The sequence below is a fragment of the Dicentrarchus labrax genome, unplaced genomic scaffold (assembly GCF_905237075.1).
Source record: "Dicentrarchus labrax unplaced genomic scaffold, dlabrax2021, whole genome shotgun sequence".
Taxonomy (NCBI): domain Eukaryota; kingdom Metazoa; phylum Chordata; class Actinopteri; family Moronidae; genus Dicentrarchus; species Dicentrarchus labrax.
The window spans coordinates 23711714-23834044 of NW_026136712.1; the positions used below are offsets into that span (position 1 = coordinate 23711714).

Sequence of the window (122331 nt, forward strand, 5' to 3'; positions counted from 1 at the left end):
TTTATATAACACCCGATCTGTCCAAAACCAGAGGTGTGGAACCAGGTTCCCTTCCGCCCAAGGCCGACTCTGCTGACCTTGAGGCTCGTCTGAAGGCAGAACAATCACACGGCTGCAGGGGAATTATTTCACAGTTTGGGTAAAGGGTGTGTAGGAGCAGAAAACAGCTTCCTGTTCTCCGTCTGATCCCCTTTAATCGTGCCGATTCCCTGTCTCTTTGCGTGCCAGGCCCTTTCTGGCTCAGAGTCTGGGGTGTGTTAAAGGGGGGAGGAGGGGTGACACTGCCACTGTGTTGCACCTCTGGTCGCTCAGCCGGTCACTGTGTTACAGGAAGGGAAGGGAGGGTCGGGATTTCCCCTCTGAACCCTCCTCACACAGCCTGAGGCGACACAAAGCAGATAACACAAAGAATAAGTCATTCAATCTGCCACCGAATACACCTCCAGTGGTTCAGTTCTACATTATTTACCTCTGTTAAATATTTCTGTAGTTCTTGGAAATGTTTCTGATCCCAGTGGTTTTTAGCTCTAGAGAAGGCACTTTGGTCCAGATTGAAATATTTTAGCCATGAGATGATTTTACTGACTTTTCCTGTCGGTTGACATTTTTTACTTCTTGTTTCTCAAACTTTCAAAGTTAAAATATCAGGCTCTCCAAGAAGCACCAAGTGACCATCGACCATTCCAGCAGCGTTGGCCCACCCTGAGAGTGAATGCAGGAGGCAGGTTTATTCCCAATAAGAATAGAAGATGTTATTAATAAAGCTAATCTGGTGGAAAATGGGTCTTCCTGGTCCACAATTCTCTTCCTAATAGTTCCTGTTTGGGGCCACTCTTGCAGTGTTTTTTAACCGTTCATGTGACCTCTGCCCACTATCTTACCATCACATTTTAGCTCCGTACTAATTTTGGATGTATGCAGGAAATATCAGTGGTTACTAAACAATCACTTTAGTCATTGTAGCGCCATCATCAGGTCAACTAATGATATTCCCATCAGCCACAACTGTACTTAAGAGGTATGTCAGCAGTGCTTGACTCGCAGTACGTCACCTCTGCTGGCTTCGACAAACTGTCATGTCATGTCATCAAAATGGTTCTTCACAAACAGATGGGTGACATCACTATGGGTTAAAAAACAAACCTTCAAATAAATTATAGTGAAATTCTCTTCCTACAACTTTAGTTACTCAAGTAAAGTACCTCGAATTTGTACAGCATTTGAGTAAATGTACTCGTGTGTTCCAGCAGTGGAAGTCACCAGCAGCTGGATTCATTGTATTTAATCAGATGATCTGTTGGTTCTGACGTTCGTCCACTTAACTGCTTCTATTTTTACCTTTGCAGCTCCGTCACTCTCAGAAAGGGAACTGTAGCTCCTCGAAGTGTCTGCAGGAACCAGACTGAGGTGATGCAACGCTGCATCCTCCCTCTCTCTCTCTTCTCTCTCTCTCTCTCTCTCCACTCTCTGTTTATGTCTCTCGCCCTACCACCCCCCCTCCCCCCACATTCCCAGGATGCTGCACTCCAGTGGAGATAAAGTTAGCACTGCAGAAGTGACAACGCGTTGTAACCGTTACCTGTCACCACAATCTCCTCCTCCTCCTCCTCCAAATGACGCAACACCCCCCCCTCCAGTTTATTATCTGGTCGTGTGTCTGTGGGATGCTAGGCAAAATAAACACAACTAAATATAACTGCTATAACTTTCCAGTCTGTCAAGCAGCTCTGAGTACAAAATGCTCAGTGAGTAAATTAAAAAGTCCATCAGTCTCAGGTTGGCACTTGAATGTTGACTTTAATAGAACAAATACATTTATTGACATAGAATAAATAAGACTGAACACTAGTTCAAGGTAATATAAAGTGAGACAGCGTCAGATTGACCCTCAGTTAAACAGTTACATGTGAACTCTTTAATACAGTGAATACATGACATTTGGTTATTTTTCATCACTTTGGATCTTAGTGCACTAGTTTAAACATACAAAGGTTCATGCAGATCAGAAATTAACCCCATCTGAGAGCTCAGGATTCAGAACGTTACTCCGTAATTCAGTCACACAGACCGGATATTCAAAGGTGTTATCATGATGTTTTCTATCTGCATAAAAAGATATTTAATATAAAACATTTCTGCATTAAAATGTATAAACACTTATTAAGCACATTATACTTACATTGTGTTCTTACAAAGTTCGGTCTAGACCTGCTCTATTTGAAAAGTGTTCTGAGACAACTTCTGTTATGAATTGACATTATCCCAAATGTTTCCAACAATGTTCAAACTTCAAATCTGTCATTTTATTCAGGTAACGCTGCGTTTCACCAGTTGCGTTGTGGTTGTCTGCCAGAAGCTGTCACACATTGGCTGTTTATCCAGTCTGAAGCCACATTGTTACCATCCACTGTTTAGATCTTGGTGCTTTTTAACTCTTTTTTGCAACCACAGTTTTTATTTTGCACTTGGTTGAGTGAGCGGAACAAATCAAAACAAACATTTAAATCCAGTATTTTTTACCTGCTACGTGACCGAATCACAAAGTCCGGAGTGCTGAGATCACAAATGGGGTTTACACTGAATTTTGTCCAATAGAGAGAAACATCAACAGTAGAGTACCTTGTTAAATGTCTGTTATAGCTTATTATCAGCATTTAGGTAGAGATACTGTACAACAGAGATGAGCTTTGTTGGGCGACAACTCACTTTATTGTGTTGTGAATTTCATTTAAAGTTGATTAAATCTACTTTTTTCAATCGAAATCTCTCATTTACTAAAGTATTCAGAGCATGTTTAATTATCTTTACATCATCACTATCAATGATTGTAGTCCACCTACAGCTGATAGACCTTTTTCACACCAGCCATTTTGACACAAAATCATGTCTGATTATTTTAGGTACTGGTGAGTGCACAGATGGTTTCTCCTGCTCTCACAGACGACCACACCTCTGGACATTTCCTCTCCAGGCAGGTCGTTCCTGAGTTAGGAATTCCCAACTTTTCCAGTCAAATCCAGAGCTCTTCAAGGAGGCTTTCAGGGTCTCCTTGAAGTGCTTTTTGGGGCCATCGTGCGTCCCCTTGCCAGTTTTCAACTCGCCAAAGAAGACTTGTTTTGGCAGTCTCCTTCAGGGCATTCTGGTGAGAGTCCATCTGAGCAGGGCGGGGATGCTTTGAATAGTGGTCTTACTGAGGACTTAAGTGTCAGGGATTCTGTCCTACCACCTGATCGCAGCAGCTTCTGCAGACAGCTCATGGCTTAGTAGGGTAAACACAGGTGATACTAATTACAGTTCAGTTCCATTTAGTGTAGCAGAGCCAACCTGAATGGAACAGAACCTCAATTAGTATGATCGGTAACACCTGTGTTTACCCAACTATTTCATGTCAAAAAGGCCGCTCTGAAAAAAGTATGTTTACAAAATCAAGTCACTGTATATGCAAGGTACAGACCAGAGGATGTGTTTTGAGATGTAACTTACATAAGATATTATAGAGCTTCCATTTTGAAAACGCCTGTTACTTCCAACCAGACCTCCCAGAGCTCATTTTGTGACACTATATTTTCCAACCAACAGTCTAAAACCCAAGTTGGTATAAAACAGAAACAGGGCAAATTTGAAAAGCTGAAACCAGATGATTGTTTGGCATTTTGGATTAATCAATTATCAAAATCTCAGCAGTAGAGAGTACAGTCCTCTCTCCATTGTCCAGCACATCAAGTTCAAAGTCTCCATACTTTTCTGTTGCTGAGTCATCCTGCAAGCTGCTGTGTGTCCATCCTTTACCCAGACCATCACAGTCCTTTAAGGTGTCTGCAGAGACATCCAGATGGACAAGACCCTGCAGCAAGTACAAGCATCTCTTTACAATAAGTTCACCAATTCATATCCCTGTTAATGCACGGTGCGTTCAAGTTTACAGTCTCCCTGAAGTAAATCGTCTGAACCACCAGTGTCACTTTTTGGATAAAAAGAGCTTAAACTTGACCTCCACTCAGAACCGGATTAAGGACTTTAGATCAGGCCACGCAGTATCCCTGGCTGGCCATGAGAGCCGTCTGGCTCTCCCTCCGTTTGTCTTTCTTCTTCCTCAGTCGGACCCTCCAGCAGACAGCGCTGGAGCCCAGCAGGCCCAGTCCAGCAGACAGCAGCACCAGACCCAGCACCGAGATGGTGGACCCATGGGAGTTGAAGGTGTACGCCACCGCTGTCACCACGATGCCGGCTATTAGGACGACCACGCCGAACGGCACGGTGCAGCGGTAGCAAGACATCTCAGCGCCGCCGGTGGCCGCTGTCAGCTGGACCTCATTGATGTGCGGGACGTGCGTTGTGACGACGACACTGTGGTCCTTCCTGGGCTTGTCCCGGCTCAGCTTCTCAGCGGACAGCGATGTCGGCATCCTCATGGCACTCCTTGGGATCCTGGCACCGCCTTTGCTGTGGAAATCGTCCGGCATGGTGATTTTACTAGCGAGGAAAAGGTGGGCCATCTTGATAGTGATGTGAGCAATCAGCCAATCACAGAACAGCTACCTGGAAACAGACAATTAAAGAGGTGAAAGGATTAGATAATCATCACAGCTACGGTGGCCTATAAAATACAAATATTCTCCAATAAATTCTCTAATAAAGGTAATACATCATCATTTAAGCTACTTTAGACAAAACTTTAGTGTAAAAACTGAGTCATTAGAGTAATTTTATCATTTTAGCAAAACTAATATCAAAAAGATTGAAAACCAGTTAATCTGCCATAAAGGCTGGGCAATATTACAACCTGCAAACTATTACTTTTTGTCAAAAAGTAACGTGGATGGCAGCTAGCTATACTAAAACAGGAGGAGTAGATGAGTTTAAAGGTTAGATTTAGAGCAAATAACTTATATCTGTGTAAGGATATAGGTGAGTCAGTTACATGTGAACTTTATTTCCTCCAAACTAGAGTTTGTTGTTGTAACGGTGAACACAATAAAAGAAACATCTAACTTCATATTCAATCTGCAAAGATTAGTTGATTAATTATCCTTTATGTAACATAAACAACGCATTCTCACAACCAGGACCTGTCCTGATACTAACAGAGAGAGGTTAGTTAAGGTGGATTTGTTCTTCACTACATGAAAACTGCCTGAAAAGAATTTAATGACATTTTCAAGAAGATTTATCTATTGTGAATAAAACAAGGCTTTATTTTTACTAGAATAATCATAATCACTCTCTGCGACTGGAGCCACCCTGTTTTCTCTGGGGTTTGTGATGACTGACACTCCACCTTAACCAGGCTGACTGAGGGAACAACTTCAAAAATACTACCTTTAATTAGGTTACACACAAAGGCAGGATTCCTTAACTTTAACCTTAAAAACCCTGAAATTTTAAGGTGGAATGTGAATGACATAAATCACTTTAAGGAGTAAAACCGCTTCATTTTAACTTCACAACGTTCAGCTTTTTACATTTTTGACATTTTTGAAGGATATTTGGTGTCACAGCTTTCAGTAACAACTTATTTTATGTCTGTTACTTTTTCATTATGAATTGGCTCAAATATATATATAAAACAATGTTCACACGTTTACAGTTGCAAGTACATATTATGGCCTGTTTTTGGCTGTAAAAGAAGGTTTTCCGCTTTGAAAGTGTTGACAAAAGCAGCTCCTTTTTTCTCAGTGTAACATCATCGATATATCGTCATTTATACGGTGTCAAATATAATAATGAAGACTTTCACAAAGTCTTTATCTTCACTCCCTTACTGTGAAAATCTGGTTTGTGCATAAAATCTCATAACTAGTGGAAAATAATGATTCTGTGCACTGATGATACATTTAAATGCCTCCACTGTCACATAATCTACCCTTTAATATCTTAATACCTCACATTGTTCTTAATTTGCAGGATTTAAATGAAGAGCAGCTGTTTAAAAGTCAGTTATTCACATTTGTCCTTCATCTGAAAATGTAAGTTTAAGGAGGTTTTTAAGATTCCCTACGTTGCTCTGAGATCAACAATCTGCACTGATGTGAGGGAGAAAAGACTGCAGAGCTGCTGTTAACACACACACACACACACACACACACACTAACAACCTGACTGTTATCACTGCAGGTTGATAAGCTTCATTGATGCAGCTGAACACCTGCTTTCTATCCTGGAAAAGATTAGAAACACTTACTGTGGCAGCGTGCAGCTCTCCATTCTTTGTGTTTCTCAACTCAAACAGTCGTATTTTCATTTGTTGGCGTGGAGGCTCTACAGGTCGTCTCTCTCTGCGCTCGGCACTGTGCATCGTCCTGACTGCAGGAATAAATGGGGGGAATATGGCTATCAATAGAAAAAAACAGGGGGGACTGCCCTCCCCCACGCCTCCTCTCCCCTCCTCCCCCCTTCCATACCACCTCCTGTTGGACTAACAAGAAAAGTTTTAACTCTTTCCTCCCTTCAGCACACACTCTGCTCCTCAAAACAACCTCAGTTCCTGTGAAACTCTTCTTAATTGATGCTAAACCTCCTTAAAATCAGTTGAACTAGTTACACACAGAGCAGGAAAATACCTTAATTTGCCATTTTTCCAGACCACCTTAAATAACACCTTCATATTCACAGTTTACTTCGGGAGCCGAACCATTAAAACTAATTAATGTCAAACTGCTAATCAGCAAGAAGCATGTATGTGGAGTTTTTAAAGGATGAAGACTATCTCATCCTCATTGCTGAGATGAAAGTAGAAACTAAAACCGGCTCATTTTATTGGATTTACTGTGATTAGTGGATATTTAAATTTACTTTATTTAAGTGTCTTGGCCAAGAAGCACAGACGACAAACATAAAACAATTCAAACTGAAAACAAAGAACAAATTTAGCTTTTACGTATTCGATAAGACACACAACAAACTGACTTTAGAAAAGAAAATGGAAACCAACATTTTTAGCATCGACAGTGTTTCCTCTGAAAACTTTTCATGAAGCAAATCCAGACTATAAAAGTATGAATCTTCATGTTGGGAGGCCACTTGCACCAAACTGTGACGTTGTTTCCTTTTTAAGCTTTAAAGACCAAATAATGTCCGTCCAGCTGAGGAGGCCACAATTAAGACCAGTTCTGGTTTCACTGCAGACCACAGTGTGAGACTTTTGAAGACCATGAGCACTGTTTTTTCATAATAAACCCAATGTTTCCTCAATGTAACAGAAATCTATCTCTTAGTTACCTTTTTTTGTATACTGATTACAATTACATGTAATCCATTACTCCCCAAGCCTGTCCACATCAGAGACGTGGTGTACCAGATCCCTGTGGATTCAGCACGACCCTGCAACCCCCTTACCCTATAACCCTTTTCTGTAAGGTTATCTGGAACCCTCCAAACACTGCGATTTTATTCTCACTGGAACAAGTTTGCCTTTGATATTTAATGAATTCAATAAATGAACAAATAAAATCACTTTCTCCTCCAATTTTGTTACATAATATGCCTAAAAACATCCCAGCATGCATTGCAGATTTTTAGAAAGCTGCCTTGAAATCCGGCACAAAAATAACAGGAGGACATCATGTTAGTTCAGATTTTTAGGTTTGGTGCTGGAGACAATAAAACTTTACGTGTTTGGGTGGAGACTGCCTGGGTCACATTTCTTCTCCCAGAATCCTCCTGCATCCCGCCGGGAAGCCTCCACCCTGCAGACCTGCACTTTAACATCTGGGAGGAATCAGCTGGGAGAAACAGCCGAGGTTTATTTATCGTCCTGAACCCTGTTGTCCTCTAAAGTGTCCAAACAGCTCCAGTCTCACGTCCTCAGTGGTCTCGGGGTTCTGTGGAGACGTCAGTCTGTTACTATGTGAAACTACTGGCTGTGTGCAGCATGAAGTCAGACGGAGATTAATTATTATTTAAGATTTATGACAAAGTGGCTGCTCAACTGCATTATTAAACTGCACGTGCTGTTACCACAGTAATGACCTGATAAAGACTGAACCTGGCTCTTTCATCCACACTCCTATGTGATAGTGACGCTCTCCTAGTTTGTTGGTTGTCATTTTTGATACTGCCTAACCTTTTGCTAATCAGATCTCTCTGTGCTCCATTTACCACTACAACCTGCCTTCCCACTATGTCCAGTCCATGTCTTGTGTCGTTGGATCAGTTCCAGCAACACCTGTAAACCAGGAAATCCAGGAATGAACATTTTCAGCCCAAAATACCTGATTTCACAGCAGCTTTTCTATAAACAATTGCAATGCATATTGACGCCTAATGCTTTAGCCAATTCTTTGCAATGAAATTGCAGGAGAAAGTGAACATTTAAAAAAATATATATAATTAAAAATCAAAGGCAACTTGTTCCAATATGAATAAAATAGTTTGGTGTCACATAGCTCAACATTTTGCACAGGTGACTGCTGTGATTGGTTAAACCCGCAGTAAACTATAATGATTGGTCAAATTTGTGGAAAACAATTGCAAGGTTGTGCAGAAATCACAGGACTTTTGTTTTAATTGTTGTGATCATAGCGGAATCATTTTTGGATAGACACTGACAAATTACTCACTATTGGCTTTGGCTAACCTGAATGTTATGCGCTATGAATAAAAGCTGTTAATGTATTGTGTGATCAAGCAGCTGCAGGTGGTTCTGGTTCTGGTTGACAGATGACCTTGTGGAGTTCTTGTGTCTGCAGATCAACAGCTGTAAGGTTTCTCTGCTCTGACATCCGAACCCACGGCCAGCTCTCGGTGCAGGTGCAGCCTAAATAGCACAAAGGGAAGTTACAGCTCCACTTTCCAGGGTAGTTCTGCTGACTTCATGCTAAAGTTTTTCTCCCATCTCGACTGAAAAAAACGCCTCCCTGTTCAGCCACCAGACGTCTCAAGTCTGGTTTCTGTGTCCCAGAAGATTCACTGATAATAATAACGTATAGACAAAGCCATGCTGTTAGATAGCTGAATCTTCACTCTGTGTCATTAAAATCTGAAGATTGATTGATGAGTGAATGTCAGGATGTTATTGGTGGTTGGTTGGTTACATAAGTCGGCGTCATACTTTGTTTTAGAGGGTGAAAACAATTGGAATTTGATATAAAAATACAAAGAAATATATAAAGAAATTATAAAATAGGGCTACAATATTACAAAACAGAAAGGCTTAAAAACATTTTAAGCACTACTTTAATTTGCTGCTGCATGAAACACTGAACCACATCAGTGAAGTGAGATCAAAAGTTGGAGTTGGAGAAGGTAAAAACACAAAAACAATCAGATTTTAATGTGATTTTAATCTCCAGCTGGGAACATCTGGCCTTATTTTCAAACCCTGAGCACACTTTGGTTTTTGCAGATGATCCTCTCTGGGGTCAGTGAGGGCCAGCAGGGCCCCCGGTGAGTCCTTTGATCCAGATCGAGGGGTCACCACTGCGGGGCCTGAGAGAGAGGTTGGAGCCCCAAAACCCAGTGACCTGTTGAGAGACGCAGTCAGCTGGAGAAACCAAGCACCTCCTGACACAAAGTCATTTAATATCTGTTAATGTGTCCTTCTGAGTGTTTGATATATTTGTACCAGGAGAACCTTCACATCTCATTTACATTCGCAGATTCAGGAGCCTCTGCTCACTCTCGGTGGCTCTCTGTGTTCATATTATTTCCCCAAAGGATACGCTGTCTCGCTCTCCAACACAGTCAGAGCAAAAACACACCAATGAGATGTTTAATGAATGCATGGAGATGGATTTTCCTTCCTGGCCCATTAGACGCCCGTCAAGGGACGGTGCTAAATCACTTCCTTCCCGGATCCATTTCTGTGTTAGGGGGATGATGAGTTATTTTCTTTGGATCCATCTCTCTGGAGACATGCTCCCCTGCTTCCTCTTTACAACAGATGGTTACAGACGGTGCATGTAAAGTGGTGAGGTTAGCAGCTATTGGAGCGCACAGCGCCGTGTTTGTGCTGTTCCTTCCTCTGAGTACAGGTGTGTTCTGTCACACTTCAGCTTTGTAATCCTACATGCTGTTAATTTCCTTTGGCTCGAACAAAAGTGGAAAAGTTGACTTTGCATTTTTGTAGCTTCACACGGCCCAGAAACTAAAAAAAGTTTCTCTAAAAGTGTAGAGTCACACCAGCAGCCCCATAATACTTAAGTGCTCTTTACAGACCAGAAAACAAAACTGGTGAATTGATCCTCTACTGTGGTGAAAATTGTACAAGCTTTATCTTGAAGGCAATTTCCAGTGTAAATTCAATTGGACTGTATGGAAGTGAGTTTGTTGCTGTGTGTCAAATTTGCAGACAAGTTGGGGTGAGTTAGCGTTAATCGTTGCAATCGCAGTTTCCTGGAAAGACTGACGAGTGACTGAGACCATAAACTCATCAGGAAACTGTTTAATAAGATAATAAATTAAGTCAGAAGTTGGCTCATTTCCCCATAACACTCAATACTATCAGACTTCTTTATTGCAGCCGGTGGAGCTGCCCCCTGCTGGCCATTAGAAAGAATACAGGTTCTGTCACTGCTGTCTGAACATGAGATTTGTTGACAACATGGAGAACCCACAATATCACCAGACTTAGCTTTTAAAATGTTAAAGTTTAATTTCGCCCTCCAAAGAATATATTGAACTCCCTCTTAAAAACATTAAAGTGAGTCAAAGATAGGAGGCTGCAGGAGGGCGGATGAAAAGAGTGGAGGGGATGTGACAGAGGAATACAGGATGTGTTACTGTCAGCATGATTATCATTTGGTATTATTAGGATCACAGGAAACTGAGGATGTTATCAGAGAGAGAAAGAGATGAGCCAAATAGAGAACGAGTGACAGGATGTGAAAAACTGAAACAGATGAAATAAAAAGGTGGGCAGGTCACAGGTGCTCGATGAAAGGTCGCAGCGATGGTTATATAAAAAGATCCTGACAAATAATAATATTTGACCAACTTAAACTCACGGATGTTTTGCCACCAAAATAAAATGAATAAAGCTGAAATTACGGCCGAGCTCAAACAATCAAATCATCAAATAAACAAATGTGTCAAATAAAAAGAATTAAAGCCCGAGAGACGAACAGATGAAGGCAGGAAGGAGGAGAAAAATATAAAGAGAAGGAGAAAGAGGGAGCTCCAGGTTCCGACAGGGGAGGAAGCGTTCCCATAATTCACTGTTTTCATGCAAGAGCCATCATGTCGGCCGCTGTGTTACCTCACTTCCTGCCGCTGAGTGTCAACACGCCGGCCTGCAGCCCTGGAGAGCAGACAGGAAGGGCTTCCAGTTCAGAGGTCAGCATGTCACAGAAAACACTCTCACTAGAAACCGCTGTCAGACGAGATGTTGAAGAAACCGTCCGTCAGTTAGCAGTAAAATCACCTTCACTCTGTGCTGTCTACCCAGAAATATTACAACAGTTAGCTGAGAAATACCTGCAGTCAGTCAGCGCCGGGCCCAGTGGGAGTAATCCGCTATATAAGATATATAGTTTAACCAGTGCTGCAGTCAAGACCACCTTCATCCAGTCCAAGACGAGCAAGCCAGATGCATAAAAGATGTAGATCCACGACTAAAACTGTGTACACACAAAGACAGAAACACGCTTCCTTCATCAGATTTATAAAGGTGGCTAAGTTTCACATTTGGCATTATAAATTTATCTGGAAAACTGAGAGTCCTGCCTAACTAGAAAACAGTATTGGTCTACACTTAGAGATACACTCTGTTCTCATACTCGTTAAGTAACATTAACCCAATACATATTAGGCTATATTGAGTATATATATCATAAATATCAATATAAATATCAATATATATTATATTGAGTTAATGTTACCTAAAAATTTTTTTATTTATAGTTATAATTGGTTTCAACAGTTTTTTTAGTTAAATTATCTTATCGGTTTTTACAGTGTATATTTGTTCATGAATACCAGTATATCACTGTATATTATTTTAACTAAAATGAGTAATGAGGATTATGCCTCACATTGAAAATAAAGGTACTGAAGTATTTCTAGCGTCCCAGAAGACAAACCTTGTTTATCAAATCAAAGTAGATGAGCCGAATCACTGCGAGTGTCTGACCCTCCACAGCTCCTCACTTCATCATCACCTGCCTGTTTCTCTGAATTATTAGGTACAAACTGACCTGTTTAAGAAGTGGAGCATCAGCCAGATGTTTCCTGGTGTGTGTGTGCAGCAGATGGCCGGCACATGAGCTAATAGCTACCTCACCAAACGCACACATACAGCGGACAGAGCAGCGAACTGATGCCGCCACTGTGTCACACTGAGATTCCAGACTTCAATTCAAAACTCCAGTTTCTTCAGTTCTGTAATTCAGTCCAGTGTAAGTTATTTCTTTTCCTCCACAAGATCTCATTTTACTGCATTACATTTATTTGACGGCTGGAGTTACTCTTTAGATTCACATTTTATATTCAAGAACCACCTAAACAACCTTTAGAACACCAGAACCACCAGAAGGAAAACATCACATTCACCACTGTACCTCTATTACCAACTAAACCTGTGACTTTACTTTGTTTGATTTCATTGTTGTTGTTGTTGTTGTTGTTGTTGTTGTTGTTGTTGTGTTGACCCCAGGTGGACTAGCAACCATTCTTGAATTTCCCTCAGGATTAATAAAGTAATCTAACCACTTTTTGGATTCAAATAAAGAATTAACCAGGTCCTGTATTTCAACCTGGTCTTCAGACCCTGTCTGGATGAACAGTCCTTTGTCAGAAAGTAGTTTCACCTTTATGATTGTGTTAATGATCAGTTTAATTGATTCAGTTGAAGGTGATCATTGCCTTTTAAATACAAACGTCCAATTTGTCACCGAGAGTCTTTGAATGAAATCAACCAGCTCTCAAACATTACAGGGATATTACCATTGTGAGTCATTATAGCAGCTTTACGTCAACCAACCTGCAACCATGCTGACATCTAGTGCTGCTGGAAAGAACTACAGCTAATACTTATAATATGACAGTATAGTTACTTGTATCCTCAGACATTATGCATGTAACTGTATATGTGGACAGTTTATGTGAGAGCTCTCAGCTCCCTGAGCTTTAGTTTGACTGTGAGTTGTGTTTTTAGTCAAACTCACATTCAGTGTGTGGATCATCAGAATCTGAATCTGAATCTGTCTGTTTTCTCAATAGTGAGGAAGAATAACAAACTGTTTCCTGGTTTGTCTCAGGTGAGTCAGGTGAGGGGTGAAGATCTGTTGAATGGTGTTTCTGATAATATAAACCGGTTGTGCTACACAGCAAGTACAGTACTTGAGTGAATGTACTCCAAACAACGACAGTACCACAGACAAAAAGACAAATCAGCTCTATGACAACCTGCTGACAGCCAGTATGGTCTACTATGCACCCCAGTTTGTCTTATTTGTATGTTTTATTTGGGTAAATTTACCATCTAAAAAACTGTCATGAATCTTGTTGGTCTCACAATGTTTGATGCTCTTTTACTGTCAGACTCACAGAATGTTACAATGTGCAGCTCTATTGACTAAAAAGGACTTTTGATCCAGATTACTCAGAACTTTGTAAGACTACATTTTCTAAACCACCATATTGTGTTTGTTCCTTGTTTCTTATTATGGAGGTCTGTTTTAACTGTTCATAAATCAATTTACTCAAATACTGTACATAAGTAGAATTTTGAGGCAGTTGTACTTTACATTTCATGCCACTTTATTGTTCTACTCCACTACATTTATTGAGCTGTAGGTACATTTCAGATTAAAATTTTACATAATGAATAATACAGTATAAAACACTTTGTTAAAGATTAAGTTTCCAACCTTTTTGTTTTTCGACCTCTTACCGCAAAGCAGAGCGAACATTTCAGATATCTCTCAGTTTTTAGCAGTTAGTCCTCTAAACTTCTCACAGGATTCAATTTGATGACTGAACAGGTCAATTATCCATTATCTCCCAAAACAAAGCAGAACTCCATCCACAAAGTTAAAGCAGGTTTATGTATTAATGATCTGACGACCCCTAAGATTTTCCTGGTGACCCTTTGGAAGGCCCTGACCCCTAGGTTGGAAACCACTTGCCTAAACTGGCAAACTGAAGCTCCAACTGGAAAATGCTGCTCTAACATTGATCAGTATTAACAATCTAATAATGTCACACATAATCATGTATCAGTCACAGAGACTTGTTTTGCTTCACAAGGTAAACTGTTCATTTATTTATTGTTTTACATCACAGGGTTGTGGAATGAAATGCTAGCTGTAGTCCCTTTATGCTACTCACAATAAAAATTATGTAATAGGGTGAATAATAGGACAATAGATAATAAAGTGCTCTAGGACAATGGTTCTCAACTGGTCTCACCTTGAGACCCACATTTTTCAATGATTTCTAAGTCATAAACCACTTTTATAGAATCCAAACTTGGCACATATACAATGTCATCATGACCTTTGCTCCATAAAACATAAACATATTTTCATCGCTGCATTCAGGGAGGGTGTTGTTAGAGCTGGATTCCTTGCATTCTTCTCTACACATCGACACAAACACACACTGCCAAGGCTGGCATTACATACAAACACAAAAAGCATATGGCTAATAAACACAGACATATTTTAAAAGAAAAGTATATATACAAGCTGTTGTTGTAATTATACACTCAGGCCTCTCATGGATTCAAAAGAGAATAGTGAATAAAGCAATGAATCAATACTTTCGACTGAAATACACCCTGTGTTACATCAGACGCATTCAGCACAGGCGGACAAAACTCCACCCCTCACCTCACTCACCTGAGACAAACCAGGAAACAGTTTATTATTCTTCCTCACTCAAGAGAGGCGCACAGACTGAAAAACAGACGATCAGATTCACCTTCAGACCAAACTTCAGCTAAAGGAGGGAAAAGTGGAAAACTACAACACTGCTGCTTCAACCTGCTGATGTTCCACACACTGAATGTGAGTTTGACAAAAAACATAACTCAAAGTCAAAGTAATGTTCAGTGAAGTTAGTAGAGGAGGGAGGGGAGCCAACGCTGACTGTACTTTCTGTTTGTGTTTGCAGCTTCACTCAGAGACAAAATGGCTTCCAGATTAGAGGAGGATCTCTGCTGTCCGGTCTGTCATGAAGTCTTTAGAGATCCTGTTCTTCTGTCATGTAGCCACAGCTTCTGTAAAGACTGTCTGAAGAGCTGGTGGACAGAGAAACAAACACATGAGTGTCCAGTTTGTAAAAGAGTTTCAAAGTTTGAACCGCCTCGTAACCTGGTGTTAAAGAACCTGTGTGAGGCCTTCATACAGGAGAGAGATCAGAGATCTTCAGATGCTCTCTGCAGTCTGCACTCTGAGAAACTCAAACTCTTCTGTCTGGACCATCAGCAGCCAGTGTGTCTCGTCTGCAGAGATTCAAAGAAACACACCAACCACAGATTCAGAACCATCGATGAAGCTGCACAGGATCACAGAGAGGAGCTCCAGAAATCTCTGGAGCCTTTAAAGGAGACGCTATCGCTTTTTAAAGAAGTTAAAGTGAAGTTGGATCAAACAGCAAAACACATGAAGGTCCAGGCCCGACGCACAGAGAGGTTGATTAAGGAGCAGTTTAAGAAGCTTCACCAGTTTCTAGAAGAGCAAGAGGAGGCCAGGCTGGCTGTACTGAGGGAGGAAGAGGAGCAGAAGAGTCAGATGATGAAGGAGAAGATGGAGGCCCTGAGCAGAGAGATAGTAGCTCTTTCAGACACAGTCAGAGCCACAGAGGAGGAGCTGAGAGCTGAAGACGTATCATTCCTCAACAACTACAAGGCTGCAGTGGAAAGAGTCCAGCAGCGCCCCCTGCTGGAGGATCCACAGCTGCCCTCAGGAGCTCTGATAGACGAGGCCAAACACCTGGGCAACCTGACCTTCAACATCTGGAACAAGATGAAGAACATAGTCTCCTACAGTCCTGTGATTCTGGACCCAAACACTGCTGATCCAAGAGTCATTCTGTCTGAAGATCTGACCAGTATGAGAGGAGGAGAGACACAGCAGCTTCCTGACAATCCAGAGAGGATTTATTCTTACTACTCAGTTCTGGGCTCTGAGGGCTTTAACTCAGGGACTCACAGCTGGGATGTTGAGATTGGAGACAGTACAGACTGGTTACTGGGTGTGTGTGCTGAGTCTGTCCAGAGGAAGGGAGACATAGAGTCTGAAATATGGGGAATAATGTTCTTTCAAGGTAAACACTTAACATGGTCACCACCAGCTCCAGAAACTGATCTCGTAGTTCAGAAGAAGGTCCGGAGGATCAGAGTGAATCTGGACTGGAACAGAGGAAAGCTGTCGTTCTGTGATCCTGATACTGACACACACATACACACCTTCACACACACTTTCACTGAGAGGTTGTTTCCATACATTAACACTGATGATAAAGTCCCACTGAAGATATTACCAGTGAAGATCAGTGTGTCAGTGAAACAAAGCAGTAAGAGATAAAGAGGATGATTATATTAATGATGTTTATTTCTTAAAGTGAAAAGTTAAGTTGGACCTGATGTCTCGTCTTTGCAATCATTAGGTTTTTTTTCTTTTCACATGTAAAAAGATTCCACTTAGCTTATGATCTTTACGTTTGGGTCATTTTTTTTTTAACTGTGTCATTTTAAATTGTTATTCATTTTTTCATTATTTTGACGTGTGTGTGTGTGTGTGGAACAATTAAGACCAGCAACCATTATAGGAAAGCTGATGGATCCAAATAAAGAAAAAAGAATCAATTCATTAATAATTGCATGTTTGAATTGTGAATCAACCAAACTATATTTGAAATCTTAGTCCAGATTATGAAGTTTCCAAACATTAAAATCAATGTTTAATTTCAAATTCTTTACACTATGTAAAATATGTGTTTTAAATGATTAAATGTACAAGTTTTCATTTGATGTGATGAAGCTGAGACGGCTGAGTCAGAGGATGAATTAGATTATACTCTATTTAAGGTGGACGTTAAAATATGAATTACTGATGATGTGTGCTGTGTGTTAATGTAACCTGATTTTTTTACTTCCCTTTGTCTGTTAAACAATAAAATGTTGCTTTTGTAATTTGTTCTCATTTTAAAGAAGTTATAGATTGTAGATTTTTAAAAAGAATAAACCAAACTTCAGAATTTGTACTTCTGAATAAAGACATTTACAATTTATACCCTAACTAATATACAGTATGCACAAGATGCATGGATTTGTTTTGTGTTATGATATTTATATGTTTTTAAAATAAACTGGTTCAAACAATGAGTATAAAATGTAAAAATATTTAAATGGTGTCTAAGATACTGTAAAAGAAAAAATTGAAAAAACTCAAAATATCGTCTTCATTCAATCTCTCAGTTTTAAATCAAAATCCTAATAAACTAATAAAAATGATAATTTACTTTTCTTCTTTAAAAAAGATGTGTTTTTAAGTTTTAGAAACAAAAAACTGTATGTCAACAATAACAAAAAAATTAGGTTCACACTGATTTTTAATCACTCTCCTCTCCAGAACTTAGTCAACTTTCTTTTTCTTCTTCTTCTTCTTCTTCTTCTTCTTCATGTCTTTCGGGTCTGGTCCCACAGGACTGGTCCATCCCTAAGGTCGGGTCCCCCTAGTGGCCTGGCGCCCTTCTGTTTTGTGGAGTGAATTTGCAGCATTTTTCTTTGGCATTTGTTTGTGGGTTTGTAAATTTTTGCTTCTGCTTCGTTTCTGTGATTGCTGCGTTTTTCTGTTGGATTTGTTTTATGTGTTTGTGTGTTTTTGGTTTTGCATCATTCCTGTGTTTGCAGTGTTTTGCCGTTTGCGGCGCGTTTGCCTTTGTCGGCCACCGTAGAAATGCCCATGAACACACACTGTACCTTTTAAACTGTATAAATAAAAAATAAATAAATAAGGATAGTATCTTTAATTAAAGGACGTGAATACATTACATTACATGCAAGAACATACGTTTTATCAAATGTGATTAACTGTTGCAAGTGCTAAATTTAGAGACAACAGAGAGAGAAGATAGAGAGATAGAGAAAAAGGTTTTTTTGTCTGTTCAGCCCAAGTGCAATGTTGTCCCACCATTGTGGAGCCAGGACAGAGGACATAGAGGCTCTAGCATTGTGGAGTTCCCTGTGTTCGCAAGGAGGGCAGTCTAAGTCAAGGTGGTCTGCCTTGAATCCAGACTTGTGTGCAATACAATACATACAGTATACATACATACATACATACTGTAGAACAAAAGGGGATAAGAACCTCAACTTTCCAGTTTGTTATCCATCAGGATCAGAGCTGTGTTGTTGTTGTTTTTTTTTGGTTCAATACTTTTATTATTATTAGTAGTAGCAGCAACAATACTCCATATTCAATTGTACATTGTAACATATTCAGATCATGATAAGTCTCGTTTATGCACATTACACTCTCTATGCTGACCCCTCATGGGCCAACATTAAAAAGATAAACTTACATAGCTTCAGGTTACCTGTAATGATTGTATGCAGATATTACTTATAAATCAAGGTGGTGTAGTTCAAGCCACTTGTTGACACTCTCCACACTAACATTGCTCACTGCATGATACTCAGAACACCATAATCATGTTGCAGTCAAATCCTGGTTTTGGTGTTTACTGCAAAAAAAACCAACACTTTAATAAAAAGTGGCAATGTTTGCCTTTTTTTTTTTTTTTACCTTGTTTACGTTCACTGGTGGACTCAATTGACTCCCCTGGTCTACCAGGTATACAAAAAATGTCAAATTGTGCCCTCTTGAACGCACTTATTTGGTAGATAAAACATGATACAGAGCCCTCTAGGGCAGTGATTCTCAAACCTTTTTCATTAATGTACCCCCTTTGAAATATTTCTTCAGTACCCCTGAACAGTGCAAAACATTTTTGGTAAAAATAAAAGTGTCTATCCAGAGGTACAATACAGCGCTGCTGCATCGTTGTCTGATCAAAAACCTTGTAACTGAAGAGCTTAAATGCTACATTTCAAATATCTAAAATCACTAAATTCATGGCCAATTTTTTGTCATTTTGAAATAACATAGATAGCAGTGAACTTGCATTGAACTGCATCTTTTTGGGGGTGGCTACGTGAACTCCTAGGGATACTTCTGAGTACTTCTACTGGAGTAGAACTTTAAATGTTGATTTTAAAAATATCAGTGCAATAATGCATAGTTCCTAAAATAATTATACTATAAGTTCAATAAAAAATGTAAATGTGAGTTTGATAAACCATATTTTTATATTCAGTATTCCTGTTTCAACTGCAGTAAAACCTCTGCAGTTGCCTCCTGCCATAGGCAATAACAAAGCTCATATTTATCAGTAAATTGTAAGTACAACTTATAAAAAAATGCAGTTCAATACAACTTCAATGCCGTCTTATTTTTGTAAGATGGCAAAAAATTGGCCATGAATTTGAAGTAATTTCAAGACAACTGTTTTCATTAAATCTTTGAATTTAAGTCAAATATTATGTCACTGAACTGAACCTGTTGATTAATTTTAAAATGTGCTTTTTGTTTCTATTCTAAACCGTTTCATTGTCCCATGAAGACTTTACCTAGTGTGTGTTTGACTATATTGTCATTAATTATCTGGTTATACAGCAGGATGGGTGCCCACAGAAGTTACATTTGTTAACAATTTCTATTAACACTTCTATCTGCTTACAACTACAAGGACTAAGGACACCAGGATAGTCCTACAACCAAAACACTAAAACAACCTAAAAGATTGCTGGAACCTTCTCGATCGATCCAACAATGACCTTGAGGACCAAATAATAAGCATCAGAACCCTTAGCCCCTAGAAACTCCTCAGTTGTTAAATACAGTAATAAACTTACCTCATATATGCTTACAACTACATTACAGTGTATTATATACTTGTATAAATGTACTTAAGAGTAAAGAGTTACCATATTTATTCGAGGACCCCTTACTTGTTTTGTCTGGAGCTTTCAGCAGCATCTTCCAGTCTTCCCAAGATAATGAAGTTAGTGAACACACCATCCTCTTGAAAATCAGTATTGATATTCAACATCTGAGCTTCTGATACTCAAGTCAAGTCAGCTAAATTTACAAACCAAATAGGTGAGTGAGATATCAATCATCATCAGCATCATTGGCACCGGATCCTCCCAAGGCTGCGTTCTTTCTTCTCTACTCTTCTCCCTGTACACCAACAGCTGCACCTCCAGTCACCAGTCCGTCAGGCTCCTGAAGTTCGCGGATGACACCTCCCTCATTGGGCTCACCTCTGGTGGAGATGAGTCTGCCTACAGATGGGAGAATGACCATCTAGTGACCTGGTGCACCCAGAACAACCTGGAGCTTAATGCTCTAAAAACAGTGGAGATGGTTGTGGACTTTAGAGGGACCCCACTGACACTGACTCTTATACCCACCCTGTATATATGCATTACATTAATGCACTCTCGTCTTCTGTACAGTTTCTTATCTTTCTTATCTTGATTTATTTATATTTTTAAAAGTACTTTATTCTTGTGTGATTTTTGTGTGATTTGTATATTCTTTTGTGATTTGTATATTTTTGTGTGATTGTATATTTTAAGCACCATTGCACCAAGATAAATTCCTTGTATGTGTAAAAACCTACCTGGCAATAAATCTGATTCTGATTCTGAGTCTAATAACCAAGTCTGATTTACTCAAGTTTAAGTCATAGATACTGAAGTTTAAAATGAAGTCTGTGTCATCAATATTCAAATTGGAGTAACATTCCAGTAATATTAAAGTTATGATCCAGAAATATCCAAGACAAGTGAACCACTCAAGATAAGACCATCAAGGTGATTTTATGTCCTTTAAGGATGTTGACCCACCATTCAACACTGACTCTAAAACAAAAAACTAAAGTTTTATTTTTTTAGCGTTAAGATGATCACAACTCGGTCTCTCTTCACTTCCTCCTGAAGCAGTTCACAATTGGAAAGAAGGTTTCTAATACTTTGTAGATGTCAGCTTCTGTTTTAGCTCCTGGAATTTAACACAAGACTTAAACATTAGAGCTTTATTTATACTCACAATGAAGTTAACAAATATTCTACCAATTAAGAGATGTAAGAACAAGTTGGTAAAGTCTGGGAAGAGCATAGGAGACAGGATCATGTTCATGATCATAAAAAAAACTAGAATCTCCTAAAGGAACACTGGAGCTATAAAGGACCTCTTAACCCTCCTCAGTGACCACAAAAACTACCATAGGATTTACCTAACCACCTAACAGACCTTTATAACCCCTTGCAACCATCAGAAAGTACTGCAAGACCATATTTAATAACCCTTAAAACTAAATACCCATTCAACTGCTTCAGTGACCACTGAAACATCCTAAAGGAACACTACAACCACCTAAAGAAGAACAGCCTAAAAAAACATCATACCGCCAATAGGAAAACTACCTATGGGGCCTCTAGTATCTCCTTGATGGCCTAAGAATCCTTAGAACTTGCTCAGTGAACACTAGAACTTCCACAAAAGCTTCAAAACATGTATTACTACTTAAAGGATGTCTAGATCAATAACCTCAAGAACTTCTTAAAGAAACACTAGAACTATCTAAATGACTCCTAGAACTTTGACAATCTCTCCAAGAACGACTTACAGGACCTCTAAAGCCACATAATAAGCAGACACATATAAAATTATCAGAACCTCCTCAGTCGAGGGGACTATGTAAAGGACGCATATCATTTCTTTAGTTTCAAGTACCACCTAGAACCCCCCAGAGGTATACTAGAACTACCTACAGGTCCCCTCACAACCTCTACTTTGCTGACTAGAACCTCCTTATGGAACAACTATTTACAGGATAAAAATCATTTCTACAAGTAATACCTACAGGACTCCCTGAACCTTTCATTGGAACACTAGAACTACCTAGTGACAACTTTAGTATCCACACTGAACATAGGAACCATCCAACATTAGAACTACCTAAAGGACTTCTGGAACTTTCTAGATCTGTCCAGGAGTGACTTAGAGGACCTCTAGAGCCAAATAATAAGCAGACCCAAATGAAACAACCACTAAACGCTCCTTGATGAACATAAACACTATGTGAGGGACTTCCAGAATTCCTGCAGTGAACTACTAGAACTACCTAATGGACGCATACAATCTGCGCAGTTTCTACAAATACTACCTAGAACCTTTCAGGGGAACATCATAACTACAAAGGGGACTATCCTGAGTGACCATTAGAACACTCCAAAGGTACACTAGAACTAGTTAAAGGACCCCTACCACCTCTCTAACTCCCCACAAGAACCTCTTTAAGGAACCCTATAACTATTTAAAGGTCTGGAGTGTCGAGTTTAGTGGCGGTGTAGTTGCAGATTGCAACTCTCTCAATTCACCCTCTCCTTCTAAGGGTGTGGGGGAAACTACAGTGGCCACAAACAAGCAGAAAATGGCCCTATCTAGAGCCAGTGTCTGGTTTGTCTATTCTGGGCTACTGTAGAAACATGATGGTTCAACATGGCAGCCTGCATGCAAGGCAACCATGGGTGTGTGGACAAAAACAGAGCTCAGTTACCACTCAAAGACATTTTCCCAGATGAAAAGATGGACACAGTGATACCAGGCACCCCCTTGTAGTGGAGGCCAGGAAACAGCTCGGGTTCATAACTGGGGAGAGTGAAAAACACACAAATCCTGACTTAGAATCTGCAATCAAATGTTGTTTAAACTGAAACTTCACTAATGATCCATTAAAAAGACATCAGCAGCACAGAAACACTACATCCTGTCAGCAGCACAAGCTCATACATTTGGGGTGGCTGTGGCTCAGAGGTGGAGCGGTAGATCCACCATCTTTGTGCTCAACTAAACTTTAAAAAAGACTTTACAAGAAGTGTACTTTTATGGGAATCTTCAGTAGGACAAAATGCATTCAGATGGGAGATTGTGGCTAACCACAGCCGGTGTCTCCTGACCTGCAGTCGTGATGGTGGGCCAGTCGCTCTAAACTGACTGGGAAGCTGTTGCAGCTGGCCACCAGGTTATGGATCTTGAAGTTCAGAAAGTGGGCAGGGAAGCCCAGCTTCTGCACTATGCGGGTATACTTTCTGGCCGCCAGCCGTGACCCCTCCACACTACACAGAGGAGAGGAGAAAGGGTTCATACACTGCCCCGACAATAGTCCACAGTTACTGGAGATGAGTTCAGACAGACCTTTTGGCTCCTGTACACACAATATTCCCAGATTTGTAGATCAGTGCTGTGGTTCTCGGCTGACGGATCCTCATGATGAGCGCCTTGTAAGTCTGAAACACAACAAGAAGACTTAAGAACAACAAGCTGCTTTAAAGGAGTCATATTATGCCCCTTTTCAGGCTCATAATTTGTGGCTCTACTACAATAGGTTTAGATGTTTTAATGTTCAAAAAACACATTATTTTGCTCATACTGCCTGTAACTAAGCACCTCTTCAGGTGCTCTTTTCAGCCTCTGTCTGAAACAATACATTTTAGCTCCTGTCTTTTTAAGGCCCCCCTTCCGAAAGGCCCAGTCTGCTCTGATTGGTCAGCATTATGACGTGGATGACACGGATGACGCTTTCTCGTTCGCTCGCTCGCTTGTAGCGGAACTCCGCAAGACAACAACGAAGTAACGTGGGTTGCAAGTTTGATGACGTCAGAAATGGGCAAAAAATCTGAACACTGTTTTATCTCCTGTATTCTGACTGAGGCAGCCCACAAAAACATGACTGAGTCATCTCTTTTCTCACTTTGCCTGCTGATAGGCACTCCAGATTCCCAAATGTATATGAGCAAATGATTAAAAAGTTGGTTTTGCATAATATGTCCCCTTTAAAGGTTATTTTCCAGATATCAGTTTGCCTCAACTTGGACTTCAAGACATAGATTTAAAGTCGACACACTATTTTCAATTGTTCTCTTTGAAATGAAGCCAGTTTACTCATCTAGAGCTCGATATCTGCTTGAGTCCATTTTTTCTGTTTCTGGTGGTGGGCGCTGACGGGTGCACCAGCTGTTTTTTCCATCGCACTTTGTCGAGGCCACATCAGAAGTGATGTGTCTTAATGGGGGTGCTTTTGCCAGCTTTTTTAAAATTAGTAGAATTTTAAAGTAGAATCTCCTGTTTTCAGGTTTCTGTACCTTTGGGTTGTACTCTACGTTCCACGCTTTGCAAGCAATTACGTTCAGGTCAAGACAGCAGCCCAGCTTCACTGTAGAGGTCACGTTCCTGCACACAAACACACAGACTTTTACAACAACACATGAATGCGACATGATGATACAAATTCGGTAAGAGCGGATATTGAAGTCACAGTACAGTCTGTGACCTACTGAGGAGGGTCATGTGATGTAATCTAAAGCTCCAGAACAGCTACTAAATGAACCTTACTGTATCTGTGGGAGGATTTCTGGCATCACGGGGGTCGAGAGACGAACGGGGGAAGCGTCCAGCTCTGGCATGGGCCAACTAACTGTTCCTGCTGAGAAATTCTGGGAGTTGTGGTCCGGACTGCTGTCTGGGAACAGGAGGACAGTTGTCCTCTCTGCTGTTGGTTCAGTGTTTGGATCAGTGTTGCTGTTGTTGCTGCATTACCTGCGTCTTCCTGGTAGAGCTCATCAGGCAGTAAGCTGAAGAACAGCTCATCGCCCGACTCTTCATTCACTTCCTGTTTCTCCATCTTTGAGGGGTCCTGCAGCACGAGAGTGAATCAGAACTGAACTGAACCAACGATGAATTGATCCTTCTTACAACTGCTGTATCCAAAGAGCACAAACTGTGGATGAATCCACTGCTGAAAATACTCCTGAATGTTTGAGAAAAACTACAGTTGAGTCAGGAAATTACTGAACCTTTTTACGAAAATGAGTTTTTGTCTTCAGTCACTACGATTATAATGCTTCAGACGGGACAAACTGCACCATCAGTGTACTTTGTGGCCAAATCAAAATCAGGTAATTAGTCTAATTAAACTAAACAGTTTCTGACCTTGTAGAATTTCATATTTTTCTTCTAAATATTAGTTTTATTTTGCAACCCTTAAAATAGATTTAGCGTTCCTTCTGTGAGTGTTTTTTTCTTTGACAGCTTCTAACACAGCATTATAAGATTGCTGCATTTAGTCAGACATGTCATTACTGACCCTTTAACAGCTTTTACTCACGTTTACAATGAAGTTATCAAAGTACCGGTCCAGCGCCGACTCGTCCATCTGCAGAGGCTTTCAAGGCACTTTAAAGGAACTTAATAAACGTATAAAGTTATAATGTATGACTCTGGGACGCTGCGGTATATTTACTGAAACGCTTACATTCAAACAGGTCATGACAACACTGTTGCTAGGTGACAAAGACGAACATTACCTTGATCTTTTTCAAAAATATTAATAACAGTTTTGGAGTTGGAGGTTAGAAAAGCAATCTCCTGTGTCAGTAGCTCACAGATACCTGGTCAGGTCTAATACCTGGAGAGAGTTCAAATGGAAAGTCATGACAAGATCCTTCAGGAACCAATAAGATCTAATGAGTGCTGGAGGAGATGTATTGATTATTTTTGTGTGTCTGAATGGAGAAACATTTTATCATATTAACACTGAGGATCTCAAAACAGCTGGCGATTCTGTAGAAACTGTAAACTGCATGTATGGAAGTAAAATAATAAATACAGTTATAACTTTATTTTAGTTGCAGAAATGATCAACTGACAAACATTAAAGGAATATTTTATTTCTCTTTCTTTCTGAGACGTCAACACCTCAAACTCATCTTTTATTACTCAAAAACCTGCTTTAATTTGACCTTTTTTAAAGTTATTCTGTCGTATTATTTCTGTTTTTAATTGAACTTTAGATCAATAATAATACGTTTCGCTTCACAAAGAAAACATAAAGCCATAAAATCATTTAAAAAGAAAATAACTGTAAAATAAAGTTTTATTCTGATGTCCTTCCTGACTGATGAGACCAGACTGACGCCTGGTGGTGGAAAGAGGAACATAATCAACAATCTCACATATTAATACCACAACAACAACAACAACAACAATAATAATGTATCTAAATAAACTTTATTAAACAGCACTACCGATCCAAAGTGAACCAGCAGACAGTGAGGGACGATTACAGATAATCACATTTATAGAAAATAAAGAAAAATAAACATATAAATGCAGTAATTGATAAATAATGCAGACAGAGAACAGTTCTTATGCATCATTACAGCATAAACAGCCTCTGATCTCTCCATCAGTTCATCCTCCCCCTTTCTTTCCCCTTCCTCCTTTACATTAAATATTCATTTTCTCTTTCCTATATTTCTTCCTTTCCACTTTCCTTCCTCTTCCTCTTCTCTCTTTAAATCACTTTCCCAATGTTTTCCTTCCCCATTCCTTCTATCATTCCTCACATTTTTCCCTCTTCCTTTCTTTCCTTCCTTTTTAAATTTTCCTCCACCCTTCTCCCCCCAATCTCATGTTTCCTTCCTTCTTTCTTTCACCATTTATCTCCCTTTAATCCATCTCTCTTATCTTTCTTTGGATCACTTTCCATTATTTCTTTCCTCCTTCCGATCCGTCTTCCTTTCCATGTTTCCTTCCTTCCTTTATATTCTGTATTTCCTCCTTCAACTGGAGACGGATGACAGTAAAACTTCATTTTCATTGTACTTTTAACTACTTTTAAGAATTTTACTGTAACTGTATATAATATATTATAATATGAATATATAATCTATATAATAATCTAAGTCATTATTTTGATAAACTCTCTCATTATAATAACTTCACAGACACCCCCCCCCCCCGGTTAATTGCTGCTGAGTGTGTGTGAGTCCGCCCGGGACCGAGGCTCGGCCCTCCCAGCTGTGGGACTGGGCGTCAGTGCGGTGGGTGAACCGCAGTGAAACCTGAGCCCGCTCCGGCCTGCAGCCCCGCTGTATTTTGGGATGTTTTACACGGAGCAGGACAAAGACACGTTACCAGGCGGGAGCCCAGTCTGATGTCCCTGCGCCGGGAACCGAAGGACCGACATTGTTCCTGCGGAAGAAGGAGGACTCAGAGACGGTAAAGTAGTGCTCGGTTCCCGGCTGCTTCTGTCGCCTCTCCGCGGCCGTTAGGAGGCGGATTAACGGACACTTTGCTGCAGTCGGTCGGTCGGTTCTGGAGCTGGAGGACAGCTGACTGGACGGGTTCTGGTTTGAGGAGGTTTTAGGGGCGTTAAACGGACCGGTGTGTCGGTACCAGCGTGCTGCTTTAATGAGCGTCACCGGGCGGACTGACCACAACAGTAGCCACGTGTGGTCTCCCGTTAGCGCCATCTGTCCTCCACCGGCCACCGTCCGGTTAATGAACCCAACCGGCAGCTTAATGACTGCCTCAACCACCGACAGCGACCGTTAGTGTCCCGGTGACAATCTGTCCTCCACCGGCCACCGTCCGGTTAATGAACCCAACCGGCAGCTTAATGACTGCCTCAACCACCGACAGCGACCGTTAGTGTCCCGGTGACAGTTTAACCGCCACTCTCAATGAGTGCGCGAGACACAGCGAAGTAACCGTTTCACCATGGCAACGGACCCGCTGCCTAGTTACCAGCTAACTAGCTAAATGTACAACCTACGGTTAACTAAGAAATTAATGCTAGGAACTAGCCAAAAACTATATTAACTTATTTAACAAGAGCTAACAAGTTGATATAAGGAGCTAGTTTAGATATTAATCAACCATTAATAAGCCAATGTTAACAGCTAGTTAACAACTAATACATTAATGTTCACAACTAGCCACCAGCTTTACTAACAAGCTATCTTTTTTTACAGGAGCTAACCAGCTAATGTGTTAATAACTAATGCTAACTAGCTAACTAGCCTAACTAACAAGCTAAACCAGGTTGCCAAGAAATAACTGACGAGTCAATGTCCGGCAAACCAGTTAACTAACAAGCCAACGGTACCAACTAGTTAACAAATATCAGCTACTAACTAACCAACTAACTAACTAACTAACTAACTAACCAACCAACCAACCAACCAACCAACCAACTAACTAACTAACTAACTAACTAACTAACTAACTAACTAACTAACTAACCAACCAACCAACCAACCAACCAACCAACTAACTAACTAACTAACTAACTAACTAACCAACCAACCAAGAAACTAAATAACAACACGTGTTACCAGTTAGCAGTAAATTAATTAACAAGCTTATAACAGATGGAAGATGCTGTCTGTCTTTCAGCTGACCTGTCTGTCTCTCCTCAGATATGTCTGAAGATGGTGTCTGTCTGTCTGTCTGTCAGCTAACCTGTCTGTCTCTCCTCAGATATGTCTGAAGATGCTGTCTGTCTGTCTGTCTGTCAGCTGACCTGTCTGTCTCTCCTCAGATATGGCTGAAGATGCTGTCTGTCTGTCTGTCAGCTGACCTGTCTGTCTCTCCTCAGATATGGCTGAAGATGGTGTCTGACTGTCAGCTGACCTGTCTGTCTCTCCTCAGATATGGCTGAAGATGCTGTCTGTCTGTCTGTCAGCTGACCTGGCTGTCTCTCCTCAGATATGGCTGAAGATGGTGTCTGTCTGTCAGCTGACCTGTCTGTCTCTCCTCAGATATGGCTGAAGATGGTGTCTGACTGTCAGCTGACCTGTCTGTCTCTCCTCAGATATGGCTGAAGATGCTGTCTGTCTGTCTGTCAGCTGACCTGTCTGTCTCTCCTCAGATATGGCTGAAGATGGTGTCTGTCTGTCAGCTAACCTGTCTGTCTCTCCTCAGATATGGCTGAAGATGGTGTCTGTCTGTCAGCTGACCTGTCTGTCTCTCCTCAGATATGGCTGAAGATGCTGTCTGTCTGTCTGTCTCTCCTCAGATTTGGCTGAAGATGCTGTCTGTCTGTCTGTCTGTCTGTCTGTCTGTCAGCTGACCTGTCTGTCTCTCCTCAGATATGGCTGAAGATGCTGTCTGTCTGTCTGTCAGCTGACCTGTCTGTCTCTCCTCAGATATGGCTGAAGATGTCCGTGGACTCTGATAACTCCTGTGTTTTGCTGTCATCGCGAGACTCCAGGACGTCCTGCGTCTTCCAGACTGCAGACGAGAAAGATGAGCTCCCCGGAGCGGGAGAGGAGAGGTACCCGACTCCAATAATCACTGATGTATTAGTGATCAATAAGATTGATTATGTTATTTAATTTACAGTCAGTTATAGAATTATGATGGAAGAGCTGCATCCCGACGTCAGAGGGATCGAACATCAAACACCTGCTGAGTTTGGATTTTGAGGCCAGATGTCAGATTATTGATCAGTGTATTGATCAGCTTTACTTATAGAAGCTTTAACGGGTTGATTCTGGGCTTATCTGGGTTGTCATGACCTCTGACCTCTGAATGTGTCTCCTCCCGCAGCGTTCTGGAGATGCTGAGCTACTCCAAGTTCTCCGACCTGGAGACATGGCTGTGCATGCCGTCCTCGCTGCTGCTGTCCAGGACCACGCTGGACTCCACCCGCACCTCCTCCGACTCCTCCAACTCCTCCTGCTCTCACGCATCCAACCACTCCTCCCCGCCGATCTCCTCCTCCTCCTCCCGCCGCTCCACCTGCAGCGAGCCGGGGGAGGCCGACACACCACTCAGGTAGGAGGTCAAAGGTCACCTGTTTGTAGACTTTGATGTTTTATAGGACGGGCGACAGACGTCTATTTTTAATTCTGTTTCAGCAGAGAGACTAAAGCTCAGCTGCACCCGGTACCTAAAAATGGGCTCTGTAATCAGCTCAGTAATCTCCTCCTCCTCCTCCTCCTCCTCCTCCTCCTCCTCCTTCAGCCAGCAGAAACGTTGCTCCTCATGAAGTATTTGTCTGGCTCCATGGTGATGGCAGTAATGTAGGGGGAGATAAGCCTGAGGGGAAACACTGTTTACAGATGTGGGGGGAAACACACTGCTGATATAAGGAAGTCATTATGAGGTAGCGGGAACCTAAAGCACCAATATCGGTGATTTTAGAGTAGAAAAGGAGTAAACACTGTAAACAAATGGTGGTGTGAAAGATATTTACAGCGTAAAACAATGATGTATAAATCCAGGTGAACTCTGCTATAATACAATAATCAGGCTTACATTTACAGCAGAGTACTGTTATTATTGGATTGTTATTATTTTTATCTGAAACATTTGGACTCTTTAAGTGCATTTTCTTTAAATCAGTCATTTTATGATTATTAGTTACATATTTTTCACATTATTTTACATTAAACATATAAAATCCCAGACTTGTACAGCGGCGTTGTCTGTATGTTGTATCCCAACACCTTTACTGACATTTAAATCTGATAATGAACAAACTAATGAAATACATGTAACAGGATACAGAGTGAAGCCTGGCTGTGTGTTTCCTTCTGTTCGACTGTTTAAACGCTCTAAACTTAAATGATCGGCTCAATCGACGGTGAAATTAGTTGCCAGGAAACATCCCTAAAACATTCACCAAATGGCAAAATAGTGAATGTTTGTGGAAGAATATAAGATAAAGGTAAAGAAATAACTTTATTAGAGAATATTTAGCTTCAGTATTCTGTTTTCATATCAGCGCTCATCTGATAGCACATACGCTAAAATACAGATATATCTGCAATAGTTCGGATATCTGCCGATAAATGTGATTCTGACTGCAGGTTGTTTTTAAATGAGCATCCATACAGCAGTCAGATCTGGATATTGGATGTCCCACTGTCCCCCCCCGCCCCGAAGGTTTCCTTTCATTTGACACAAAGACCTCTTGACTGATCAACTCTGATATCTGAAGCACTTGACTGTTGACCACACACACACACACACACACACACACACACACACACACACACACACACACACACACACACACACTCTCTCACAGTGAGGTAAGGTAACACCCCTGTTGAGCATTGGCCCTGTTCCCTCAGCTGTGGACCTCCTCTCCACTGTGTGATTATGTTTCCTGATTTGGATGCTGACAACCTTCAGACAAACTCTCCCAAACTCACTGGCGGCTGTGGCGGATTCAAACGCACGTCGTCTTTTGAACGTGATGCGGTGAAGCGCGGCGGTCGTAGATGTTGAGTTGGTCTCAACTGTTGGATTTCGTCTCACGGGGGAAAAACAAGGGAAGCTGCCGAGCCAGAAGGTCATGGCGGAGCCGCAGCTACGTCGTCTCAGAGGCCAGGTACGCCGTCCGTCTGTACGCCGTCCGTCTGTTCGCCGTCCGTCTGTACGCCGTCCGTCTGTTCGCCGTCCGTCTGTACGCCGTCCGTCTGTACACGCTGCGTCTGTTGTACTGTGAACTTGGTTCCCAGTATCCGGTTTATTATTAAACTAGAACATAAAAACTGAAAGAGTAGCTGAAGAAGTATTTCTGCTGGTATTGAAAGTTTCCACAAGTCCTGGAAAACCTGGAAACACCTGGAGCCAGAAACTGTCTGTATTGAGATGGAGGAATCTGTGTTGGGTAAAATGTTGAAATGGCCACCAACAATCACAGATTGCCGATATATTCACACACTCTTAACGCCAATATATCGTCAGTCGGTGATGATGAAGGTCCTGGAAGGTCCTGGAAGGTCCTGGAAAGTGATATCTTGAAACGAGTTGGAACCCTGCTTTAGAGACCGCAGCCATAAAAGACCCTTTAATCCTTACTCTGGAGCTTTCCTGTTCTTCCCTGCAGGTCATCGGAGAGAGAGTCCACCTTCCTCACCCCGGCCCTGGGGAAGGAGTTGCCGTTCCTCGCCACGTCCCTCCTCCCCATCCTCTCCTCCACCCCTGTCGCCTCCGCCTCCCACAGCGGGGTCAGCATCAGGAAGCGGCGGCGGCTCGCTGCCAGTCCTGGAGGACTCCACTGGAACTCTGCAGGTGAGATCAGCCAATCACAAACCAGCACTTTGATTTATCTACGTGATTTATGTAAATTAGGGTGGACAAAATATTAGAAACACCTCCAACTGCAGCCTCCAACATGAACTTCAATCTCAGTTTGAAACACAAACACTGAACATTATAACCTTCATGAAGACAGCAGCACTGCTCAGGAGTTCAATCTGGATCCAGATTAAGGTTCTCTCGGTTGTCTCGGATGTGTCGATCTGATACAGTTCGTACATTTAATGTGTATTTGTAGCTCAGTTGTGTCTGGAAAGTGTTTTAATATCTCTCGTGTTGTTGCTCGTGCAAGCTGAGTTATCGTACACAGACTCCTTGACAGGTGTCACCATCAGTCTGTCCGACTTTCATTCTTCACCAATTCACCACTTCAGGGGGTACTGATGTGGTCGTATCTATATATATACTATAACTCGTATCAGTAAATCTTCACATCAGTAAAAACTACCCAATAGTATATCAATAATAAGTATTTCACAGTGGGGTTGGTGTTAGTTTAAATAATGGACCTGAACACGTATCCAACCCCCACAGCCTAACTGTGTGCTGTCCCTGTCAGTCCCTGTCAGTCCCTGTCAGTCCCTGTCAGTCCCTGTCAGTCGCTGTCAGTCCCTGTCAGTCGCTGTCAGTCGCTGTCAGTCGCTGTCAGTCCCTGTCAGTCCCTGTCAGTCCCTGTCAGTCCCTGTCAGTCGCTGTCAGTCCCTGTCAGTCCCTGTCAGTCCCTGTCAGTCGCTGTCAGTCCCTGTCAGTCCCTGTCAGTCGCTGTCAGTCGCTGTCAGTCCCTGTCAGTCGCTGTCAGTCGCTGTCAGTCCCTGTCAGTCGCTGTCAGTCCCTGTCAGTCGCTGTCAGTCGCTGTCAGTCGCTGTCAGTCACTATCAGTCCTGGAGGAGAGCTGGTTCCTCTCTGATCCGCTCTCTGTCTCCTTCAGAAGTTCATCCACAACGTTCTGGTTTGTGAACCCAGTGGAAACACAGCGCAGACCCTAGAACCCCCACAGGTTGTTAAAGCGCAGTGTCCAGTGGAAACACAGCGCAGACCCTAGAACCCCCACAGGTTGTTAAAGCGCAGTGTCCAGTGGAAACACAGCGCAGACCCTAGAACCCCCACAGGTTGTTAAAGCGCAGTGTCCAGTGGAAACACAGCGCAGACCCTAGAACCCTCACAGGTTGTTAAAGCGCAGTGTCCAGTGGAAACACAGCGCAGACCCTAGAACCCCCACAGGTTGTTAAAGCGCAGTGTCCAGTGGAAACACAGCGCAGACCCTAGAACCCCCACAGGTTGTTAAAGCGCAGTGTCCGGTGGTATGAAACCGACGGGTGGGCGATGATAAGAGCGCTCAGCAGGGGTCAACAGGTTTGTGTTGGTGGATACAAACAGGAAGCCGACCGACTGAGTTTGGGATCAGTGTGAAGTTGTGGACGTGCCGTCAGGAATGTTTATAACACACACACAGAACGTTGTTTATGCCGAGCAGCTTCCTGTGAGAGCGAGCTCGTCCTTTAGCTCCACCCTTCTGGAGAATGATAATGAGCTTCCTGTCAGATTACAGCTCAGGCTCCATCTTTGTTGTTTAAAATAGTCAGTTGGAAGAGTGCAACGGAGGGAAAACACTAAAGAATCAGCGTTTTAAGGAGATGAAATATGTATTTCTGTTCTTTCCTTCAGTTCACTGGATCATTTGTGTGTTTACTCGAGTAACAGAAGTTAATATTGTCCCTTTAATCTGTGTCACTGCAGCAGTTTGAGCCCAAAATAATCATCTGTTTCTGTGCTTCACTGTCAATAATCAGATCCAAATGATGGCGATCTGTATACAGTCTGGATTCAGACTCTGGGTTAGTTCATAGTAAACCAGTTGGAATCAGTAACAGACTCGTATCTTCCTTTGGTGGAGACTCTGAGCTGCGTCTCGTTCTTCAGATGTTTTTGTTCCCTCGAGGCGTTTAAAGCCTCTCGAGGATCCTGAGTTAGTGACTCTGTATATTGTGTTGATGGGATTATTACTGTTGTCTTCTGCCTGAATACCAAACATACTGTCAGCTTCCCATGACGAGGGTTTGACCTCGGGTCTCTGAGCTGCGTCACACATGTTGGCTCAGAGCGTCGCCCTTCTTCAGTGTTACTAAAGCGAAGACGAGCGTGTTGTTAAGAGGAAGATCATCACAAAGAAACGCTGCTGAACGAACAGTTTGTGTTGCCTCCAGAGAAAACTGAGCAGGAAGTTACTGTAGAGAGTGGGACAGTCACAGTGCCTCCACCAGAGGGCGCCATGACTCCAGCTGAGTGAGGAAGAGTCAACCCCAAACACACTCAGTGAACTTACAGTAATACGTTCAATACAACTGATAATCAGCATGCTTACACACAATAACGAACAACGCCACCTGTTTTCTGTCTGATTCTAAAAGCTGTGAGTGTGTCTGGATCATAACAGTGTTACTGCACCGTGAGTGATAAACACACTCAATTCATATAACCATATAAAGCTGTAATAGTAGGTAATAGGTGAGTAATAGAGTAATATTTCACCTCCTCCCTCCCCCGGTACCGTGACCCTGCTCAGGAATAGGAAACCTCTGTGTCCTTCACAATAAAAGCACCGTCTGCATACAATAATTCAAACTTTTATAGGATTCAACCTCAGTGCTGCCTACACATCTCCACATGTCGTTAATGTCTCATTATTTGGATTTTATTAGTTTTTTGTAGTTCAAATTAAAATTGTGATTGAAAAATAATAATTCCCATTTTAATGTTAAAAGTTATAGAAGTGTAATAAAGTCATTATCTGTGAGATTACAGTAATTATTGCTGTTTAGACTGATAACAACTGTATTTGGACAGTTTACCAATGCTTATACACTGGTAAACAACATTTATTCAACGTCCATCATTATACAACATATCTGTCAGTTAACTAACTAATACATTAAAATTACACAACTAATACTTTTACTGTTAATGTCACTAATTTAACATCATTTTATCAATTATTAACAGTATTAAACATGACAGTTTAATACATTAAATATCTGAAAACATTATATGTGAGTAAATGCATTTTAATCTTTTTTTGTAAAAAAATAATAAGTTGACCATGTTTAATATAAAATAATGTGAAAAATCACATTATTTTATATTAAACATGTAAATTCACAGAATATTAATGTAATTTTATTAATATTTCCATCTAAGTTCAATACTGTTTTATTGCAGTTACAACAGTTCGACAGCTGTCTGTCTGTCTGTCTGTTTGTCTGTCTGCCTGTTTGTCTGTCTACCTGTCTGTCTGTCTGCCTGCCTGCCTGTCTGTTTGACAGATGAGGTTCAATCAGTGAAAGTCGGCTCAGATAAAATTTTTCAAACTTGATGTGTCAAAATGTTTCTTTCCAGCAGAAAACACCAGTTTTTATTTTATTTTGCAATATTGCTGCATCACCACCAACAGTCATTATATACATTATATGCACATATAATGTATATATGTTAGTTAAATGTACAGTCAGTGGATCGTGCTCTCTGTCTGTGGAGGTTTTGGAACCGGAGATGGTTTTATTATTTATTAATGTTGTTTATATACAGCAACATTAAAGTAATATAATGTTATATAATCTAAACTGTACAAATAAAATCTGCCAGAAAAACACATATTAGCGCCAATAGTCTGAAAACAAACAAACTCTGTAACTAACGTATTCATTTAGACCCTGAAGACTCAAACAGGATGAACACACTGTTTATCTCCTCATGTAGATTTAATGCAGCAGCTCAGGTAGTCTGACACCTGATCACACACACACACACACACACACACACACACACACAACAAACACACACACACTCTGTAACGTGTGTGTGTGTGTGTTACAGAGTGTGTGTGTGTGTGTGGTGTACAGTAACATCAGGGCGTCTCTGGTTGCTCTCGTCCAGGTTCGGTGCAGCGCGACTTCTGGTCACCTGATGTGTCTCCGGTGTCGGGGGGGAGCCCGGCAGCAGCAGCAGGAGGTGCGAGGAGCCTCCCCCTGGCTGAGGGAGGCGGGGCGGCGTGGTCCAGCGACCGGGCGGCCTTGAGGAAGACGGTTTCGGTTGACGACCGCCTGCTGCAGCCGGCGGGCGGAGAGCTGCCACACCTGAGACTGCTGAGTCGGCTGGAGAGAGGACGGAAGAAGCTCCGCAACATCCACGTGAGTCTGTTCACACTCTCTAAACTTTATACATTATCACAACAACAACAACAACAACAAGGACACAACTCTGCTCTGTGTGCGTGTTGACGGTCGTCCTTTAATGAACGCCGCTGTATTGTTGGTGCTTGTGTGACAGCGTTTGCTGCTCCAAGGTCGAGCGATTGTTCCCCGCGGTCGAGCTCTCATCGTGGCTTTGTTTGCGTCTGTCTGTGTTTGTTTGTTTGTTTTGTTGCTCTGTTGTTGAGTGCTTTAACCGTCCTCTAACGGCGCTCATTGAACCTCTCCAGTTCCACACTCACTGCAGTGAGTCACAGGCTGACACACGGCCCATAATGCACTGCAGATGGACCAATGAATCTGCTCAAATTAGAAGATTGTTTTGTCATATTCACAACTTTTGGCTCCAGAGAAGAAAAAATAAGTAAAAAAAAAAAAGTTCATCTCTGAAGAATTTGACGTCATCGTGTGTTTGTGCTGCTCTGAGTCAGGAGACCAGAATACACCAAAGGATCCGGATATTATTATATTATTATATATTATATTATATTATATTATATTCACTATCTCTTTATAACAGGTTCATTATCTGTGTGTAGTACACTGTGTGTAGCACAGAGGGCTGGTAGCTGTATCAGCTGTCGGGTTTTCTGGTTGTACTAGAAAATAACTTATTTATGAGCCCAGAGAGTGTGACTACTTAAAGCTCCAGCCTCTGAAACACAGTGTGAGAGGAAGAGGGAAGGAAGAGGGGAGGATAAAGGGGAGGCCACTCCAGAACCCCCCTCTGAACACGGCCCTGGTCACCGTGAAGTGAAAGAGCAGCTGTGTGCAGGAAATGGACTTGACAGGAAGTGATTGCTGGTTTTGGGACTGTAGTTCTGGACGTTAACGGGGTCCTGTGTGATCTCTGTGGTGGACTCACTCACTCACTGATGAATCAATGATGAGGCTGCGATGTGGGCGGGACTGATACATCTGATGTCTGAGTAAACAGGCCGACTGCTGCGTTCCTTATTGAGCACTGAGTGGGATTCAGGAGGATGTGACGGATCTATTTTTGTGGGTCTTTGAAGGTCAAAATCTGTCTTACATCATCTGTGTCCGTTATTGCCGAGGAGGAAGAACCTGTTACAGTTTGGAGCAGATATACCGAATATATTCTTCACTCATACGGCAAAATGATCTGAATCCACTGCATGTGTGCAGACCCGTCTTTTTAGTGAATAATGTGCAGATTGTAAGATTGTATATTATAGGACAGTGTTTCCACAATATGCCCCCAGGGGTACAAGACATTCATTAAAAAAATGTAATTAATTGCATAATTCCTAAATGAATTACACTATTTTAAGTTAAGTTCAATAAACCACCTTTTATACTCAGTATTCGTATTTTCAGTGCAAACATTAGCCGCTGGAAAAGAAAGGCAATGAGGAACCCAGTTTCAATATTGACTGATGAAAATCAAGAAAACGTATTTCACTGGACCAAAAGGACCTGGATCTGTGATAGAGCCCGGTCTGTGATCTTCATGATCCGATCACATCTTGGATACTACCGTATTTTTGTGTGTTTATTCCAGTGTAACGTAGCAGAAATACAGCTGAAAAACACAGAGAAAGAAGAGAAAAAGAAAGCAAAAACATCCCAAAAAGCTCCGTTAATATCAGGAAGATTGTTTCAATGAGCAGGATCCCTCCTGAGATATTTTACAGGTTGTTGACACTGATGGTGCGGCGCTGGATTGTATGCTACCATAAATGTTTTTCACTGGTCAGAGGTAACAAATATTTCATGTTAAAGAACCTTTGTAGTTAAAGCTGTGGGGCAGTGACATTATATTACATTGGCATTGATGGCATTGATCTGATGTTTCTTAATGACAATATTCAGTTGTTTTGGGTTTGACACTAATGAGAAAACATCTCCTCTCCTGTCCACTACAAGTGTTTCCTGTTCCAGTTCTCCCACAGTAACCATTGCTCCTGTCCATACTGGCTGTGAAGACACAACTACACTCTTAAAGCTCCAGTGGGAAACTGAATATAATATTCAGAGTCCGCCATGTTGAACACAGAGCCCAGAGCAGCTCTAGAAAGGCTCCTTCGGGTTATTGCGACCACCATAGTTTCTCCTACTTTAGCTGAGTTGTCCTTAAATGGCCACCGTAAAGAAGACAAACATTTTCCACAGAAAGGTTTGTCTCCATTTTCCTCCCGTGGTGTCTGCAGTCTGGTCTCTTACGTTGAACCTAATGGCAGTTTTATTGCTGACAGTTTCTCAATGGATAGATGCTGTTTGGAAAAGAGTGCTGCAGTTCTTCATCCATGCTGATGTAAATTCCTCCGTTCTGGCTGTGTGGTGATAAAGGAAGCTCTTTTAGTGTGTGTGTGTGTGTGTGTGTGTGTGTGTGTGTTTTGCAGTTGACGGATGGCTCTGCTTCTCCTCCTGCTGCCTGTAGAGTCTGATTGATTTAGCTCTCTCTCTGTCCTTTTTCTAACTCGTTTTCCAGTCTCTCTGAGGCTCAGCTGTCACACTCCGGGCGCTCACAGTCCCGGTGAACTATGGTCCGAGCGGTGTGTGATCTGTGACTCACACAGAGGACGCTGGTGAAACACATCATTACCGCGCTCTCTAACCTCCAGTCATTTCCCACGGTTCCTCCGGCCGCAGCGCCCGGCCGCTGGCTTCATGAACTGTGACTCCAGTAAATGTTCACATCTCACCTGCTGTGACTGCAGCATCTGTGAGGCCTCTTCTAGACTCTCCACATGCTATCGGTCTGTGGATCAGATTCTGAGAGTGAAACAAGTAACATTGAAAACAAACTGCTTCACAGTTTATTGGGCCACTGTACATGATCAGTTCCTGGTGGAACATCTATTTTAAACTATTTTTAATCCATTAAAATCATGATGATGTGACATTTGCATAGTGCAAATCTGGTGATATTTGGATTAATTGTGCAGCTCTAGTACCAATAAAGGTTTATCAATGCCTACTTGGAGGACAGTAAAGTACTTTTCTGGTCAATCATCAAAATCATTGAACTACTTTAGTTGGAAACCCCGTTGGAAAGGTAGAAAGTTTCCCAGCATGTAAACACAGGAGGTAAAGTACTGGAGCCTGGTGACATTCTGCTCCGTTGTCTCAGTAAATAATAGATTTCCAGGCAACGCAGGCAGCCAGGTGACAGCACAGAGACAGAAACACGTCTTCAGTCCCGCCACCGATGGAAAAATCCTCCCCAGCAACCCCCTGGGTGTTTACCTCTGCGTTGTAAAACAGAGGAAGGAGTTGTCTTTTGTGTTTGTGGAAGGTTTGTGCGCAGGCCGGAGAGAACGCAGCAGGTGGTCGGCAGAGGGAGGCACGTTGCATTATGCAAGACAGCTTCATTACAGCGCTGCTCGTTATAATCCTCCAGAGACCCTGATTCACCCCTCAAATCCACCTGAATCTGCTAATAAATATACACCTTGTGTCCGTTCATCCGTCCAGATCCGACTGATTAAAGCGAATTATCGAGCAGGTAACGATTCTGTATTGCATCCTGCAGAGATTCCTCCAGTTCGGTTTCATTTTCCACCAAATTGAGTCTCCTGAGAAACAGTTTGTGCCCCTGAGGATGTTTTTCTTTTATGCTCTGAAAGGCTCAATGAATCAATATGAGCTTCACAAGAAGACAAAACAGCAGCAGGTGGCGCACATTGTTCTGTGTGATTGGTGCATGAAAGATGTGTAACTGTTTGGTTTTTTGGCGGCTGAGTGAAAAACATTCTTCTGAATGATATTACGCTGAACTGATATTGGTACCTGGAGTTCAGTTCTTTATGCTTTCTGTAATACCAACAGCTTAACTTAAGTTATCCTCCTCCTAAAGGCCTCCACATCATACCTTAATGCCTGATAATGGACACGATTGTCGCGCTGGTACAATGGTCAGTTGTCAAAGAAAAAATCATTATTTTCTATGTTTTTCAATCAAAATCTAAAGTTTTTTTTGACAAACAATAACTCCTGAGGTCCTTTCTAATACCTGGAAGAGTCATTACCATCCCATAATGTTCCAGTAAATAGGATGAACCATAGATACGACTTAGCAAAGGGAGCTTTTTCTAGTTCCCTGCAACCGTTGACCTTTGCTGTAGCTTCAGTTGATTTGATAAAACAAGTAATAATAAGGCAGTTGGATTGAAGGCTGGAAATGACCTCCGCCCTGGTAGTTTTGTGACCCAGAATACCTGCTGGTTGTGTTTCCATGAAGCTCTCAGGTACAGTGATGCTTTCCGCCTGTCCTCTGGTTCACAGAGCAGCTGTTTGTCTGTTCAGCACCAGCAGGGGGCGAACTCGTCCTCTTATCCCCCCTTTCCTCCCTCCTCTCCTCCCTCCTCTCCTCCTGAGGAATCACTGCTGTTTTTTTTGGTTTTGCGGGGGGAGCTTTTAGGACTCTCCCGCTGTATTCTGGCAGTCAGGTTCAGTAAATAAATAATTCCCGCTCATATTGCTCCTCTCTGAGCGAAGCTTAAAGCTTTTAAATCTGGAGTGGAAAGTTTGAGAAGAGCTGTGACAATTTAATCAGGCCGACTGTGAGCCGGCAGCTGTCTCACTTCACCTTTTCCATCAGGGGAGAGAAAACACAGTGTTTTATGGCCCGAGGAGATCCAGGCAGTAAATTGACCTGCTGGCTGACGGCGCTGATGCAGATAGATACAGATAGATTCATCAAAAGAAAGCTGAAGAGGACGGCGGCGGTGCATAGCTGAGGCTGTGTCACTGTGTGTGCGTTTGCTGACACACGTTGGCAGAAGCAATCTTCTCGGGGCCGAAGAGGCGGTTGTCATTCTTTATCTTTCTAATAGATACTGTGACCCTGGTTGGGCCTCTTCCTGAGTCCACTGCTATATTTCCATAGAATTCAGACAATCAGAAAACACTGCAGATAAAACTGCCTGAGTTCAGACAGACAGAAGTTATGATTATGATTGTTTTTTCCTTTTATGTTTTATATTTTATGAACTACACCCGAGCTCATTACTGTCTACGATCTGCGCACAGTAAAACCTAAAAGTGATGATCTCTGCTCAGGTTGTTTCATGGTAAGTTTGAGAGGTCTGAAGGGAAAAAGCTTTCCACCGTTTGACAGCAGAGATTGAAGACATCCTCAGTCTATTGTACTCCAAGAATCCAATCATTGTGTCTTCCTGTAAAACTAAATGTGATGCGTGCTTACGTCAGCATGAACTAACTGATTTCAACCAATAATATCGTGACATTCACTCGTCAATCAAACTTTAACTTTTAGCCACACAGAGCGAAGAAGCTAACAGCGTGGCTAGCTAGCGGAGCTCACTGATTACTGTACAAACACAACTTTATCAGAGATTTGGGTGAAACTGGATCAGGTTTTATGGAGAGAATATTGTCTGGTTTTCTCTCTGACGGCTAACTGCTAATGTAGCTGCTGATAGCGTGCAACAGAACGTGGCTCAGCAGCCTCCCAGTGAACACAACCTCAGAGACAGACAGAGGACAGTCGGACGACAGCGGTACCGAGGTGTTTTACAAAGTTTCCAGATGAACTTGCGATTAACTCATTTAATTGTCGTCATATTGTGACTGAAGGAGAATTGATTGATTGATGGTTCATTAGTGACAGTCGCTGCCAGACCGATGAGGTGATGCGAGGTGAAAAGAGTTGCTGTCAGTTTGGGCCATATGGAGTAGAAATACATGTTCCATACATAGAGTCCAGTACAGGAGGGATTTGTGCATGTGTCCTGTTTACTCGTACATTTTTCTCAGGCCCGTCTTTGTACACAAACACTCACAAACACGCACACACAGTGGTGTATTAAGCAGCCGTAGTCCCACGGGGCTAATCACATCAGGGCACAAGTCAAGCAAGTCTTTCTGAACATCCATTAAGCTGCTTCGTTGCACCAAATCCTCCATGAATCACCCCACCGTGAAATATTAGCTCCATAAATTCAGCCTGCCATCTTATTAAGCCTAATCCCTTAAAAAAACACGGCGTGGAGCCCCCACCACCGCCGCCACCTCAGGAGTGTGTGTCCGCATGATATGAGAGGACTGCATAAACAAATGTGGAGGGCTGCAGTCGCACACTCGACATTTCCTGATGTTTTACTGCCGACTGCAGCTTCAGCGCACAAACACAGGCAGCAACATGTGCTCAACAAAGTCCTGATAGTGAAGAAAAAGAGAGTTCAGGGCTGAAACTAATGATTCTTTTCATTATCCATTAGTCTACCAAACATCACTGAGTTGTTTCACCTATAAAATGTCTAATGAACAAACCCCAAAACCCAAGATGGCTTTTTAAAATAGCTTTTTAGTTAAAGGTTGTACGAAATATATGAAATTCACTGGATGTCGCACCAGTAAAGCAACGACACAGATCATCTTAACTTCATTCAAAGTGGACAGAAACAGAATAAAACTCATTAAAAGCGTCTCTGTTAGTGTTTCCAACAATCACCAACTCTGGTTTGGTGGAAATAAATCCTTAATTCACCGACGTAGATGATAAAAACAGCAGTTTCAGTCGGAGCGGACCGGCTATGGAAACAAACCACAGAGAGGCTGCGATACAACACAGGCAGAGGGAGAGAGTCACCATGTGACTCTGTATATAGAGAATATAATGTTCATTATCTCATATATAACCTTTAAAAATACTCACAATATAAGATATTGAAGAAGCTGGAACACATCCTCGTTCCCATGTTCAGGATATTTTACAGGTGATTCAGGTTGTAATTCACTTTATGTTACATTTAAATTGTGACTTTATTTGTAGTTCATAGATTGTTCACAACAACACTGAATGAGAATCGTTAGAAGTGTGACTGTGAAATGAAGACCCACAACCCTCTGACAGTTATTGACGAGCTGATAATTGGCAATAATGCTGTGAAATCAGTGAGTAAAAGGACTCATCACTCGGTTGTTTACCGCGCTGTGAAGCTGACAGATTTCTGCTGAGTTTCACGGATGATGACGTTCGTCCAACACTTGAACGCTTCCAGAGTGAATCACTTGAGAAATGATCAAACATTTAATTGATTATCAGAACCGTTGTTGATTCACATTCTGCTCATTGACTAACCAGTTATCAGCTCATACTTTTGGTAGTTCAGCTCTAAGAAATACAAAATGAAAACAAGGCATCAAGCAAACAAACAGAACTTTCAAGTGTTTCGGTGAAATCATCAAATTGTTTTCATGTAAAGTGCTTATAACCATTAATAATGAGTTCAGCACAGAGAGAGAGACGAGGTAGAGAACGAGGTAAAGGAAGGAGACACAAAGACAGGAAGAAAGATGGACGTTGAGGGAAATAACTCTGAAATCTGTCCAACAACAGCTGCTGGAAACAGAAGCCCAAAACACAAAGTCTTATGGGTAAAAAAAGACACCTGTGGAACTCAATCCTCCTCAGATAAAGTCAGCTATAGTTTGTTTTGACTGCCAGATCTTTAAAATAGTCAATTATTTGTTATAAAGGACGCTGATTGATTCCATCTTTCCTCATTATACAGACATTTTGATGTAAAACATGTTATGCAACTCCCTTTAAAGGTTAAAATCGAGAAAAAAGCTATTTACCTAAATGGGTAACCATAGCAACAGGTTCTATTAGCGGTCAACCAACCGGACTCAGTCTGACAAACTACAGATTCTACAGATCAAAGTCGCCCATTCGCGCTCTGACCGCTCTGACTTTCTTTCAAGCCAAGCACGAAGTTTGGCTAACAAGAAAAAATGTCTCTCTCTACCTTAAAAAAAAGATTTCTCAGAGAACAGGCAGTTCAACAATGAATGGACAGAGAAATACACGTTTATTGCCGTTGATGGGAATCCTGTATGCTTAATCTGCAACGAGTGCCTCGCCGTGTGCAAAGAGTATCATTTGAGAAGGCATTTCAAGACAACACATGCTAACTTTGAGGCTACTTTCCCACCGGGCTCTGCTGCTCGGAGGCAGAAGATAACAGGGCTTATATCTTGTTATGAGCAAAGACGTCGCATTTTGTTTCGGGCCTGTACGGATCAAGAGAGAGCAACTGCGGCATCGTTACAAGTGGCATGGATATCGGGCAAAAAGAAAAAGCCGAGACAGTCAAGGAGACGCTTTTGGACAAGCTGAGGAAGGCCGAGGTGATGTCTGTGGCCGTGGATGAGTCGACTGATAACAGTGATGTTGCACAGCTGTGCCTCCTATGTGCGATTTTTTGATGGGGAATGTTTTCGTGAGGATCTGCTTGGACTAATTCCCATGGAGGGGCACACTACCGATGAGATTCTCTTCACCAAAATTGCTTCATTCTTTGAGGAGAACAACTTGGATTTGGTGCACGTCAACATGTTGGTGACGGATCTCTACATTGCCTCATCCACCAAAGCCTCCTGTGTGCCAAGCTCAGTGGTGAGTTAAAAGAGACCACGGACTCTGTCATGGCAATTATAAACTTAATCCGTTGTACCTCCAGTTTACAGCACCGCCTTTTCCGCGAGCTGTTGACTGACATGTCTGCAGAATAGAACGATTTGCTCATTCACAATGACGTTAGATGGCTTAGCAAAGGAAACGCTTTGAAACGTTTTTGTGAACTAAGAGAGGAGATTCTGGTGTTTCTCCGGTCTAAACTGAGTGATGCAATTTGAAATACATTGCCTTGATAAAATACCATGCACTGTTTTGTTGTTTTAATTCTATTTTGTACCACACTATGCACTTTGGTTTTATTTTTGTTGGTAGAGATACATTTTATGTTGCCTGTCACTCAAATGAGTGCAGTCTTAAATATCTGTGATATGGCTGACCTAGACTGATTGTTAAGGTGTCTGATTTATGTTCAAAATGGACAAAAGTGAGTACAGTAGTACTCCATGTGTGGATTTATGGGGAAGTCTATTTTATTTTTTTAGAAGGAAAAAAAGTGTGAGTTGTATTCAGTTACCATTTAGCTGACTTTCTGTTTTTAGCCAGTGGAGAAGGGGGACAGTTTGATGTTTCTGAGAATTATTTCCCTCTTTACTTGTAACACTGAAATGTATCTCCTCATTGTCAATTGAGGATAACGAGCTGTAAAGTTGGTACAGTTATGTGCAATTAAGGATTGGATGTTTTCTGTTAGTTAATTGCATTTCTCTAATTGTCTGTGTCTCAGATTTTTCAACATTGTATTGCCATTTGAATGTAACAATGCCTTGGGCCTATGTGTCTTAGTGCATCACAATGTGCATATGTTGTTCTGCATTTACAAAATAGAATAAAAAATAAGTGTAAAACCAGAGTTGTCTGCTTCTTTCTCCGATGTGTAACAAGCATTACAACCTCACGGGGTTGCTCTCGAGGCTACTCTCCAGCTCACTCGCAGTCAGTACTGACCTCTGCTGAAGTCCGGCGAGCCGCCGTGCCCATGCCAGTCAGCCTGTCACTCACCCAGTGGGCGAGCCCACCAGCCAGCGCTCGAGAGGTGCCAGAGCCGGCGGCCGCTGCCAGGAGGGACAGCTCAGTCTCCCCCCGTCTGCAGGCTCCTCGCCCGGGCCATGAATGCTGGCATTGCTCAACTAATTAACCCGGGGAGAGGCCAACAAGCCCGCTACAGTTCAGACCCCGACTAATATCAAAATAAAGCCTTGTTCAAATTAGCAAGGTGAAGTGAGAAGTAGGGGGGAGGCAGGAGGGGGACTCAGCTGTCTGCGGTCAGACTCGGCCCTGCCATTATAGAGAGAGAGAGGGGGGGAGAGACAGAGGGAGAGAGACGGGGGGGTTATATTAGTTAGATTGGCTCTGTGTGTGTGCAGAAACATTTGTATTTCTTTTATATATTATATATAAATTATATATTATAATATATATTTATATATATAGTAGTTACAGTTTGGAAGTGAGAAGAAAAAAAAATATTTTATTTATAATATCTTGTTCAAACTGTTGTTTTTGACCTATAACCAACATTCAAGTGCTGATAAAGAAAAGAACAAAGTTAGAATAAAATATGTTTTTGTGTATAAAAATAGAGGCTTTGTTCTTTCTTTTGATGTATTTATTGTTTCATATTTAGAAAACTAATATTCTATAAATGATGAGTGAATATGATCAGTACGCACTTGTATCACATCAAGATGGACAAAAAAGCTTCTTAGACCCTAAACCCAACAGGAAGTCGGCCAATTTGAATTGAATGTCCCAGTGTGGTGCTGTGTTTGCTATTTACAGCTGTTGTCCCATCGTCATTATTTACAGACTTAACGTACAAAAGTTTAACAAGTACATTTCCTCCTAACGGACTCCCATACGTTGCCTCTCTTGTCTGCAAAGCTCAAGATTTAACGAGTCCTGACCTTACACCGTACACTGATGAAGACGAAAGGTCAGGCTCTTCATCAGCACGTCGTCCGCTCCAGCCAATCACCCAGCAGCATTAAACGAAGCCCGTCGTCTCCCAGCAGAGAGGGCGTCCTCTGACATTAAGGAGTCATGCGTCCTCTCGGGGCAGCCGAAGACGAACACGCCGGGCACCTTGACATTCACAGAAATACCAGAGGAAGTGAAAGAGGAAGTGAGGCGGCGGCAGGATGAAGGTTTGATTCAGCGTCAGGTCAACGGAGACGAGCGGCTCCGGTGCTTTGTTCTCCCGATGCAGATCTGAAACAGTCCACAACCAACAGACCGCTCTGCTGACGGAGAATCATTTCATAGATTAACTAAGATTGGGTTCACAAAAGATAAAAAATGACCATAAAACACAAGAAATGACATTAAAACTACTTCCTGTCTCTGCGAGCTGTGTTCAGGCGTCAGTAAACGTGAGTAAATGCACTCGATGCAGGAACGAATATAAAGCTTATAGAAAGGGAAATTAATCCATAACTAGTAACTCTACGGTTTAAAGTCTACGGATATAAAAGAGGTTGTTTGCACTGAATCACTGAGCAGACACTGAGAGCATAAATACGAATACATGGACTCTCTTGTAAAAGAGATTTTTAATCTCAATGAGACCTCTCCTGGTTAAATAAAGGTTAAATAAAAAATAAATGTGAAGAGAAGTATTTGAGACCGAGTCTGATTGTTCTGGAGGTGCTTTGAGGTACTTTTACTTCAGTATTTTGATCCCTTTATACTTTAATTTCTTTATATTTACATTTATCTCACAGCTGTACTGACTTTACAGATTAAAAGAAAACTATAAAACAATGGAAATTATAAAAGAAACTGAGCCACCTGACAGGATATAAAATGAGTAAAATGACTCGACTACAATATTTATAAGCTGTTTGCCTGTTAATGCAACAATCCAAATAAAAACACTGACAGACATTTTAGTCTGGAATTATTACTTTTACTTTTGCACTAAGTACATTTTGCTGATAATACTTGTGCACTTTTATTTAAGAAACAAGCTTGTAGTCGTCGGTTCAGTAAAGTAGCATGGTTCCCCCCGTCCTTCCAGCTGCCAGTCTGGGTACAGACAGCTAATAGGACCAGCAGCTGGTACAGTTAGCATATGCAGCAGAGCAGTGGTAAGAGACTTCCTGTGTTACAAGAGAAAAGGTCCGTGTTGCAACCTCTGGTACTTTGGTCCTGGGGACGAAGAGCAGCTCCTGAACGCAGTTTAACGTTGGTTTGGTTTCACTGAGACTCTTCTCAGCGGTTAACTCAACTATTTGGGGTTTTTATTCATGAATGTCGTCTGAAAACATCTTCTTAGTATCAGAGATTTGAAGCTCTGGGTTTGCTCAGTGTGGATTAATCTGCATCATTATGAGCTGTGTGTGTCCGCACGGTGGGACACAACCAATCATCATCATCGTCACTGTGATGCACCTGCGGGGAGCACTCGGTCCAGGTGCAGAGTCAATGAGCAATCACAGCCTTGCATTATCCAATCACATCCTTTTATATATTTATCGTCCGGAAGCAAACTGCTCCTCCGGTGTGAACATGATGTGGAGGCATCAGGTGGACGCGTCCTCATGTGGGCTTTGTATCAGAGTACAAACAGCACTGCGTCCTTGGAGCCAAAACATCCTCGCAGGAATGTGTTCAGAGTTCTTAGAAAGAGGTTGAGAAAGGCGACATGTTAAACTGTTGGATGGAAGACAGAGAGGAATAAAGAGATGAAGACAGGATTCCTGCCCTCGCTGTGGAGTTCATCCTTTATACAAGATCATTTTATTCAGAGTAAATTAAGTTGACTGTAAACCTGATTCAACTGCAGAAGGAAAGGGTTACGTACAACAGGTCAGGCTCAGATGTCCTAATAAGGCCACCGTATAGACAATAAAGAGTCCCCTGCACTGCCCTCGGGACAAAGGTAACATTTTGTACCCCGATATGATTCATCTACGAACAGAAGAGTTGTGATGTGAGCCTCTGTCCTTTAACGCTGCTGCAGTGAACGGTGGGTTCTTGTATCTCCCATCAGCTGCTTTCAGCCACCGGATGGTTTCTGAGTCCGTGGAGAGAGTCTGCGGCAGAGAAGCTGTTTGAACAGAGTCACGACTGTGTGACTGCTGTTAACATTATGTTGATGATGCTCTTTACAAGTGTATCTTTGGGAGGTGTGTGTGTTTTAGTCTCTATCAGCGGTTTGTTCGACACTGAAGGCCCGCTGTGTGCTGTATGTGAGTGTGAGGAGCAGTCAACACATTTCCTCCCGCGGATTGAGCCATAATCTCATTTTGCGGCCGGCGGGAGGCAAAGCATCCGCCTTCACCGGAGAACGGCGCCGCCAAAAACTTCCCGCTGCTGCCCTCATCACGATCCAGAGTGAAGATATGAGAGAGCAGAGGAGGAGAGGCTGGTCTTCACCAATAACCTCTCCAACCTGTTCCTGCTGGCAGTGAGGAAGTAACAGACTAATGATGAATATTGTTCCTGTACTTCCAGAACAAAGGTAGAAGGGATGTTATTAGTGTACAGCCGCGGTTCCCAACATCGTCCCTTAAGGAACCCTTTTCTTCCTTGATGGAGATTTCATATTATATTAAAAACTGTAGGAACTGCAGGAAGTTTGTGTAAAACGAATCATTTGTATGAACTTTCTATCTGTATTGTATATTTTATTGTTATTTGTAACAATCGTACTTAATAGGCTTCTTTTTTGACAAATTCATTGTTTCCTTGTCCCTGGTGCTTGGCCATTGTTCTATTAGACAATTTACATTAACAAGGAATAAAACTGGAGTTAAATCTGTTTATACTCGACCTGTCTGTAAATTATATGTTCTGTTGTGTCCTGGAAAATGATTACTTAAAAAGAAATGGGAACCCTGCTGGGGTCCACAGTGGTAGAGACGGTACGAAGGACTGGTCAGTGGTTGAGGCACTGATTCAGAGGACTTGTTGAGCTGACAGTGAGCCATGATAAAAGTATCCTGTACGATGGGGGAAGGAAGCCAGAATGAAATAGGAGCTGACAGCAAGGCAGCGACCTGCAGAGATCTCATGTGAGGAAGAAGATGTCTCCAGCAGAGGAGAGCTTCATCCTCACAGATATGGAGGATCCCTGCAGGGCGGCGCATTGTTAACGTCTTCAGGCCGTCCATGTGCCATGTCTCTCTCTCTCTCTGTCTCTCTCTCTCTCTCTCTCACCCCAACTGGTCGAGACAGACGACCACCCACCTAGAGCCGGAGGATCTGTCCTAGGTTTCTGCCTTTTAACAGGCAGTTTTTCCTTGCCCTTGTCTCCAAGGTCTTGCTCATGGTGGTACTGTTGGGTCTCTGTAATTAATGTTATAAAGAGTTCGGTCTAGACCTGCTCTATTTGAAAAGTGTCCTGAGATAACTTCTGTTATGAATTGGTGCTATACAAATAAAATTGAATTGAATTGAGAGGAGACCTCAGAGAGCCAGAGTGATCGCTCGCATACAGACGGTAATTTCCCCTCACAGGGTTGTCTTCAGTTGTCAAGGCGACGGAATATTTAAACCCCACGCCGTCCGAACCTGCCATTCCTCCATCAAATCGACCCGTCGTCTCCTTCACACGTGACGTTGCAGAGCAAATGTCTCACTGTGGTTCCCGTTAGAAATACACCATCACCACCCTGCTACTGAGGACTGTACACATACAGGGAGTTATTAATATTATTAATATATTAACTATTATGTACATACACGTTGGTGAAAACATAACAATATATAATATATATAAAAACAACATATAAAGTCTATAGAGCTCAAACTGTGAAATAATGACTTTATATCCATGCAGTAGGTGGTGATGTACTGTAGGATTGATCGATATCAGTGATTATAAATATATATTATAAGAATATAAAACCCGACAAACAGCAGTGAGACTTGTAGAAACTGGTTTTAAAATCATGGAAACACCTGGAAATGTATTAAAATGGATCAAATATCCTGAAATAATCTGTGTTGTCCTGGAAAATTGTATTTTATCCGCTGACTGAGAGAAAGTGTCCAATAATCCAACAGTCAATATAAAGCTCATCATCTCCTCCTCTGTTCCCTCACAGAGCCTCGGAACCACGGGACGCTACGACACCAGGAAGAAGTAAGTCTTCATCTTCATCTTCATCATCTTCATCGTCTTCGTCTTCATCTTCATCTTCATCTTCATCATCTTCATCATCTTCATCATCTTTATCTTTATCTTCATCTTCATCTTGTTTATTGATTATAGATTATTGATTGAATATAGAATGTAGCTCTAGAGTTTATACACTGTTTATTGATTATAGATTATTGATTGAATATAGAATGTAGCTCTAGAGTTTATACACTGTTTATTGATTATAGATTATTGATTGAATATAGAATGTAGCTCTAGAGTTTATACACTGTTTATTGCTGCGGTCCGATGAGAATAAACATGAACACAGAAAAATGTCCTCACAGAGGCAGAAGAACTCACATATTGCTCAAGGATCAACAGTCTGTGTGGCAAAAGTACCGTATATCAATACATGTAGTGTGTGTGTGTGTGTGTGTGTGTGTGTGTGTGTGTGTGTGTGTGTGTGTGTGTGTTATCCGTTGTGTAAGACACTGTTCTGAGCGCGCTCTGTTTGGTCTCATCAGTTCACCCTGCTGAGCTCCAGAGACTCCACAAACTGCATTTTCATTCTGCTCAATGGACCAGGCTCTGTGTGTGTGTGTGTGTGTGTGTGTGTGTGTGTGTGTGTGTGTGTGTGTGTGTGTCCTCTAAAGCAAAGATGGCGTTAAATTAATTGTGCAGAGGAAGAATGAAAAGGAAGAGGAGAAAGTGATGGAGTCGTTTATAGGAGACGGCAGAATCAATATCCGTCCATTCAGCTGCTCGTGGCTCAGAAACAAATACACCTCTGCTCCTGCAGATCAATACTTTGATATGATTGGTGCAGTGCTCAGCTGATCGGTTAACACAATGAGTACAAACGCCTGTCAGCAGGTAGTTAATGATCGCTGTTTATTGATCGTCTAAAAGGAGTAAGTTTCTGCAGCAGAGACGGGTTCATTTCAACCCGATCAGTTCATTTGATCAATGGACGGGTTCCAAATCGTTCATTTCAACCTGATCAGTTCATTTGATCAATGCCACCGATTTTCTGACAGTTAATTGTTAAACAATGCGAGACAGCGGTGAGGAAGAACCGGTCCAAAGCGTTCAGGCTCACAGAAACTGATCAGGAATCAATAAGAGAATCAACAGACCGATGAGCAGAATCCATAATGGTATTGGGATCAATAACAATGCATAAATTGGATTCGATCAGTGGGATTCACGAACCTATGAGTGAATCAGAATCATTCCCAATTGAGAAGCACGCCCACCCTTGTTAAGCCCCGCCCCCTCCACTCTGTGTTCCAATCACAGTTGAGCAAGCCTCGGTCAACTTCCTCCTTTCCTGTACTTATATGCTACGTGCTATGCTAATCTATGTAAGCAACCACATTTTGAAGAGTTGAGACATTTTTAACCAACAAAAAGCAGATTTAAATAACTTTGGTAATAATATGAATATTATTGTTCAGTGTTATTATTAATGTTTAAATTATATAACAGCAGCACCACTAACATCCAGACTACATGATAATGCAGCTTTACAGGCGACACATTCAAGGACCAGAGCATTCATCAACATCCACACACACACACACACACACACACACACACACACACACACACACACACACACACACACACACACACACACACACACACACACACATAAAATGAGACTTTACTTTGTTTATTGAGGTGGAATTGTTGGAGTGTGTATACTAGGACACCACTTTGCACTAACTGTTATATGACACACACACACACACACTGAGGGGCCCAAGGTAGCCATTAAGAATAATGGCCTATGGCTACACGTTGCCATGGCGATTGAAAGGAGGAAAGAAAGGCAGGTTCAGTGGAGCTGATGAACGGTGGAGAAACTGCAGCTCTGAGGACGTTTACATGTCGTCTGCTCCTCCCACACAGCACACTTTATATCAGATTGATCTTTAATGTGGTTCACTGAATGCTGCTAACGTTAGAGGGATGTTTGCTACACAATGCTTTTATACTGATAACCAGCCCTTCACTCCTCTGATTCACCACATCAGCTTGTTGTAACCACAGCAGATAAAACTACGACCGATTCCGGCGATGAGACGGAAATTTAAAAGCATGCTAGTCGACTGCTCTAAAAGTAATTAAACACTCAGAAAACAGAAACAAGATTGAGCAGAATTTAAAGACAAACACACAAATACACAGACACAATTAACCAGCATTGTTCATTCATAAAATAATTAGTTACACACTAGTTTACATATATATATATATATATATATATATATATATATAGGAATCCAGTAAGACATTATACGTGTCACAAAAGAGCATTCAATTCATAAAAGTACACATCTACAGCAGCATCCTACGTTATTTATAGATAAGAGCAGACGTTACTTTCTTGTCTTCCACGCCCCCTTTTGGCTGAAACCAGCGCCAGTAGGTCTATGTCTGTAAGCATTTTACACACTGAACAATAAAAAACACAGTTTATGATTTTACTATTTTTCTTGTTGAAGGAGAGTAACAGAAGAGCCTCTTCCTCCCAGGTTAGTTAATGATGTTACTGAGCCAGTGAGATGTGACTGTAGATTGAAGAGAGTCTCAGTGATGGTCCTTCTATAAACAGCAGTTTTTTGAATGGAGTTTGGTTTGACAGTTTCTTTTGAAAACCTGCAGTGAAATCAGGTATTTTTAGCCACAACAATCCCCCGAAAACAGCCTGTGATGTCCAGGACGGACTGCAAAACGCTTGTTTTGCATCCCAGACTCGTGATCGACCCCTTCAGAGCACATAGTAACCCTCGAATATTCGCTGGTCATTCTCACTGAAGCTTTCAAAGCCCAAAACGACGGTATTCGGGACAGCCTGGATAGAAACAATGTAAGACGACTCAGGTGAAGGTCTGTCCCGTCATACATACATACCAGATCGTAGGGGACCAGAAGGAGCAATAAAGAGCCCTGAATCTGATCAATAAGGTCTATAAATCAATCCTTTAAGGTCTGTTCAGTGCTGAATGAACACGTCACCTTTCTGGCCGGTTGCTGATTGATTATTTCAGTACAATCGGCTCCTCTGCGGGAGTTAGATTCCTGGAGGGTTTCAGTGATGATATGAAGGAGCAGGTGTTGGATATTCCTCTGTGTGTCCCTTAATAGCAGCCATGTGATTCATTCTCTGAATGAAGTCAGTTGTGTGTGTGTTTGCTAGCCGTTCTCTGACATCGAATATGAATGTGTATCCCGCTGTCATATTTAATTATACGAGTCGACGGTGAAGGCACACAAAAGGACTGTTGATCCTGGTGACAGCAGGTAAATATCTGACTGTGATACAGAGCAGAGAGCAGGTCTGGAGGTTTGATGTTCACACAGAAAGCTAATATCCACCTTGCGCTGCTTATTTCTGTTGCATATTAACCTTTAATCAAGCTTACCACACCGGTACGAACCCAAAACAAACTGCTGTGATTTAATTGCAGTAAACGCATGAAAAAGATGCCGAAATGACTTTCGTTTTTTTGAATGGAGTTTGGTTGATCATGGCTATGCTAACTTAGCTCATCTCATCAACGTCCATCTTTTATCTGTTGATGAACAAATCTTTGCAAATCTGGCAAAAAGTGCGGGAATTAAAAAATTGTGTTCGCTATTGATGCCCCGTTCCGTCTGCCCCGTTCCGTCTGCTGTTCGCTTGGACCTTTGACCGAGCTAGCTCGATACCAAAAGAGCACCGGGTACTGTTTATAATGGAGAACCGAAATAGAGCGAGTAGAGTGGAATACAGTCGTACCATTTGGGGAAGGGACTTTGTTAAACCTGCTCTTTTGGAGAAACATCTTTATGTGAGGAGTCTGTTAAACAGCTCGTCAAGGTCCCGCTGAAAGAAAGCTGAATTATCTGTCTGTTCAGAACAGAGTGAGTTCTGAGTTAAGTCGTGGTTCGCTGTGAGACGCGGGGGCGTCCTCGCTCCCGTACGAGGTGAATTCAGTACGAGCAGGATCGAGGGTGTGTGAGGACTTTCATGGAAACCTGACACACACACACGGCTGGAACAATAAGTTCAGCTCTGAGTAGAATCAGTCGTGACTGGAAGTTTTCTGACTCACCGGCTCATGAGAGGATCTCTCTCTCTCTCTCTGTCAGTCCTCCCACTCTCTCTCGTTTCATTCTCCAGCTCTCAACTTTCCTCTAACCCACCGTCTCTCTGTTGCAGCTCTTCTCTTCAAACTGAAGCTGGTGGTGTTGTGTAGTGAATCTTTGAGTTCTCGACCAGCGATACAGAAAATGTAAATGCAAATTAAAGCTGCAAGCGGCGATGATCCCTCGCAGTCTGCGGTTGCAGCATCAGCCTCGTGTGCAGACCGTGAACTGAATACCTGAAAGTCAGACGTGTTCAGGGCGGGATTCTTATCAAACGTGTGATGTTTTGTTGAGATCGGACAGTCAACTCAAGTAAACTGAAGTTATGACAACTTCCTGTTTCATGGCGATGCGTCAGAATTCAACACAGACACGTTATTGGACGCAAAGAACACAACTTTTAATCGCAATGATTTAAAGTTGATCCGATCAATTCTTTAGGAGTTTGTTAAATATATCATACGTATCAGTAAAACGTGTCTCGAGCTGCGTTTGCAGCCAAAAATGCGATTAATTTAGCGGAAAAATAATAATTCCACACAGTTTAATAGTGCTTCATAGCGGTTGCTGCTCGGGTCTTAAATATGCTAACACATTTCACCGATATGATCACAAGATCGCATCTTACATCCTATTAGGAAATACTGGCAGCTGCTGGTTAAACAATAATGGCAGCATCAGAGCTGGAGAGAAATAATTTTACCTTTATCAACATCAGCGTTTCGAGATTCTTACTATTGAACTGCTACAAACTCATAATAATGACTGAAACAGTGTTTGATCCTGCGTGTTAAAAATCAGTCTGAAACTGAACAAACATTAGTCATTGTTCATTTTCTTCTTTTGCACTTGAGTCATTTTTCTGACAGTCACATTGAAGTGAAGAGCGCTGACTAATCCTGTCAGGGTTCAGTTTGTGACTTAATGACACTCTAATGAGACACATTAGCAGGGACAAACATGTTGCTGGACGGGGTTGTGTTTGCTGCAGCTCTGCCTGTTTCTTAATGTCACTCTTGTTCTCTGTACAGTCTTTAATTTCTGCCATTAGAGAGTCTTTGAGCCTTCAGCCTCCTTCTGCTGTAGCTCCTGGTTGAATAATTATACACTGCAGCTGTTTATGTGCTGATAATTTACTTCAAACTTAAAGGACAGTATTTCTTATTATTTGAAGTCCACGTGAATCAGAGAGCTGTTTGCCTCCTCATATTTCTGTATTTAGGTTAGGGAGGGACTTGTAGCCATTAGCGCTGTGTGCCACATCCCCCCAGTCCATCAGCAGTAGTGGACCCATTAGCTGACTCTGTCGGACTGGAAGCTTACATTACTGTTAGCGACAACAGTTAGCTTCTTTAAGCAACAAGTCCATCAGGAAACTCCATAAATCACCTCGGTACCGCTGTTGTCAAACTGTCCACTGTCTGTCTCAGAGGTTGTGTTCACCGGGAGGCTGCTGAGCCCCGTTCAGTTGCAGCTTCATTAGCAGTTAGTGGAGTTGAGGCAGAGCAGCCGGAGGACGTCAGAGGAAAAACCAGACAATATTCTGTCCATAAAATATGATCCAGTTTCACCCAAATCAAGACGCTGTTGTTAGCAGTTGTGATCAGGCTCTGAGTCGGACATTTTGTTGCTCCATCGCTCCTCCCTCACACTTCACTTCTCACATGCATCAGTAACACCAACATATACCCAACCACACTGCTCCTGTCTGTGTGCTCGTTAACACGACTTCCATATTCACAATATTCAGTCGGGTCAGTTATGAGTGCATTATCGCTGAAGCTCAACCTGTTCATTCTGCAGAGTGATGGTCGACATGTCAACGGCTCTGCAGCCACAATCAACCCAACACATTTATACATATATAAGTATACAGTACAGGGTGACAGCAACCATCCTCACTGATTAATGTCACTACTACACTGAACACAGGAACCACACGTTATATATAATCTTTTATATAATAAAGAAAACAATCCCATTACCTGCAGCGGCCCTTGTTTAACCTGCTGTGTGTTTTGGATGCTAATGTTACATGTAGTTGAGTTTCAGTGGAGCTCTAAAGCTGGAAACAGCAAAGCTGTTCTAGATTTACAAAAGATAATTTAATAAAGCAGTTCCACCTTAACAATCACTGCTTCTCCCACGCTGTTGGACAGACAAAGGACGTCCCAGAGGGGCTGCGAGCCGAGCTGCTGCTAACGTTAGCTCAGCTTGTTTCTCTGATAACTTAAGATCCAGACGTCTGATGACTAAAATCCTTCATCCGGTTCGAATCTAAGTTAAAAAGCACCAAGATCTAAACAGTGGATGGTAAACATGTGGCTTCAGACCGGATAAAATAGATTATTGATTTACACAATCTGTGATGTTTGCAGTCACTTGTTGCGTTCCTGTCGGCGCCGCCGTGAGCCGAGGGATAACAGCCGCTGTGCGACACCCCAAGAGGTGCTAATGCGACATTTCTTTGATTGATACGAGTCATTTCCTCGCTGTCACACGCTCCCCGAGGTGCTGCTGGAAAACTCCCACACACTCATAAACTCTCTCACACACTGTACAGCCCATTAAAGTTATCTACTGGTGCTATACTGCTGAATCGTGACTTCACATGTCAACAGTGATGAGTCATTACGAGGGCCGAGACAACAATAACCGCTCAAACACACAGAAGGTGTGTGCATGGGAAACAGAGAGGACTATTTGTTCTGCAGCATTTCACTCGTTTGTTTATCAGCACTGATCAGGACTCGTATTTTACTGATCAGAGACGTTCCAGCGGCAGTAAACAGGGAGTGTACACATCTTTTATTCAGCAGCTCATGTTCTTCAGCAGGAATGAGGAAAGAATTGCAAAGACAAACACCTGCACACTGTCTCACCTGCAGTACATGTATGGGACGTTTCGGTGTTAGACCTTCGTCAGGCAAAGGGTTCATGACAACGAGGAGCCATCGTAAACAGGGAGCGGCTGCAGTAGGAAGGCATTAATGACAAACATCCATTTACAATGTGACAGCCTCCAAATCACACACACAGCTGCTAAAGTAGATCATAAATACACAAAGTGGACAAAGCCACCGTAAATATATAAAACCTATTATAATAAATACAGCAATGAGCAAACAATCCATCAAAATCTACATTCACATCACATTTCTCTCCATCAGGTCAACACCACATTCATTCTAGGGCTGTAGAGTTAGTCCAATATTATCAGATGAAGGTAAAATGTGACAAACAGCATTATAATGAAGTAAAATAAAATATCATTCTACAAATCGTGAATCTTTTTACTGTTTCGTGCAGCCCAAAACAATCAAAATGACTTTTTCCAGATCTAATATTCTCCACTGCTGCTTCACTCCCCACAGGACACTGTCAGCACAAACATTAGCTCTGCTTATTTTTCTGAACTTTATTATGTAATTTCCAAATTGTAACAAGTCATTCAAAAAATGTGTTGATGAGCTAGAGAGAGGAAGAGACGGGTTGTTAACAACGAGGTCATTTGGAGGCAGTTTTTGGTTGTGAAGCGTTGAGGAGAGAGGAAGCGGGGGAGATACAGCACTGACAGACTGCTGATGTTTGTGTGACTGTACTCAGGACATTTTAACTATTTCATGTCCCCATAAAAACTGGATGTTTGTGTCTGATATTGAACCAGAAACATTTTAACAGACTCTGAGTGGAAACATTTGATTTTAGCTGACATTGAGCTTTTGAAGAGCCTCTAATCAATATTTTAATCACAATGTGGAAACACTGTTACAATGTGTTCTGAAACCACTGTAGTCCAAAGAAAACAAAAGACCCAGAATACGTTGTTGTTCTCCCTTCAGGTTTAACATGTATTTAGATGTGCAAAGCTCGGGTGACCTTCGCCATCATGGTAACTATAATAAACAGGTTAGTTTGCCTCTTGGTCACTGATCCTACGCTTCAAAAGATAAAGCTGAAATTCCTCCAGCGTTGTTTTTGGACACTCCGCGGTCAAGTTAGCAAGAATTAATATCTATCGTCCAGTTAGACTTTTAAATCCACCCTGCGTGGTTAATGTCCGGTTAGGTTTAGACACAAAAACTACTTGGTTAGGATTAAAGAAAAGATCGTAAGTTACGTTACATACCTGACGTAAGTTAAGTACATTAACGTAAGTCCACCACCGTTCCCAGTAATCTGCATTAAATATCAGTTCTCTATCAATCCAACTGAAAGTTTTAGTGATTTGTTTTTACTGTGGTTGAGGCTGTTTCAGGCAGCTCTGGATGTGAAGTCTTCTCAGCACAGACAATATTAGTTGAGTTTGACAGACGTGAAACCGTTGAATCACCAGTAGAAAAGATGAACAATTCAAAATAATAATAATAATAATAATAATAATCTTGAAGCAAACAACTTGTATTTAATATTCTTTTTGTGCTGTTACATAAGTTACAGAAATGTTTCTGGTCCATCTGACTCTGAATGGTCCATTTCTCTAAATAAGATTTGACATGTAAACTTCTTAAAACATGAAGATGAAGATAAGGAGGTGTGTGTCTGTCTCTCAGCGTCTGAACACACACTGACTGTAACTGAGCAGTTTCCTGTTTGAGAAGAAAATCAGTGAAAACATAAAAACACCAGCACAAATATTCAAATGAGCAAATTTAAATGGCTGCATAATCCAAATCCCTCCATAGTATTCCCCCCCCCGCGCTCTCCTTCACCTGTTGGTCTTCAATGGGAACCATGGAAACAGTGCGATCCTGAGGCAGCTCTGAGCCAATGAGCAGCAGCCGCGGCTGGCTGCGGCTCAGCTCGTCTCCTCGGCAGAGGCTGGCGGGATGCTGGCACATTTATTGTTTGGAGTTGTGTCTGATGTCACAACAGTATTGTTTGCTGCTGTTCTTTCATCCTGGGAGGTTTTTCCCTCCGGTGGCAGCTGTAACTCCTCACACAGCGGGGGCTTCATGCAGATAATCCACAAACATTTCAGACTTGAAAACTGACACTGAAATCCACTGAAACTGTGTCTATCTTACATACAGTGAACCAAGGTCTGATATATGTTCTGTGCCACAGAGCTTCATTATTGCCTGAAAACTATTAAAAACTTGTCAATAAGCCACACTGTAGTTTATGTATACTGATACTCACTAGAGACTGGAAATAGTCCCCAACAAATGCACTATTTCCTCCTGTTTGTTTGATAGAAACTACAGTGAGTTTTGAACACTAAACTATGTATTTGTGAGGTGTTTTTAGGGCTGTACATCTTCAGTAGGAACCAATGGGCTTGGAGCTGAGAGCCACAGACAGGAAGTCAAACAGTAATCAATCAAACTTTATTTGTAGAGCTCATTTCGTACAGTTTAGTTCGCAGACGGTTGACAAGATGATAATGAGGTAGAATTAAAAAATAGAATACAAAGATAAGTATTTCTACAGTAGCCAGAACGGTCAAACCAAACACCGACTCTAGATCTGGACTTTCGTCGTTGTTTGGTGGCCAAAATTCTGGAATCAGGAAATCTAATGAACTGTATTAATTCGGACACACGTCTATATATATATATATATATATCTGCATACAAATGATACTTTATCATTTTGGATAATTGCAGTACTCAACATATTGCTAAATAATGTCTGTCTTGGAGTTCAGTCTAGACCTGCTCTATTTTGAAAAGTGTCCTGAGTTACTTCTGTTATGAAGTGTTGGCACTACACAAATAAAACTGAATTGAATTTGATTGAATTGATGTTAGACTTAAATAATTTGACATTGTTTCTGTACCGAGCTGTGAGGTCCAGCAGCAGAAGGACAAACACTTGACCAGAATCTGTGCTGCGATTCATACTTTTGTTTTTCAATTGAAGCATAAAGGTTGTGGAGAGTGATAGTGCAGCACCTCCTTAACTCACAGTCACTGGTGCAAATAACAGTTATTACCCACCAGCTGTCAGACTCATGAACAGCAAGGGGTGGATACTGGGTTACGATAGATTCTACAAACATTTTCAATAAATGTCTTTAAAAAGGAAACAACGGGGGCAAAATACGTCCCTGTGAGACGGACAATAATGTTATTTCTATAGATTTTAACTTCAGTTTTGTAATATTATGAGTTTAATATTCAATGTTTTCTAACTGTTTTGTTTCACCTTAAAACCAAAGTGCCGTTTCCTTTTACCAAATCTTTAATGGAGATTAAATTAGAAATCATCACACAATGAGACCAAATTCAATTCAATTCAATTCAGTTTTATTTGTATAGCACCAATTCATAACAGAAGTTATCTCAGGACACTTTTCAAATAGAGCAAACAAAACAAAATATCAGCCTTGTATTATTAGGGACCGAGCCAGCGACCGCTGGAGGTCCCTATTGTTTTTGCTTCGTTTCTTACTCCTACCTATTATATTTTTAGCGCCTTTGACTGCGTTTTTTCCTCCTGAACATATATGAAAACTCAATTTTATTTGGCAAAGTTGCCAGGCCTGGTTGAAAATTTGATATTCTGTGGGTCGCTTTTTGGTCAGCCACTTGGTGGCGCTACGATTGAGAAAAGTATTTTGACTTTTTGTTTACTTAATAACTCCCGCATAGTTTGTCGACATTCAAAAACCTTATATCCACGCGTTCGGTGAATGGAGCTGAATCTCCCCATATAGGCCCCGCCCACTTCCGCCTATCATTTTTTTTCGTTAGAGCGTGAAATGTCCTCAAACTACTTTTTCGTGGTCCTCCTACACGCTTTGTCCGATTCGCACAAAAGTTTTCCCTAGCACCTGGGGACCGCCCTGGTAAAAAAAGTAATTTGAACATTTATTAAATTTCAAAGAATAAGAACACTATAAAATTAACACTTCCTGTACATTTTTAGTCAAAAAAGGAAGAGGACCATTTCTCCACATTGGTTTGTCCAATTGACACTAAGCTTGGGTCCATAGTTCCTCATGTCTTCCTTAAGCACCGTGCACAATTTCAGGCCATCACCACTAGGTGGCGCTCTTTAAAATGAAGAAGTTTATATCTCTGCAACGGCACGTGTGATTGAAATGAAACTTGGTAGGATGCTTGCCCATGGCTCCCTGAGGCTCACTTTAAAAGGAAAAAAAATCATGCCACTGGGTGGCGCTCTGGTGGCATCGTAAATCACTCTGTGGAGACTGTAATAGTTATGAATATGAAATTCACAGGGCACGTGTAGAGTAGTGCCTGAAGCTCACATACCAAAAATCGTGTTTGTCGTGTGTGTAGCGCCCCCTACAGGATTAAAAAAAAGCAGCCCCGGCGCCACGTTTCACCGATACGTACGAACCTCGGTAGGCACGTGTAACATGCTGAGACGTACAAAAAAGCCTCTTGGGCCCATACCCGAAACCCCACAGGAAGTCGGCCATTTTGATTTTGATTTTCACTTTCGGCAAAGTTTTCGCGTTGTATTTGAACGAACTCCTCCTAGGGAATTTATCAGATCAAGAGTCCCGCCCTGAACACTTCTACATGACAATATTCAGACATAGTGATCGCGCCACATACTGGCAACAGGAAGTAAGCGCTGCGTGGTGATTTTGAGCTGATTTACGTGTGATTTTCATGTCGTGGTCCGTACGTGTTACGACGGCATGCGATGCGGCCGCAGCACGCCCTTTGACAAGTTCCATTGGAGTTTGGATTATCACAGAAAATAAACTCTGTGCCAAACAAAGGTTTATGATAATCTTCACAAATTAACTTTCATGGTTTTTGAAGGTGATCGCCAGAAGTGAAAAGCAAATGTTTGCCTATAAACAAACCACCACAGTCGCGTGACGTCACTACCAATAAACTTTCAACTTCAACTTTCAACTTAATTAAGTTAAAAATAATGAAAATGAAAAATCCTACAAGTTGTAAAGTTTGCACCAGAACAATTTGAAAAAGATCATTAAATTCATAGAATAACATAAAAAATGAAATCAATCAGTCAATATATAGTTATTTATATTCATATATACAGGAAATAAATCTGCATCTTTTGAATTGTATCTTGTATCTCTTGTATTTGAATCTGGCTGAATGTAAACAGCAGCAATGAGGCAGTCCAGTAGTCCTGCACTCTGTCGGACAGGAACACCGTCCGCCTGTCGAGGATCCGGGTTGTTAATGGAGCCGGTCTCTGTAAAGATGTGGGCACAACAGTCTCGGATTTCTTGTTGTTTGAGCAGCCTGAGTCCTGGTTCGTCCAAAACTGGACATTAACCAGGAGCAGCCTGAAGTCCAAGCTATCCTATCTGGCTCTCTTCCTCTCCACTGTTGACGGGATGGTCCCGTACGGTCGGTCTGGTTGATCGTTCTCAATATCTATAATCCAAACCCTGCGCTTTCTTCTCCGATGACTGCAGGTCGTTTCTGTCTTAGTTGATATGTAATTCAGCAACAAAGCTGATAACAGGTTGAACAGGTTTGACGGAGCTAGCCTTCTGGTCGCAGAGTCTGAACCTGCAGCCAGGGTCAGAATCTTCAGACATCAGTGATGTTTTAGCAAAGAGCAAAGAGCTACCTGCTGTTGCATCTCCACGTTTAGCTGTTGCCATGGTTATTGCCTCGCTGGTTAGCAACCGACTTTATAAATATGTAAAATCCTCAACATTCACATTTTTACGATTTTATGTCGGAGAACAAAACCTGGAAATCTCTTGAGCTTATGTCAGACACAGACCCACTGTTTATTGATTATAGATTATTGATTGAATCAACTCCACATAGAACATAGCTCTAGAGTTTATACACTGATTATTGATTATAGATTATTGATTGAATCAACTACATTTAGAACATAGCTCTAGAGTTTATACACTGATTATTGATTATAGATTATTGATTGAATCAACTCCATATAGAACATAACTCTAGAGTTTATACACTGATTAATTAGGAAATATTAGAGGTTATAGATTTAAAAATCAATATCTGATGACAGACAGCAGCACTTTACAGCCACCGTAATGTCTTACAGTCGTATTTATACTGGAGGTCTTTATTCAGACTGCAGAAATAGGTTCAATTTGTATTTTGTTTTTTTCATTGCAAAATTCTTTATGTCTTCATGTTTTTGTTTGCTGTATTTTTTGGTGTTGTTGTTGTTGTGGGAGGAAACCTGAGACCCAGGAGAAAACCCACGCAGACACAGAAGACACGAAAAAGAAAAGGGGGAAGAGAGGTGGAAAGAGAGAAAGGGGGTAAGGAAAGAGGGGGTAAGGAGGGGGAAGGAGAGAGGGTGTAAGGAGGGTTTAAGGACAGAGGGTGTAAGGGAGGGGGTAAGGAGAGAGGGAGTAAGGTGGGGGAAGGAGAGAGGGTGTAAGGAGGGGGAAGGAGAGAGGGTGTAAGGAGGGGGTAAGGAGAGAGGGAGTAAGGAGGGGGGAAGGAGAGAGGGTGTAAGGATGGGGGAAGGAGAGAGGGTGTAAGGAGGGGGGAAGGAGAGAGGGTGTAAGGAGGGTTTAAGGAGAGAGGGTTTAAGAAGGAATGGAGGGAGTTGGAGAGGTGAAAGGGGGAGGAAGGAGGAGCTACTGTTTTTCAGCAGCCTCCTCCACCTCACTGTCACTGTTGCTTTTCTTTAGCAGCCAGCACATGAAACCTTTCTTCTTGTTGGGTTCCTTCTCCTTTTCTTTATTCTTCTCCTCTTTTTCTCTTTTCTTCTCCTCCTTTTCATTTTTCTTCTTTTCTTTTTCTTTCTTGAGCTTTTCCTCCTTGGCTTTCTTTTCTTTTTTTTTCTCCTCCTTCTCCTTCTTTTTTGTGGCTTTATCCTTCTTGTTTTTCTCTCCATCTCTCCGTCCAGTCTTGCCGAAGATGTCGAAGCCTCTCCTGCTCTTCTTCTGCAGGTCTTTATCCACAAGGACTTTAGTCTCCTCCTGCTGCTGTTGGACTTCTTCCTTCCGACTCTGAACTTTCTCAGTCAGGATCTTGTTCTGGTCCTCACTGCTGTGAACCTGCTGTGTCAGGATCTTGTTCTGGTCCTCACTGCTGTGAACCTGCTGTGTCAGGATCTTGTTCTGGTCCTCACTGCTGTGAACCTGCTGTGTCAGGATCTTGTTCTGGTCCTCGAGCTGCTTGAGTCTCTGGTCCCAGCTCTGGTTTTGCTGGTCCAGGTCCTCGAGCTGTCTGTCCTGCAGAGCTCTGAACTGTTGCTGCCACGCTTTGTGGGTTTCCATAAAATAGGCTCTGGTCCTCGTGAGCTCCTTCTCAGTCTCACTGAGCCTTGCGGACAGACTCTCCTTCTCTTTCATATCCTTAATTTTCCTCTCCTTCTCCAGTCTGCGTCTCTGCCTCTCCAGGGTCTTCTGGCCACTTTTCACCCACTTGTTGTGGGAGACCAAACCTCTCCTGGTGTTGATGCAGAGGTCCTTTTGTGTCCTCTTTGTGGAGCAGCTTGTTCAGGGCCTCAGTCAGTCTCTGAGACAGACCCTCCACCTGGTCCAACTGGTCCTTCAGTTGCCGTCCAGTTTCTGGTGGTCCTGCTTCAGTCTGGCAGCAGCCTTCTCCTTCTCCAGCTGCAGGCTGTCCACCTGCTCCGAGCGGGATTTAAGGTCAACATTCAGTTGGAAGATCTGCTGCTTGTAGGATTTGAGAGTCTCGCAGCCGTTTTTGACCTCGACTGCGAACTCCCTTTCCCTGAGCTCCAGCAGACCCTTGAGTCTGTTGATTTGCCACTTTAAATTGTGGATCTTGAAGCAGAACTTCTTCCTTTCAGGCTCAAGGCTCATCCTGTGCTCCACCACGCTCGTCAGCTCACTCTGCTGACGGTGGTTGCTCTCCTGAGCCTGGTCCAGGTGGGCCTCCAGATGGCAGATGTCTGGGGTCGACCTTAAAGTCTCAACTTCGTCAAAACAAACCCTTCTCTTCGTCTTATTTCCTGGATTATGTCCGGGATTGTTTGCTGGGACCTTGTTGATCAGGTCTGATCTGGTGAAGGTCCTGCTGTATATGAAGGTTGTTTGTGGATCCATTGTCAGACAGTGTTTGCTGTGATAGACTGTGAGTGTCTGTAGCGTCTCTGTAGTGGTTTGACTCTTCTGGTACACAGTGCTTGAGTGTGCAGTGGAACGAGTTTAGACTCTGTGGTCCTCCTGAGGTCTATTTACAGGTTCTCAGACAGACGGCAGAGTTTTTTTTTTGTCATTTTTATTTATGTTTAAAAAGTGGGAGGAGCTCCATCAAATTCCTGAAATTCATTAATTGTTTCTCATTAATAATGTTGGTTAACTGACAGCTGAAACACTTCTGTAGTTTGGATCTGCATCAAAGTGGTTGAATCAACTGAGTGAGACAGTTCCCACTAACAGCAGATACGGCAGCTAGGCTAACAGCTAAGTAAGAAAACTGAAAAAATAGACACAGCTGGCCAAACTCTCCGAGTTTTCTTTCTGTGAAGAAAACTAAATAAAAAAACGTATGTCTAGAACTATTTTGTTCATGTTTTCTTATGCATTATGGTTTTTTTTAATAAAATTTGATTGAATTTGATAAAAAAAAAACAGGTCAAATTTATAATTTTTTTATTTATGACTCAATTTCAGTACTTTATTCAATTATAATGGTTTATTGACTTTTATAACCTTTTAACTTTAACAGTTTACGGATTAAATTATCACAATAAGAAAAAATACCAATTTAACCACTGAAGGATCTAAACTTTGAAGCACTGAACATTATTATTATTATTATTATTTATCAGTGTATATTATTATTATTATTGATCACAGTGTACAGAGCTTCAGTCTCTGATCAACAGCCTCGTCCTGCATCAGAAAGCAGACAGCTGATAGATCAATAAACAGTGAATCTGTCAGAAAGAAGAATATTAAGTCTGATTGTTGAAATGATAAAAATACAGAATACAGACAGAGAATGTATCAATATATCAGGAAAACTGAACGGTTTGGGTTCATTGATCATTGATCATTGGAACATATATATACATACAGTCAGTTCACTTAATAAAAAAGAAGGTTGGGAATATTAATATAATAAAACAATGAATAAATATCTGTAAATATTGATTTATTTATTTTATTTTTTGTGCTGTCAGTTAAACGCGTTATTAACGGCGTCAATTTTTTTATCGCAAGATTAACGTTTGTTTAACTTTGTAGTTTTTTTCACATGCTGTTGCAACAACTAGTAACGTTAGAAAAACTACAACACCACACCGGATCTAGCTAGACCGGAAACAAAACAACAGGCACGCCGCACACACTTGTTTAAGAGTAGTAGACGTTACGTTTTGAGTGGATGGCGAGCGCGAGACACCGAAATGGATGCCAATAATATTCTGAATGGGAAGTTTACTTTTAAAAAGTTGCCAAATGGTTCCATTGACAAGACCAAAGTGATCTGTGTGTTTTGTTGTTGTGAACTGAGCTATCATCGCAGCACGTCCAGTCTGAAATACCACTTGATGGCCGAGCACACAGCTGATGCGAATTCTCCGCCCCCTCGTCAAAGCCAGGCGACAATGGATGATTTTTCAATACAAACAACATCTGCACAAAGCAAGCCGATCCACTTTTCCATGTTGATAAGAGCATTAAAATGAGAAAAAATAATGGGACAAAAAGAAATCAAGGGACATTTAGAATAGATAAAAATGTGCGATTAATTGCGAGTTAACTATGACATTAATGCGATTAATCGCGATTAAATATTTTAATCGTTTGACAGCACTAGTTTTTTATGTTATACCATGGATTTGTGTAAATTGCAAAAAAAACCCAACAGTAATATTCTGTCAGCTGGGCACCAAAAAAACACAGTAAATTAAAGAAAATTACAGTAATTCTCTATAATTAAAATACAGTTTTTACTGTGTGTAATCTTTTGTCTTTTTTATGTTTAATTAAAGATATTTACAGTGTAAAACTGATCTATAAATCCAGGTGAACTCTGCTATAATACAATAATCAGACTTACATTTACAGCAGAGCGCTGTTATTATTGGATTGTTATTATTTTAATGTGAATGTTAAAAGTTATAGAACTGTAATAAAAGTCATTATCTGTGAAATTACAGTAATTATTGCTGTTTACACTGATAACAACTGTATTTGGACAGTTTACCAATGCTTATACACTGATAAACAACATTTATTCAACTTCCATCATTATACAATATATCTGTCAGTTAACTAACACATTAAAATTACACAACTAATATTTTTTACTGTTAATGTCACTTTTAATTTTACATAATTTGAGTTTAACAGTTTAATTTATTAAATAAACAGTAAATATCTGCAATAGATAGATTTGCAAAATGTATTTTGATGTGAAAAAAGTAAATTAATAGTGTATATTAGCTATGTAATATCAGTATAACACCAATACTATATATTAATATTAATATCAGATGCTTGAATGAACCCGGTTTATAGGCACAGCTGGCTGATAGAAACATTTCATTCTTTTAACCAAATGACGAGTCAATCACAACGAAAACTAATAAATGAAACTAATAAATATAATTGATTATTACGTAATCTGTGGAGCAGGAAGCAGTGACTCAAACCTTCAGGGAGGATTATTCAGCACAAACTGCTGCACAGCGTTACTCTCATATCCTCAGTTTTATTACATTCGCCTCCAAAATCTGAATTTTATTTATTTATTTATTTGCTTATTTCGTTGATTTTGCTGCAGTTTTCTCCCCGGCGTCTGTAAATTTAATCTCCTGTTCTTGCGTCTCTCACCTCCTCGCACTGTCACCTCCCCTCGCTCGCCCTTTTTGTTCTCAAAGCCTGAAGCTGCCGCCCCTCCTCCATCCATTTACACTGAGTGTGTGTGTGTGTGTGTGTGTGTGTGTGTGCCTCTCATATCACTGGACACACCATCTACCCCCCACACACATCCAGCTCTTTGCTATCTCCTCAAACATCCCTATCTCATTATTCCTCTCTCTCTCTCTCTCTCTCTCTCCCATCCTCCCTCTCTCTCTCTCTCTCTCTCTCTCTCCCTCTCTCTCTCCCTCTCTCTCTCTCTCTCTCCTCTCTCCCTCTCTCTCTCCCTCTCTCTCTCTCTCTCTCTCTCGATGTGTCGCGATGCGTTCGGGGAACAGGTGTTCAGTCAGCGTACAGTCAGCCGGAGCCGGAGCTCCGCAGTAAGGGACTCTCTCTCTCGCACACGCGTACCCAGGACCGAGCATAACATCTGGGGGCTGCCTGCCGGAGTCTCTGCTCCCCCTCTGGAGATGCTCCAGAGCTCCAGAGAGCCAGAGGCAGCCCGGAGGCGTCAGACAGAGAGGTTTAACCCAGCGGAGGAGACTCACAGGCTGGGATAGATCTGCTGCTGAACCAGATCCTCACAGTCTTTAGTGAGTATTATCCACGCTTTAAATCTACAGAAGTTCTTTTTACTCGACTTCGGCAGCTTTGCGGGAAGTTTCGCGGCGCACTTTTGATCCGACAGGTGTCTCGTGGGGTCTCGGTGAAGCAGAATAGTTCTGTGTTTGGGTTCTGGTGCAGGATTGTCGACCAGTTTGGGTGCACTGGGATCTATGGGAGCCTCGTCTGCTCGCCTTTGCTGCAGTCCGGCGTAAAGTCGCATCTTCGCTCGGAAAAGTAAAATAAATTGCAGAAGACGTTTGACTCTTTAACGGCAGCGTTTGTTGTCGCTATGGTGACAGTCTGACACGGCGGAGACTGAAGGAGCTTCTGTGTTTGGACTCGTGGACTCGTGAAGGTGTGAGAACTTCCTGGACGTCCTCTCCTCTCGTTCTGGAAACACCGAGGACTTTCTCTCTTATCCGTCTTTGTGGATTTGTCCAGCTGTGGATTTATTGTCCTCAGGTTCTCATCCACCCCTCTTTTCTTCTTCTGTGTGTGTGTGTGTGTGTGTGTGTGTGTGTGTGTGTGTGTGTGTGTGTGTGTGTGTGTGTCAGGTCGGACAGTAAGATCTCTCGGTTGGCCCAGAGGTGGAACCAGAGGCCGGCAGGAGATGCTCTGATCAGAGACCTGAAGCCCCTGTGTCACACGGGAATCCCCCGATCCTCACTCAGCCTGGACAGGTGAGGACACACGATAGGAAAATAATGGATGATAACGTCGAAAGTCTTCAATTTCAGCTGTAAGTCTAAAGCACTACATCTCCCAGGGTGCATTTCAGTGACAAACAACCAATCACTGAGCATGTAGACTTTAAAACTGCTGTACTTTTGGTGATTCTGTTTTCTTCACATATTCTTCAATGAAGCTTCAGCTCTGTTTCACATCTCCGACTGGCTTCTTCGCCATAGCAACAGCAGCTGAGGCTCATGGGTATTGTAGTGTTTGGAGCCAACCACAAAAGCTGAAAGACAGAACCAGAGGAATAATGGATCAGCTGATTATCTTAAAGTCTGTTTGTGGTCAGTTTAACCCGTAGTTGAGTCGGTTTAACCCGTAGTTGAGATGGTTTAACCCGTAGTTGAGATGGTTTAACCCGTAGTTGAGATGGTTTAACCCGTAGTTGAGATGGTTTAGAAAAAAATAGTTTTAGTTGAGTAACCCGTCGGTTAACAGCTAAAGCCCAGTTCAGACCAAAGATTTGTGATTAGCTGAGTTGCAACCTGCCGGTCTGCCAGTTCACATCAGTGTGACTAGAAGACACGGCGTAACCATAGCAACGACTATCCGTACGAGCTGCCGGCTTTAAGGTTGTTTTTTTAGCCGGGTATAATTTGTTGGCGTCTTAAAAAACGAGAATTTGGAGCCGTCAGTGGGAGTAAATGTAAAGGTTTGCGTCTCACAGACATTGTTCCTCACATAAATCTCCATCCACACCAGCCGTCTTCGCTACGAGCCGGTTGGAAGAGACGCCGTCAGCGAGATTGAGTCGATCCGAGCCGGGCCGGTTCAGCGTTATCAAGCGGTGTCGTCTGGTTGTGAGTTTTCGGTCTGAACTGGCTTTACACACACACAGTGCTGTTGCCATGGTTACCTGCAGTTTAATATGAACCTCAAGCTCTGATTTTTTTTATAAAAGGTGGTTAAACTGTTGACCTGAACTACACACACACTGTAACACACACACACACACTGTAACACACACACACACACACACACACACACACCCACACACACACGCACACACACATATTCACAACAGCTGTGTAATGAAATGCATTTGTCGGGGACTATTTTCAGTGGCGGATTAATCCACATTTGGTCCCGACCCTTTTCTATCGTATAGTAAACTGACTCAGTCAGAAATACTTAATGGATTTTTCATTTTATGAAGTTTGTGTAAAATCAGTGATTTGAATACATTTTGATTATTTCCTGTTTAGGGTTAATGTTCACACACACACACACACACACACACACACTACACACACACACACTCACACACTCACACACACACACACACACACACACACTCACACACACCACACACACACACACACACACACACACACACACACGGTATAAGAGGAGTGGAGCCAGGATCCTCTGCAGTTACAGTCTTAATGTTACAGACGAGGTCTCTTGCTGAGCTGCAGTGGAGCCGACTGCAGCAGTTACAGCACAGAGCAAAAACACCTGAATAAAACATTGTTTTTTGTTCAAGGCCTGAGAAAACAAAAGAGTCATTAACACACACAGTCATAGAAAATACACACAGACACGCTGCTGTTACATACTGATGTTACACACTGCTGTTACACACTGATGTTACACACTGATTTTACACACTGCTGTTACACACTGCTGTTACACACTGCTGTTACATACTGCTGTTACACACTGATTTTACACACTGCTGTTACACACTGATGTTACACACTGCTGTTACACACTGCTGTTACATACTGATGTTACACACTGCTGTTACACACTGATGTTACACACTGCTGTTACACACTGCTGTTACACACTGATGTTACACACTGATTTTACATACTGATGTTACACACTGCTGTTACACACTGCTGTTACACACTGCTGTTACATACTGCTGTTACACACTGATTTTACACACTGCTGTTACACACTGATGTTACACACTGCTGTTACACACTGCTGTTACATACTGATGTTACACACTGCTGTTACACACTGATGTTACACACTGATGTTACACACTGATGTTACACACTGATTTTACACACTGATGTTACACACTGCTGTTACACACTGCTGTTACACACTGATGTTACACACTGATTTTACACACTGCTGTTACACACTGCTGTTACATTACTGTAAACAGATATATTGAATGAATTAATCAGTTTTGTGTTATTAAACCTGAGAGGTGATAATTAACCCATCAGTAAAGGTTTTAGCATTCAGGTCATTTTAATTTAAGTGTTGTTACAGGGTTGAACAATAAGGTCTCATCAGCTGGTTGTTGTTCTCCATTAATAACTTTATGAATATTTTAGGATTCACTAACAGTTCCGGATATCTCCTGTGTGTTTACTGACTGAACAATTATAAAGCAATTTGTTCCTTTTTAATAATTTAAAGTCTCTCGTTCTCATCAATGAACATCTGCAGATATATGGGGGGTTGAAAGATTGATATTTGGATCAATTCGTAGGCTGAAACCAATTATGTTTAACAAGCTGTGTGTTCAGCTGTTTCAGTCTGTTTCAGTCAGTCTGTGTGTTGATGCGTCGGTTCTGTTTGACTGAAGTTGTAAGGTTTATACGAGCTTTACATTGTTTATGTTACAGCTGTTTCTCTCCAGCTGTGCTGATCACTAAACTGACTCTCAGCCTGTTTCTTTACATTAATGAATCCCATGTTGTGTTTAAAGGTGTCTTTCTGTGGTTATTTTGGATCTTTGGTGGAGCCGCCCCAGGGACGGATGTAACAAATGGGGGCTCGTCCAGGATAGACGGTTCATACTGCAGTTTTGGTCAAAATTGAGTTCTGACTGAAAGTGTTTTTAATCTTTTATCTTGTGACACATTTTCTAAGTTCAGTCTTGTTCTGTCTTTAAGAAAAAACAATGTAAAAACTGCGGTAACAACAGAATCCAGCCAAAAAACAAACCACAGTCACTGCGCTCTCCCTCAGTTTCCGTAAATCCTGCATTCTGGAGAACTTCAGGAAAATGTAGGAATTAAAACAACTTTCTCCACTGGGAACTCTCACTGACTCCATCTGTGGATTATTAGCTGAGCCCATTGTAGCATCAGTAGGCAGGTAGCAGCTGGGGTTTGCACATTAAATGGGTTTGGATGACTCTACTTTTTGATTGATTGTTGATTAAATACGTGTCTGTGCACCACAGAATTTATCTTCAGGGTGTCTAACAGGTTGAGATCTGGTGTCTTCAGACATTATGAGCACAGGCTCACACGCTGCCGTCAGATACAGTATAATGTAAGTGGTCAAAAAATCACAGGAAAAGATGTTTCTCCCTCTGTTTTAAACGCGCAGTATGTCAGATATAATTACAGATACAGTGTGACTGACAACCTGTTGAATCCTGCAAATGACCAGAAACCTTAAAATCTTTCTTTTCTGTTTTATTATTTTTGAATCCACCGACCTTCTTCCACTTTTTCTTCTTTCTCAGTTTTTATGGATGATTTATCAACCGCGGTCTGCTGTGTGTTTACATTAATCTGTATGGACATTGAATATGGGGCGTTACCAGCTCACACTCAATAACCTTCAGCAGTGCGTTGACTCAGTGAAGTCCTGCTGGGCTGAGAGCACAACAATCAGCTGAAACCTTCATCCGACGCCTGCAGCAGCCGCAGAACACTGTTGGTTTTTCATATCAAGAGCTGTTTCACCAGGAATTAAGATAAAGAGTTGAATAAAAATAACAACTGAAGTGCTTTTATTTGCCACAAAGAGTAAAATATCTGATGATAGAATCACAATCACAAATATTAATATTTGAACTCACAAACATTTTATTGTGGCACATTAGTGAAGCATTTAATGGAATTATATAAAGCTGATATTAGAAATCAATCCTAACAATGAGAAAAGAGGAAGTTGTTGTCTTCACCAGTCAGCTTCTCCCGGTTAGGATTCCTTCAGTTTATACACGGTTTAATGAGGAAATGTTACAGATTGTAGATGAAATGCTTTACAGTCAGAAACAATATATGTGATGATATCAGTTATCCTCAGAAACAATGTCAGTTCGCCTCCCTTCATCCAAACCACCACAGAAGCTGTTTTTGACGTCTCAACATGTCGGTGACATGTTGAATTTGTCCAAGCGTGATGCAGAGAATGAGCGAGGGCCGGGGGGTCGACAGGAGGTCATTTAGGAGCCAGATGAAAAACTGAAGCAATCTTTTCTGACAGTGGAGAGCTTGAGGCGACAGCGAGACGATGGTTGTTGATTTTCTGTCTCTGACCCCTTTTTGATTCAGTCGTCGATGTTGTAATACCTGAGAGAGGTGTAATGTTCATCCATCCTTTCTTCTGGTGTGGTCTCGTAGACATCCATTACCCAGGGTGCAACGTTAATGAATGCAAATCTATTTGCCCAAAGTATATTTTTACTTGCCCCTGAACGAATTGTGTTTTTATTATCAATTATCACAAGACTCTTAGCTACATGACGTGAAAATGACCCGTTGGTATTTTGGTATTTTACTGGAAACTTTTCAGTTCAGCTTCACACTGACCTTCGATATCAGTGGCTACATGAGTCTCCTGTTTTAGCTTAGCTCACGTTTTAATGCCTTTCTTCGTCATCTTTGATGAAAACATCAGATTTCCACACAGAAAGTAAAAGTCTGCATCCTCCATAGTTCAGTTTTAAAATCCCAGCTCACCGCGAGCGTCTCTGTAAATGAAGCTGAAATAACGACATCATGATTTATAAAAAGTCTGATTTCAGACTGCAAGACGACGAGCAAACAACTTTTAAAATGCTTCTTTTCTGAATGGAGTTTGGTTGATCAGAGCTATGCTAACAGACACATATTTTCCCGACTCCCTCTCTTCCTTTTCTCCCTACCTCTGTTGTTATTTGATAACGCTAATAAATGAAATCATTTGTATAAAGGCTAATAAAAACGTTTTCTCTCTCCCACCGTCCCAGCAGACGCCTCCCGGGTGTCATGACCCAGCAGATGCAGAACCTGCAGTTGTCCCAGACCAGGAAGTGCCCCGGCGGGCCAGCCTCCCCCAGCGCCGCCAAGCGCCTCTACCGGAACCTGTCGGAAAAGCTGCGAGGAAGCACCTCCTCCTTCGAAGATGCCTACTTCTTCGGAAAGACGGACCGCCTCCGCAAAGCCTCGGTGAGTCCGCGCTGAACCGTAACAGAACCGCAAGCTTCAATAAACCTTCAACCTGAGAAAGTCCGCGTTGACTGAAACCGGCTCTTCAACAAATCGATTGATCGGTGGGAAAAAACCTGCACGTTATTTCTGTTAACTAAATCTCCCACTGAGTGCTGCACATACTCTCCTCCTGTCGCTGCCTCTGGGCGTCTTTGTAAATGAGAGTCAGTTCTCAGTTGTCGTATCTGCTTAAATACAGGTCAAATGAACACAAATGATAATAAAAATAAAATACAGTGCTGCAGAAACATGAGAAAACATCCAACCTGCTGCTGTCGTTTTTTATTTGGCTTCAAATTAAGTTTAACGTTCTCACAGTTTCTCTGACTGTCCTGTTACAACACGAGTCCAGAATCCTGCAGCCTGAGACAGTCGACACTTAGCAACAAGCTAACACAAAGTTCAGCAAGAACATTCACACTAAAACAACATAAAACAAACTGAACTTACAGCCGCTAATGTTATTGATCCATTGAACCTTGGTTATTAGCCCTCGTTACTCTGCTCCTCTGAGGCTGAGGGCTGATGTTCAGGTTGTTATCTGCCATTGTGACAGTTAGTTTGACGCTCAGTAAGTGTTCACTAAGTTCAGTCCTGCCGGTTGAAGCTGTGAGTTGCAGCTCTTCTATTAAAGCCAACGATTATTAAAACAGAACCCCGTTAGTTGAGTAAAATGTTGATTACCAGCGTTATCTCTAACCACACAGCTTGTGCACAACATATATTAAAGTAAAACCAGAGATCTGACCAATCAGAAGAGAGCACATCAACCAACCAACAATAATTATGACCTTCGTCAACATCCGTCACAGTGATGATTCCTGACACCTCCAGCTGCAGGTAACCATCAGTGTCACAGGTTGTTCCTGTCGTTCTCAGGAACTCCTCCAGGGAATTTCTGCAAATTTGGCCAGACGTCCACTTGGACTCGGTGATGAACTGAGAAGAAGAGTCTTTGGTTCACTGTCACAGAATCAAAAGAAACTAAAATGACTGAACATGAACGGTGTTGAACATATAAGAGGCTGCTGTCAGTCGTCTATGACTCACAGACACAGAAACACTGATATCTGCTGCAGCCGTCGAGGGGAAACCCTGTCAGGCTGCCCGTCTCAGACACAGCGATCAATAAACATCTCGTTAAGTGTTTCACTAATTGTGTTAACGGTGAGCCTGAACTCTCCGTCCCCTCGTTTGTCACGGCTCTGATTCGATCTCCGAGCTGCCGCCTCGAGCAGATTTCTCTCTGTCGTCTTCAGTCTGTGTTTGAACGATCTCCAGCAGAGAGGAGCGCTGAGTGCCTCGCTCGAAGACACTCAGCCGCTGATGGACGGTGTCAATGGAGAGCATTTGGAGCTCTTCATCACCACGTCTGTCTGCTGTCATCATCACGTCCTTCCTGAGAAACATTTGGTGGCTGACGAGTGTTACAGGTCACAGTGTGTGTGTGTGTGTGTGTGTGTGTGTGTGTGTGTGTGTGTGTGTGTGTGTGTACTGTGTGTGTGTGTGTGTTACTGTGTGTGTGTGTGTGTGTGTGTGTGTGTGTGTTACTGTGTGTGTGTGTGTGTGTGTGTGTGTGCTGACATTTACAGACCAGCAGACATGAAAGAGAGGCAGACGAGGAGGAGGAGGAGGTATGAGAGTGGGAGGAAGAGAGGGAAAACAAAAGGAGTAGCTGCTCCTGAGATCTATAGACGGCTGAATAATTCTTCCTAAGCCCCGCCCCTTTTTGCTCTGTGCTCCAATCACAGTCGGGCAAAACTTGGGGCTTTCTCCTTTCCTGTACTTAGATATGCTATGCTAGGCTAATCTGTATTGAAAAGACAACCACAATTTGAAGATGGCTAAAAGATAAAAGAGATATATATATATATATATAGTCACTATATTAAGTTAGCTAATGTTAGCAACACGCTAGCTAACCACCAAGCAGCTAGTTAGCTACATCAATAGTTAGCTGGTAACTAACTAACTGTCTCTTTTATCTTTTAACCACGTGTAAACGCAGCTAGCCTTGATAAGAAAACATTACGCCCATCATAATAATTTCAGATACTTCGAGCGAACAGTTTAAATGTTATTTAAGTATTTATAGAATTTAGATAATTTAGAATAACTATCTGACCTCGATGCGACAGGCTATCCAAATGCCAGATGAACGTCTTCACCCAGAAACGTTTTCTTTTTACCCGGATAAAGAACGACGATAGATAGCGCGAGGACAACCACCAGATGCTGCTGTTGGGACGCATATCACATATTTAAAGATTATAAAAACGTTTTTCATTATTTTTTAATGCGTTCTGCGGAGAAGGGAGACTGGCTTTGGTCACGGTTCGGAACGAAAGGGAGGAAACAGGAGAGAGTAACACGGCAGATATCGCTCGGCCTACTTTTTCTTTTTTTTGACGACGTAGTTAAGGCGGCAGGCGTGTGTTGCTAACTGCAAAGTGCTGCAGGAAACCCTGGTATGGAACCAATATCAGATTTCCTTCATGGAAGTAAAATAGGTGTTAAACTGAACCTGTTGCAACCTGCAGACACTGACCCTCCGTATGACGTCCTCCCATGTCCCGGTCTTCCGGCTAAAGAGGCGTTTGTATCATCAGTAAACGCGAGCGCCTGTTTTCTCCTCCAGACCATGCAGGGCAGCGACTGTATCTTCGAGGCGGTGGAGCAGCAGGACCTGGACACGGTGCAGATCCTCCTGTACCAGTTCTCAGTGGAGGAGCTGGACCTGAACACCCCCAACAGCCAGGGCCTGACGCCGCTGGACATCGCCATCATGACCAACAACACGCCCATCGCCAAACTGCTGCTGAAGGCCGGCGGCAAGGAGAGTCCGCACTGTGAGTACCACACAAGAACTCCTCCAGGAGGGGTCTTCTTTAGTTAATAAAATATATTATATTATTAAAATATAAAGTAATATAAACTGTAGCAGCCAAAAACAAAATTATTAAAATACAATTTTTAGCTTTAATTTAACATAAAATCTGTTTAATGTTGAAAGATATTTACAGTGTAAACAATGATCTATAAATCCAGGTGAACTCTGCTATAATACAATAATCAGACTTACATTTACAGCAGAGTGCTGTTATTATTGGATTGTTATTATTTTAATGTGAATGTTAAAAGTTATAGAAGTGTAATAAAAGTCATTATCTGTGAGATTACAGTAATTATTGCTGTCTAGCTTAGCTTCGCTACAAACAGTGTGAATGTGCTTCTAGTGACTGTAAAAGCTCGAGTGGACTCTGAGAGTCTGACAGCAGCTGCTCAGGGCTGCTTAGCTCCTACAGTTTGTGGACTTGTCGGGTCGGAGAGAGTTTAGTTTAAGGAAAGACGCTCACTGCTCGAACCCACCGAGAGCGGCTGTCCGTCCGCTGGAGCCGATCGCAGCCGCTCTCGGTGGCGGTTGTGACTCCAGCAGGACGCCGCTCCAGGAGCGTCCGTCCACGGCGAGCTGCACAGAGCGAGCAGGAAGTCACACAAACTACACAGAGGCTGTGTTTGTCTCTGGGTCTCCTCTACCCCCCCCCCCCACACACACACACACACACACACACACACACACACACACACACACTCACAGACTCACACACAGACACAGACACAGACACACACACAGACTCACACACACACACACACCCCCTCCATCAGTCCCCTGGTTGTCCTCCATAAACCCTCCAAAGACAGGTGGTTCTTACCTTACTGCTGACACCCCCACTGTCTGGCCCTGTGTGTGTGTGTGTCTGTGAGTGTGTGTGTATGTGTGTGTGTGTGTGTGTGTGTGTGTGTGTGTGTGTGTGTGTGTGTGTGTGTGTTTGGGGGGGGGGTTTAAAACAGTGGCCACTTTACAGCGAGTGGGGGCCTCCTGCGTGCCTCCCCCCCGACCAGCTTTAACAAGGTTTGTCGTTTAATGGTTTAACTGTTCCAATGATGCGTGTAACGCCGGGGCAATTACAGCTAAGTGATTTATTGTGCTGCGGGGCCGCAGCGGCGAGAGCTCTCCACACGGCGGCCCCGGACTCTGGGCGGCGGTACAATCCCATCCTTGTAAACAAACACAGAGTAAACATTGCTGCTGTTTTCCCTCTTGGGGCCTGCTGCTCTCTGTTTATGTCATTCCTCAAGTGCCAAGCAAATCAGTCAGCCTGACAGCAGTGTGTGTGTGTGTGTGTGTGTGTGTGTGTGTGTGTGTGTGTGTGTGAAAATCTCCATTACAACTGAAGCCCCGCCCTCATATAACTCAGAGTAAACACGTGGACGTCTGTTCGTGCCAGAGAACATAAATAAAGTTTAAAAAGTAGAGTAGAAGAAGAAACTGATGCTGCTGTTACAGGATCACTGCAGCTGTTTAACATTGAGGAGGATCTGTTGTCAGAGATAGAATATAATGTTTAAAGCTAGGGAAGCCCATTGCACGATCAGGCTGCAGTGACAGAGGACGACATCGTCTGAGGAACAACCAAACCCCCATCAGGGGCCCCAGGGGCCCGTACAGTAACACACAGCCAACACACACACTAACACACAGTAACACACAGCCAACACACACACTAACACACAGTAACACACAGCCAACACACACACTAACACACAGTAACACACAGCCAACACACACACTAACACACAGTAACACACAGCCAACACACACACTAACATACAGTAACACACAGCCAACACACACACTAACACACAGTAACACACAGCCAACACACACACTAACACACAGTAACACACAGCCAACACACACACTAACACACAGTAACACACAGTAACACACAGCCAACACACACACTAACACACAGTAACACACAGCCAACACACACACTAACACACAGTAACACACAGCCAACACACACACTAACACACAGTAACACACAGCCAACACACACACTAACACACAGTAACACACAGCCAACACACACACTAACACACAGTAGCACACAGCCAACACACACACTAACACACAGTAACACACACTAACACACAGCCAACAGAGGGGAGCTCAGAGACACTATAACACACACTAACACACACTAACACACAGTAACACACATTAACACACAGTAACACACAGTAACACACAGTAACACAGTAATACAGTAACACACACTAACACACAGTAACACACAGCCAACACACACACTAACACACAGTAACACAGTAATACAGTAACACACACTAACACACAGCCAACACACACACTAACACACAGTAACACACACTAACACACACACTAACACACAGTAACACAGTAACACACAGTAACACACACTTACACAGTAACACACACTAACACACAGTAACACACAGTAACACACACTAACACACAGTAACACACAGTAACACACACTAACACACAGTAACACACACTAACACACAGTAACACACAGCCAACACACACACTAACACACAGTAACACACAGTAACACACACTAACACACACTGTAACACACAGTAACACACACTAACACACAGTAACATATAGTAACACACTAATACACAGTAACACACACTAACACACAGTAACACATACAGTAACCCACAGTAACACACACATAACACACACAGTAACACACAGTAACACACACTAACACACAGTAACACATAGTAACACACTAATACACAGTAACACACACAGTAACACACAGTAAAACACACTAACACACAGTAACACATAGTAACACACTAATACACAGTAACACACACTAACACACAGTAACACACACTAACACACAGTAACACATAGTAACACACTAACACACAGTAACACACACTAACACACAGTAACACACACAGTAACACACACTAACACACACAGTAACACACACTAACACACAGTAACACACACACTAACACACAGTAACACACAGTAACACACACAGTAACACACACTAACACAGTAACACAGTTTAAAGCTGAAATGCGGTCGAGTGGAAGAGTTGTCGATTATTATTAACATTTTCAGCTTTTATAATTTAATGGATGTAAACGTACGTAAGGAAGATATAATATAATAATATAATAATATAATAGAATGTTTCCTCTCTCCTTCCCTCCGTCCTCAGTCTCTCTCATGGTTACCCTCTCTCCAGTCTCACTCTGTCCAGTCTCACTCTATCTAGTCTCACTCTCTCCAGTCTCACTCTATCCAGTCTGTGTTGGTCCTTTTATGGTTTTCTTTCCATCTTTCTGACCTCGGTTTGTTCTTTCCCGGCTCTCTCACGTGGACGCTGCAGCGTCTCCTTTTGTCTACTGTGAAACGAGGCTCAGCCCTCGCTGGCCTTGACAGAGCTGAACCTGCAGCGTCGACTCCTCCACGAACCGCATTGAGGACCAGCGGGAGTATGACGGGAGGACACGTAGTCCTGTTGGCAGCTGTGTTTGTTGAGTGCTGGATCTCTGCTGCTTTATGTTTAAGACCTCACAGACACACAACAGTTTGTATTTGATTGTGTGCAAAAAGTACGTCTTAATTCAGGTTCAGACTGCACAATATTTCCCTCCCGACCAATCGCAGCTCGCTGTCTTTTATGACCTGTGCGATGTCGTCAGGAAGGAGGAGCTAGGGAACAAGAATGTAAACAAACATGGCGTCTGTAGCGGTGTGTATTAGGGATGAGCGAGTACACCATCGTCTGTATCTCTTCAACCAACTAAATTATCTGTATTTGTATCCGTACTCAGGAGGGGCAAAGGGCCGCAGGTCGGATTCAAACCCGGGCCGCTGCAGCAACTCCGTACATGGGTCGCCAGCTCTACCGACTGAGCTAACCGGGCGCCCGAAGTTGTTCAATTTAAGCCTGAAGTTAATATTGGTTGATCAGAAGTTGCTATGTTTATAAGAAAATTTTCAACGTTTTTGATGGAGAATGATGAATAGAACTATATCTGTTATTACAAGTACGTATATTGGCACATTTTACTCGTTTAGTACTTATAAAAAGTACTTTATCTATAGCGGGTACTAGTTTCAGCCGAGTAATCAGCTCAACCCCAGTGTGTATGCTCCTTGTCCATGTCGTGAGTTGAAAAGTCTAAAAAACAAGAAAAGAACATCTTTCCTGTTTCACTTCACCATGTTTACAGGTGGAGAACGCTCAATGCTCCGATCCTGTCTGGGATAAAACCACAAACTGTATAACTAAAACAGTTCATAGTCTCAGTGACGTCCCTCGTAGGTTTCTGAAGAGTCGTTATGAGGCTCACTGTGGTCTGCTCTGGCCGTCGCCATCTTGGATTTTCTTAGGGGGTTTCACAAGGGTCAATTCTGGGACCTTTGCTTTTTATTTGTACATACATGGTCACATGAGAGGAACAGAATAAGGCCACCCCTAGGGCCGTCACACCACTCAGCAACGTTATAAATAACACACATACAGTTTATCTTCCATTATGCTGATGATACACTGCTGTTCACTGTCAGCAAGTGTCACTGATTGTTACTGTGGAAACACTGGTCAACATCAGACACTGTATGATTACAGTCCGTAGTCTCCATTAGGTCCCCCACAGGTTTGTGCAGAGTCGTTGTGAAGCTCAGTGTGGTCACACCAAATCTGTGTAACACATGGTATCAGCTCAAAGACGGCAATCTCAATTTAGCTGATAAACTGTACAATGAACCAGTGAACATAATAACTTCAGGAAGTTTGTGTAAAACCAGGGATTTTGATGAATTTTGAGCAGGTAATTTTCTGTGAATATTGATCAGAGATGAGTTTTCATGATACTTTTATGTATTTTTAACTGACTTAATATTCTGACAGATTCACTGTTTTCTTCTCATTGTTCTATCACCTCTTTGGTTTCTGATGCAGGACGAGGCTGTTGATCAGAGACTGAAGCTCTGTCAGTGTACACTCTGATCAATGATAATAATATAATTATTATTTAGTAGATATAGGCCTACTGTGTAAATTTGTAAAATTGTAGTTTTTTTACTCCCCTTAAAATCAAGAAATTAAGCTATGGCGACCACTACTGGTTGGGAACCACTAAACACACTAAAAATGGGTATATGGTAGGAAGAGGCAGAGCTGTTTAATCCATCAGGTTTGTATGAAATATTGGTAATGTCCATGTTGTAAGGCTCCAGGTCTCAGTGCAGTACTCTCTCTCTCTCTCTCCGTTGTAGTTGTGAGTGTGGAGAGTCGGGAGGCCCACCTGAGCTCTCTGGTGGTGGAGGCTGAGCAGCGGGCGGCGGACATGGCGGCTCAGGCGCAGAGAGAAGGCCTCTCTCTGGAGGCCTGCCATAAGGACAAACAGCTGAGAGCCTGGGAGTGGAGGAGCAAGCTGTACAAACGCATGAAGACCGGCTTCCAGCACGCACGTGAGTCAGCACCCATTTACACACCCATGGGTGTGATAAAAAGTCGGAACATCAAATATGTAACCTTGTGGAAGTTACATTTATATTTGTTTACTTCTTTTCATTTGGCAGAGGCTTTATTAATAAGAACCAATTCAAGCCGCAGTGAATCAAGGAGAAACCTTTTGAGCAACAAAATTCCACTTGAATTCCACAAAGTTACAACTTCATGTTCCATTTTGAAAATTCAGTTATCGATATTGAAATCACTGTCACGCCACTGACATGCTGATAGACATAACCTCAGGCTTTTGATAACTTTTATAACATCTTTAGACCACACTGACTAAATCTGAAGTCAATCCGATCCATTCCCTAGGAGGAGGAGTTAAAATGCAAAGCCTGGAAATGGCAAAAACTGACTTCCTGTTGGGTTTAGGATGTGGCTCCAAGAGGCATGATACATGTGTCTACTAATTTTCTTATCTGAGTGATTCATTGCAATTTGGAGCCATTTTGCTACACTGCAAGACCAATATCCTCTGTAAAGTTTTGTAACATCTGAGTTTCATGAGTTTGGGAGCCTGTTTAGCCCCCCAGAAATGCAATAAATGTAAAATGTAACCTCATTATTCGCCATGTCGCCATGGAAACAGTATTCAAAGAAAAGTCATATCAACATCAATGTTGTAAGGGTCTTTTGACCAAATATCAGCTGGATCTGGTCAACCTGCTTAGAGTAGTACAATAACAATTCCTTCAGATACAACAGGGTCCTGATAATGAGAGAGAGGTTGCAGACTGACTTCAGATTCTGTGCTGATCAGATTTGATTAACTGGACATTGATTTGAGTTTGATACCATCATAAAACTGATGAACTCAATTTCCTCTACATAAGAAACAGTAATGAAATGAGAGATGATTGTGATTCTTTATGAAGGAAACATGAGATGAGTCCTGTAGCACGAGGGACTCTGTGCATCCTGCTGCCTGAAAGCTTCTCACATTATTACTTATTACGCTACGTTCGACTCCATAACATCGTTTTAATTTCAGAGTACTGTGTTTGTCATTTCCAGCTCAGCATAATATTTCTATTGAGACTTATACAGGACCTGTTTGCATATATTGACTTTAATGTGGTATTAAGGTATTCTGTAATATTATATCTGTAATAATTATGTAAACTTTCACCTTTTGTCGAACAGTCTTCACCAGATAGTTTAAACTGTATCTGTGTTTTCAAATAACATACTGATAAACCATATTGAATACATATCATATAACAGGAAAGGTCAAGAGTATTAAATGTCAACTACAAAGAGTCAACAATAGCTACAAAGACGGAAAATGGCTGTAAAGAGTCTCATCCGGTCTGGGCGTCTTGCTCCTATGTAGAAGGGGTGGGAGGGTCTTTTACATGTCTGTTCCCAGCGGCCTGTTGTCTCATAATCTGTTCACGGGTGTGAGGAAGACTTCTTTTTCCATTCAGAGGCTCCTCCAGGCAGAAAGACACTGAAAGATTTCTTATTTGAAGCTGAAGTCATTTAAAGTAATAACCTGAGATTTGCTGCTGCATCACCAAATGATAAAAACCAGCAGTGATCCAGCTGATAACTACTCTCTGACTGCCCAGGAAGTAATGTGTTTGACATTTTCAGACGCATTTCAGAGTTTAATTTGGAATAAAGAAGAGAAGAAAAACAGGAAAATGTACCTGCAGAGGTCTCGCTGTAGCTGGAGAGATGAAAAACAAAAAGCTGAGGAAAGAAGACATCAGGGGCTCAATCAATCAACAAATCTTCAATAATCAATATACACTCTGGTCCCAAAGAAATGCAGTTGTTACTTCAGTTATGTATATTCATTCTTGTATTTTTCTTTCAGTTTGTCTGTTGTGCTTGTTGACGCCTGTCTGTGCCCCTGCTCAGGTGCCCCGGAGGCCCCATCTATGGTTCGTCTGAGCGTGAGCAGTAGCACAACGCTGACCGTCACCTTCCAGGAGCCGCAGTGTCTCAACTCGACAGTTGTGACCAAATACAGAGGTACAAATACACACACAGCAGCTCGTGTTTAAGACCAACGGCTCTTAAAGTGGCTGTTGCTGCGTTTATCTTGAAGAAAAGGTTTGATCTCATAGATTTGATTTCAGAATTGTCAGTTAAGTTTGAGGATGTTAGTTTGTGACGGTGGAGTGAGTGGCAGCAGCGATGGATTCGGCGGAGATATAGAGCTGGGTTTCGTCTGCATAATAATACATAATAGTAGAAATGGTGTGGTAGAGGATGAAGAGAAGGGGTCAAAGCACCAGTGTCATGCACGCGGTCGCCCCCCCTCGTGGCCCAATTGTTGAAAAACGCGTGCTAAAGTGCCCTCTTGGGAGCCAAAAGGTGTGCTAACTTCCCTCAAGTGTCCTCTTGGGAGCCAAAAGGTGTGTTAAAGTGCCCTCTTGGGAGCCAAAACGCGTGCTAAACTGCCCTCTTGGGAGCCGCCCCTGCCCTTCAAAAAGTCTGTGCACGCCACTGCCAAGCACTGAACCCTGGGGAACTCCCTGAGAGACTGGGGCTGTCTTATTGTTCCCACCTAACGTGAAGCAAGTTAACTTTCAAGGTCATGCGAGTTCCATAGGATGATAAAACCTCCTCATAAACACTTCAACTTCTGACAGTAAATCGCAAGAATGCATCAGATGTATTGCTTGTACATTGAACAGAGAGAATGAGATAGAAATAGACAGGAATAGACAATTAAAGACACCTCAAGGGTGCGAGCTGAGCCGTGAGAAGGTTAATTTCCTGTTCTCAGAAGGAACTATTGATTTGTAATGAAAAGATAAGTGTTAACTGTGGATGTGGGTACTTTAACCTCTGTGTTTGTGTGCGCAGTGGAGTGGAGCTGCCTGAAGGATTTCTCACTGCTTGCTGGAGAGATGGTGTTGGATAATCTGCAGGCCCTCAAGTGCATCATCAGCAACCTCACCACGGTAACAGCAGCATCACTCCTGCACTCTCCTCTGCTAACATATAATCACTGTGTGCTTCCGCCGCCACTCTCTGAAGGAGCGTTCAGCCTTCCTTCCCTTTACGTTTTCCTCAAAAGCAGAGAAATACCTCCAGCACCAGACTCACGCTGTGTTTCTGTACGGATCAACCAAACAACGTGTTAATTACAGGAGAGGAGATACATCCCTGTGAGGCAAATGTGTGCTGACAGCTGCTTTCTAACAAACAGCCACTCAAAGCACTGACATGTTGGATTCAGACATGTTTTGGTGTAATCTTGTCTTTCCAGATCCCCGCTAACTTTGCTGTTGTGTGTTTGCTGAGTGGCATCAGTGACATTTGAAGAGTGTGGAGTTTAGTGGAAGCTGCCGTTCATTATGCAGTCTGTGAATCACTGTCTGCCACATAAATACACTCACTGTGCTGCATCTGCTGTTTGCCATTTAGAGCAACGGCCAGCATTCAGATTCATCCACAACAGCCCTGAAAACATTTAGAAAAGAACCTGCTGCCTGAATGGAAAGGACGAGACACACTGTGGGCGTTTAATGAGCCGAGCCGATACATGGAGCTCAGTCTGAGTCCGAATCTCAGGTCAGAATGTTAGCGTGAACAGCGCTGATTTACAAAACGAACGCAAAGAGACGCAAAACGATCAAAGAAAGATATAAAAGCACCACACAGAGACACAGAACAGCTGCAGATATACACTAAACCAACACAGAGACACAAACTGATCACAGACACATAAAACAATGAGAACCAGTCCAGTCTGAACCTGAATCTGAATAACAAACCGTCACTTTCACATGAAGCAATAATGTGACGTTTTCCACATCTGAAAAAGTTAATGTGGCCAAAAGTATGTGGACAGTCAGAACCAAACAGCCTTCGCTCTTCTGGTTTCAGTCCTTCCACCATGAACCTGCTGCAGGGATCTGATCTCATTCAGACTCCAGAGCGTCAGCCGGGTCCAGCACTGGTGTTGGTGGACAGTGTACAGTTTGCAGTGGAAAGTTTACAGTTTACAGTGTACAGTGGACAGTTTGCAGTTTACAGTGTACAGTGGACAGAGGACAGTTTGCAGTTTACAGTGGAAAGTTTACAGTGTACAGTGGACAGTTTACAATGTACAATGGACAGTTTACAGTGGACAGTTTACAGTGTACACTCTGTATGTTAACAGACGGGTTTGTATGTTTCAGGGTCGGCTCTACTACGTTCGAGTGTCGGCTTACAACATGAAGGGCTGGGGTCCTCCCGCCTCCTCCCTGCCTCCCTCTGCAGCTCCCTCCAGTAAGTTCTCTCTCTTTGTGTCACTGTAAGCAGAACATCTCTGAATATCTGAGGACGTCTCTCTGGGCTCCGTGTGGACTAATCAATCAATCAATCAATCAATCAATCAATATACTACTGTGAACTTCACACAGTTTCATTTATTAATGGTCAGCAGATGAATCCTAATAATTCTGATCTCCTTCTAGCGCCACCTATACGTCAAAATGTTCCTCTTTATTATCATTCTTATTTCTCAAGCTAAAGCTATCTGTCCATCAGAAACTCTGTAAATCACAGAGAGATGAAGCTGAGCAGCTGGAGGACGTCAGAGGGAAAACCAGGAAATATTTTCTCCATAAAATCTGATCCAGTTTCACCAAAATCACTGAATACAGTTATAAAGCTAAGCTAATGTAGGTAGGTCTTTGTACAGTACTCAGTGAGGCCATAGATTGTCTGTAACGACCCTCAGAAACACTCCGCTCCGGCATCGTCAGAAGAGAAAAAGTGTTTGTATATGCCCCCGAGTGCAGGATGAAAATACCCGAGACTTCCTGTCTCTGTTGGACAGAAACACTGATTCTGACTTACAGAGTATTTTTAATGACGGTATTTCTACCATTACATTACACTTCAGCCGCCTGCTGGTGCTAATTAGTGTAATGAGTTAAGTTAGAGTCGTTCCTTCGGTAGTAAACAGTGAGTCAGCGTGAATCATGTGAACGTTCTCTCTTCTGTTCGGAGGTCGTCAGCTTGAGAACATCGGTCTCATCTCTCCGTCACGACTCCCTTTATCCACTGAAGCCTTGAGCTGTTTGTGTGAGTGTGTGTGTGTGTGTGTGTGTGTGTGTGTGTGTGTGTGTGTACATATGTCAGAAGCAGAGGACAGAATGTTTGTGGGCGTCTGATTTAAAAAGAGAACAGACAGTGAAAACAGCTACACCTCTGAAGATGTTTGAAACCCATCAGTGAGTCTCAGAGTCTAAATTGGACCAAAAAAAGAAGGCAGGACCTTTTTTAATTTAATTCAACCTCATGCTGCTGTTTTCATCCAATTGAAGGACGACATTTTTTAACCATCCCGTATCTACTGAAGCCCGTTTCAGCCAATGTGACAATAAAACAATTTTTCATAGTAAGAATGACTTCAGATTGAGTCTGTAGTGTTTCAGCTGTACAGTCTGAGTATATACGGCGTGATACTCAACCAACCCATAATGCATTGGGTCTCCTCTGACTGGCCAGTGACAGACTGCGAGGCAGATGATTCAGACACTTCTGAGAATATTTGGATCCAGAAACCAACTGTGTAGACTGTGAATATCTGCAGTTTTACAAATATTGATATTGATTTATTGACTTTTCGGAGCTCCAGAAGAACCAGTGGGGGGAGCCAGCAAGCCAGCCAGGAGGGGCTCCTCTCCAGCCGGCCAGTCCGCTCACAGACCCCTCTCGCCCCCCGACAGTCACACAGACTGTTAGATAACACTGAGATAGAACCCTCCTCCTCCTCCTCAACCCTGCAGCTACTCTCATTCTTCTAATTCTTTTGAGTTATGAACGTAGAGTAGATGTTACAAATGTAACATTGTTAACTGTCCATCAGCTAACATTAACCAAGCAGGGATAGCTACTAATTTATCACATCAGTCTTTCCTTTGTAACTGTGATGTTTCGGAATACAAACATTAAATCGCGATACAGATCTGTGAGAGGAACTATCAGTCGACCGCGGTATCGAGGTGTAAAAGACTTCAGGAGTGACGTCCTTGTGGATTAAAATGGATTTAAGTGTTTTTTCGCTCTATTTTCCCAAATGTTGCTGCTAATCAGACAGATGCTAACATGCTAACACCAACATACCTGACCAAAGGTTCTCCTTGAGATAGTCTCTCAGTGTTTGTCCTCTGTCTGCTCAGACTGGAGGGAGAGCGACGGACGGGAGCCCCGGAGGCGAGGCCACATCGAGGCCATGGAGCGTCTGCTGCAGCAGGTCCGAGCGACTCACACACACTACTGCTGTGGAGGTGAGTCTGAGGAACAGAACGTAATCATATTCTGTAATATTCTTAACTCTTTATTCTCAACTTTATTTATACAGAACCTTTTTATACAACCTGCAGCCTGAAGTCCTTCACAGAGAAACAGCAAAACTAAATCAGCAACAACTGCACAGTTTAATTTAAAAACACAAATTCTACAGCTGTTGTTTGCCCCAGTACTAATTACCACTGTTACACATCAGACCTGTAACTGTAACTGTGTGTGTGTGTGTGTGTGTGTGTGAATTAAGCCTTCCCACTCGTCCTGGAAAACCTGGAAATTAAGAGACTAGTTTTCCAGTCATTTAAACACCTGGAAATTAATTAAAATTGCCCAAAATCCTGAAAATAATCCCTGTTGTGGAAAGTGTTAATTATTAGGGATGCGCGATAACTTTTTTTTTAAACCGATAACCGATAACTTTCAGCTCCTAAAGGCCAAAACCAAAAACCGATAACACACACACATAAACAGGTATATATGATCATGACCTGAGATCATGACATTAATACAATGGACAAACCCAAAAACACTTTTGTTTTTAAATGTTTAAATTTAAATGTTGATATTTATTTTTTCCAATGAAAAACTATTGGCAAGCTTCTCAAAAAAAAAAATAAGGCCCCTTGAACTGATGCAAATACATGCATCGGGATTACAGACTGAAAAAGTGTATTCCAGAAGTTCAAAAAAATAAATATATATGGAAAATTGATGCACTGACACAAGTTAGATTCAAACATTTCTATGTAAACACAATCTGAAAAAGTGCATTCCTCAATAACAATAAATAAAATGTGGATTACTGACACTGAACGAGTCCGGACCGAGTCTGTTCCGGTCTGAGGAGACCCGGATACGCGAGGACAAACTGGAATCAGAATCTGTGGATGTTCGTCTGTAGCTAGCTGCTACACCTTCAAACACAACCTCATTTGGCCATCCATGAAAAAGCTACTTAACCTCCCACTTTTCTATAGCAATACATACTTCCTACGGGCACTGCACTAGTTTGTTACAAATAACAAGCGACCTGTCTTCTTCAGAAACTTTGTAAAGTCCCACACAATCGACGCCGTGTTGTTTGTTATCAAACGTAAGCACGCTGTGTAACAGAATTTCCCTGTTCCTACATTTGGTAGTCGTTCTTTTGGCCTTGTTAAGTTCGTGTTTCTATTGTTTATGTGTAACGTGGAAAAATACTGTGGATATCGACATGAGGGGTATTTTTGATTCTCTGTGTTTCCCAGTCAGAAAGAGTTTTTCTGATTATGCCAACGTCACTTGAACACAGCATTCACTGCAGGCCATTCAGGTCTCATAGTGAGAGCGGGGCACTGCCATGCTGACAAAATTATATATGTTATCAGGGCTATTCGTCATGATATCGGACTTATCGGAATGACATAATAATTTCCTGTTATTGTGCACCCCTATTAATTATATTTTAGCCGCTCACTCAGATAATAAACATGAAGGTTTTAAAGGCGTCACAGAGGATTTGGACCCTGGTGGTCATAATGTGATGGAACCCCCCGCAAGAGCTGCAGGTGTGGAGATGTTCTGACCCAGTCATCCATCACGATGTGGTTCTTGTCAAAGTGGCTCAGATCCTCACGCTGCCCATTTTTCCTGCTCTAACACTTCAACTCTGTTCACTGTCTGCCTGATATACCCCCCCGCTGACAGGAGCCCTGATAACCAGAACCAGATAATCAGCGTTACTGTCAGTGCTTACTGTGTTAGGGCTGATCGATGGATATATTACAGTGAGGGGAAACTACAAACAGAAAGTTTAAAAAACAGAAAATAACTATTTTTGTAATTTTTTTAATATTTCCATGTCTTTAACAGAAATTAGACGGACAATCAATAAGTGCAGGAAAAAGACAAAGACAGGAAGTTTAACGAGACACAGGAGGAATAAGAGAATGAACCATAACAATCTGTGAATATTGCCGTAATGAAGCTGAGACTTCCTCATTAAAACGAGTTACATGTGCCGACACTCGGCTGCTGGTACTTTATGTTATTACAGTTTGTGAGCAAATGCTGTCCTGAAGAAAAACTCCTGTAATTGATTTGTTCGAAAGGAGTGTGAACTGACATTTCAACTGCTGTTGCTACGGGCAACAGATAAAGTGATGCTTAACGACGGCTCATTAGTCATTTAGACTCTTCAAGCCGCCTCCAGTCGGTTCCTTCCTGTTCCCGCTGTGTGATGTTTGAAGGATGTCTGTGCAGTTTGTTTCACACTCAGCTGCTGAAAGTGGAAAATCTGAAGCTCAAACACAGTGAACACAAACCTCTCAGTCACTTTAAAGTCTGCATGAAACAGGAAGCAGAGCTGTTTACTTCCACAGAACTCTATTGATTAGCATTTCAGCCAGTAGCAACTAGCGCTAAGAGCTAGTGTAAGCATCTACCTGAGCAAACATGAACATGGGGACTATAAAGGACCAGTTTGTAGGATTTAGTGGCATCTAGTGGAGAAGGTGTAGAAGAAACTACGAGAAAGTCTCTTTCTAGATCCAGTGTTCTGGAAGAGGCCCCGCTCCCTCTGTAGATAAAAACGCAATGATTCTTATATTCAGGTGATTAAACACTAATGAAAACATACCTGTGGATATTATATTAATGTGACACACTGGAGCTTTAAGTGTGTTTTATTTACTGTATCATGATCAGTTCCTGTCTCGCTCTCTTCCTGTCTCGCTCTCCTTCTGTCTCGCTCTGCCTCAAATGGAGACCCGGTGGCCTCGTTAATCAACTCCAACCAAAACTCATTTCTTTATTTACTCGTGTGACGTGCGGCGCTGCACAGTAGGCGCTCTGCCCTTGTCATATTATCCACTTGTCAAACCCAGTTAGCCTCCAGCGCCGCAAACACAGAGAGACCGTTCAAAGCCGTGGAGCGTCGGTGGCGGCCTCAACCTGCTGCTGAAATAACAACCCGGCCTGTGTGCGAGACTTTTCTCTGCAGGTACGGTTGTGTAATGTGTTCGGGGGCGGTGGAGAGCTGGAGGTCGTCCTCTGCAGTCATTAGTCCCACAGGAACTGTTACTGATGCAGGAAGGTTTCCTCTGACACACTCTGAGACGACGAGCAGACAGGAAACACTCAGTCATTAAACACGTTTAATGACTGATTCCATCTGCAAGTTCCCATGTAGAAACAAACCTTCAGATCCAACAGATTAAAGGAGTGTGCAGTCTCTATTATTCATTTAAATCTGTAATCTGACAGCATAGAAATTCCCTTTTACCCTCTGAGAGCAAACCTCCCACCAGCCAGACACAATTAGGTTTATTGCTCAGTTCACATACGAGCAATTTATCTTGGTAAGTTGGTGGAAAACAATTAAACATAGAAACATATAAACAAAGATACAAAGAGAGACATTATGTGCAGAGCTGTACAGGAATGTGCAAAGATATCCTGTTTAAATCTAGAATCATTGAACAAGGATCTAAATTTAATTCCCAAAATATGTGTAATGTAAAAACATCTCAACACCAGGGTTCCCAAACATCCTTGAAAACCTGGAACTGTAGAGACTAGTTTTCCAGTTATGGAAACACCTGGAAATGTATTAAAATGACCAAATATCCTGGAAATAATCTCTGTTTTCCTGCATGTGTTCAGATAGATGGCGGACCCTGCTACCAGACACCTGCAGAACTAATGACCCATCAGCCTCAGACTAAACACAGTGAACTGACCGGGTTTAATGTGTAATATTAGCATGTTAGCATTAAGCTCAAGTACAGCCTCACAGAGCTGCTAGCATGACTGCGAGTGTTGTTTCCCTCCATCCGGTGTGTCCGGTCGTCTGCGGTCCAACGGTAGCTCACCAACATGTCTGCGAGCGTCAGACGGCTCCACGTCTGCCGTCTGTTTACAGGATGGTAATTACGCAACGCTTAATTAGCCGAGGTAAAAAGGTGGGGGGGCTGCGGTCTGGAGATTGGCATCGCTGAGCGGCCGGCCGCCGTCCTCCGTCCTCACAGGGGCCGCAGGGACAGACAGAAAGGAGCGAATGAACGAGATAAGATAACAAACCGGCAACATGGGAGAGTGACTGGACCTCGAACACTTAAACACTCACATCCAGTCAGAGAAACCTGGATAAAGTCAAATTAATGTGAGCATTATCTTCTTTTTCTCTCAGACAGCTCAAAGCTCCAGAACCCGAGCAGGAAGCAGTCGGTCTCCAGGAGCCTGAAACACCTCTTCAACTCCTCCAACAAGTTTGTGAAAACACTGAAAAGGTTGGTGACTCTCTAACCAAATATTCTTTCTTTAATCGATAAATCCGCCGAAATAGTGCCCAACACTGTGTGTGTGTGTGTGTGTGTGTGTGTGTGTGTGTGTGTGTGTGTGTGTGTGTGTGTGTGTGTGTGTGTGCGCAGGGGGATCTACCTGGCGGCCGTATTCTACCATAAGGACAGTTTACTGGTGACAGCCGAGGACCAGATCCCCATCGTGGAGGTGGACGACTCCTACAGCAGCTCCCTCATGCAGGACTTCCTCTGGTTCACCAAGGTACGCCGGAGCAAAACCCCGTCCACATGTCCCCGAAACTGTCCGTCCACACCAAAAACACATCTAACTACGCGTTACACAACATGCAAAGCAAATGTAGCATTAGCTTAGCATAATATATAAACCAAAATCAGACGATGATTGGCTCCAAACACAAAGAAACAAAATAAACATTTAAACAAAACTAAATAAATAAAATGTAATAATAAATCCAGAAGAAGGAGCCTCCATCAGTGACCAGGGCCCGAGGGCGGGACTCAAACCGATCAGGTCAGTTTAGAGCTTAAATCAGTAGTTCCCGACGTCTTCCTAAAGGACCCTTTAAGTTAACTATTTTATAGATATTTCATCAAGGTCGATGAATCTTAAGAAGATTATTTCCTGTTGAGTGAACTTTTTATATAATTCTCTGTATTTTGTTTTATTATCGTTAACAATCAGACAGACTTCACAGTATTCACAGTGCTGTAAGTTATCCTTAAACATTAAAGGAAGGAAGATCTTACAGAGAAAAACAGCCTTGACAAAAGACACTTCTTCAAGTTCCTACAACTCCGGAATAATATTCAATCAGAACAGACTTTTACCCATCACAGCACAACCCTTGGAGAATGTATTGAATTACAAAAAAGAGCTCAAGGGGTTTATATCTCACATGTACAATGGCATTAACAGTCTGTTAGAAAAAGAAGGGCTGAAGGTTAGGGGAAAATGGGAGGCTGACTTATCTCACAACTGTGAGGATGATGATTGGACCGAGCTATGTAAAACGCTTCTCCTATAATAGTTAACACATATTAACTCAATACAATCTGATACATAGAATTTATTATACCCCAGAAAGACTGCATGATATAAGTCAGACAATCTCCCAATACTGTCCGAGGTGTAAATCTGAAATCATTCACATGTTCTGGTCTCGTTCACAATTGTCCAACTACTGGGAAACAATACTTCCTGTCCATAGACCATATCCAAAGTAGTTAAAATAAATAAATAAAAGATGTATAATATGTTATGTATGAATATGGAAAAACTCAAAAAACAAAAAACATTAAAGGAAGATTCCTAGCAGTGTTTCCAATCAGTGCTGCAGAGGTTCTTCCTCTCTGAGTGAGTCAGAGTTCAGTCTGTGATCTTCTCTTCTGTATCTGTCTGTCTGTCTGTCTGTCTGTCTGTCTGTCCCTGCAGCTGTCCTGTATGTGGGAGGACGTCCGGTGGCTGAGACAGAGTATGTCGGTGTCGATGTCGTCGTCCTCCACCCTGCAGGCTCGGCACAAGATGCTCACCGCTGCCAGCCAGCTGCAGGTCAGAGAACAGCAACAGCAGCTTTAATCAGGCTTTTATACTGAAATATACACTTCCTGTCCACTTCCTGTCAAACCACACGTTTTACTCACGTAAAAGAATAAAAATATGAACTTAAAGTTACACTAATGTATATTATTGGATTATAGCTGATAGATGTGGAGCTGGGTACTTTAATTAAGTTCTGATTTACTGTAGTGGAGTAAAAATACATTAAAGTCAGCCGTTGCCATGGAAACGTCCGGTACCGGCAGGCGGTTTAACGGGTCCATAGACGATTGTTGGTTCTCCTCCTGCAGAGCCTGCTGGGAACTCACAACCTGGGCCGTGTCCACTACGAGCCCATCAAGGATCGCCACGGCAACGTGCTGCTGGTGACCATCCGCGACGTGGAGAGCCAGCACTCGCTGCTCAGCGGGAAGTGGATGCAGGTCACCAAACTGCAGAGCCAGAGGAAGTCCCTGTCCACGCCGGAGGAGCCGTACGCCCTCGACATCCTCATCATCACCATCCAGGTGAGGCTGCAGGCGCCGGGCCTCTGCCCCGAACATTAATGTTCATTCATATATTGTTCTGTCGTCCTGGGTAACGAGGTCCGGCAGTGAGTTCGGGGACGGTTTCAGTTTTCTTCTTCAGAGAATCATTAAACTAAAGATACCTCAGAGGAAACCAGCTCCTCAAACCAGGGTTCCCTACACATCCTGGAAATACAGAGTTTAACAGTCACTGGTTGAAATGACCAAAAAATAAATATTTTATGTTTATGTCTCTCTCTCTCTCTCTCTCTCTCTCTCTCTCTCTCTCTCTCTCTCTCTCTCTCTGTGTGTCTGTCTCTCTCTCTCTCTCTCTCTCTCTCTCTGTCTCTCTCTCTCTCTGTCTCTCTGTGTGTCTGTCTCTCTCTCTCTCTCTCTCTCTCTCTCTCTCTCTGTCTCTCTCTCTCTCTCTCTCTCTGTCGTCTCTCCTCCAGGACATTTTGGCGTACCAGCGCCGCAGCACTCACCGGTTGGCCCCCGGCCTCTACCTGGGCTACCTGAAGCTCAGCAGCTCTGTAGACCAGATCAAAGTCCTGGTGTCCCAGCGGACCCCCAACATGCTCTGTCACAGCCGCATACGAGACAACGCCAACGTCTCCAGGTACACACACACACACACAGACACACACACACACACACACACACGACACACACACAGACACACACACACACACACACACACACACACGACACACACACACACACACACACACACAAACACTCTGTGAGGATAAAGACGAGAACACTGACAACAGAACTCCCTGTGAAGGTTACTGCTGGGTAATAATAGTAATATTCTATAAGATTCATGAATACAGAACAACTCAAGGCTGCAGTGGTTCAATGGGCAGAACGAGAGTCGTGATGAAGAACAGAAACCGATGTTTTAATCCAGAGGAGGAGGAACAGAGTCAATGTCCGTCTGTCCGGACTCACTGTTCTGGTTCACTCTGAGAGAGAGAGAATACTGGATCCATCAATTCAATTCAATTCAATTTTATTTGTATAGCGCCAATTCATAACAGAAGTTATCTCAGGACACTTTTCAAATAGAGCAGGTCTAGACCGAACTCTTTAACATTACATCAGAGGACTCAAACACTGGTTCCAGGAGGGTCTGAGAGCAGCTTGTGGCCAACAATTGCATGCGACCTGAGCACCAGAAAAGCTGATTAACTGAAACGGAAAAATAAAATAAACGCGACAAAACGAGGGAAAATGAAGAGAGGCAGAAATAGAAAACCAACCAAGCCTACAACCAGCCCTACTACTATAATCCCATCCATCCCCACTACTGAGAGTCCATCCCGCCAAGCCCCGGTCCTTCAGCGAGAGCATCAGACTCGGAACCAGAGGAGAAGACAACCGAGTCTGGGATAGAGCCCGGCCCCAAGACCCAAATTAAAAAGGTCAACATATATTCCTTCAGACAGGACTGGCTTAAACAAGTTCCCTGGCTGAGGTACAACAAAGGACGTAATGCAATGCACTGCGTGTACTGTCAGGAGTGTGGTCAGAATATGGCCGGAAATAGTGCATTCGTGAGCGGGTCAACAACGTTTCATATCGAAACTTTAAAAAAACATAACATGTCTAAAAAACACACGATATGCCGTGACAAGTGTGTAGAGAAAGTGGCCCCTCTCCCAGCTGCATTTCAGCGGCAGGTAGTAGTAATCAGGTCCTCTTTTAATTGGAAATGTTCAATTTCAGCTCAATTCTTGTTTAAAAATCATTCACATTATATGAAAGTTATGGAGAGCGATAAAAAGGTGACCTTATGGCGTTAAAGGCGACGCAATGAAAAGTTTGGGTGCTCCTTAATTTTGTGCTGGTGCACCTAAAAAAAAAAGTTAGGCGCACCAGTGCAACCAATGCAAGAAGTTAGTCTGGAGCCCTGGTCTGTTGTGATGTTTTTAGGCTGTTTTCCTGCAGTGAACTGAGTGAGTGAGAAAGGTTTATGGTATGAATCGCAGTGTTTGGAGGGTAAATATAAGACGTTCATGTCGCACACGTCTGCAGCTTCACACATAGAAACAAGGAAGTGAGTCTGGTGATGTTTTGTGCAGGAAACTACTATAATTGGTCAGATTTATTGAACAATTGCAGGGATTGGTTCAATTTGCCACTAGATCATCAGCACCAATTGATCAAGCGATCGAACCTCCTCAGTTAAAGATCTTTGTGTCGTTGAATCTGAAGCTGCTCCACTCTGAACTCTGGAGGTTAAACCTTCCGATGTGAGCTCAAATGTGTGGAATGAGAGCTGTTTGCACCTCTCACATGTTGTCATTCAGTCGCCCAACAGGGACGCTAATCTGCCGGTATTACATTACACAATCACTACACAGTGTGTGTGTGTGTGTGTGTGTGTGTGTGTGTGTGTGTGTCTCTGGATCTCTGTCTTTTGTGTTCGATCCGATCTGATTGGCTGTGAGCTCTGGGCAGGTAGAAGTATTTCTGCTCTTTGGCCTCCATCGCAGGAATTTCTGGATGCAGAGCAGCTTCACATTCCCACCTCGCACAGATTGGAAAGTGTGAAGTGAGAAACAAAAGGAGGAGGGACTCTGCTGAGGGACTTCCTGCCCGGCTGTAATGAGTCTGTGTAAACCAGCCGGTTGTTGGTTGGTTGGTTCTGGTCAGAGGTGGCAGAGCGGGACACAGAGAGGCTATTGAACCTGTGGAGAAACTCAGACCTTCAGAGAACAGGGACAGGAACAGGAAGAGGGACAGGAACAGGAAGAGGGACAGGAACAAGGACAGGTACAGGAAGAGGAACAGGAAGAGGGACAGGAAGAGGAACAGAAAGAGGAACAGGTGAAGGTGTGAGTAGTCCTCACCTGGGACAGGAACTGAAGCTGCTGATATTTTTGTCCTGTTCCAACATATTTATTTACTTAAAACAACACAAAGTGCGACAAGAATATATCGATCTAATAAACAACAATAAAACAATATAAGATAAAAACAATAATAATAATAACTAGAGATGTCCGATAATAATGTTGTTACAGTTTTGGTGTAAAAAGCCTACCGATATCGGTATCGGGTGATATCGGTATCGGAAATTGAGAGTTGGACAATATCGGAATATCGGATATTGGCAGAAAAGCCAATATCGAGCATCCCTAATAATAACAATACAGCAGCTTCTGAAGGGAAAGTTACGTCAGCCAATAACAGGTTCATTGTTTATTTATGTTTATTTATTGGTTTATACAGGCACACAATAATAAACACTGAGTGCAGATATACAACATAAGGTTGAAATTATTACTGACATCGTTTAGAAACAATGAGCTGCATTGTCTGAATGAAATACTCCTGCTGCACCTCCTGCTGCCCCTCCTGTGAACTGATGTGTGTGTTGTGTTCAGGGAGGAGTGGGACTGGATCCAGACGCTGTCGGCTGCAGGAGAAAAGGAGCAGACCGGGGAGGAGAGCGAGGAGGCGGGGCCTAGGCCGGAGAGCCACGCCCCTTTACTGTACTACGAGCTGCAGACGGCGATCAAGTCTCTGCTGAAACACATCAACCTACCTCTGCCCCAGGTAGCTCAGCTGTCAGGACTGATCCCAAGAGCAGCACATATACAATACGACTAATAATATATACGATATAAAGTGTGTGTTATTTGTGACTGTGTGTGTGTGTGTGCAGGCCCGTCACTTCCGCCTCTACAGTCAGGAGGTGGTGGAGCTCGGTCACGGCGTCTCCTTCCTGCTGCTGCTGCCGGCGGCCGACAACGTTTGCTCCGCCCCCGGACAGTCCAACCCCTACACTACCCTGTCAGGGTTCCTCCACCTCCCTCTGCAGATGTTCGAGCTCGGTAACAACACACACACACACACACACACACACACACACACACACACACACACAGTCTGTAAAAACGAATTAAAAATGTAGCGTTTGCTGTGAAGTTTCTGACCACTGGTGGCACTGTAGAGTGAGTGGGTGATGTTAATGTGTAATACAGCGGAACACAGTAATAACTGCACAGTAATGCAGTACAGTGATAATACAGTGATAATGCAGTAATATATACAGTGATAATACAGTGATAATGCAGTAATAGATAATGCAGTAATATACAGTGATAATGCAGTAATATGTACAGTGATAATGCAGTAATATACAGTGATAATGCAGTTATATACAGTGATAATACGCAGTTATATAATACAGTGATAATGCAGTTATAATACAATGATAATGCAGTGATAATAAAAAAAGCAGTAATATATGCAGTGATAATGCAGTAATATGTACAGTGATAATGCAGTAATAATACAATAAAAGTATTACAGTGATAATACAGTAATATGTACAGTGATAATGCAGTAATATATACAATAATAATGCAGTAATATACAGTGATAATGCAGTTATATATACAGTGATAATGCAGTAATATATACAGTGATAATGCAGTAATATATACAGTGATAATGCAGTAATATACAGTGATAATACAGTGATAATGCAGTAATATACAGTAATAATACAATGATAATGCAGTAATATGTACAGTGATAATGCAGTAATATATACAGTGATAATGCAGTTATATACAGTGATAATACAATGATAATGCAGTTATATACAGTGATAATACAGCAATATATACAGTGGTAATACAGTGATAATGCAGTAATAATACAATGATAATGCAGTAATAATACAATGATAATGCAGTAATATACAGTGATAATGCAGTAATATGTACAGTGATAATACAGTTATATACAGTGATAATGCAGTAATATGTACAGTGATAATACAGTAATATATACAGTGATAATGCAGTTATATACAGTGATAATAATGCAGTTATATACAGTGATAATAAATCAGTGGCAATGTAATATACAGTGATAATACAGTAATATCAGTGATAATGCAGTAATAATACAATGATAATGCAGTAATAATACAATGATAATGCAGTAATATACAGTGATAATGCAGTAATATGTACAGTGATAATGCAGTAAAATAAGTTTTAACTTCAGTTTCATATATCAGTTATGCGTTAACGTGATATCAGTATATCAGTATAATTATGCATAATATACGTTTCGTTTCAGTGCAGTAATAACAGTGATATGTCAGTTATATACAGTGATAATGCAGTAATATGTACAGTGATAATACAGTAATATATACAGTGATAATGCAGTAATATACGGTGATAATACAGTGATAATGCAGTAATATACAGTAATAATACAATGATAATGCAGTAATATACAGTGATAATAATGCAGTAATATACAGTGATAATGCAGTAATATGTACAGTGATAATACAGTTATATACAATGATAATGCAGTAATATGTACAGTGATAATACAGTAATTATATACAGTGATAATGCAGTAATATGTACAGTGATAATACAGTAATTATATACAGTGATAATGCAGTAATATGTACAGTGATAATACAGTAATTATATACAGTGATAATGCAGTAATATATAGTGATAATGCAGTAATAATACAATGATAATGCAGTAATATACAGTGATAATGCAGTAATATACAGTGATAATGCAGGTATATACACTGATTATGCAGTTATATACAGTGATAATAATGCAGTAATATACAGTGATAATAATGCAGTAATATACAGTGATAATAATGCAGTAATATGTACAGTAATAATGCAGTAATATACAGTGATAATGATGCAGTAATATACAGTGATAATAATGCAGTAATATACAGTGATAATAATGCAGTAATAATGCAGCACAGCTTTATGCCGTCTGTCCGTGCTGACTGAATGTGTTGAGGTGGATCAGCAGGGACAGACTGAGCTGTGTTACTGCAGCAGAGTCTCACACACATAAATCAGTCTGCAGGCTCCAGCAGGACGGCCTCTCTACTGACCCTCATGCACACACACACACTCTCACACTCACACTCACACACTCACACACACACACACTCTCACACTCACACTCACACTCACACACACACACACACACTCACACACACACACACACACACACCACACACACACACACACTCACACTCACACTCACACACACACACACACACACTCTCACACTCACACTCACACACACACACACACACACACACTCTCACACACACACACAAGAATGTGTCAATAACACCCAAACACACTGCACAGTACTCTCTCTTTGTACACTCTGACCTCCTCACAGCTGCTGGATGTCGCTCTCAGACTCTCGCTGATGATCAGTTTCTGTTTCCCGCCGCAGGAAGACGCAGCGAGAAGCTCTCGTCATGAGAACATCCTCATGCAGCTAATTTGCATGTTCTCCTACAACATACAAATTAGCTGCATGCCAGCTGCTCCTTATGTGCCAGAGTCCATTTAAATTACTTTCTGTTTACAGAAAGCTGTAACTGTCTTCTGGAGTTTGATTCTTTCTATTTTTACCTGCTTTAACATTCAAACATTTATAGTTTGTTTCTTCATTATTGAAGTTTTCAGCTCGTTGTTTTCTTCTTCCTCTTCTCTCTTTTAGTTCACTTCTGCACCTTCAAGGAGAAGTTCATCAGTCTGTACTGCCGCCTGTCCTCCGTCCTCGATCTGGACGCCCTCATTACCCAGCAGGCACTGCGGGAGGCCATCACCGACAGTGAGGTGGCCACTGCGAAACAGAGGCACCAGCTCATACTGGACTACATCCAGGTAGGAAACAGGCAGATCCTCTCAGTCTGAGAGTCCCAGCATGCATTTCAGTCAAAGTCCATCATCAGAGAGCAGAGTGACCTCACAGCTCCGAAGTCTCTGAAATAGAAAGCAGTTCAGGTTACTTCCTCAGGCGAACCCAGTACCAAACCCAGTACCGAACCCAGTACCGAAGCCAGTACCGAACCCAGTACCGAACCCAGTACCGAACACAGTACCGAACCCAGTACCGAACCCAGTACCGAACCCAGTACCAAACCCAGTACCAAACCCAGTACCAAACCCAGTACCAAACCCAGTACCAAACCCAATCTCAGAGACTGGCAGGGAATCCAGCACCGAGGCACTGAACCTCTGTAGTGTATCAGCTCTGTGTGCTGCTCCCACTTCCTCCTTAACTCTGCTCAGTAGCGCCCCCTACTGGCAACCGGCGAGTTAAAGTCCAGGTGAAATTAAAAAGTTAACCTTTAAGGTCCCGTCCTGCGTTATATTGTACCTCCATTTATTGTTTTTATTATTATTATTATTATTATTGTTGTTGTTGTCCTATGTAAGAAAGAGTAATTGAACAGTTGTGGTCTGACTCCATGACGTCGCGGCGGGACCGTCGGACTCGTAAACGTTTGAAAGCAGCTGAGAACCAATCAGCTCGCGGTTCATCAAAGAGGATTATTTTAATAAATCTCGTTTTCAATATAATTTTATTTCATATTTGGTCTCTTTCTGAAGGGAATGACATAATAAACGGAGGCGGTGTGAAAACAAACGAGTTGGTAATCCAATTTGGGACGTTTATTGATGCAATAAAGAAGAACTGTTGCGAGCGCTCACCGTCAAACTGCTGCTCGCCGTCCGCCCGCCAAAAGTAAGAGAGTGAACTCGTCTGGAGATTTCTCTGTGAAGAGCTCACCGCCGCCGTTAATGGAGGCCGACCACAAAACCACACGGGTCCTCCGACCGCAGCTCTGCCAGAGAGAGAGTGTGTGTGTGTGTGTGTCTGTGAGACCAGCTGTCTCACTCTGTCTGCGATTTTAAAGCTCGGAAAAAAGTGCCCCCCCGACCACAAATTGCTCAGAGAGAGAGGGAAAAAATAATACCAATCAGTGTGTGTGTGTGTGTGTGTGTGTGTGTGTGTGTGTGTGTGTGTGTGTGTGTGGAACAGGGCCACGTCTGTCAGCACAAACATTAGGACTTGTGTACTAGTGAGGACCCTCATTCTTATAATACGTTCACTAACCCCCGACCCTGAAACAAATCATCACAATGTCCTCACTTCACTTTATAAAACTTTTGTTGAAATGTCAGAAATGTTCACTTTGTCTCTTCTTCACTCTGGAAATCCAAATATGTTTTCATTTAAAGTGTCCTTGCTTCTATACTTACGAGGACCCTCATTGTTATAATACATTTACTATCCCGACCCCAACGTGAACCTGAAACCACGGTTTTCCCCTCAAACAATCGCTTTCAAATCTCTCCTGTATCTTTACGTCAGAAATGTTATAGAAACTTTCCTCTTCAGTTATAAAACTCAAACTGGTCCTCACAAAGATAGAATTATACACGTACACACACGTCTGGGAGGACCTGACAGTGTGTGTGTGTGTGTGTGTGTGTGTGTGTGTGTGTGTGTGTGTGTGTGTGTGTGTGTGTGTGTGGATGACGTGATGCCGTCTAATAGGACAGTTTGTTTAGACTCAACCACAAACTGTCCACATGTGTCTCCTCACAGCTACAACATTATCAATACTGTATCTTTATGGATGATATTGATCAGTATACACTGTATCTTTATGGATGATATTGATCAGTATACACTGTATCTTTATGGATGATATTGATCAGTATACACTGTATCTTTATGGATGATATTGATCAGTATACACTGTATCTTTATGGATGATATTGATCCTGTATTGACAGTCAGACTGTGGACATATGACGGCCTTTTGTTCGTGTTTCTAGAGTTACGTGTTGTTACGAACATGTTAGGAATTGTTAACCCTCCAGATTCCACCGGACATGGCTGTGACGCCGCAGTCGCCGGAGCTTGTCGCGCCCGTTCTAGACGATACTTTCCGACTTTCCTAGAAGCCGGTTTATGTTTGACGGAAGCAGCGACCCACTCACGTCAAGCACAGAAACTGTACAGAGAATGTGGTCAGTTTTCAAAATAAAATACAGCGAGCAGACTCAACACTGAGGCACCAGACAGGAAGTCAGTCAGAGGAGGTCTGAAGCAGAGAAACAACCCAACAACATCGAGCAGGAAGATGCTCTCTGATGCACGGATCACTGATACAAAATACATTTATATACAGTTAAAAACAGTTATAAATGTGTTTCATTCAAAGGTCAAAGTGCCCAAATAATAAAACACACACTCTCACACACAGACACACACACAGACACACACACACGCGCTGTAGCTCCGTCTGTGTCTCTCACTTTGTCTTAAATCATAAAGCTGCTGTCAGAGTCTGATCAGCAGCAGATGCTCTGGAAAGTTCCTTATATGACACTCAGAGCGCCGTATCGAGGCCGCGGTATGGAGCCATCCACCGTCCTCTCCTGGGTGTAAACTGTTTGTTTGTACCTGTTCGCACTGGGAGCACCTTTTCTCCAAAACCCAGTTCACAAACTACTCATATTCTACGTATCTCTGAGGCGACACCTGCGGCGTGACGGCAGCGCTACCGTGTCCATGCAGTCAGAGCGAGCTGCAGCCTGTACGTGGCTGCTGGTAAACAGAGTAGGACGAGCAGGAATCTCCTTCATGTGTTTCTCCCGGCAGACTCTCCTCGCTCCGCCATCGCAGCCTCGGCATTCTTTCCAGCCGAGTCATCGCCGCTGTCAGTCTCCCCGTTGTGTGTGTGTGTGTGTGTGTGTGTGTGTGTGTGTGTGTGTGTGTGTGTGTGTGTCTGGCTCTCCTGCTTTCTGTCAGACGGCTAATTGCTGCTTAACGTTTTGTCACGCTTCATTCTCTTCAAACACACACACACATTTCCAGTCACTCACGTTCAGTCCTGAAGCCTCCGACTCTCAGTCAGTCGACCAAAATACACCCGAACATTAAATGTCTGAGTTCAGAGGAAGTGTGTCATCCTCAGAAATAATAATAATAATAATAATTATGGCTGTGGAATTAATCAGAATCACAATATGGAAGTGAAATATGTAAATCACAGCTGCACCTTGTAGATGGTGAAACGAGACAAACAGCGTTATAATGAAGAGCTGCAGTGTCACAATAAATGTCACATCATTAAGATTTTAATGTTTTTGTCACTGAACATTTATTTTGAGAGATTGGTCCTTCTCACGCTACACAATGTGATGTTTTTACCATATCGTGCAGCCCATAAATTAATTATAAATATAGCTGCATTCCAGGTTCAAACCAACACAGACTGTCAGTTCAACATTGTTATGAAACATTTCCTCTAAGTTTTGTAATAATAAGACAAAACATCTGATTTGTGGCATTTCTGACCAATTTTTTTTTTGCATTTGTAGTGTTTAAAAACAACCTTACATAGTGCTTTACTAAAAAGAGAATGAAATAGTATATTATATATAATATAAATAATAATCAATAATAAGAATTCTCCCCTTTAAACAGCAGCGAACTCACTGGTTAGAACTTAAAGATAAACAAAGATATCATCTGCGTAGAAACAGACAGCATACATACTTAAATAAATAACAGATTTTTTATCGTTGTTTTGTTTCCTGTAGCAACTGGACGAAGTTCGTCGTGATCTTCGCTGGATCACCGACGCCCTGCAGTACGCCCGCTACAAGCAGCCTCGCGGCGGCGTACCAATCACCTGCCTGGTGGACGCCAGCGCTCCAGATAACGACTCCGGCCAGCAGAAGACGGACTCCACCTCCTCGACCATGGACTATCTTCCTACACCTTCCCCCTCACCCGAACTCCGCAGACGGAAAGTCATGAGTGGTGAGTCGTCACGCAGGAGCTCAGAATAAAATGTATATATTTTAACAAACATAAAACGTCCCTGTGTCGCTCTCTGTCTGTCAGACTCTCTGCTCGGGTCCGATGAAGACGGGTCCTCTGAGGTTTTTCTCCCGACTGACAGTGACTACGACTCCAGCGACGCGCTGAGCCCCCGTGAGCTGGACCTGCTCTACTCTCCAGCCCAGGATCTATCCCAGCAGGCTGTGCACTCGCTGGGCGGCAGCGCCCCAGACGTGCTCCAGATCCACGAGCTCAGGTTTGTTTGTTTATTTTTTATGTAGTAAATAAACAAACTGAAGGAACAGGAAGTGGCAGCGAGTCCACGCCGTCCCTGTTGGTGTTAATCTGACGGATGCTTTCATGTCTCCGTCTCTCAGGTACAGCGTCTGCCCTCCCAAAGACCTCCCCCTCTCCTCGGGGGTGAAGGATCCTCTCTCCTCACCCCTCCTCCCCCACTCCCCCTCTCTATCCACAGACTTCCCTCTCTCTCCCTCCGGTCTGCCTCGCTCTCCCTCCCTCTCCAGGACCCTTCCCACCTCTCCGTCCGTCCCCCTGTCCCCCAGATTCTCCAAGGACCTGCCTCTGTCCCTCCCTCTCTCCCCGGCGCTGTCCGACACCACCAAGACCTTTGAGGGCCTCTCCCTCTCCAAGGAGGGCGTTGCTCCCCTGAGGGCCCTCGCCAACCCTCCCGCCAAACGCAAACTGCTCTCCAGGAGCCACCGGGGCCAGTACTTCAGCGGGCCCCAGCGCTGGCTCCGGGGCCACAGCGGGGAGACGCACACAGGATCTTTATCCGAGGGCGTCTACACCAAGCAGCTTGACCTGGACCTGCCTCTGCCCGGGGACCCGCCTTCGCTGCCGGGCCCCACCTACGTGAGCCACGCCTCCTGCGTCCTGGAGAGCCGGAAGGGCCGACACCGGGATCCGCGGCCCCACGTCCGCAGGATCTTTGTGGAGCCGTGTAAGGAGCTGTCGCCGGGCCACGAGAGGAGTGGCTGGGAGGAGGAGGAGGAGGAGGAGGGGGGAGAGACGAGGGAGGAGGTGACGGCTGCAGGCGTGTCGGTGGTCGTGGCACAGGTGGAGTCTGGAGGGGAGGGGGAGGAGCCAGAGGGGGCCTCCATCCAGGAAGTAGACTCAGACGACCAAACGAATGCGCAGGTGTCAGAGATCCTCAGCAGCACGCTGTAGAGTCGGACCGCCGCTGAGGGCGAAGCAGGTCGGTGGTTCAAGTCCCTGCAGCTTTAAAATAACCTCAGACTCAAAGGTGAAAGGTCAAACCTGTTGGGTCTCATATCAAACCCCCCCTCTCTCTCCCTTCCTCTCTCTCTCTCCCTTCCTCTCTCTCTCTCTCCCTCCCTCTCTCTCTCTCTCCCTCTCTCTCTCCCTCCCTCTCTCTCCCCCTCTCTCTCCCTCCCTCCCTCCCTCTCTCCCTCCCTCTCTCTCCCTCTCTCTCTCTCTCCCTCCCTCTCTCTCCCTCTCTCTCTCTCCCTCCCTCCCTCTCGCCCCCTCTCTCTCTCTCCCTCTCTCTCTCTCTCTCTCTCCCTCTCTCTCTGTCTCTCTCCCTCTCTCTCCCCCTCTCTCTCTCCCTCTCTCTCCCTCCCTCTCTCCCTCTCTCTCTGTCTCTCTCCCCTCCCTCTCTCTCTCTCTCTCTCTCTCTCTCTCTCTCTCTCTCTCCCTCTCTCCCCCTCGCTCTCTCTCTCCCCTCTGTCTCTCTCCCTCCCTCTCTCTCTCTCTCTCTCCCTCTCTCTCTCTCTCTCTCTCTCTCTCTCTCTCTCTCTCCCTCTCTCCCCCTCGCTCTCTCTCTCCCTCTGTCTCTCTACCACAGCGACCATTGGCCGGGCGCGTGGCGGCGTGCGGCCCTCAGACCTCTCCGTAGATTGTAAACTAAACTAAAGTTGCTGGTTCAACTCCGCCAAGCCTCAGAACCCATGGCAGCGACTGTTACACAGAAAATAATCAATGCAACAACAAACCGAGCACTGCTGACTGTACGTCAACCAAAAAGAAGAAGAAGGTTTGATTGACTTTTATTTTCCCCGGTTTAGTTAAATTCTGTCGACAAACTCTCAGATTGAAATGTTGGAACAGTTTTTCTTTCCCGTCTTCAGAGCATGGATTCTCCTCTACTTGAAGTGAATGTACAGTTTGTGTGGTCTCCTGTGGCGATTGAATCCCGTCTTTCAATCAGTGTTATTTTGCTATGATGTGGTCGAATAAACCTGTGGTCAGTTTAAAGAAAAAGACTCAAACAGTCACTAAACTCAGACCACTAAAGTATTTTTATAGTCTTGGATTAAAGATGTACTTTTCTATGGAAGCCCATTTCTGCCAATGTGACGTAAAAACACATTATATTATCATTAAAATTACTTATTATAATCTATCGTTATTTAAGGTTTCTCATTATAAAGAGAGAATCATTATTTCTTCCTCACATTGGCAGCAATGAGCTTCCGTATCTATCAGAGCTGTATTTTGTCGGCATGAAGTAGTTTGTAGCTGTCGTTTTGTTTTTTTTGTGTCCGGTTTGTGCCTCCTCCTTGTTAAGCATGACAGCGTCAGGGGTCAGGGGTCAGGGGTCGGGGTCGGGGTGGGGGGTCAGGATACAGTTTGACTGAAGGCAGTCTGCACTTTGCCCCTCGGACCCGCCGGTGTTTGTGTTCACCTTCGTCCACAGTCACTGTAGTGTTTCCCCTGTTAGAGCTGTTTGAACAGGTTCCTCTGATATATGCACGCGATTTTGAACAGTGTGTTTTTAATGTTTGCACATTATGGAATAAAAGCTAATTGAATATGTTTTATGCAATTGGGCATTAACTGTGGCAGCTTCTCTCATTAATGACTGTAACAAGGTCCAACGTGTTGATGAAGACGTGTGAAGTGTTTCCAGGTTCTGGTTTGAATGTGTAGCACTGATACTGCAGAGGTCAGTACTGCGGTTACACCTTCAGTTTGATATCACACACATACACAGAGGTTGAGCAGGAAGCTAAAGCCAGGGGGGGATTAGCCTAGCTTAGCATAAAGACCAGCAACCTCTGTTGGCTGCAAATGAAGCCAAAACCTGCAGTTCCTCTAAAGTCCACTAGAGGCTCCAGCAGTGAGTCAGGCTTCATATTCAACTGCAGAAACAAACATGTTTACTAAACTCACCACTTAAAGTTATACATAAGCCCCGCCCCTTTTTGCTATGTGCTCCAATCACAGTTGAGCAACTTCCTCCCTTCCTGTACTTAGAGATGCTACATGCTAAGCTAATCTATGTTCAAAAGACAACCACATTTTAAAGATGGTTAAAAGATAAAAGAGACATTTATATAGTCACATCTTAGCTATTAATGACCCATTAATGTCCACAGTGGAATTATAATAATAATTATAATAATAGAATTTCATTTGCAGCACTTAAAGTATTAGCTAAGCTATGCTAAGCTAAGCACAAATCCACTAAAATATTTTTATTAAACTTTTTTTAGTCGTTAGTCACTTGGAGGAAGATTCCTCTGAAACTGTCGGTTAGAATTTTAATATTTTAATAATTTTTGATACAAACATTTTCGGGACTGTTACGAAAAAAATTCACAAAGAAAACTGAAAGTTGCTTTTTTCTTCTGGTATTTCCGTCATTCAGACACACGTTCAATAATAGTTTAATAATGTTTGACAGGAACTCCCAGTGACTGACCACTAAATACAGTTCTGTTTGGTACCAGTGGATCCAGAACCTTCAGTCAGTGAGGAAATCTCATATTCAAATTAACGTTTGTATCTTTCTGTTTACCAGTTAAGGAAATAATAAACAAAAAGTAAGTTTCTGTGTTTCCACCTCGTTAGTCGTCTTTAATGAGTTAATATCCAAAACAAAATCAACCTACAGGAACTTTCTGTCGCTCTATGGAAGCTCATTTCTGCCAGTTAAACAAAATCAGATGAAAACTTAATAATTAAAATATTCCCACAGAAAGTTACAAAAGAGAAATTGTATCTCAGAATTATGACTTTCTGTCATATTTTCAACTTTAATGTCACGATTAAAAATGTATTTCATTATTTTGAGTTTTTTTAATCATTATTTTGATTTAAGGTGAATTTTTCGTTATTATCGAGTTTTAATCTCATTTTATATTTGGCAGTAATGGGCTTCCATACATCTCTGATCAACGGAGCAAAGAAGAAGATTAAACACGAGATTCAAAGGCTTTTATTGTGAAATGTCAGAGACAGGACGTTGTACCTGAAGCTTCAGTCAGGTGACTCTCTCCAGTATTTCTGTATATTTCTGCACCAGGAACCTTTCTGACTTTATTTATTTGCTTTATTATGATTTATTAAAGGTGGACCTGTGTTTTTTTATGGCTCCAGTGTTTTCATGAATGGATGTAATTAACAGCTGAAATAAACTCATGTGGATGTTGTGCACTTAAACCTTCCTTCTGTCTTTTATTAATTAATCTGATTTAATGTCGGATTAAACGTCTGCAGTCGCTGAAACGACTCCCTCGTCTCTGTGAGGCAGTTTTCATCACCGCTTCCTCGTCCATATCTGTGGCATTCTGGGTATGTGAGTCAAGCTCTGCCAGTCAGAGGTAATGTGACCCCGCTGTCAGCGCTGGGATGTTACCTGTGAGCTCGAGGTCATGTGGTGCATTGTGGGCGACTGCTGTTGGATCATCAGATTATATTCTTACATCTGTGAGTCTAAAAGGGATTTTATAATATCTGCGACAAAAAGGAGAAAAACAAGTTTTAACAGACACTTTAAAGCTTCTATATGTAACATTCATTAAACTGTGGCTGACAGCGCCACCAGTGGCCGTTCAGTGAACTGCATCCTGGGTATCAGCCAACAGCAACAAACACTGAACGCTGTAAAATAACTGACAATCATATTTAGAATAAGGTTAGTCAACCCAGCTTAGATTAGCTACAGTTAGCTCGCTGGATGCTCCGGCCTCGTATCGCTAACGTTAGCCAGCTAACAGCACAATCAGACAATATGTTCCACGAGCTTAGCAGAAATCAATACACTGATCAATACACTGATCAATAATCTGACATCTGGAAGCTTTAAAGTGTTAATGTGTGCTTTATTACTGTACTTACAACAGTACCTGAGCACATGTACTTTATTACTTGTCCCTACATGAGCAGAGGGTCCAGAGGGATTTGTGAGGTTTTATTGGCTCGAGGTCAGAAAGGTTTCTGGTTTCACTTCCTGTGAGCCGGTCCGGTCTCTGGGCCTGGAGGTGTCGGAGGAATCTGACTGGCAGGCCGAGCTGCTGCAGCGGTCTGAGGACGCCGTGTGGGAGGGTGTGAACCAACTGGAATCTCACACCACGGCTGGCAGGGAGTTTTCCCGCTGGAGCGCTCGAAGCATTTCAGAGCGTCGGTCCAAGCCACAGGATCGCTGCTCCCCCGGCCCCTCGCTGCCGAGAGGACTTGGCTCCTCACACAACGAGTCCGTCAGAGGGAATGCTGATCCGGTTATTCAGTTCAGACTGCGAGCTGCTCGGAGAAACACAACGTCATAAACACGTTATTACAACCTGCACTCACTGTTTAAGTTCTGATCGATATTTAATATTCACAGTAGATCAGAGCAGGTACTTCACTTCAACTTCCGCCCACTTTTAGGTGAAAGTAGTTCCTCTAATTTAAAGATGTAAACGTTCTTTACCAGTAAAATAATAATGTATGTTCATTATATATAATAATAGTTATTGATTAGTGTCCGGACATAAACAGCCACCTCATTGAGTCGTTCAGACTCTTTATTTCGTTCTTTTTTTTGTCCAATGTGACGTTATTTTAAACTTATTACATCGCTGGAAACTGTTAATTAAATCAATTTAAGCATCAAAAGATATTTGATTTGAGTAACTGAAGTATTTGTTGTTAAGGTAACTTTGGTAAATTAAGTTAATTGTACTAATTTCATTCAGTTCATTAAAGTTAAACTCACGTGAACAGAATTAGTATAAGTAATAACTCTCTTATTTTATTAAGACGCGTTGTTGAGTTTCAGTTTATTGATCATAAACACAAATAAATCTTATTGATCCCCAAAGTGTCAAGATTTGATGTTGGTCACATAAAGTATATTATATATTATAATTACAGGAATAAATTAGTTGATCCACAGATAATTAATCGATTATTTGTAAGTTGTTTATCTTACGTCAGCTGGTTTTACTGGTAATGTAATAATTTGCTTTAGTGAAAGTAAATAATAAAGTAATATTTGTATAAGAAAGATGCATTAAAATGACTTATTACAGATAATTATAGATAGATATAATAGATAAATTCTGTTTGCACATTTTAAATAAGTTTAGATAAACGCTGCATTAGACTGTAATTTACTAAGTTCAATTTACTGAATGAAATTGGTCAAATTTACTTAATTTACCAAAGTTACTGTAACAATAAATACTTGAGTTACTCAAATCAAATGTTTTTATATTGAGTTAATAAACCAAAACAGTTTCACATTCACAGTTTAATTCAGTAGTTTATTATTTGTGACGCTGTGATGAATTGGGGGCTCGTCCAGGAATATTTAAATACTGTTTGTAATGAGTCAAATATAGTTAAAATACTAAAATATTAACTGTTATTCGATCATATAGGATATAATTTATTATTATTCTGTTATTAAGATGTGTTGCAGTGAGTTTTATTGTTGTTGTTCGGGGTAAAAACATTACGTCATGTTAGATCACACTGCGATCACTTTATCATCAAAAGACTCGTTACCGTCGTCCATGTAGCTTCCAGTTAGCTGCTCGAAGACGGACCGACTGTTTGTTCCACTACGGACAGATGGATCCACATGTTTTGAATCAGGTTTTCCTTTGATTTTCCAGAAGACGGCAGCGATACGGCCCAGCGCAGTGGATCAGTGACGGGACACCCCTCTGATGTTAGCGCACAACGTTAGCTTAATCTTAATAGCGAATCAAAAAGGGGGGGCCTCCCAGGACGAAGCACAAACAGGCCGGCTGCTGCGTTCGTGACCCGGCGAGATAAAAACTGTTGTTTATGTGGTTTCTCCCCACAAAGTAAGAGCTTTGATGGTGAGACAACCGGGGCAATTTGGACGCTCCATTTGGGTGAGAAGGCTTCAAGGTGGCAGACGGGTCAACGGCACAAACACAGCTCTTCATACAGGAACACACCGTCTCCGTCGCCTCGCTCTCTCTGGACGCTGGGAAATACAGATGTTTAACCAGATGTTGTTCCAGTATCAGTTTTATCCAATAAATCCAGATCAATAAAAACGTCTTCTTGCAGGATCTCGTAATTTAAGGGTTTATTTTTGATGTGTTTTCTGTGTGTGAACAGAGTTAAAGAGTTTTTAAATCAGTTGTTTGCCAGAAGCTTTTTATCCAGTTAGAGACACATTTTTACCCTCCACTGTTTAGATCCCGGTGCTTTTTAACTCTACATTTAAACGTCTGGATCTTCAGTTATCAGAGAACCAAGCTCAGTTTTATACTTTATATATTTTAAAGATAACGTCTGGACCCCACAGAGGCTGGCCGGTGCCTTCGGGGCTCAGTGGCGACTTTTCCTGGAACCTGAAAGTCGTCGCGGCCTCCAGATCCGTCTGAGCGTGAACACGAGCCCCCGGTCCTCCGCCGCGACCCCGATATGGAAGTGAAGGATGAAAGGTTTACAGAGAGAGAGGAAGTCTTATCTGAGCCGCTCACTTCCTCTCCACAGAGATGTGACAGTTTAACGGCGCCCGTCACACTGTCACAGCAGCGGGCCAGAAAATTACCCACAAACCCCTGTTTTCATCAGCAGACAGCAGGGAGGAGGGTAACGGAGGTCAGGGGTGGAGGAGGAAAACAAACTGGTGATTTAGGGAGTAAATGTTGTTGCACCTCTCTGAGCTCGCTCTGAATATAAAAGTGTTTCTCTTCCTCTGATGCCGTAAATCTGTCACTTCTTCTTCTGCAGCTTCAGGAAAATGTTGTTTATGATCTTTGTGGTGAAAATAAATATTTAAACTCATATAGAGACTTTAGAGCTGGCAGGCTGTTGACCTTTGACCTCAAGATCTCTGAATGAAATCAGGAAACCACAAACATCACTGAGAATTGATCAGGTTATATTGATATTGTATTGATATTGTATTGATATCAATAATCAGAGTCTCCTTCACTGAGACTGTTGAGGACGAACCTTTAACTCTTCACTGTCCGACACTCCCACCGGACCTCAGGAACCTGGACTCTCTCACACTCTTCAAATCAAGATTAAAAACTCACCTATTCAGAACTGCCTACCCCACTTAACCATCTACATTGTCTTTTCTTATCTGTTTCTTATTTATTGCTGTTTTTTTTTTTTTTTTTTTTTTTTTTGTGTTGTACGGTGTCCTCGAGTGCCCAGAGAGGCGCCTCTAATAATTTAATGTATTATTATTATTATTATTATTATTATTATTATAACGCAGTGTAACACACACTGTAAGACACACACACTGTAACACACACTGTAACACACACACTGTAACACACACTGTAAGACACACACACTGTAACACACACTTAACACACACTGTAACACACACTGTAACACACACACATACACACACTGTAACACACACACTGTAACACACTGTAACACACACTGTAACACACACACTGTAACACACACTGTAACACACACACTGTAACACACACACACTGTAACACACACTAACACACACACTGTAACACACACACTGTAACACACACACTGTAACACACACTGTAACACACACACTGTAACACACTGTAACACACACACTGTAACACACACTGTAACACACACACATTGTAACACACACACACACACACTGTAACACACACTAACACACACACTGTAACACACACTAACACACACACTGTAACACACACTGTAACACACACACTGTAACACACACTGTAACACACACACTGTAACACACTGTAACACACACACTGTAACACACACTGTAACACACACATGTAACACACACACATTGTAACACACACACACACACACTGTAACACACACTGTAACACACACACTGTAACACACACTGTAACACGCACACTGTAACACACTGTAACACACACACTGTAACACACACTGTAACACACACACATTGTAACACACACACACACACACACACTGTAACACACACTGTAACACACACACACACACACTGTAACACACACACTGTAACACACACTGTAACACGCACACTGTAACACACTGTAACACACACTGTAACACACACTGTAACACACACTGTAACACGCACACTGTAACACACTGTAACACACACTGTAACACACTGTAACACACACTGTAACACACACTGTAACACACTGTAACACACACTGTAACACACTGTAACACACACACTGTAACACGCACACTGTAACACACACACTGTAACACACTGTAACACACACACTGTAACACACACACTGTAACACACTGTAACACACACTGTAACACACTGTAACACACACTGTAACACACTGTAACACACACACTGTAACACGCACACTGTAACACACACACTGTAACACACTGTAACACGCACACTGTAACACACACACTGTAACACACAGTAACACACACTGTAACACACTGTAACACACACTGTAACACGCACACTGTAACACACACTGTAACACACTGTAACACACACTGTAACACACTGTAACACACTGTAACACACACTGTAACACACTGTAACACACACTGTAACACGCACACTGTAACACACACTGTAACACACACTGTAACACACTGTAACACACACTGTAACACACACACACACACACTGTAACACACACACACTGTAACACACACACTGTAACACACTGTAACACACACTGTAACACACACTGTAACACACACACTGTAACACACACGCACTACACACACGCACACACGACACACACACACACACACACACGGTAACACACACACACACACTGTAACACACACACACACACACACACACACACTGTAACACACTGTAACACACACACACACACTGTAACACACACACACACACACACACACACACACTGTAACACACACTGTAACACACACACACACTGTAACACACACACACACACACTGTAACACACACACACACACACACACACACTGTAACACACACACACACACACACACACTGTAACACACACTGTAACACACACACTGTAACACACACACACACACACACTGTAACACACACACACTGTAACACACACTGTAACACACACACACTGTAACACATACTGTAACACACACACACACACACACACACATTGTAACACACACTGTAACACACACTGTAACACACACACTGTAACACACACACACACACACACACTGTAACACACACACACTGTAACACACACTGTAACACACACACACTGTAACACATACTGTAACACACACACACACACACACACATTGTAACACACACTGTAACACACACTGTAACACACACACACACACACACACACACACACACACACACTGTAACACACACACACTGTAACACACACTGTAACACACACACACTGTAACACATACTGTAACACACACACACACACACATTGTAACACACACTGTAACACACACACTGTAACACACACACACACACACACACACAATTGTAACACACACTGTAACACACACACACACACACTGTAACACACACACTCACACACACACACACACACACACACACACACACACACACACACACACACACACACTGTAACACACACACTCACACACACACACACACACACACACACACACACACACACACACACACACACACACACACACACACACACACTGACACACACTGTACACACACACACACACTGTAACACACACTGTAACAACACACACACACACACACACACTGTAACACACACACACACACACACTGTAACACACACAACACACACACACACACACACTGTAACACACACACACACACTGTAACACACACTGTAACACACACACACACACACACACACACTGTAACACACACTGTAACACACACACACACACACACACTGTAACACACACACACACACTGTAACACACACTGTAACACACACTGTAACACACACACACACACACACACACTGTAACACACACTGTAACACACTGTAACACACTGTAACACACACACACACACACACACTGTAACACACACTGTAACACACACACACACACACACACACACACACACACTGTAACACACACTGTAACACACACACACACACACACACACACACACACACACACACACACACACACACACTGTAACCCAACAGGAACCAGTCCCACACATTCAAGACCTTCTGGGTCCCGACCAGCACAGACCCACAGTGTGTGTGTGTGTGTGTGTGTGTGTGTGTGTGTGTGTTACAGTGTGTGTGTGTGTGTGTGTGTGTGTGTTACAGTGTGTGTGTGTGTGTGTGTGTGTGTGTGTGTGTGTGTGTGTGTGTGTGTGTGTGTGTGTTACAGTGTGTGTGTGTGTGTGTGTGTGTGTGTGTGTGTGTGTGTGTGTGTGTGTGTGCGTGCACCAATAATCATCTTCAGATCAGTGTGCGCGTGCTTGTGCGTGAGTGTTTTGGCGGGAGGGAGGGAGTTCTCGGGTCAACATGGAGGGTTGGTCTCTGCGGATCCGGAGCGGGGTTACATCACCGCCCCGCAGCCAGAGGCTTCAGTCGGGCTGCGGGAGGACCAGCAGCCGGATCCGGTGCCATCATGCGGACTGAGAGCAGCGACCTGCGGGGCGCGGAGCGGTCTCACCGGGACCTGCTGCAGGGCTGAGTCCGGCAGGGACCGGGTCCTGGACTGTCTCTCTCTCTCTCTCTCTCTCTCTCTGAGTCTGCGCGCTCTCGGCTCAGACTCTCAGACACTCGGAGGGAAACCCCGGGACGCGGCTCTGTCCCCCCCGGCAGGATTATCAGAGTACCCGGACTGTGCCGCACCTGGACCCGCCCTGATGGAGAACCCCTGTTACTTCCTGGCTGTGTGGATGCTCGTTCTGTCTCTGGGCTTCAGGATCGAGGAGGGCATGTGCCAACACTACTATCTCCTCCGACCCATCCCCAGCGACACCCTGCCCATAGTGGACCTAAAGGAGGACCCGGACCCGGTGCTGGACCCTCGGGAGAAGGACCTGAACGAGACGGAGCTCAGGAGCGCCCTGGGCAGCCACTTCGACCCGAACTTCATGTCCGTCTCCCCGCCGGAGGACAAGTACGCGGGGAACGAGGACGTGAGCGAGGCGGACCCGCGGCAGAAGCTCTCCGGAGCGATGCCCAAAGAGATCCGGGCCCTGGAGTTCGAGGTCCAGCACGGCAAGAAGCAGAAGCCGAGTAAGAAGCTGCGGAGGCGGCTGCAGCTGTGGCTGTGGTCGTACGCCTTCTGCCCGGTGGTTTACGCGTGGAACGACCTGGGCAGCCGGTTCTGGCCGCGGTACCTGAAGGTGGGCAGCTGCTACAATAAGCGGTCTTGTTCGGTCCCTGAAGGGATGGTCTGCAAACCGGCCAGATCCACTCACTTTACGGTCCTGCGATGGCGCTGCCTGCAGAAGAAGGGGGGTCTGAAGTGCGCCTGGATACCTGTTCAGTATCCGGTAATAGCCGAGTGCAAGTGCTCCTGTCACACCTGAGACTATTAAACTGTTGGTTTGCGTCAAAGTGAGTAAAAATCACTTTCAACCAACTTTGATAAACTGTGTTGTTGAGCAGAGTTGTGCTCTGTGTGAATGTATATTTTCTATAAGGTCAGTATTATTAATATAATCTACTGTTTGTGCTCAATGTATCCGGTTGTATCTGTTTATATTTATAAAGACAATCAAACATAAAGTGAGTTTAATAAAAACAGACAGTTGGTTCATAAACACGACTCACTTTTTATTATTCAGCTCCTTTAAACTTTCTGCTGATGCACAAATTACTGTTTTTCCAGAGTGTCCTCGAAGGCAGCATGCAGAGCTTTTACACTGTAAAACAAACAAAGTTAATTTAACTAAAACTTTAATGAGTTCAGCTGATTGTTCAAACTGAGTATTAAAGGATTTGTTCTGAAGGTAACTTTGGTAAATTAAGTTAATTGTACTAATTTCATTCAGTTAATTAAAGTTAAACTCGTGTGAACAGAATTAATCTGAATAAAGTCACTAAAATGTTTCTTCATATAAATGTTTTTATTAAATTATTAATTTTAACAAACATCAATCTTTACAGGTCGATCAATAAGAATTATTTGGGTTTATGATGATTTATAAGCTGAAATAAAGTGCATTATAATGCTAACATTGTTATAAAGTTAAATAAAATGAGTCAGTGGAACAAACTGAATGTAAAATATTGTAGTTTTATAGGCGTGTTGTCGGGTTTTACAGTGTAAATGTGTTTATTTCAGTTTATTGATCATCATAAACACAAACAACTCTTATTGATCCCCAAAGTGTAACAATTTGATTGGCAGCCATTTTGAAAATCAATTAAGTTGATTAAGTTGTTTTTATTATACGTCGGCTGGTTTTACAGGTAATGTAATAAATTTGTTTTAGTGGAAGAAAACTGAGTAAATAAAGTTTTAACATTCGTATAAAAAAGATAAAGTTACTTTATTCACATTTTAAATAAGTTTGGATAAATTCTGCATTAAAGTTAAATTTACTGAATTAAATTGGTCAAATTAACTTAATTTACCAAAGTTACCGTAACAATAAATACTTAAGTTACTTAAACAAGTATTTGTTTGAGTTGAACTAACTCCTCAGGTTTTACAGTGCAGAGACATTTCACATTCACAGTTTACTGTAATCAATACGTTAATTTATTTATTATCATTATATTATCTCCGTTATATCGTTTTCAGAGCCGATTGTGATGAATTGGGGGCTCGTCCGGGAATGTTTAAATATTCTGTTACAGTAAAAACTGTAAAAAACTGTATTATTAATATTTTATTATTATTTTGTTATTATTTGTTATTATTATTTATTTGTATTATTTTATCTGGTATCATTTATTTTATTGTTATTCATTTTTATTATTTTATTATTCTGACTCATTAATATAAAAGCAGGATTTCACTGTTGAAGTTGGTTGGAGCTCATTTTCAACTGTTATGGATCCATCTGCTGATTATTGATCCATTCATTTATTGATTAGTGATTAGTTATTACAATAATTTAAAGGGAAAACAACAAATCTTCATATTTGTGAAACTGGAACCATGAAATGTTTTTACTGAACTGATTATAACGACTGATTTTAGTTTAAGTTTACACTTTAAAACAAATCATAAACATCATAGAACAACAAATATATAAAAAAACTGCAATAAATCTAAATAAAACATCGACACTGGGATTTTATTGTGAAAATCATTTGTCTTTTCAAAATAAGTGACTTCAACCATCAGATCAATGGATTGATTGTTTCAACAATAACAACAATATTATAAACTATTTATTTATAAAGTAAAGCTGATAAAAGTACTCGAGTAAATGTTCTTATCGGTGGTGGACAGAATAATAGAAACACCTCTTCAGAACAGAACAGTGTGTTTATGTTCTTGTTCCTCGCCGCAATGCACCCTGGGAGTCGTAGTCTCTCCTTTAAGGCTCTTTGAAATCAAAGATTCTGATTTCGTCACAGACCTGAAGAGAAAGTCGGTAAAAAACATTTATCGTACAATAATATTAATAATAATAACAATGTCCCTTCTTAAGCCCCGCCCCTTTGTGCTATGCTAGGCTAATCTATGTAGGATGACGGTTAAAAGAAAAATGAAACATAAATAAAGTTGGCTCGTTAATTAGCTAGCGTTCTGCAACCAAGCAAGTCAGTTAGCTGGTTACAGCTCATAGCTAATGTTAGCAATACAAGAGCTAATTATAATAATAAGTTAAATATCTCGTTAGTTAGCGTTTTGCTACATTAGCCTTCAGATGTCACTTTGGGTTTGGTCGGTCGTAATGCTAAGCTAATCTATGTTTTAAAGAAGCACATTATAAACATGGTTAAAAGATAAAAGAGACACATTTAAGTTAGTGAGCTAACTAACAACTGATAGCTGGATTGCATTATCTACATTATCGTCTCTTTTATCTTTAAACATAGATTAGCTTAGCATGTAGCATCTCTAACAGATATTTTAACGAGTTTTTCTGCTGCAGGTTCGAAGAGTCCGACTGGTTTCAGGATGTTCAGGTATGTGAAGGATTTCTTGTCCTTGACTCCTTTAATCCGTTTGTTTCTTTTATTTAATGTTAAGGTGAGTGTTATAAATATATTTATATTCAAACAGTAACAGTTATTGTTTGAATATAAATATATTTATATTCAAACAATAACAGTTATTGTTTGAATATAAATATATTTATATTCAAACAATAACTGTTACTGTTTCCTGCTGATGTCTGTTTGTTAATAAGTATATTTAAAGGTTGTTTTATCATTAAAAACCTGATTTATGTCACATTGATTCCTAAAATAAACAAAATGAAAC

General features: G+C 42.3%; 5 protein-coding genes and 2 long non-coding RNA genes across 17 annotated transcripts; 3 read left to right on the plus strand and 4 right to left on the minus strand.

Moving 5' to 3' along the window:
- Window positions 1-1777: 1777 nt before the first annotated feature.
- Window positions 1778-6332, minus strand: LOC127373020 (transmembrane protein 100). The gene is made up of 2 exons (XM_051417086.1): window positions 6182-6332; window positions 1778-4539 (listed from the first exon to the last, which is right to left on the minus strand). Exon 2 carries the CDS (start codon window positions 4494-4496, stop codon window positions 4023-4025), a length of 474 nt encoding a protein of 157 aa, XP_051273046.1. The 5' UTR covers window positions 4497-4539; window positions 6182-6332; the 3' UTR covers window positions 1778-4022.
- Window positions 6333-9261: 2929 nt separating this feature from the next.
- LOC127373041 (uncharacterized) lies at window positions 9262-12185 on the minus strand. 2 transcript variants are annotated; one of them, XR_007886867.1, is made up of 3 exons: window positions 12132-12185; window positions 11413-11555; window positions 9262-11308 (listed from the first exon to the last, which is right to left on the minus strand). It is a non-coding gene; the product is annotated as an uncharacterized LOC127373041 (long non-coding RNA). The 2 variants fall into 2 exon arrangements; XR_007886868.1 differs by lacking the exon at window positions 12132-12185 and adding an exon at window positions 12018-12086.
- A 2631-nt stretch (window positions 12186-14816) lies between these two features.
- On the plus strand, window positions 14817-17074 carry LOC127372995 (zinc-binding protein A33-like). The gene is made up of 2 exons (XM_051417035.1): window positions 14817-14945; window positions 15052-17074. Exon 2 carries the CDS (start codon window positions 15069-15071, stop codon window positions 16464-16466), a length of 1398 nt encoding a protein of 465 aa, XP_051272995.1. The 5' UTR covers window positions 14817-14945; window positions 15052-15068; the 3' UTR covers window positions 16467-17074.
- Window positions 17075-22561: 5487 nt separating this feature from the next.
- LOC127373860 (uncharacterized) lies at window positions 22562-25224 on the minus strand. Its single transcript, XM_051418701.1, has 7 exons — window positions 25177-25224; window positions 24609-24705; window positions 24405-24492; window positions 24155-24242; window positions 23208-23299; window positions 22970-23128; window positions 22562-22661 (listed from the first exon to the last, which is right to left on the minus strand). The coding sequence occupies exons 1-7, from the start codon at window positions 25222-25224 to the stop codon at window positions 22562-22564; spliced, it is 672 nt and encodes a 223-aa protein (XP_051274661.1).
- Window positions 25225-26848: 1624 nt separating this feature from the next.
- ankfn1 (ankyrin repeat and fibronectin type III domain containing 1) lies at window positions 26849-111192 on the plus strand. Of its 10 annotated transcripts, XM_051418213.1 has the most exons (26): window positions 26849-27071; window positions 29003-29130; window positions 29406-29633; window positions 31699-31883; window positions 35841-36094; window positions 50618-50655; window positions 69697-69822; window positions 74820-75018; window positions 77699-77909; window positions 83210-83404; window positions 85317-85430; window positions 86271-86368; window positions 87593-87683; window positions 89585-89692; window positions 93880-93979; window positions 94121-94253; window positions 95445-95561; window positions 95861-96076; window positions 96529-96695; window positions 99472-99643; window positions 99753-99921; window positions 102619-102785; window positions 106524-106746; window positions 106831-107023; window positions 107145-107983; window positions 108593-111192. In XM_051418213.1, the coding sequence occupies exons 2-25, from the start codon at window positions 29015-29017 to the stop codon at window positions 107953-107955; spliced, it is 4431 nt and encodes a 1476-aa protein (XP_051274173.1). In that variant the 5' UTR covers window positions 26849-27071; window positions 29003-29014; the 3' UTR covers window positions 107956-107983; window positions 108593-111192. The 10 variants fall into 10 exon arrangements, with proteins under 10 accessions (XP_051274173.1, XP_051274171.1, XP_051274172.1 ...); XM_051418211.1 differs by lacking the exon at window positions 26849-27071 and having other exon boundaries at window positions 28851-29130; XM_051418212.1 differs by lacking the exon at window positions 26849-27071 and having other exon boundaries at window positions 28851-29130; window positions 74823-75018.
- On the minus strand, window positions 27873-28724 carry LOC127373597 (uncharacterized). Its single transcript, XR_007886924.1, has 3 exons — window positions 28598-28724; window positions 28378-28544; window positions 27873-28316 (listed from the first exon to the last, which is right to left on the minus strand). It is a non-coding gene; the product is annotated as an uncharacterized LOC127373597 (long non-coding RNA).
- Window positions 111193-118456: 7264 nt separating the features above from the next.
- nog3 (noggin 3) lies at window positions 118457-119707 on the plus strand. The gene has a single exon (XM_051418548.1). The coding sequence runs from the start codon at window positions 118802-118804 to the stop codon at window positions 119471-119473; it is 672 nt and encodes a 223-aa protein (XP_051274508.1). The 5' UTR covers window positions 118457-118801; the 3' UTR covers window positions 119474-119707.
- The last annotated feature ends 2624 nt before the right edge of the window (window positions 119708-122331 follow it).

What these genes read in the sequence shown, in the direction of transcription:
- LOC127373020 (XM_051417086.1), bottom strand. Translation starts at nt 4,496, where the DNA reads ATGGCCCACCTTTTCCTCGCTAGTAAAATCACCATGCCGGACGATTTC.
- LOC127373860 (XM_051418701.1), bottom strand. Translation starts at nt 25,224, where the DNA reads ATGGACGAGTCGGCGCTGGACCGGTACTTTGATAACTTCATTGTAAAC. An exon ending in GCTCTACCAGGAAGACGCAG is followed by an intron (nt 24,493 to 24,608) that starts GTAATGCAGCAA and finishes ATTTCTCAGCAG; the next exon opens with GAACAGTTAGTTGGCCCATG. An exon ending in GCCCACCATCACGACTGCAG is followed by an intron (nt 22,662 to 22,969) that starts GTCAGGAGACAC and finishes CACTCTCCCCAG; the next exon opens with TTATGAACCCGAGCTGTTTC.
- nog3 (XM_051418548.1), top strand. Translation starts at nt 118,802, where the DNA reads ATGGAGAACCCCTGTTACTTCCTGGCTGTGTGGATGCTCGTTCTGTCT.
- ankfn1 (XM_051418211.1), top strand. Translation starts at nt 28,958, where the DNA reads ATGCTGTCTGTCTGTCTGTCAGCTGACCTGTCTGTCTCTCCTCAGATA. An exon ending in ACCGCCTCCGCAAAGCCTCG is followed by an intron (nt 75,019 to 77,698) that starts GTGAGTCCGCGC and finishes TTTCTCCTCCAG; the next exon opens with ACCATGCAGGGCAGCGACTG. An exon ending in TCATCAGCAACCTCACCACG is followed by an intron (nt 86,369 to 87,592) that starts GTAACAGCAGCA and finishes TGTATGTTTCAG; the next exon opens with GGTCGGCTCTACTACGTTCG.
- LOC127372995 (XM_051417035.1), top strand. Translation starts at nt 15,069, where the DNA reads ATGGCTTCCAGATTAGAGGAGGATCTCTGCTGTCCGGTCTGTCATGAA.